At 41.9% G+C, this 121,896-nt stretch overlaps 1 protein-coding gene and 1 long non-coding RNA gene across 7 annotated transcripts in view; both read left to right on the top strand.

Moving 5' to 3' along the window:
* The first annotated feature begins 4,409 nt into the window (after nucleotides 1–4,409).
* CERK (ceramide kinase) lies at nucleotides 4,410–49,219 on the top strand. 6 transcript variants are annotated; one of them, XM_030014087.1, is made up of 14 exons: nucleotides 5,179–5,460; nucleotides 7,800–7,801; nucleotides 14,787–14,900; nucleotides 16,595–16,717; nucleotides 18,768–18,893; nucleotides 19,426–19,489; nucleotides 23,321–23,466; nucleotides 32,518–32,592; nucleotides 34,311–34,463; nucleotides 35,469–35,574; nucleotides 38,315–38,385; nucleotides 42,805–43,007; nucleotides 45,319–45,527; nucleotides 46,455–49,219. In XM_030014087.1, the coding sequence occupies exons 1-14, from the start codon at nucleotides 5,318–5,320 to the stop codon at nucleotides 46,552–46,554; spliced, it is 1,635 nt and encodes a 544-aa protein (XP_029869947.1). In that variant the 5' UTR covers nucleotides 5,179–5,317; the 3' UTR covers nucleotides 46,555–49,219. The 6 variants fall into 6 exon arrangements, with proteins under 6 accessions (XP_029869950.1, XP_029869948.1, XP_029869947.1 ...); XM_030014086.1 differs by having other exon boundaries at nucleotides 42,802–43,007; XM_030014090.1 differs by lacking the exons at nucleotides 5,179–5,460; nucleotides 7,800–7,801 and adding an exon at nucleotides 4,410–4,428 and having other exon boundaries at nucleotides 42,802–43,007.
* A 71,055-nt stretch (nucleotides 49,220–120,274) lies between these two features.
* LOC115341881 overlaps nucleotides 120,275–121,896 on the top strand; it is a 3,205-nt gene continuing 1,583 nt past the window's right edge. Inside the window, exon 1 of the long non-coding RNA XR_003923556.1 lies at nucleotides 120,275–120,380. This is a non-coding gene — a long non-coding RNA (uncharacterized LOC115341881). The remainder of the gene's footprint in view (nucleotides 120,381–121,896) is intronic.

Below are 121,896 nucleotides of genomic sequence, written 5' to 3'. Positions count from 1 at the left end.
AGCAATTTTTCTGCAGTTTGAAGGGCTGGGAATATCAGCAAAGCATATCTTGCAGAGAGAAATACACTCTTTTATTAGAACAACTGACATAGTTGAGGGGCGGACAGAAGAAAGAAACTTTTGGATGTTACCAGCATTTTTTCAGTTCTGCCTCTTCAGTTATCCTTGCCTACAAGCACTGCAGGGAAAGACCTACTTTACCTATTCAAGCATTCTTACCAGAGCAGAGCAAACATTTCTTATATACCCCTGTACATACCGTGTACCATGCAAAGCCATCAAGAAGATAACAAAACTCAGATTCCTGTATTGGTCTCTTAAAATAGAAGGATAAAGGACTGCAATCATCCTTTTTGACAAGCCTTTAAAACTGCTTTTTTCCAGATCATTTCCAATAATAACTGTAATTTAAACTTTTATGATAAAAGCATAGAAGTGCTTTAAAATAGCTCAGGCATTTTTCTAGAGAAGGTGATGTCATTCTTTCCATCAGCAGGAAGAATATTCTAGTCATGCTTTAGTCTTTGTTTGCTGATAAGTAGAAAAGGTATTAGAACATTAGTCAGTATTTTGATATTTAAAATGAATTACTTTCCTCTGTTCTATTATCTTTCTTGGTTAGTTTCCAATTTCCAAAAGTCTTTCAATTGCCAAATTTGGCCTTTGGGTGTATTTACACTGTTCTAATGGGACTTGCATGTGTGTACTTGAGAGCAGAATTTGATTCATGTTTATATTTCAATTTGCCTGAGATGCACCAAGATAAAAATTTTTGATAATTCCCAAGCATCTGTCTACAAATTTTCTTGGGGCATTCTCTCTGTGGAAGAAAAGAAATATTTCATAGTTATCAATGGGCAGCAAAAAATATGAAAAAAAAAAGTAAGAAACTTTTCTTGATTTTTGTTCCAGTTTTAAATTCCTGAGCAATGAGATTAAAGATTCAGTTCTGTACTAGCTGTCAACTGGATAAGACCACAGCTGGCTCTCACATACATGTTCAAGGGACATATTAGGAATATCTTCACTTATCTTCAACTTTCTTCTCTTCCCTCATTGGGCTTGAGCACCACTGCAGATGTTTCTTGGGACATGGAGGAGTCCTTGAGCCTGGAGCCATCTCCCTGGGAGCACAGGACATATAGCAGCTGAAAGGCTCCATCCCATGTCTGTGACTATCTGTGTTTTCCAGAGTTCTTGGTGAAAATCTGTGATTCCCTCTAAACTTCCAACACAGAACTGAGTAGAGCGGCAAAAATATGATAATATGATTCTTCATTGGCCTCCGGCGCACTTACGTGGGTATTATCCAGCTTTCACTTTGGTTAAGATATTTTACATTTTTTCACTTTAGACTCACTTTCTCAGATATGGTTGTATACACAGTACTTTCTACTTCTGCCAAGATACTACAAGGACATGCTTGATTTTCACTGTGGAAAAAATCAGATGCAGGGTCCTAATGAATAAGTACACCTCTGAAAGATTTGGAAGAGAGGTAGCTCAAGTTTGCAATGATTTAAATCAATATCTTGGTAATGCAACTCATGCTGAAGAATACCTGTCTGCTCCTGTTGATTAAAAATATGTACCTGCTTAGAAGTGTTCCTTAATTAATTGCCTACATCATTATCATGTAATGATCCTGTTCAGTACAACATAAAGTTGCTAGGAGTAAGTACTTTTTATAGAGATCATAGACTCATAGAATGGTTTGGGTTGGAAGGGACCTTAAAGATTATCTAGTCCAACCCTCCTGCCATGGGCAGGAACATCTTTCGCTAGATCAGGTTGCTCAGAGCCCCATCCAACGTGGCCTTGAACACTTCCAGGGATGGGGCATTCACAACTTCTTTGAGCAACCTGTTCCAGTGCCTCAGCACCCTCATTGTAAAAAAATTTCTTCCTTATGTCCAATCTAAATCTACACTCTTTTAGTTTAAAACCATGAGCCCTTGCCCTATTGCAACAGGCCTTATTAAAAAGTCTGTCCCCTTCTTTCTTATAAGCCCCCTTTAAGTACTGAAGGGCCACAATAAGGTCTTCCCAGAGCCTTCTCTTCTCCAGGCTGAATAACCCCAACTCTCTCAGCCTTTCCTCATGGGAGAGGTGTTCCATCCCTCTGATCATTTTTGTGGCCCTCCTCTGGAGCTGCTCTAACAGGTCCATGTCTTTCTTGTGCTCAGACCCCAGAGCTGGACGCAGTACTCCAGGTGGAGTCTCATAAGAGTGGAGCAGAGGGGGAAAATTGTCTCCCTTGACCTGCTGGTCACGCTTCTTTTGATGCAGCCCAGGATACAGTTGGCTTTCTGGGCTGCAAACGCACGTTGCCAGCTCATGTCCAGCTTTTCGTCCACCAGTACCCCCAAGTCCTTCTCCACAGGGCTGCTCTCAATCCACTCATCCCCTAACCTGTACTGATAGGGGTGATTACCCTGACCCAGGTATGGGACCTTGCATTTGGCCTTGTTGAACTTCATGAGGTTTGCATGGGCCCACTCCTCAAGGCTGTCAAGGTCCCTCTGGATGACATCCTTTCTCTCAAGAGTATCAACTGCACCACTTGGCTTGGTGTCATTTGAGATGAATGACCTATTATGAAATCAGACACTGAGGAGAGAAAGTTGGCTTTAAAAGTTATGTTGTTTGCTAGATAGGTAGTAGATGGGTCATAGAGATAAAGTTGTGCTACCTTCCTGTATTCTTCCCATTTGACATTGTGAATTGTACTTGTTATGCAATGTATTATTGTTCCCAAGTTAACTACAATTGCAGCCGTTACTGTGGCCTCTGTGGACCTGTGAACAAAGTGAGGTGCTTTTACAACCATGCCATTTCTCAGGGTGGAGCCCTGTGATGAGTCATCTTTAGCACCAAGATTTTAGGCTATAAATCCTGCAGTTTACTGGCATCGCTGGATCTGCAGTTCTGTCCCCTCAGTGGTAATTAAAGGCTTATGTAATAAGCAGTAAAACAGTAATTGACATGTGTGTGCTTTAGCCTACCGACTCAGTCATCCTTTAGAAATTCTTTCTCTGTTAAGTGTCAGGGAAGAAAATCATAAAGTACTAAAACTGATTGAAAAAAATATTGTGTTAGCTCAAATTTGACCTTTACTTTCTAGGGACAGAAGCACATGTTGGTACTCAGGGGACTACCAGCGAGTGCCAGAGCAGACTAAACACAGCACTGCTAAGAATTTCTGCAAGACATTCATGTAGTAGCATGGAGGGTCCCGAATCATGGACCAAAACACTGTTATGCTAAAATGGTGTGCAAGGAAGAAATAAGTGGTTTCTCCTTGTCTAAACAAGTAAGAAATGTGGATGGGAAATGCCATTCCGGCTAGTGGTGCTAGTACACCTTGGTAGGCTTCCAGTAGACCAGAGAATATTTTATCAATTCTGTGTTTTACAGTTGAAGGCTTTAGCCTTAGCTAATCCAAAAAGAGTTGTCAAATTAATAAGAATAAAAGGAAATAATCATAGGCAAGAATGGTAAAAAGAATGAACTTTTTACTTCTTCAACTAGCATGGATCACAGCATAAGAATATTGATTCAGGTGACTGTAGACTATAAAGGATTATATCCAATTTGCCCAGTGGAGAAATGATAAATAGGTAGCCCTGTGTAATATTTTTAAGAATACAGCTTTATATTAGTGATCCATTGGCTCCTGGAGCATGTCTGAGGGGATCAACAGCAAAAGTCTCTGTTGCATTGTGAGTGTCAGCATTAAGCTGTGGTTTCTCCACAGCTGTTCTGGCTTGCAGAAGTGGTTACAAATAATGGAAATGAAATGTGCTAGATGTGGTACAACCCGAAACAAAAAGGATGTTCCTGGTCCAGAGATCTTACCGTCCAGGTGTGAGAGGGATGATAACAGATGATGTACCTGGCAGAATGCAAAGAACCAGTGAGATGCTAATGGCTGCTCAGCAGTGGATTTGGCAGACTAATGTTCACAACAGACTTTTGCAACAAACTTCACTTTAAGCCTCAATATAAAGAGCTTTACAGGTGTTTGTGGAGGGAAGGATTAAAAAATGTAAAGGGCAATACAACTGACAGAAACAAAGTGTTCCTTGAAATTGTGGGTGTGGCATACCTAGGTATTTTCAACAATAAAGGCGGCAACACCATGTCCTTCAAGGCCAGAAGAAAGAATGTTGCAATAACCGAGATAGAGGATGACAAAGTACTCGTGGCACAGGAAGACTACCTTGAACACATAACTTGGATGACAGTGCCTAACTCATTTTTTTTTCAGAAAACGAAATGTGAGTACACTGCAAGGTTCAGAGCAGATCTCAAGTACAGAAGCTTTTTAGCCCTGCACTGGCTCTGAGCAAAGCCAGCTGGAGTGTCTGTATCGTCCTCCTGAAGCAGAGAACTGGCCCCAGGCTGGACCTGCTTAAGAACAGACAGGCGAGTGACATATTTCTCTAACCTCTATAGGAGATATTCAGAACCAGTAGGTTTGAAGTAGGGTCAGGGTGGAGCAACTGCGGCTCACTCTGGCCTGTATTTTGGGTAGGATGCTGATGGTTATAGTGATACGGATCAGGAACGCCATGGAGGACCTGAAAGGCAGCAAAGAATTAAGAGTTTAATCATAGTGAATTACTGTCAACATCTTTAAGGCAAACCCAAAATGTTTTTTGTGGAGAAGGCGGCACGGTTAGATCGAGCGGTTGGTGGTACTGAATGTTTGCGGAAGAGGTATCCATTACGTTTTCACCGTCTTGGTTAAGGGAAGAGTTCGTCGCCACTGCGATGGGTGCTTGGTCCTCCCGCACAAGCACGGAAACAATCCGCGCGCGTTATGGTGTAAGCCGCCGTTTCTCTGCGCTGACCCACGGCCGTGGCGCCGGTACTTCCCGCGTGCTGGCCCGTCCCGGGGGCTCCGGCTGGGCGAGCCTCCGCCGCGGGCCGCAGAGCACCTGGCTCTCGCCGGCGGGGTGAGGAGGCAAAGCGGGTCGGGGCCTGCGCCTGCGCCTCCTCCGCGCCGCGCAGCCCCGGGCAGCCTGCCCGCGGGGGCCGGCGAGGGCGGGGGCCGCCCGGCCTCGCTGCCCCGGCCCGCCCCGGCCCGCCCCCGGCCGCGGAGCCGGGCGCCCCCGCCGGGGGAGCCGCGGCCCCCCCCGGGCCCCGCCCCGGCGGCGCTGGCGTAGCCGCTGACGCCACGCCCCGCCCGGGGGACAGGCCGGCTAGCGGCGGGCGAGGGGCGCCGTTAGCTGCCGGGCCTGCCCCGCCGCGGCCGCCCGCTCCGCTGGGCCATGCGGTAGCGGGCTGCGGCGGGCCCGGGCTCTCGGCGGCCATGGAGCAGCTCCCGGGAGGCCGGCGGCCCCGGCTGGTTTCCTCGCTGGGGCTGGGGCAGCGCTCCTGGGAGGTCACCTTAGACGAGGAGCGGGGGCGGCTGGCCTGGCGCGACCCGCGCCCGCCGCGCCGCGGCGGCGGTGAGTGGAGCGGGCCGGGCCGGGTCGTGGCGGGCGGGCGGGCGGCCGGCCGTTAGCGCACCTGCCGCGGCCGCCCGAGGGGCCGCCTCTCCTCAGCGGCGGGGGAAGGGCCTTCGCGACGTCCCCGGCGGCGTGGGGCAGCGCGGCTTCGGGCACGGATGCCGGCCCTGCCCCCGCCGGGGCGCTGCCGGAGCCGGTCTCACGGCGGCGGCGTGCGGTTGTTGTCGGCTCGGAGCACGGTGGGCGTTCAGAGCGCCGTGTTTCCTGGACTCGGGCGCCTTTTCGCCCGGGGAAGGAAGGGCGGCAGTCGGCGTCAGCCGGCGCCCGCGGGGTTCAGAGTCCGACGGCGGAAGAGGGAGGGCGGCTTAATCGCTCGCGGGCCCGGGCCGGGCGGCGCGGGAGCGGGGGAGCCGAAGCGGTGGCAGGACCGTCGCCGGCAGAGAGCCGGCTGCGCTCAACGCGTCCGCCGGTTAATCGCCTTGCGCGCTTCGGAACAAAGCTGAGGGCTGCTCGCGGGGAGCCGCAGGCACTGCGCCCGAGTGCGGCGAGTTCCCCGCTTTGCGGAGACGGCAGCTTAAGCATCTGTTCAGAGCGTGCGCCTGGTAACAAAGGAGGGAAACCTGTCCCTGCAGCTGGATGAGGAGAGCGCAGATTTGTGTAGCTGAACCCCATTGTTTCTTGGCGCTGTGAGCCGGTAGCAGTCTGCGTGGCTTGTAACCTTGTATTCAAAGTAATCACAGCAGGACGTGATAGACTTGCAGTACTTTGAAAGCAACTTTTTTATTTTTAGTTACGTGACTTAGTTGTGGTTAAAAACACTTTCATACTGAGGCAGTGTTTCAGGCAATTACTATTTTTTTTTTTTCAAATGGTGTTTTTTTAAAGCTCTTTGCTTTCTTAAGGGCTTCATGGAAATTTCCGAAGAAAGTTTAACTTTTGCGAGTTACTGTTTTGGAAATATTTAATGTAGGCTAATAGTTTGTAATGGGGTAACAAAGCTGTTTATAGTTCCCCTTTTGTGCAATTAGAATAGTGCCGACTTACAAAACTGCAAGTGGAAGAGGTTACTGATGAAGATACCTGACAAAATTTCAGGATAATTTCTGCAAAAGTCTGCACATACAGTATATCAAGCTGTCTACTACACTTTAGGTGGGATTTTATCAGTGTCTTTGACCTTGGGGTTTTTATATAGTAATTATTCCCATTATTAATATAGCCCTATCAGCATGGTGTGTGAACATCTGAAAAAGTGTAATGTCCTTTTCACAGCAGCTGCTGTAGAGTGGAAAACTGCTGTCATCCTCATTTTAGAGGTTGGAAGAACTGAGACAGAGAGAAACTAATAATAGAAAGGTTGACTAGAAGTTTATCTGAGAAAGGTTTGAATACAGATGTCTCCAGTCCCAGGCAAGTTCGCAAACTTACATAGTTTAGTAGTTCTTCCCTTCTTACCGTGTACCTTTCTTAAATATTTTCCTGATTTTATTGTAGTATCTTATTGGCCTGAGGCTTTTTGAAAAAAGGTGAGGGAAAAGGGAGAGGGAGAACTCAAAAAGAATTGTAAGAATTTGATGTTGTAGTGTACATAACAGAGAATTGGTCATGTTTTAAATACATCTCTTCTTAGTCACAGTAACGTAAGAACAGAGTTTGTTATCCTTCCTCTGCTATTGTGTGAATACGACTTGATATAATCTCATCATAATTTTATCAGCAGTACTGCTGAAAATGTATTTGAAAATTCCTCAACTTAATTCAGATGTGCAGCTAAATGAACTTAAGACTTTGAAGACAGATTAGTTCTTTAATTCTGCTGAGCTTAATATATTGGCGTGAAAAATAAGCTGTATACTTTTCAAAATGAAATAAAAATGAGTCTAAAGAAAGGTATCTGGACCTTAAATTTAAAATACAGTTTCACAGCCTTTTGGGACAGTTGCTCCCACTGGGTAAAGTAGCCCCTCCTTTGGAGAAAATTTTGTTGAATTGTGTAAAATCCTTCTAAAAATGCCTTTGTAAAGTTACCAGCTGACTGATTTGTAGGCTAGAGCAAGTTCAGTGGGAGCTCCATTCTACTGTGTGATGACTTACTTCAGACCATGCAAGAGTGCCACAAAATCACACTAGCTCTCTTACTAGCACTCTGAAGTTTACAACTGCTTACAGTTTTAAGTTTTTCCAACTTTGTAAGTTGTAATTTTTCCCGACTTACTCCTGGTGGGCCAAAAAGAGTATGAACCTGTCCTGAAGCCTTTTCCAAAGTAGATGTCAGAATGCTGAGAACAGTGGAAGGAGAGTGAGACATAGTAGACCAGACTCTTTTTGAGGCAGTTTCTGAAGTGGTACACAGTTGGAGATTCCTTTGGAGGCAAGTCTGGTTACTGAGTGTGGTTGCTGTTCTGTAGCATAGCTATTTACAAGATTTTGAAAAAATACGATGTGGAATCAGAAGAGAAAAGGGAGGGTGGGAGAAGAAAAATGCCTAAGTGTTCTGGAGGCACAGGTGTAACTTATGTAGAGAGCAATGCAATTGATGATGTACCTCCTCTTCTTAACAGCCTGATTAATTCATGCGTTTCCTGCACTTGTGCTTTAATACCGTCACAGTTTTATATTATTGCTGCACTGTTTTTCTTTAAGCTCTTTTAAGACCTGGGATGGCTCAATGTGTTCTCTACAATTATTTTGGAAATATGAGCAGTGTACATGACAGTATATAAATAAACTTTATAATATGGAAGATGGTTAGTTAGAAGCATGTAATTTCAGAGGAGTTGCTTGACCAAGATTGGTATCTTTCTACAATTTAGCCTTTGACTACGTGACTACTGTGCATTAAGCCTAAATACAGACTTAATTATGCAGTATAAAAGTGCTATATTTTTTGTTTAATAGGTAGTTACTACAGTGAAACAGTTGTCTTTAAACTGAAAAAACTCAGTGAAGGCTGCTTATTTTCTGAGTATTTATTACTGTCTTGGATTTAGCTACATAAGTAAAAATGGTTTGGTATATATTATGTCAAGGTTTTCAGACTTTGAAAGGTAGGGAACTAGAGCTATAGTTAGGTGTATTGTAGAAATGTTGAAATATCTACTGCTCCCTGTTGAATCCAAATTCAGGAACAGATAGGCAACAACAGAGACTTTGTCCTACTGTCTAGGAAAATATAGTTTTACAGAATATGGGGAAATTCTTGTGTTTTCTCATGTTTGTACAATGATATATATATATATTTTTAAACCCATTCTGTCAAAATGCATTTTGTGAAGAAAAAAGTATAAATTCAGGAGAATTATTTTTAATGCTATCATTGAGAAGATACCAACAATAACAATAACATAAAATGTTTGTTCAAGTTATGGTATGTTTTCAAAACCTTAAATCCTAAATACTGTTTACTTTCCTTTCCTACTGTTAGACCTTGTTTAACAGCATCATATTTTCAGGTTCTGTCCTCAGTGTAATGAGGTTCCCATTTCCTATTCTTTGGTTGGTTAGACTTGTTTGAACTTAGAGGGAAAAGTTTTACCTGAAATTTTTCATGTGTTTCTCTGTTACTTTTAGCTATGCACCTTTTTTCCTAGGTGTGCCTTCATCTTCAAATGTTCTGAAGAACGTTATTTTTCAACCTTGAAACGTTTCTCCATGAGATTTAGTTGTTAATCATAAGTAGAGTATGCAAAGCTGGGCAGATCAATTGTTTTATTATATCCTCATGTTGATGGTACAATCAGGTTTTTCTCATGTGACACACAATAAAACTTTGTGTACCAAATTTCATAGCAGATTATATATTGTACATATGTACTTACAGGTAATTTAGAGGTATTGGCTAAGGTTGTATTGTGCCTGGTACTAAGGCATTACAAATGCAGAATGAGATTCTCTTGTCATTTTTCTGGGTTTTTTATTTGTGAAGTATGAGCGTGAAGGGGATGATCAAACTAGGCACCGAATTGTATGCCTTCCCTTACTGTGTGCACTGTTTTTCAACCCTTCTATTTCTTCCTTCAGAATTCTCCTCCCTCAGTGTGTCTTTTCCAGCTTTCTCCTCAAAACAACCACTTGAGGAAGCCTCAGTACTAGTGTTCACAAGACTGATGCCATTCTCAAGTTGTGGATTCTAAAGAATGTTCAGTTTGATAAACACAGTACCAAGACAGCAGAGGTGGGCCTGCTTGGAAACAAGGTCTGTCCAGCACCTGTAATGTGTTGGCATATCCTTAGTCAAGGTCATTTTTCATCAGCTGTTACCAACTGGCAATGGGCATGTGTAGAAATCTGAACTGTGTTTTTCTCTAGGCAGTTTCCACTTCCAGCATCCACATTGAACCAGTAGGATGTGGGGAATAATAGCTCTAGAAGGCATTGCTTCTTTGGAATGTGTCATCTTGGAAGATACATTATTCAAATATAGATGCGTGCTACATTAAATAATACATGTTTTTCAGCATACAGCTCTACGGTGTTTGGGTTTTTTCCCTTAAGGTGAAGGAAGTGCATCTTATTTCTTGCTTTATCATTGAAATATTCATAGTTGAGTTGAAAAGATTTAATTTGGAAATTAAAAAAATCAATGGGAAAACATTCAGTAGTACGATTTAAATATGCAAATTGATCCAAGTTCAAATTGCTGTGATTTGATTCAAATTCAGATACGTGATGTGAAGTAGCAACTGTGTGTCTGATCATAGTAGGAACAGAACTATTGTCTATTGGTTTACAAAGTACTTGAAGATTTAAATAAATAAATAAAGCCGATTTCCCTATACATGGTTGTATATTGTTAGATCATGGCCTTCAGATGTTTCTGTGACTCTTCCACAGTTTTGAATTAAATCATTTAGTCATGATACCTTTTTTTCTTACCCTTCCCCCAGGATGTGAATTGCCTGTAATTCTGCTCTATATCCCTATCCATCATCTTCTCTTATTCTGGTCTTTATCAGACACAGCTTTCTGTAGTGCATGATCAATATAATGCAGTGTACCTTCTGATGGAAAACTTTCTTGTTTTCTTGCTCTTAGGTCAAGGCAAAGCTTAAACTTAGGGCAAGATAACTTACCATTTATGTGGTCTGTAACAGTAAATTAGTTTTGAAAGTGACTGAAAAAATACTTTAAATCTGCACCCCAGCTTTTTAGCTGTTACTATTTTTAAGTCACAAGAGCATACTAATAATTTAAATTAATTTTGAATGCCACTGCATCCGTGGGCCTGAGCTGAATTTTAAGAATAAACCTAATGCTGTGATCAGTGACGTGTTTATGCTTTTGCACATGTCTGTGTTGCTTTGAGCTAACACATTTCTGAGGGAGGAATTTGGCCTGTAGGATACGTAGCTGGCAGTGATGAATGAACAAATCTTGACTGAGGTTCTGAGTGAGTTTGCTTATAAACTCACAAAGTGTTCTGTGGGAGTGGCAGACAGCAATGATGCACCAAAAAGCCTTTCTTAACACAGAGGAACACACTTCACAGCTGCCAGCTGCATTTTTTTGCAGAGAAAGCCCACTGTTCGTGTGCTTACCTTGTTTGGGGTTTTTTCACCCACTTGCTTAATGTGGGGAAAAGTAGTATGCATCTAATGCAGTATTTTGCTGATTTGTCAAGAAGAGTATCTGTTAAGCCTAAGAGCGCTGTGACCCAGAATGAGTGATGAATGGCACAGCCAGTGTGCCGGGAAGACTGTCACCTGTCCATTGTGTGTTTTGTTTTGTTTTGGGTTTTTTTGCCATGCCCCTCCATCCAGCTGCTCTGGATGGAGAACTCATTGTCTTTAGTGTGTCATGTATGCTAGGCATTGAACAAGGTGAGACATGAAAACATAAATGTGTGAAGATCTTTGAGAGTAAGCTTAAGAAAATTGATATGTACTTCAGTATTTCTGAACTCGAAAGTCAGTCTCTTGAATCTAGATGTGTATGTTGAAGAAGTCACAGTATTTTGCCTGGAATTTGTCTAGGAACTGTTGTGTGCTACTTGGTTGAGTGTATTGTACAGAGCCAAGTGAAATTCTTTGTTTGGTATGGTCTGAGCCCATAGTTCAACTTTTTCATTAATGTTGATCTAGTAGTGCTGGTGTAAGTATCAATTTTTTGTTGTTGTTAATATGGCAATAAGATTTTCCATGTTTTGGGAGATATTCAAAAAGGTGAAGGCCTTTATGAGTGAACACCTTTATGCTAAATCAGTGAAAGAAATGGCTCATGCTACAAAGTGCTACAAAAAATGCTTGTAAATGCTACAAAAGTAGGTGTGGGAAAGGACTATAATTAGTACATATGTGAACCTTGTTGACCTCTCAAAAGAGGGTGGGATAGACCTACATATTTTTATGTAAAGGGTGGGTTTTAGTTATTAAATGGCAGATGAGGGCATTGTTTTTATAGGAGCAGGATTGTGCTGCTTGTATTGAAGGTCTCTATTTGATTTCTTTACAGTGGAAACTTCTCCCTTCTGGGGAAAAGGGGGGAGGGTGGGACTAAGTAGTTGATTTGCTTTCTGATTAAACAGTATAACACTAAGTCAAATAGTGAGAGTCATATTTGGACTGATGGAAATTCTTGAGCTCTATTCAAACACAAATGCCACTGCTTTGAGATTTGTTTTCATAAGCTGTAGGGAATGTTCTGAATAACATGTTTGTATCTGAGACAGCTTTGCATCTTTCTGGCCCTCTGCAATTACTGTATTAGGTAGTGTGTGGTTTGACTGCCTTAAGATTGGAGTATACTATCAGGGCAGTGGAGTTGCTTGATGCCTGTACAGTGCCAAGTAGTACTGAGGGCCACAGTCGGCATAGCTGGTATTCATAGAACAGAAACTTCTCAGACTTTTATGAAACCCAAAGATTTACAGAGGGAAGGTGGGATCACTCTGTTCTTTGCTTTTGCTTTGTTGCTTTTTTTTTGGTGGGGATTTTTTGTGGGTTTTTTTAGGAGTCTGTTTTTTTTCAGATACATAACTCTTGTGGCTTAAGATGGAAAAATGTACGTATCTAACTAAAACATTTACTCTTTGCTTTTTTGCCTCCTCTGTGAAGAGATTTGCTAGAAAAGCAGAACTTTCAGTCATGCGACTGTCAGAGGAGAACACATTTGAAGAATTAGGAGAGATTAGTAGAAGTGATTTCAAGGTCTAGGGTTGTTAATATAAGCTGTGTAATATGTGCTAAAATATATACTCCAAAGAAATGCTTTCAGTGATGCAGATTTGGAATTTTTTTAATCTATTTGCTATCCGTACAGTTGGACAGCTTTCTCTATTATATAGAAAATGCCTGGTAAAAGAATGACCTCTGTAGCCACTCCTAGCGTACATGCTAATAAGTATCCAGTATGTAGAACTATTTCCCAAAATGTTCATTAGAGTATTGTAATTTAAATTTTGATCTAAATGTAGTTTGTCAGTTTTGGAGCATATCTGTGAGCAACAACAAAATGAGTTACCACTTAAGTGCAATCTTTATAAATGCAACAAGCCTTCTTTCATATTCTGACATATGGATAGGTGGCATAGCCAGTAGAAAAATGCAAACTAAAAGCAGTTCTGGGAAGAAAGCTTAAAGAACCTGCTCCCTTCCCTTAATTTATTGTTCCATCTCTGTTCTGTATTTTTTTTTTTTCCCTTGGATAAATGGATAGGTGTATAATCATATTGAGATCCCATAGCAGATCTTTTCTCTGAATGTTAGAAAGACCAACTAACTGTTACTATCCAATATTAAATACTTGATGTCATCATAAATGTGTATATGTATGGTGTTTATATCTGCGTACAAGTAAAGTGTTTTTAGTGAGTTTATTTCTGCTCTTGGATCTTTATAAAGACATTCTGTGACTGCTACATTTCCCCATTGTGCTTTAAATATAGTAAATGCAATTATTATAAGCTGAAATTTGTTTTGTAAGTAGTTAAAACATTCAAATACAGCCAGATTCCTAAAAGACCTCACTATAAAGTTTGGAGGCTACGTTTCTTTGGAATCAAACTAAAAACCTCTGGGAAGATAAAATCCCTAAAAGAAGATAAATCAAGTCAAATACTAAAACACCTCTTAAAAAAAAAAAACAAACTTGTGTGTGTAGTCCACGACACATCAATAGACATGACAACAGGTAACAACTCTGTTGGCTGAAACAAATAAATAGGACAGGAAAAAATAAAATAAAATTGAACTAGTGGCAAATGAATTGTAGTCTCCACTGTGAAGAGCTCAGGAAAATTTTTTGCTTATTTTACATTCCTCGCCACCACCATGGTACTTCTGCAAAATAGTGAGGAAGATGAAATGTAAGATAAAACCCAGTAACAACAGTATTAGTGTTTGTATTTTATGTGTTCAATATCTCTTTATACCTCTCTCTCTCTCTCTCTCTCTCTCTCTCTCTCTCTCTCTGTCTATATATGAGAGAAACAAGTGTATTATACTTGTTATTATATGAGATTATATAATCTTATGTAATTAAATGTTTTGTATGTGTGTATATATACACAGAGCACTTGCTTGTACATAAATAGAAAGCATGCCTTTTCAATTCCACTTTTTTGTTTTTTTGAGATAAGGTAAAAGCAGAGAAATTCTGAAATCAGTAATGAAAATGAGACAAAATCCTCAATTTGACACAAGAAGACTGAGAAGGTGTTGAGGGACTATAAGAGACAAAAAGAGTGAGGGTGGAGGAAATTCCTTTATAGTGTAAGAGCAAGAGGCCTTTAGTTCTGAAAAACAATTGTTTTGAAGTTGATACAAGGGAAGTACATTTAGCAGTATATAAACATAACATCTAGAATTTGCTTCTTAGGAGATCCTGAAGTTTAAAAGCTTAGAGGGATTTAAAGTCTTAAGAATTCATATGAATGCCCTTCTTTCATAAGCCAACTACTTACCTGAGAATAATAAATAGCCTCTGTAGTCTCTCTGCACTAAATTTAGTTGCGCATTCTTTGAAATAGCTTGTGCTATTCACTGTCAAATATCTGGACTAGATGTCATTGAAGGGGCAATTTCATTACTCTGAAATGAATGTTGCTGGATTTTGGCTTCATGCAAAAATGTTTTTATACTCAGAACACCTAATTTTTTGAGAAATCATAGGCATTTAAAATATTATTTGGGGTAGTTCATAGGTGGTTATGGATTATGTGCTTTGACTAAAGGTAAAAGCAAATGGAAAATATTCAGCAGATTTCTACTTATGCTTTTGGTTGTGCTTATTGAGCAGCTACACTAATTGTATGTCTATATCATATTATGTGTAGAAATAATCATTCCAGTGCTGTTGTAAGATATTAATGTGTAAGATCTTGTGTTCATACAGAAAACTGTTTTGTACCAACCTCTGAGATCATTGCTGTAGAAGAAACTGAATTTAACAAGAAACAGCGTAATATTGGCAAATGGCAAAAAATGGCAAAGCCACATGCTTTCACAGGTAAGGCAAATACAGTGTCAGGATGCTTGTGCTAATTACTTTGTTGGAGGTACTTTAGGGCAGACTCAAAAGGAATCTTCAGAATTTTTTTTTACCAGAAATGATGCGTTGAAAAAACCAAGCCCCACCCCTGCCCCCGCAAAAAAACAACCAAAAAACCACCAACCAAAAAACCCACAAAACCAAACAGACCAACCCCCGCCAAAAATTTGCCAGTTGACATTTAAAGATCCTTATTTTGGAATCACTGAATGGTTTGGGTTGGAAGGGACCTTAAGGTCATCTAGTTCCAGCCCCCCTGCCATGGGCAGGGACACCTTCCACTGGACCAGGTTGCTCAAAGCCCCATCCAACCTGGCCTTGAACACTGCCAGGTATGGGGCATCCACAGCCTCTCTGGGCAACCTGTGCCAGTGCCTCACCACCCTCACAGTGAAGAACTTCTCCCTTATATCTAATCTAAATCTACCCTCTTTCAGTTTAAAGCCATTACCCGTTGTCCTATTGCTACATGCCCTTGTAAAAAGTCCCTCTCCAGCTTTCTTGTAGGCCCCCTTTAGGTACTGGAAGGCTGCTGGAAGGTCTCCCCAGAGCCTTCTCTTCTCCAGGCTGAACAACCCCAACTCTCTTAGCCTGTCCTCATAGGAGAGGTGCTCCAGCCCCTGATCATCTTTGTGGCCCTCCTCTGGACTCGCTCCAACAGGTGCATGTCCTTGGAAAATAAAACTGTACCTTTAAGAACACATGCTGTGTTTAGTTATTTAATGAAGGAAGTCCTAACTAATGTCTTATGTTTCTGCTGCTGAATGACTCTGCAGCAGGACAGTTGCTTTCTACTACTTGACAGAAAATTGAGAGAGGCTGGAAAAATGAGACCTAAATGTTTGGGGTTTTTAAAATTATCCCTAACCATCAGATTGCAACAGAATGCATGTAAAGGTTCTTTGTATTATTGACTGTTTTCTTAAAACAAAGTGCTAGAAATAAATTTCTGTTTGTTTTGGGGAAAGAGTGGTGAATTCTGTGCTGCAAAGCTGGGGCAAATGTGATTGCTCCCATGCCAAAACTTTATATTGCAGAGTACTTTCCTCATGTTTAGTCATTCAGTAACAATGATTGGTGATACTTTAGATGGAAAGGTAAGGGTGCTTCCTGTCTCACCAGCCTAGTTCTTAATGCACAAGAAAACTCTAAATCTCTTTTCTCAAATTTCAGCTTTACGAAATTAAATTCACCCTGTTGATTACATGGGAGCTGATATGAGAGTTTGGCTTATCCTCTTAAGCTTATGGCATTTTATATTATTTAGATGTTGCAGACTTCCATATGTATAAAATAATATATAAGCTCTGTGAACTTTTCTATGTCTACAATCAGTTTATGGAAAATGAATTGTATTTGGTTTAAAAAGAAGTTTATGTTTCGGTATCTGCTATAAGGTAATTGCCTAGAGCAAGTGTTTTCTTTTATGTTTTTGTTTTGACTTTTTACAAATGTCCTATTCACACTCTGAATGCTTCCGTCATTTGCAGAAATGTGTAGTGGGGGTTAATTACCACTTTTTTCCAAAGGCAGATATTTTGGAGATCTCTCTGAACTGCATTTGTCATTTCACAGAACTGTCTCATTGTGCCTCTTCTTTTTTTTTTTTTTCCTTCTTCTTCTTTTTTTTTTTTTTTTTTTAATTTAAATAGTTTATTACGTGAAGAAAGCTCGAAATCACCGCTGGCGGTGCAGTGATGTGACGTTTTGGTGTGTTGATGAGCACTTGTGTAATCAGTGGATACAGGCGCTGAAAGAATTACTTGAAACACAGAGTAAGTTTGACTAAACTACTAACATTTGCAGCATCATTTTACAGGCCTGTGTATCAGTTAATACTATTTCGATATATCTGCTTTTATGAACTCGTAAGAGCAGCTTATGCTTAAAAGCTGAGGGAGCTGAGAGTTGAAGTGTCTCATTCTTCTTATCACTAGTTTTGTGTCTCACATACTCGCTAAATTTTAGTGAGTGTTTTACTCTAATCAGTCAGGACTATAGGTGTCTTATAATTTTGCCCAAATGTAAATTATTTTCATAAAATAGGGACACTAATTAGAAGCTTAGCAGAGGCTTTAAATAACTGTAGCTTTGGAGAAAGTAAAGGGCAGATGTAAGCTCAGAGATTTGAGGTCCTCTAGAGATCTGAGAACAAGAATTGTAGCAATTGTAAGATTTATGGGTGGCTTTTTGTGCATCTGTCTCGCCTTTCCAGTCTCTTGCATCAACAATGTGCCTTATGTAGTAAGAGTTCTCATTAAGCATTTCTGGGACTCTTGGACATCTACTTCTTGGAAGGCTAGAAGTAGTTTTGCAGGAGTTATTCTTGAGATAGCTTGATAGATGTCAGGGAGTGGCAGGAGCAGAGCAACTCTATGACAAAAGGGAGGTCAAGGATGACCATAACACAAGGCAGTGCCCTCACTGATGAGGGTGCAGTCCCACTGTATCTGAGCAGGGTGGGCAGAGCAGGGATGGGGATAGCAGGTCCTGTTTACAGCCCAGATGAGACAAAGTAATCAGGTCCATCCAGGGAGGCCAGACAGGAACAGCAGGAGATGGAGCTTGGAGGCAGGACTAGAGATGAACTATTTACGGCCAAGGTCTGAGGTCCATCTGAGACAGCACCAGAAGAGGGACTGGATGCAAGTACACCAATGATGTGACTTAGGCAAGTACTTAAGGCTCACAGAATAAAAATGGATATTTAACAAAACGTGTTCTTCTGAACAGCAGGCATTGGAAGCATGCATCTTACTAATGTTTTTGTTTTGTATACGTTACACGAAATATCTGGCTTCCAATAAAATATTTCAAAAAATGGGGTTTGTGCACCCATTCAGTACACTTGTGACAGATGTGGCCTGGGCAGTCATCTCTGAGTGCAGGTGTTCATTCTATTGGTAACAAACTATTTCAGAAAAGGTAACAGGTTCTCAAGAGAGCGTGGATGGCACTTTAGGCATGTGGCATCTTTAAACCATTCAGACAGTTAGCTTGGGTGGATTTATTATGCAAGTGTGCTGATCTAATAACTCTGTTTATTCTTTCCTTTTAAAATAATAATTTAGAATGCCATCTGAGGAAGTGCAAATGTTACAACAGGTCTTTGTGTTCTATAGAAAAAAGGAAGGCTTTCTAGCTGTAGCAAGCATTAGTGTTTTGTGTATCTGTTAGTACAGAGATGTAGTAATTGTTTTCATTGCCACCACCAATGTAAATCCATAACTATTTGAATAAACTTGATGTAGTAATATCAATGGTGTTTTCTGGGGGGGAAGAGGTTACACTATAGGGCAAGCACTTGCTGTGCAGCATGTAGTTTTGTGAGGTATTCTTATTGTGTCTTTATCACAGAAAGGAAATGCATTTTAACTATGTTACCAAAGCAAGAACGGTATTTAAATAAATTAATGTAAAAGTATTTCTATGTATGCTTCACTCACAAGTGCCTTTCCTATTGCTGCCCTTGGTTTGTCTTTTGTCTTGTATGCCTGTGATACTAACGTAATTTAGTGGGAACATACTGCAAGAATAATATGCATAAGAACGTGAGTCATGGAGTCAGATGAAATGATGCTGAATTTCACCTGCTGTCTTACTACTGATTTGTTCAATACTGTCAGTATCCTCAGTATAATGAAGAGGATAGATGAAGCAGGTTTTTTATAGCTCTTTGATAAAGAGTTATAGAGTTATAAGAGTTAATAAAGAGTTAGAAAAGGCTTGTATGCTGTGTTCACTTTGATGTTTACAGGTTTATTTTTGTTGAATTTTTGTTTTGTGTACAAAAGCAGTATACTATAATATTTTTCCTTACTGCAGAGTCTAGACCAAAGCAGTTGCTTGTGTATATTAATCCATATGGAGGAAGGCGACAAGGGAAGAGGATTTATGAACAGAAAGTTGCTCCACTCTTCAGTCTGGCTTCTATCTCCACTGATGTTGTTAGTGAGTAATGAATGTTTTAATTTCTTAATAAACACAATATGAACTCTTTCAAACATCTCTGAGTACCTTAAGTTCTTTCTTACCTTTTCTTACTAAGGAAATGAAATGAAGTGGTAGAGAGGGAATGCTTTCTCAATAAAGCATAGGTAGCCAGATACATGGTGACCTTACATCAATTTTCTGCTTACTAAACTAAAACCTCTGGTACTTTTGAGCTCTTTGAGCTCTTCATTTATAAGATACTGCCTTTCTTCTCTTTTTCAGTTTTACTCTTAAAACCAATTGTTCATTTGCAAAATTTTTTAGTGAAATATTTTTCCATATATGCTGTGGTGCATGTCTCCTTCAATTCTTCCCTTGGCATAAAATCTTTTGAAACACATTTTATGGGCAGGCTGTTTTATGGTCACATAGGTAATAGATTCATGGTTATTAATGAGTTAATAATAACATTTTTAGAATTGTATGTTATATACCATTTTATAATAGTATTTTTATAATAGTAATTTTTAATGTGTTTATTTCTTCATAGTAACTGAACATGCTAACCATGCTAAGGACAATTTATTTGAAGTTAATATTAATAAATATGATGGGTAAGTACCTTCACTTGCTTTTTTTTTTTTTTTTTTTTCTCCCCAAGCCGATACATTCTGTAATCTGTCTGTTCTTGTCTCTAAAATAGTAGCCTTCATTGCCGATATGTTTACTGCAACAGCTGAAAGTTCAGGGGCGTATTCCTTTCCATAGGAGATCCACATTTAGGAGTATCAAAGGAAAACTAAACTGTTTCAGTAAACCTCTTCAACACACAATGTATTCAAGTGTAGTATAACAATGTCTGCATGAGATTTGTGTTCAAAAGATGAATGTAAGGTTAATTCTGCTTGTCCAGAAGTTGAGCATTCTGTGATAGCTCGAAAGCTACCTTGAACTCTTTTGTGGTATAGGTGATCTTGACTTATACATGAGTCCAAAACACTGCATCAGTAGTATTCAGCCTGCATGTAAAAACCACGAACTGTTTAGAAACGTTTCAGATAGCTCCTCTTGCTATGTAGGATTGTTCAAATAATGGCTACATCATCTGGCTTTATTTGTGTTTGTTCTGTTGTGGAATTACTGTTTCAAAAGATGACCTAACTGAATGGTGAAATTGCATTCCATTGTTAAATCTGCTGTAGAAGCAGAGTATTTTAATAAATAAGCTAGTCATTCCAGTTTCCGGTTCATGACATGAAACAAGTTACATGACTGGAAAATCATGAAAATGTATGCAGAACCTATGCAGATAAACTCTCATAACTACAGTATTTTAAAATAGTATCTTGTTGTGCTTGTTGACAGGTACATTTGAACTGGTAAGTTGCAAAAATAAAACACTTTCTATCTTTTCAGAATACTTTGCTAGGAGAGCAGCTCTATGTGCATTGTGTAAATCGAGTGAGGGCGTGATGTTGACAAATTGTGGTAGTAAGAAACTACATTCACAGGTTGAGTTCCTAGACCTCATCTGCTTTAAAATGAGTTGACTTTAAGCCATTTTGACTATACTGGGATTTTTCTTAATTATGCAGAATTGCAAGGAAGGGAAACCGGCATCTTAGAAAAACCTAGTTAGTTAAGATTTTTTCTTTTATTTGACTTAAGTGATTTGAAATAGATAATACTGATGGTTGGTGAAATTGTAATACAGAACAGAAAAGGGAAGCAAGTGAGCCCATGTCCACTCCTAGCAAATTGGTTTTTACAACAAGTGACAGTGACCAATTGTAGTGGTACCTGAAGTGTTTTTGACAGATTCAAACAGTCTCTTATTGAAGAATTTTTTTTTTCTGTGGTGGGGTTTTTTGGTTTTCTCTCTTTAACATGACTGAGCTAAAAAATAAGCTAGAGAACTGCATCTTTTTAGAATCTCATGATTCTTCTATTCCCAGGCTGGTCCTTAGTGGCGGTTAGCTTGGGAACTGCAACCTGTCTTTCCAAGCCCGATTTTTGTCCATCACGTACAAGTCTGTTTCTGTGGTGAACAGTGATGTTAGGAAGGAGTTCTTGTATTAATACTACTTCTTAAATAACAGATCATGTGCTTATATGGAAGATTTTAACAATGGTTGCACCACATAAATGCATGTGTTTCTTCAAGTTTGATTGACTCTTCTCACATACAGGAAAAGCTTCTTTGGATTCCTACAACTAATTGTTCACCTGTCCTCTTAGATGGGTTCTGATAAATGGCTTTCCCTTCATTCAGTGATGAGCTGCTTCATTTAATCTCCAGATTCCCTATTTGGCAAAGCCATGCCTGTAATTTTGGAACTAGATACAGGATTCTTAATGATAACCACTTCACTGCTTTCCAAGTGTATTTACTTAAGACAGCTTATTTAAACCTCTTGTCTGTGTTACCCGTTCGTTCTTCCCACTTTCCCTTGCAAGAATTTCTAATGGTGAGTCTACTTATCTAGTAGCTCAGTGTCAGAACAGCTTCTCTTTAAAGACAGTTACTTAAAATATTCATTCAGTTACAATGTAGCAGGTTTTTGTACATCACTCTGCAGAACAACTAGAGCATGCTGTAATACTGTGCAGGTAATGACCATGTTTCGAATAAGTCTGACATGTATGAATCGCTTTGCTTCCTTACCCATATGCCTGTTGCACAAGCCTTTGTAAAACTGCTTCAGGTTGTTTTTTTTCCTAGTTCTTAAATTAGTTCACAGAATGGTTGAAATTTAAAAGAACTACGGTCCCTTCTAAACATTTGTCTTGTGGACCTGGTTTTCCTGAAGTCCTTTAGCATATATAGTTTGCCGTTATCATCTGTCTAAAAAGTGAAATGCTAGTCCATTAGAAAAATAAACCCCAGAAGTAAGAATTGCTCTAAGATCTCCCTTACAGTAGTTCTTCACTAGGGCCCTTCGCACAGGTGATTCGCACACATCTGTGACTCGCACATTGGTCATGTGTCGTTTGCAGTGAATTTGGTCATGCTAATACTGTGTATGTGAACTTCTTTATCTGTCAATATTTACCCTTGATAGGTATAGATATTCATATTACTCATCTCTGAGCCTGGATATAGTATTGTTATAAAAAGACTACTGAGACAACATTGGCCTTGAACTGACATGGAAATTTTTGTCCACTTAACCTCTTTCTTAGATTCTGCAGAGAAAGATGAGATGGGCTACAGTAGAGGAATAATGTAGTTAAGCTGTAAGAGAAATTAATTAGAAAAATGAAAAACAAACATCCTTTTCTCCCTTCTCTCCCAGTCTCTAGGGTCTTGACTTAGACTTGGACAGCGTATATTTTTAAGACTGTCCTCTCCATTCATGAAAAATTGACTGGGTTTTTTCAAGCTTTCCTTCTGTTGACAATACAATAATAAGTAAATTTAAATCATCAGTACTTAAAATTTAAATAAACTAACTTGTCCTTTGAAATAAGTGCTCATTCTGCAATACTTGTTGCTGACTATGTGGAAGAGTAAGTATTAGTTTATACATTGGAAATGATTGCTGTAGATAACAGTAAACATTCCTAAATATGTATGCTGGGGACTATGTGCATAACTTTGGATTCGTCATGTGTTCCTTTAAAGTGTATTTGAATTAATTTTTCAGTTAAAGAATGTTTTTTTAGAGTTTAGGGTGTGCATTTGATTGTTGTGCATGAAATGTATACTACTGTAAAATAGTCTTTTACTTCCTAGTATTTGCTTGGCTGTGGACTCTCTGCTGAGCTTTAACATATTGAGGATCTGTGTAGCTGCTGCACCAGCTCTGACCTGAATTAAGTTTGCAAAACAAAGTTTTGCATCTGGTAACATTTAGAACTGTTTCATTATGAATGGTTATGTAGATATACATGACTTCTGTCTGTTTGATGGGCTCTCAGCATGTTCAAAAGAGCATGCAAGCATGCACTTTTCTGTTTTTTGACTTTCATATAATGTATATCCCTGTTAAATCAATAGTGTAAAATATACTTCTGCCTGAAGCCACAAATATTAACTTACTTTTCCCTTTTTAGTAAAGGTATCCTAGTTCCATTTTGCTTACTTGGAAAGCTGTATGTACAGTCCTGTTCATTGTTTTCCTTGTATAGTGAATTTCCACTGATATTTGTCTGTCTGCACACAGCAATAGAGGATAAAGATTTTTTTTTTTAGGTTGCATTCCAACATTTTTTTTTTTCTAACGTTACAGATATGTCTAGGTGTATTCGCAGTTGTGTAGCTTGAATTTTTTTTCCTGCTTTTTGTTAATTGCCAAGTTGACTGTGGCCTACCATATTCTGTAAAAATGGAGAAGGAGTATAGAACAACTATTTTTGATGTGCCCAGTGCATGCCCTAAGTAGAACACTTGCCGTGTTGTTTATTGACTGTTAGTGTGCATTCTAATTTGTGTTTCCTGGCAGTGTTGTTTGTGTTGGTGGGGACGGCATGTTCAGTGAAGTGATGCATGGTCTCATTGGAAGAATGCAGAAGGACTCTGGCATAGACCAAAATAATCCCAAAGCACCGTTAGTCCAGTGCAATATAAGGATTGGCATAATTCCTGCTGGTAAGAAAGGGTTAACTTTCAGTTTACTTTATTCATTCTTGAAATTTCTTCTTATTCATAACTTCTTGAATTTAGGCCTAAGTGCAATATATGAGCAATGACATTCTGTAAAGACACCTAGCTAAAGCTGTTTGTATCCCAGTATAATTATTGATCACATGCACTTTTATTTGGAAGGGTACTTTGTAAAGGAAATAAAATCTTAATGTGCAGCTTTAGAATTTAATTACTTTTTTTTTTGTGGCTTATTGTGTGTTAATACAAGATAAGATGTTGACAGTAATACCTTTGCCTATCTGAACACATTAATGAGTGAAATTTACTGAACAGAGACTTACCTGATAAATATTTTCCACTTCCAAATGCTCCACAAATTTAGTTAGAACTGTAATGAGAGGCTCCCACTGGTCTGGCAAATGCCAAATAAAAGCTGAGCTTTCTTCTCCCCGCCCCCCCCCAGTTGTCATCACAGGAAGCATAAGGCAAATACTGGTGAGGAACAGTCCTCAGGTTCCAGACCAAGTTGCAGTTTTTGCCCCTTTTTAGAGGTGCTACACCTTCCCAGTTCTCGGTGTCAGCCACCTTTTCAGGCAATCCTGACTACTGTCACTGAGAGGCATTTGAAAGAATTCACGCTTGGAATTCAGGTTTTTGGTGATAAACTTACCTTTTTTTATTGACCATAGGCACTCTTTGGGTCTAGTGTCCCAGGTGTTACCTCACCCTGCCCAATTGGTCCCCAAGATTTCTTCAAAAGTGGACTTACAAGATGACTCTCTCTTCCAGGACTGGATTCAGTGTTGCAACACTTTAATAGCATCTGCAATTTCGAGGACTCTGTGGAAAGACAAATGGACAGTTCAGTGTCTTTTCTATGCTGTTCTTTTTTTCTTGCCAGATGCTTGAGATTTGAATTAAAGAAGTGGGATATGAAATAAACATTATGAGCTTCTGACTAGAACTAAGACACAGACTTTATGAGAAAATTTAGCACAGGTTGTAAAAATACATCAAGTGATATATTTGTACCCTCAGACTTTAGGTGACTAATTTTATACTCGTTATATCTTTGTGAAGAATGTGTCCAACCCCAAATGGTCTGAATTGTTGGTTGGACGAAGCTTAACCCTTTCTGCTTGCAGTACAATAAGGGTTAGATATCTGAAAGTTGCAATGTAAATATCCCCTTATGGTTTTTTATTCTCCTTGTTACCTAGCACATTAAGGGTTCTGTATAACAGAATTACTATTTATAAGTATATTCTGATTTTATTTGTTAAAGCTTTGTATTAAAGTCAGTTTGTATAATAAACTTAACAAGAATAGGATTTGAAGTGCTCTACCCTTCATTTCCCTTATTTGGGCAAATTTTGTGGACTAAAGGTTTTTGCTTACATAGTTGGTTTCAGCCAGAAGATTTTGCCTACTGGTGATGTTAGTGACCATAAGAAGATACAATTGAAAAAACAGAATCTCAATATTAAGAGCTATTTCTTTGTCCTTAATTAAAAGTAATTAACTATAAGCATGTTAAAATTGGAAGATGAACCTTGCTTTTTCAACAATTTCTTAATGCATTTGTTCCAATTGCATCCAAAAAGTATGATCTTCACTGATATTTCAATATTGCGAACGTGTATCAAGTCACTTTCTTCTCTTACTTTAATGTTTTGTTTGTTGTGTTTTGTCCATTGTAGCTGTTTGCTATTTGAATGTGTACTGCATGCTCTAGTCCTTGAACTAACATGGGGTACAGCATTGTAATCAGTGCTATGATTCAAATATTTTCTCCAAGTCATTATTTAGATCCCTCAGAAATTATTTATAATGGTGTATAAGGAAGCTGGCCTTGCAGTTTCTATTAATTAAGTTTCTGGAAGTACAGAGGATAATACATATCTTGATCCATTTGTATACTGTACAATATTTAAAGTGATCCATTGCTGAAAATATGGGAAAGTGCTTGTTTACTGAAAAAGGGAGTAAAATCACTGAACAAATCTTAACCCTTTCTTAACACATTTAGCCATCACAGGGACCTTAAATTGTGTATGAAATAGCCAAACCCATGCATTGCAGGGTGATCAGGAAGGCAGCAAGAGTGGTTTGTTTATTTTTTTCCAGCCCCTGGTGAAGCAGTTCTCTGTTCATCTTTGATGTAATGGAGCTCTGACCATGTATTGACCCAACAGTTTCCCTAGTCCACAGACTAGTGCAAGAAGTCTGTTCCAAAGTAAGTGAGATCCTTAAAAAGACTTTTTTTAAACTAAACTGACAGTCCTAAAATAAAGCAAGTCAAGAGGAATAATGAAATATAAATCATGCATCTAGAAAAACTTCACCCATGGTGCTCCTTTAAGTTCTTTATAACCAACCTTTTTCTTAATCCTAAGAACTCATTAATGGATATTGAAAACAAACACTACCCATAGTTTAGAGATTAAGTTCTAAAGCTCTGTGTGTCTTCTGATACATGGAGACAGTTTGCTCAGTGAGGACAGGAGCTTGGGGTAGGGTGACACTGAATCAGTGTTTTTGCCTTTTATATCATTTAGTTCCTAATGTCAAGCTGTGTTAACAGAAACATGGCAGGTTGTGGTTTGTGGTTGTGATTGAAGAGTGTCTGTATTTAACGCTCAATTCAGCAGACTTAATCTTTGCTCAGAAACTGTTGATTTAATTATACAAGGTTTGAAATTACAAATGAAAGAGATGCTAAATGCTAAAAGACTCTCATCTATATGACCATTTTTGAGTAATTAGCTTTATTTCATAGGCAGAATCCCATTGTGCAGACTCTTTTTTTTTAATGTTGGATGTTATTTGTAAATCACGATTCTAACTTTCTGGAGAAAGCCCCTGCTTGCCCCCCCCCTCCTTTTTTTTTTTTTTTTTAAACAGATGTGTCTGTTTCCAGACAGTCTCTTTCCTTAGTGTGTCTTCTGGTTAAAAAATACCATTTATTCTTATGCTTTATGGTACACTTTTATGAAATAACTTATGTTTTTATTGACATGATTAAAGTCTTCTACTTGAATGGCAGTTTTAACTTCTGAATTTCTCTTAGTTGCAGCCATTCTTCAAATCTGCCAGTGTAAATTGACTGCTGTTGTAAACAGATTTGCTGTTAAGGTATTTAGAGGTTGTAGCAACCTGACAAATTTTTGCACTGCGATGTGGTAACTACAAGTCAGTGCGCCTACAAAAACTTCAGTTTAGTTATCGCTTCCTCCTAGTGCCATCTAGCCTTAAAAGCACATTCAAGCCATGGTTTCTCACTGCATTCAGAGTGGTAGTATGCCTCTGTAGAATTTAAAAACCAAGAATCATTGCTCTTACAACATGTGGCACTGAGGTTTCATCCATGTGTTTTACTATTAAAATTATACCCTCTGGAGTAAGCTAAAGTAATTTGTTCTTCTTGCTAAACCTGGCATAGAATAGGAGGACAAACCTGTCAACTGCTGTTGGAGGACTTTTACTCACTCTGTGCGGTGGCATAATATTAATGCATTAATTCTTCCAAAACCCAAGTCTGCCAGCTTATGCTGGGGATAGGGGAAAAATCTTCCAAGCACTGGGGAAGATTGAGTGAAGTGTAGATACAAAGTGTTAATTGCTATAGTGATTTCTGGATTCTAGTGTATCCAGATCCCTCTCGCTTTTGAACGCTGTCATGTCTAGGATTGAAGCATGCAGTATGATTATAATCAGCATGTTGATGTGTAGCTGTAGAAGTTAAGAATGCTAAAGACAGTACAGGCTTCTTATGTGAAGGCAGTATAGGAAAATGGTGGAGGATTCATTCATGAACTGGAAAACCAGATGCAAGAAAAATCATGAAGTGTGACTGGACTTTTATACTACTGTCATCTAGCCCGTAAAATTTATATTCAAAAATGCGTTAAAGCATAGCATAAAAAGCTATCTAATTCTTTTTTTAAGTTAATCCAAGTGATGTGTCCACAGCCTTCTCTTTTACAATGTTTCTAATATTTAATGATCTTTGCGGTTTAATTAGCATCTCATTTCAAGGTTCAGTATGTCCAGTTTGAAATCTGAAGTGCAATGTTTTGTGTTCCTTCTTCAGCATTTTGAATCCATTATACTTCTGGAAATGACAGTCTTAGAGCTAAATATTGCTTTTAATACGGTGGGGCTGCTATGAGGACAACTAAGTCAAGATTACTTTTCACTGTGCTGTTAATTTAATCTCTTAAATTTGCCATTATTGTATTAAATCCACTTTTGTTGTACTGTGGTGCTGAACTTCTGCTGAAGTGATTATATACCAAAAAGACCCAGACCAAAGTCCTTCTGAACTGTTCTTTTTTAAGCCAGTCTGTCATTCTGCAGATGTTAAACTTGATTTCTTGGTTTCTGGATGCAGGAAGGAAGGTGTATAAAACTTCTGAGTAGGAACATGACTGTATGCCTAGGCCATTCATCGCTCCCTGTAACAGTAGCTTCTCCGCTTGCTTTTGAATGTGTCAGATCTTTATCATTTGAAAATCACTTCCCAGAAAAGTCACTATCTAAATTTTTCAAAATACTAAATGCTGCTTGACCAAGCGTATGCAGTTACTCTGTCTTTAGCATGACTCACCTGATATTTCATCTGTGAGGTGACTGCATGGATTGTGACTTCACAAAAATACTACAAACATATGGGACCCCCACTGAAGTTGTTGTTCTACCTGTTTGCAGTACAGAATCCTGTTGCCATACTAATTTGTCTCTGAGGGTTCTGTGTGTGCTGTGGAAGCATCTGCCCCTGTCAAGGGTATCTCACATGGAGCAATGCTCATGAGCACTAAAAGTATTTGTTTTTTTATTAAATTCACTCTTGTCTATAGGATCCACATCTTGCTGACTGTTGCTTCTGTCATCTGCTTACTTTAGTACTTCCAGTTCTTTGGAATTTGTTTAGTTTTCCATCAATAAAAGCACAAAAATGAATACTTATAGCCCACAGCATGCTTGTGTTTTGGTTTAAGAAAACTTAGTTGTAAGTAATCTGATAATTTTTCAGATTATTAATTCTAGCACTTAGGTTTTTTGGTGTTTTTTTGGGGGGCCACAGAATCAATAGCATGAACCGTTCTGTACAACCAGTAAATCATCTGGTTTTGCTTATTGCTTTGATGGTTCTGTGACCAACTTAAAGCTTGTGAGGTAGTGTCTGAGCACCTGTCTGCATGACTTGACTGCTCACAAATACCCAGCAATATCTGCATGCCAAGGGGAAATCTGGTGATTTAGCTGTACTGTATTCGATGTAGTGCAGTCCATCGCTTTGGTTTCTTTAATCTTGCTTTAGCAAAAATGTTTTATGGGGAGTACATACTCTTTAATATTTTAAATACGTATCTTGGTCATTTCTCCCTGTGATTGATTAAAAGGAAGGATTTCCTTGATAATTTTTAGATCATTAAATTTATTTATTTAAAAAATTACAGTGTTTAAACTTGGGGAGGGAAAGAATGTAGAAGAACTTGCCTATATAAGAACTATGTGGCTGTATGATACCTCCTAATAACAGACTTTGGGGAAAATGGATAATGAAACAGGGCTCTAGTTTACATAAAGTATGCTAAAGACTCAAAGCAATTATACTTAAACAAAGACTAGTTAATGTGCCCTCTTCATATTTTCAGTAGGCTCTTAATGTCAGAATATCTGGGATAATACCTTTCTTTAGTTGGGAGACTTCAGACATTTAGTTCGGGATTCAGCTATCTTCATATGGTGGTATGGTGTCACCATCGTTGAAATGTACTAGCCCTATGCAAGACAACTATTGTTCTAGAGTAGCAGTTGGAAGCCAAGCAGAGTAATCTCCAGTACTTGAATGCTGGTGGTTGGTGTCATTTTAGGTAATGGAGTTCTTCTCCTTAGGGTGAGTTTCAATTTGAAATTGGTACTTAAGTTTTCATACTTAGATTTAGGTGTCTGCAGGTGAGATGGGCATCTAAACTCATCTTATAGCCAGGGGGCATCTGGTCAATATGGTCAGTAGAGCCTGTAGATCTTGTGTTGCATCTGCCTGTCTTGTGCAGGTGTCTTGTTTCCGAAGGCCCTTCAAATGGGGCCTGTGCGTGAATACCTTGAATCAAGCTCAAGCTGCCATCAGCATTCCTGACGAGATCTCCTTGACCAGAGTGGAAGCTTTGACATAGTCTGCAGTGTTACATGTACACATGTAGCTACTTCTAAGTGTCTTCACCTGAAACTTAATCATTCTCTTGCATGCCAATTTTCTTTTCTTCGAGCACACCAATACAAAAATTAGTTTCCACACTGAAGATCTTTCTTTTTTAATGAATTAGGGCTCAGTTAACAAGCAGCCCAACTACTTTCTTCACATGTGCATGTAGTTCTATGCAACCCATAAAAACCTCTTTTATTTTCCTTCACTCAGGCTGTTGCCCTTAAAAATCCCCAAAGAAAATCTGGCAGACTATGTGTATGATTTTTCTGTTGGTATAACCAGAACAAACAACATCCACCACCTAACACTAGTCAAGAATCATGCTCTATCAAAGCTTCTTGCCCAAATGGAGTGCTCTGGCAATCCTAAGCTATTAATCAAGGAGTATTAGTCAAACTATGTTTACATTCTACTCCTGCTTTCCATATCAGATTTATACTGATAACATAAGCCAGGTTTTGGTGGGGTTTGCATGTGCATCTACTCAGAGTGCTGCTTCAGCAGTAGTAGAGTCCAAATCTATTCAAGACACACCTAGTGGTCTAGAATTCCTGTTTGATTATGAAGTATTCAAAGAGATTAAAATCCTTAGTCATCATGAATATTTTTGTGACCTTTAAACTAGTACTGTTAGGTTCATGTTTGGTGTGGTGTTATGACCAGTTATATTCTCTTGGAACGTATGTAAGGAATGATACTGGTTTGTGCCTCCATACTAATGGCTCTGAGAGAGGAAAAAACCAACAGTATTTTACTGTTTGTAGTTGGTACTCCTGGCATGTCTGAGAAAGAGGGATGATTTGACAGTTGGGGAAGACACCAACAGTGTTTGCCAGTCTCCCATTTTAGAATCTCAGAATTAATGTCAGACTTGAGATCTAATTTTAGCCCTCTCTTGCTAGATAATTAATAGAATTGAAAATAAGTTCTATAAAATTGCCCAACAGATAAATCAGCTTTTAATTGACTACGGAAGAGTATAGTGAAATAAGCCTCTGGTGTTAAAATGTAGCTTGCATGAATTCCCCTCTTCTCTTCCCACCTATAGTATAAGACTACTTGAAAGCTCTGTTTACATCAAGACAAATGTGACTAAGGTAATTCTAATAGCAGAATGCAGATGGATCTTGAAGAAATGAGAAAGGTTGGATGAAATGTTAGGCTTGTACACTCAGCAGTAAAAGTTCAGGTCAGATCTTTTAGTGGCTATTTTTGTGTCTGTTTATTTTTCTTTTCAAAAGTAGTGAGAATTTTCTTCTCTGCCTAACTAAAATTCATGAGTGTAGGAGGCAAAAAGAAACTGAAAAAATTGGCAGTAAAGCATAGCTTCAGTATCTGAACTCTCCTTAATGTTTTCTGCTATAAAACTCCAAATGCAGCACGATAACTTCATCTGTGTACCTTGTCTGTTACGATACTAAGAGAAATTGGAGTCCCATTTCCTGTGCAACAGCATATACTTGTAATGGTACGCTTGCACCATCTTGAACCTCAACCTTGTAGAGAAAGATCTCTTTAGTCACACTGTTTCTTTTGTTCTGCAGTTCTGTTATATTCTCTTAAATTGGCTCCTGGAGCTGCTTCTTGTTCCTTGTGGCAGGCTTCTGCATAGTGTTTACTTGAAAGAAGCTTCACTGATGCCCTTTGCTGGTAGGGAAAGTGGTGACCATTTCCTGAGAAGTAAGTTGGGAGGGAAAGGATTATCTTTGCTCTTATTGATAACTGTATGTCCCCTGACAGTTTTCAAAGTGAGAAAGAACCAAAAGCAGATTTTAAATAGTGATTGTTCATTCCTCAATTTTTAGTTTTCTATTTAAATTTGATTAGGCCTGAGAATTTAAGTACGCAGTATCTGAGCTGCTCTACATCTAGTGTATCAGTAGCAAATCTGAGAACATATATGTGGACAAAGTAAGTTTTTGTTTTCAGATATCCAGCCTTGACTTTAAAGGAATTCGATTTCAGGGAACGGATGGGAGAAACTACAAGATAAATTTGGAGTTAAATGCTGCAACAAAAATGCTTTGGTATGTCTGGCCCTGACTTTCAAGTCCCTGCTGCAGAGCAGGATTCAGAATCCTACATTAGGCTCTTCGGTTGTTTTTTACAGGGGTCATGGAGAATTGCCTGTCTCTAAAAAGCATCTAAAATAGAGTGGATGTACTGAGTGAGGAGTGGCCTGAAGGTAGTTAGTAACAAAGACAGAATATCGGTGAAACCTAAAGCTTCCCCCCTTTCTTCTTGTAGGTATTTTGCTCAAGACTGTAAAGGCACATCTCTCTTCACTTTGCTCCCCTATGTGTAAATTAATTCCTGAAAGCAAGTGTTTACTAATTTTCAAATAATAGAACTAAGTAGTAGTTTCTGGTGTAAGATGCAGCTGGAGGAGGATGGGATGTTGACGGTGTGGAGTTTAGATCACTCCCCAAAAAACCAGGAGACCAGTCAACTTCTTTTCATGAGATCTCAATGAGTAAGAAATCTTAAGCAAAGGAGAATCAGATATGCCTTCCTTCCCCTCCGTCCTTAATTGATATAAAAGCTGTAATGTAATCCTGAAATTTTTCATATGAATTAACTTATTTCCCTTCACAAACTGCTATATATTTATTGCTTATATAGTGAAAATCTTTGTACTTTGTATGAAGAGAATTAAATTCTACTCGGGGGGGGGGGGGGATTTACAATTTAAATCATAATATTTGTATCCTTATATATACTTTGTTCCATAAAATAGAAAGGGGCAGGCCAAAGGAACATAATGCTTTTATTTGGAGGACCATGCCAATAATACTTGTTTTGAAAAAATATGAATTAATCTCTAGGTTTTTATTTTTCAGGATCAACAGATTGCATATGCTATTCAACTGTTGGCATTATTGATCCAGTAACATCAGCTCTTCATATTATTGTAGGTGGGTGGTCACAGTTCGCTGTTTTGTTATGAAAATTATTAAAATAGCCAAAAATAGTAATTCCATTTAGTTTTTTTCTATATGTTTGTGAAATATAATTTGAACATAATGGCTGAGTTGAAATACGAAGTTTTTGTCTGGGATTTAAGTCTGTGAAATACAAGAGGATAAAAATTAATCGCTTTCTCTACTGTAATTCATTGTTTTCAAAGGACTATAATGTTTTGAAATTTTATATCTGGTGCTTAAGTTTTCATGCATTCTGGCATGCTCTTGAAAATAGCAGTTAAATACAATAAGCAGCGTAAGTTGTTGGTCTCTCTCTGAGAAATCTGTGACAAGTAGTATTTTGTACTAGTTGCCCAATTGTCCTGTGCAGTTCAATGCTTCCATGCCACGTTAGAAGTATGGCTTCTGCTTGACTGGAATTAGCTGTTAATTCCCCATTTTTACCATCTGTAAGTCATATATTTGAGGAGGAACTAGGGAAAACAACTGCTTTCAATAAATGTTTTTTGATATGTTGTCATCAGTAGGGATGCTGACATTGTCACTTCTCAAAGTTCTCTAGTAATGGAGTCCCTGAACTGCATGGGGGCTGAAGGAGACAGCTTGGCATATTCATTGCACTGTGATTTGTGATGTCCATCCTATCTTGCCACATACCAAAGAATCATAGTCAGCCAGTTCTTAATACTGAATTTGAAAAATTGTGCAAGGTAGTCTTCAGTTATAACGTGTTGCATAAGCATAAAGGTTAGAATTTCCAAGTGGTTATTTCATTATCACTTGTTATTGAGTGCTTGACAGTTGCAGTTTTAGGCGCTGTTGTTGCAAAGGTTTACGCATGTGCTTCTGTTACTAACCTATGGTTAAATATCTTCAGCATATGTAGAGTTTAGGCCATTGGACTAGGATGAGAGAGATACGGATTTAGTATATTGTAGTATTTTAGCTGGATGGTTAAATGTGCATATATACACATGTTTTTAGATTTTTAAGAGTGTTCTCACTTCTTATGTAAAGGGTTCTTCGCAGTAGTCTGTGGTGGAAGGATGAGAGACAATGGGCATAAAGTAAAACAGAAGAAAAAAGAAAAAAACCCAAACCAAACAAAAAACCAAACAACCAAAGAAAAACACTCCCTACCCCCAAAACCCCACAACCACTCCAAAGCTTACACTATGAGGACATCAGAGAGGTGGTGTACTTTCTGTTCTTAGGGATTTTCAGGACTTGACTAGATAAGCCCTGAGTAACCTGATCTGACCTCATAGCTGAGCCTACTTTGAATGGGAGACTTGATGAGAAACCTCCTAAGGCCCATTCCAGCTTGAATTATCCTCTGATAGTATAACATGTAGGATTAAGTTATATCTGGTAGATGTACAGATACTGCATTGATCTCTTCTATAACATCCCCTCCTACTGCTACATGGTAACTGAGTGTAAATTCTTCATTATTTATTTTTAGCATACAGACCTTTTATTTTCACTTAGTGCTTAATGTTTTTAAATATTAAATGAAATTAGTATTAAAAAATTGGTTTTGCCTTTCTGCATGTATAAGTAATATATATGGATATATGACATATATGTTATGACATAAATATAACATTTTTTACTTTTAAAAAATCAGTAATGTTAAAGTTACTATCGTGTTTGCAGCTGCAAACAAAATAAGCCTTAATAGAACCTTGCACTTCTAATCTTCCTAGGTGACTGTCAGCCTCTGGATGTCTCTTCTGTACATCATAACAACACATTTTTGAAGTACTCTGTATCATTGCTGGGTTACGGTTTTTATGGAGATATATTAAAAGATAGCGAAAAGAAGCGATGGATGGGTCCGATGAGATACGACTACTCGGGTAACTTGTGTAATTATTACATTCTTTTGTCAGCATGTAAACATACTGGAGCAGTTGATGTGGTCTCTGGAAACCAAGCTTCTCTGAAGCTTTTAAACATAAGAGGCAGACTGAACCTGATTCTAAATTCCTTGTGGTACCAAGTACGTTGGATCACATTATGTAAAGCTCCATAACTTGGGGGATAACATTAACAGTGTGCTCATTAAAGTTGTTTTGAATTTGACTATATAGCACAGTTAATAAATTAACTGATAGTTAGTATTTTAAGTATTTTGAGCTTTATATAGAACTGAAAAGCTTATATTGAACTGTTATAAATGGTGTTGGAAGCAACCCTAATTCAAATTTGTTCAATAAGCTTTTTTTATTAATAAAATTGCTAGTGCTGTTCTGTGTTGTTAATAGAAACGTGTTGCTAAAGGTCACTTAGTGATAGCTGCCTAAAAAGTAGTATCTTTTCTGTGCTAATAATTTTTACTATCATTTCAATCAGTTAGAGGTAGGCACTCCTCTGTCTTGGACATTTAGCTGATAGAATGAATTGTTAATTTTGTCCTTCTTCCATCACTGATTATGGAGAGAGCTGAGTGGTTTAGCCTAGTTAGCTAATATTTGGACAAATCCTATACTACTGGAAACTATTTTTTGCTGCCTTTGATTTGTTTTGTGTTAGGGAAAGAAGATACAAAAGCAGAATTTAAGTAGAGTAGGCTAATTTTAAGATTCAGCAGTGATGTACAGCTAGATTTTTTAGTTGGCTCTTAAAGGTGTTGAGCAAGGTAATGGCACTATTAGTAAATGTTAAAAAGTTGGGGGGTTTATTTCCTTGTCCTTTACAGTCTAAAACATCGTAACACAAAGAGCTGTGAGCTTGAGGAGAGCAACTATTGTTTTGCAGTCCTTAGAGAAGGAAAGAGAGGAATATTCAAGGGATGTATGCAGAGGTGTTCATAATGTGGATTTATAATGACTTAATGCTGCTTAATACCTTTTTTTATGTAGGCTTCAAGACTTTTCTTTCCCATCATTACTATGAAGGAACAATATCTTTTCAACCAGCAAGACACACACTGGGATCTCCACGAGATAAAGATAGCTGCAGAACAGGGTAGGCTAATGTTTATCTCTGGATATTTGACATGAACTGTTTGAAAAGGCGTGTGCATAAGCAGAAGTCACAGAAATGTTAACACCAGAACACTTACTCTGAAAGAGACAAGCTTTTAAAAAAGTTTATTGACTCATTGAAGAGAACACCTTATTTTTTCAGGTCAGTAAACAAAAATGTAATAAAATTTTGTTAGCTGGTCCCCTCCTCCCCCAATTTTAAATTAAGCAAAGTATAACAGCACAGTACCCAGTTACAAGATGCTGAGGGTACTATGCTGTGTTACTGCTAATAGATGAAAAGTCTGGATGCCTTGTAGCTTTTACAAATGGAAATAATTATTCAAAAATTCTCAAATGTTCACACCGTAATTGGATCTAGCAATTTTAGCAATTGTCTTAGTGTCATGACAACAGCTGGCATGGCTTGTCCTGAGGATAGGTCGTCTCAAGAATCAGCCTATTTAGCCATTTTTTTGTAGACTACTACTGTGCTGTATAAATTCTCTGTGATATTCTTCACTTTTTTCTCCAATCAAGGGGCCTACCTTAATCTCCCAGCGTTCCTTCCTTTCTCTTTGCTTTCACCCGTTTGAAGTTATGCACTAGTATTTATTATTCTTCTTCATATATGAATGTAGCTATCAGACATATAGTAGTCGTCACAGCAGCAAACAGCACACCAAGATACAGAGTAGCTAGAAACGTTGGCCTGAAACTACATGGAACTTGTTGAGACTGTGCTGTAATAATAATGCTGTGACATGCTACAGAACATGGTTTCCAGTACTAGCTGGAGTAACTATCCTGATCCATCCAGTGCCTTGATGCAGGGGAAGCTCCAGAGGGAGAAAGCTGTCATCCAGGTCTCAGTCAGGGAGTAAAGAGTGCCTGATGCCTCACAGGGGATTTTATACATCCTGACGTAGAGTGCCTGATGCCTCATGGGAGATATTATACATCCTGGTAATTGCTGGAAGGGCAATAGGGCTGGACACAAGCAATTCGGGAGAATCCTGGAGTGTGGTGATGACAGTGATCGTGCAGGTGATTGACAAGCTCACTAGGGGAAATGCTTTGCTGGTCCTTTTACAGAAAAGGAAATTGTGGGATATGATGGTTGAGCAGTCTGGCAGTGGTGGCTGTGAGATTATAGAGTTTAAAATCCTGAGAGAAGTAAGCAAGACAAAAAGTAGAATTGCAGCTCTGAACTTTAGGAGAGCAGATTTTGGTTTATTCAGGAATCTTGGCAAGATTCCATGGGAGACTGCCCTGGAGGACAAAGAGGCCCAGGACAGTTGGTTGGTACCTCCTCAAAGCACAAGAACAGTCCATTCTGATATGCAGAAACTTGAGTAAGCATGATAGAAAACCAACACAGGTGAGCAAGGATCTGAGAAGCAGAGAAGGTGGAAGTGGAATGGGTTACTTTGGAAGAACAGAGACATTGCCTAAACATGCAGGGATGGAACTGAGAAAGCCAAAGCTTAGGTGGAGTTGAAATCAGTGAGGGATGTGAAGGGTGTTACGTATTATGAAGGGATTATATAAGTATACCAATCATAACAAAAGACTAAAGGAACTGTGGGCCTCCTGCTTAGTGGTATGGGGAACCTAGTGGTAAAAGATACTGAAAAGGCTGGAAAATTACTCCTTTGACCCAGTTTTCACTGAACCCCAGGCCTTACAAGTCCCCAAGCCCATGGATGAAGGGGAAGCAGTGGGTGTTGCATACCTTGACTTTAGCAAGGCCTTTGGTACTGTAGTATTGTTAAAGCCAAATTGATGAGGTGTGGACTAGATAAGTGGATGGGTGGAAAATTGGCTAGACTACCTAGAAAGATTGTGAGTACCAAATCCAACTGGCAGCCAATTACTAATGGCGTCCCTCGAGGATCAATACTGTGGCTAATACTGCGCAACATCTTTTAGTGACTGGGTCTGTAGTAGAGAGTGTGCTCTCAGCAGTTTTATGGATGATACCAGAATGGGAGGAGTGGTTTACAAGTTGAAAGCCAGGGCTGCTATTCAGAGGGACCTTGGTGGGCTGAAGAAATGGCTGATAGGAACCTCCTGAAGTTCGGGAGAGACAAATATCATGCATCTGGGGTGGAATAGTCCCATGCAACAGTACTGACTGGAAGGCAGCTCTGCCTAAAAGAACTTAGGGATCCTGGTGGACAACATCTGTACCTGAGTCAGCAGTGTGTCCTTGCAGCAAGGAAGGCCAACCGTGTATTGGGCTTTCTAAGCAAAAGAGAAGCCAACACGTCAGGACCAGTGATTCTTTCCCTGTATTCAGCACTTGTGAGATGAAGGACTCGCTCCAGTATGTCAATGTCTTTCACTGTTACAGCAGTCAAATATTGGAACAGGTTGCCCTGAGGTCTTGTGGACTCTACCCTTGCAGATATTCTAAACTTAATTGAACAAGACACTGAACATCCCGATCCTATAAGACCTGCTTTGAGCAGAAGTTTGGACCACATCACAGGTCCCTTCCAACCTATGTGATCTTATGACTCTGTGATGCTGTTATTTCTGACATCCAGTAATGTTCAGCACTGTATTTAAGTACCTATACTGCCTGCAGGTCTATCATGATTCATGCCATATCAGGGTTGTCAGTGCCATGCTGCATCTTGTGGTGGGGGAAGGTCTCGTAATAATTGGCTAAAACAAAAAAGTTGAACTGAATAATAGTGTTGTTTTCAGGAACTGAATGGTATTTTTGTTTTCAGATGTTACATTTGCAAGAAAAGTGAGCAACAGCTGGCAGAACAGCACAAGGAATGTGGATTAAAACATGAAGGTAATTTGTCATAAAAAGTAAGATGTTGTAGTATTACACAAATTATTATTTTCCAGAATATATCAGTTCAAGCGTGTGCGTGTTTTTTTTTTAAAAACATTGTGAGTTACTAGATAATCTATTGTTTCTTTAAGTTTGAGGAAAATACATGTAAATATGTGAAAAATATATAAGGTGTCTCCTCTACCCAAACCTCAGAAAATTCTGATAAAATTATACTAATTATTTGTATATTTCAATGTGTTGAGCTTATTTTCTTTAAGAAAGTTATATTCTGTGAGCTAGGACTCTGTTCTTTTTGTGAGAAGGACTTAACTGATAAACTGTGAGGTAGTATAGAAGGAAGCAGTTCATGAAGATAACTTCCAGAATAGATCAGGATTAAAAATTTGTGTTTGTTAGCACAAAACTCACCCTACGTAAAGCTGTTTATTAAATAAATATGAGGCAGTGAACTTGGACAACTAATAACTGATCTAGTGGATTTAAGTATTTCTGTACAATACCCCACCCATACTCAGTATAAAAGATAAATTAGATTCTTCTCCTCTTTCTCAGGTTACACTATCCTTATTCCCTTCCCCCCCATTCCAATTCCTGTGTACTTCCATGGATCTTTTTATGGGCATAACTTTTCCTTCCTTTTGTTAAAACAACTCTTAATGTACTGGATTCTGTGCAGCAATCCTACTAGTTGTATCTCTTTATGTCTGACTATGATGTCCTTGTGGCCTTGCTGGAGTAAGATACGCAGATTCACCTGGCTGAGTTTTGCCTCTAGTCTCAGTTCGTCATCTTGGATAAACCCCTCTTAAACAGCAGGCAGTCTTCCCATGGGTGCTTGCTTCTGCTTTTACTCTCTCTTTTTTTTTTTTTCTTTTTTTTTTTTTTCTTGTAGAGCCCAGTGCATAAAACCATAATTTTCTTGACACAAACATTGGTCCTTATGACCTAGCTTATCTTATAATTACAGTTATTTAGCACAGTATCTGTGCCAGGTTCTAGACATTTGTTAGCAAAAAGAGTATCATCATACTATAGACATTCATTGGTAGCATAAAGACTGTATATAGATTTCTATGCCAACTTGAATTCCTGTAACACATGCTTATATATAGTGCTTGCTTTCAGATCTTTGATGTAGTCAACAGATGGCCTGATTGGAGTATTTCTTGAGTTGTTTTAATTTATGCCCAGATTCAGCTAAAGAAATTGCTTGACATAATATTTTTTTAGGAGCTAAATCTCAGAGGTTTTTTGTTAAGAAAAAAAAAATATCTGTCTTTTTGAGAAATAACTGTAGTTAGAAATTGCCAACCTTTTTTCTTTTGTGGTGGGTTTTGTTTGTTTTTTTTTTTTTTTTTGGTTTGGTTTTTTTTGTGTTTGGGTGAGGGTTTGGCGGGGGGGGGGGGTTAGGTTTGTGTTTTTGTGTTGTGGTTCGTTTGGGTTTTGGTTTGTTTTGGTTTTTTTTTTAAACCTGTCATTGTGTTAGCTTTGACCCAGCAAAGGAGCAAAGGCAGAAGAAAGCTACAGGTTAGTGAGCAATCAAGACTGCTTTAGCCAGCACTGCACAAGACATTAAGCAGCTGATTATTTAAGATATTGTTTACTTAAATCCATTTTACTTCTGGTAGCTGGCTTTCTTTGCAGTTCAGTCTCTTCATTCAGTACTGGTAAGCAAACAATAACAATCAGCTACTCTTGTTTTGCAATAAAAATGATTTTAAATCACCACCTCAGATAAGCTTTTTACTCAGCAGGGTGTATTGTCTGACTCTTTCATTGTGCCTACTTGGTTTGTGTACAATTCAGGTAAGTTTAGAAGGATCCTTCCATTGCCTGTCACTGAACGTATTTATTTGTATTGTGCAGAAGTCTATGTGCATGTGCTGAGTAAACTTTGAGTGTTAGTACTTTACGCTGATTTCAGCAACTTGCAGTATATATACACAATAGACAGTGAAATGAGTGCTGTTTATGGTCTCCCTGCTTATGATTGCTCTACCATATGAAAGATACTGTGGGTGAATAATTTGTGCTATTACAGTGATGCACCCTGTAGAATGGTTGTGAAAACAGTTGATCATTTAAAATGTGATAAATACCCTGACTTTGTTCTTACTTGAACAGTGAAGCTTTTTTTGAGTAATGTGCTGAAATTTATACTGAATGGTACTTTTTCACCAGGTGAAAACAATCTATTACAGTAACATACATAAGCATTCTACCTTAAGTAATTTGAAAGTTACTTATTAAAGTGAGCATACTTCAAAAGTTAACATATATGTAGACACACTATAGACTAAATTATTAAGGCTTCTCAGATAAACAACAAAAGGATTTATCAGTAAAGGGTGTTGTTTTCATTTTGTTGTTTGTGTATCAGAAAATGCCTGGTTTTCTTGTAAATAAGCACTTGTATAGTTCTGGACACAGATGTTTCCAGTTCCAGTAGTTTCTTATGTTCTGTTCAGTTACCTTTGTCTCGGAGCAGCACCTTGTCATTTGCCTGCAGCCTGAACAAAGTCATTCTGTAGTTTGACATTTAAGTCTTTCTCATCTCTCAAGATACACATTTTGAATCTGATTTAAACTATTTCTTTCTGTAATGTCCTCTTTGAAAGCAACATAAAAAGATAGCAGTAAAGCAAGCAATACTAAAACCACTCTGGCAAATGATGTGAAAATGTTGAATTTAAGAGCTGCATTTTTTCTTGTTGTTACTGATTTGTTTATCAGGAAACAGAGAGGATAGTCTAGATGGAAAAAGAATAAATTTTTTAGTTTCCTTTAAGTCTTTTGTCACATTATAATCCTACTTTATTTTTCCTGGAATTCTGTTTTTCTTGGCTCTCTTACTAAAGAGTGGGTAGTAAGAAGTTCCAATGAATAAAAATTCAAGAAGGCAAGAAAAGTTCAAACAGTAAAGAACAACTACAGAATACTTTCCAAACATTTTTTTTCTCACTTTTTCTTACTTTTCTGATGTATAAAGCTTGGAAGAGGTCGATTCAAAATGAATGCATCATAGACTTTAGGTCCAAAATTACCTAGAAAATTGTAATAATGATTCTCTAAAGTAAATGTGAAGTTCCTAAAACTAAAACAGTAAAGAATATCAGAATCTCAGAACATGAAATATATAGCATAAATATCATCTATAGTCCCATGAAAGAAGCACCTTGAAAATAACTATATGTTAACCGAAATGCGGGGAACTGAATAATGTTAGATTTCTAAGTCCATACCAGTTAATATGCCTCAAAACCTCTACCTTGCTGTGGTTTGATGATCAAACTTTAACAAGCTTATATAAACAAACTTATCATTTGTTGTTCATTCCTTAATTTTACCCCCATCATCGACAACGGCACCTCACTCCTGAACTCTAGTTTTAGAACCACGTGTATCTCCATAGACTATTCTGCAGTCATTAGTTCTGTGGAGTTGTTAGTTTGAAATATGTGAGGCCACTTATATTGTGGGGAGAAAAGGAGTGTTATGGCTGCTTTATGGCTTTTTCTTATTGTAGTGAGGAAGGCAATTATGTGTCATCTAAAAATGCAAAGGCATTTTTTATCTATTTTTACCCATATTCCAGAATATACAGTTTAGATGACATCTCTGTGCAGTGCCTGTCAGTGTTTATTTGTTCCAGAAAATTCCTCTGCCTCTTGATAGTATTGATGCCATCACACATCTAAGCTCAGTCTAGGTCTAATCTCTAACAGAACAGTTTCATGTTGTTGAAAACAGACTTTTGTATTGTTTTCCAGAAATCTCTGAAGATTTACGCACAGGAAAGTTCAACTCTGCTAATAGTATTCATCTTCAGACATTGGGGGTTGGGGTGGAAACAGACTCCTGATCTGCTGCCTGCTGATCCTTGCTGAACCCTGAGTCATCTCTTCCCCTTTTTCTTAAATATAATTCTTAAACATAATTTGTGGCATCGAGGCAGAAGAGGAATAGTGATTTAGAAACCAAATGCTAAACCACTGTCTTTGCATCATTGTTTATTTAAGATTAACATGTTGAAGAGCAAGAAAAAAAAATTTAAAAGTTAAAAATCCTCCTGAACTTTCACACTACAAGAGTTTTAACTTGCCTTTCTCTTTTCCCTGCCAAAGGCTTTGTGGTTTTACCCACATTGATCCTGAATTTGACATGCGTATATCAGAAATGGTGAGCAGTTTTAGTACATAATCACAGTCTGTGAAGGGAAAAAGCAACTTTCTCTGTTACTATATGAAAAATATATATTTTTTTTAATGCAGTTTATTTAAGATATTTATTGACAGTGCATGAGTATGCCCAGTAAAAACTTCTAAGTTGCCAAGAATGATTGCTTTTTAGTGTTCTTCTGAGTAGAACAAATAATAATCTTATCTCCATGCCTTTATTGATGTGTTTCAGAAGATGAAGAAGAATGGAAGGTTATTAAAGGGAAATTTCTAGCCATCAATGCAGTAAATATGAGCTGTGCCTGTCCACGAAGTCCAAAAGGTCTTTCACCAGCAGCTCATTTGGCAGATGGTTCAGCTGACCTCATTCTAGTTCGTAAATGCTCCAGATTTGATTTTCTACGGTATCTTGTCCGACATACAAACCAAGATGATCAGGTGTGTATTTCCTTTGACAATGAATTCTCCAGAGTCAGTCCAAGTTGTAAATACTGATATTCTTATATGACAAAAAGAACATCTGCAAAGCAGGTTGGTTGTGGGTTTTTTTTTCTCTTTAGAAGTTTATACATTTTGGGTGACAATCTCAGCATGTGTACCATTAAAAAAAAACAAACCCACCACATTTTAGCTAAGTCAAGTCTTTGGCCATAGCATTCTAACAAAACTCCACTTTTGGTAATTGAACTCTGTTTCATAACAATTTCCATATATTTACTGTTTGGACAATATTTAAAGTGATTTTGTCACAACTGTGCCCCCATGTATTTGTCATGAAAAACTGCTCACAGCAGTATAACATAGCTGAGATAGAAGATGTAGTGAAGAATAATAAATCACTTTTTGTAAACTGTATAAAAATGTGGTTTAGAAAAAAGTTACCAGAACTGCATTTTGCTGTAAACTGCAGGCTTTTAGCAGAAGTTTAATACCTATATGTGACCAGGATATGAGCTCTATGCATTCAGCTTTCAAATTATTCCTTGCATATGTTGTAGCTGTCAGGATAAACTACAAGGGAAGGTTCATCACTGCTTTGGATTGTAGTATCTGTTGAAACCAGAGCTATGGCTGTGAATACACATTTAATATTTGTCACAACCTGATATTATTAACATGTTCTGGAAATTATCTGAACAATGGACTAATGTCATATCTAGTTAGAAAAGCAATAATAAATCTCACTTGTTCATGATGCTATTCTTCCTTGTCTGTAGAAGAATTAGTATAGATTCTCTTTCCTGTATTTCCTCATTATCATTCCCTGGGACGTTGTGTGTGTGTGTCTGCATTCTTCCTTCCTGCTATTCTCAGTCTCCTCTTCTTCTCTTCACTTCTTCCCACCCACTCTCACTGTTCCCTTGATGTGTTTGATTATTTGAAGCCTTCCCTGGCTACCTTTCAAATTGGCTTCAACATTTATCAAGAGACTGCGTGCTGCTTGGACTTGAGACATGAGAGCATTCATGGGTGGGTGGCTCTGTGCAGCCATAGATACCAGTTTTTGCAACTAAGCTGTTTGGACGAGCACACTGCTTAGTGAGCCTCGTTGTATCCGTAAGCCACTGCTTCCAAGTGTGGTGTTTGGCAACTTCACAGCTTGTTTATTGTTGAAAGCCGAGGGAACTTAAGACCTAGGAGGTCCCTTCAACTCTGATGCTTTTTGTGATTGCCACTGTGACCATTCCTCTTCCAGTGCTTCCCAACTGGTTTCTGTCTGGGATATGTTGGTTTTGCAGTGTAGATTAAATGCAGGGTTGTACATATGTCCTCACCTCAGGTTAGTGTCTACCATAATAGTGGGAAAGCCTGTTTGAAAACTTAAGAAAATGTGAAAATAAAAAGGAAGAAAAGGGCTGACTGTACATTAATACAGACTGGTTTATGGGTAAACTGTTCCTTTTTTTACTTCTGCTTCCGTGCCATCCCCTTCCTGTAGATGCACACAGACATACTCCATTGCCTTTGCTAAATGACATGTCAGTATTTATTACAGCTTGCTAAATGTTTAAGTCCATATCAGTTAAGTTGTTTTCAGGGCAGGTGGGGGTACCCTCTAATTTGATTGTTGCTTTAATTTACAAAGCCTGTTTTAAAGCATTTGTACAATATTGTAGTGTAAATCTGAAACCTCTGTTATAAGAGCAATATCTTAATTGTCCTACTTCTTTTAGCTGAATTAACTAGTTAAAATTATTTTTATTTTGTTGGAATGTAATAATATTGCCCTCTATTCTTATTTTTGCATACACCCAGCTCTGTGATGTGATCACACTGCCATGGAATTCTCACCTTCAGGGCATTGTTCCAAATGCAGAAGGCTTTCAGAAAAGCCCATGTGTCTTAAGGACTGTAAGTTGAACAGGTCCTGAGGATGGTACAAAGATCCAATCCAAACCTTTTTGACTTTGATTCCATGTTATAATAGTTTTTAAAGAGTATTTTTAATAGCTTTTATACCCTATTTACTCATAATCTGAGAACCTGTTACCTGATTATCTATAAAGTGGCAGTATTGCAGCTGCTTGAAGAGGACCACTGAAAGTAAGTTTCCATTTCGGTTTTATTGTTTCTGACTTGTGCAGTTTTTTAAAAACAAAAATCACACTATGGTTCAGGTAAGCTTCTCTAGAAAATTGGAGTGGACAGACTTTCTTGAATACGAAATGCTGCATGGTGAGTTGCTTTACAGATCAAATATATTTAACTAATTGTAATTGCCTGGTTTGCTTTATTTTTTTCTTTGTAGTTTGACTTCTCATTTGTAGACGTTTATCGAGTGAAGAGTTTTCAATTTACATCAAAGCTTTCAGAAGACAATGAAAGCAATGTCACGGACATAGGAAAGAAACGTTTTGGCCAGTTCTGCAGAGATCATCCAGCCTGTTGCTGTAATAATGCTAATAGCAGCTGGAATTGTGATGGAGAAACTCTGGACAGTTCAGCAATTGAAGTGAGGTAAGCAGCAATTTTTCTTCCCATATATCAGAAATCATTAAGCCTTTTCATTGATTTTTAAAGATGCTCATAAAGACATCCCCAAAAGATGCCTCTGCATAGCACATTTGAGTATTCTGATAATAAACTTAATTTATTTTTGTTACTTTTTTGAGTCCTTTCCAGAGAATACTCCAACCATGTATATTGTAAATGATCAGTCTGAGATAGATGGGTGGCCCTACCTTTGAAGTCATGCTTACTTCTTAGGAACTGATATGTGCTTGAAGTGCTGAAGGTGAAGGTGGTGTTGGGAGGATTCTTTCTAAATGAGTGGAGTACCTCATGACTCTGAGCAATAGCTTTTCCCATGAAACTTAAGCTTAAGTAGGCATCTTTGTCTTAAAGAAATACTGAGTATTTGTGGTTTTTTGACACACAGCACAGAGTCTTATCTCTAGCCTTGGCATGTGGAGAAAGAAGGTTGCAGTTGTGCATATAATGAAATTAGAAAGGATTAGAGGTTTGTGAAATTTGAAGGACTTTTTTCTTTTTTGTTTGGGGGGGGGGGGGGTTTGGTTGATTGTTTTTTATTTGTTGGTTTTAGAACAAAGGGAACCAAAAACACAATACAAAATATTTACATGCAAGTGTGTTCCTTTAAAACATAATCACTTAGTAGTCCAAAGTGATTTTTATAAATATTGTATAAGATCAGCTCATTTAAGTGCCCCATAGAACTTTTTGTGTGGAAAAAAGGAGTAACAGGAGTGATGGATACATGAAAGCATCCAGCCTTCTTTGCAGGGGAGGACTGTATCAAACATGAGAGCATGGTTTCTGGAGTCTGGAGTAAGGAACTTTGTCCAACTGCTTGGAATTCAGGGACTGTTAGAATTAAATATGTAGTGCCCATTTATTTTGTATTGATTTCTGTATTTTTTTCAGGGTTCACTGCCAGTTAATGAAACTATTTGCAAGGGGAATCGAGGAAAACTGTAGAGGTGAAGCTGCCTACAGCCAGAGTAGCGTTGAACAATTACTATAGACATTGTTCCTCCAATGAGGAGAAGAAAAAATAAAAGCTCAAGGAAGTTGAGTGAATATGCATTTTAGTCAAATTGACAAGTATTTTAAAATTTTAGGTGGTTTTTTTTTAATGGCTTCAGTATAATTTTAGACATCTTATTGCATTGTGTAATTTTTTTAAAAACATTGTAATCATTACAATATATCTTTCAGCAATGTAATCTAAGTTATGTTAGAAAAGAGAGGATTGGTGTATATATATGTATTCACAATGACTGATAAATTCTCTGTGCTTTTCTAGAGAGCTAATTTAGCAGTTGTGTTGCAATAATATCTAAATGTTATAAAACATTGGACTTTCCATTGTCGTCAAACCAAGATATCAAGACAAGGTATTTTCAGGGTCTGAGAAGATGTTTCCTGCTGGGAGTGTTATGTAGTTGCATGTGGCTTAAATGCTGGACAACAGTGTTGTCATTCACTTTTTTTCTTCTTTTTTTTTTTTTTTTAAGTAAAATCTTTCATTTTGTAATTCTGACTATACCTTGCAACTTATCAATGCAATTCAAACACACATTCCTGGCTTTAAGTAATAACAATAAGAGTATAGAAATACTTTGAAAAATAAAAGCACATCTGTATACAGATCATACCTTATCCTATATATTCTATTTATAAAGGCTTCCTTGCATGATGCTTTTCGGGATTATAAAGGGGTTTATGACTGTTTGGATGATACCAAATACCACACTGCAACTGAAATGTCTTGCAAGCACTTGCAGGGATACTTATATAATACCAGGAAGGCACAGGCAAAAGAAAATATGAATATCTTCTGAAACACCAGCAGTTTTAATTTTTTTTTTTAAATATCTAAAATTAACATATGAAAAGCTTTCCTGTTCAGTACACAGTTCTTTGGAGATTGTACTACATACATTAAAATGTCTTTGCAAAATAAAATGTTAGAATATTAAGTTTAAAAATATGATTTGATGATTGAAAGTTTTTTTAAATAATGTTTATTTAACTAAATATGAAACAAAATAATTTGTTTTGTGAAGTTAAGGGAAGAAACTGGCATCTGATAAATCACGAATTCACTGTGCTGATTTGTTTTTATAGCAAAAAACATTAGACTATCATATAAAGCTATGGAGTGATTATTTAAGTTGTCTATGGATTTGTGTATTGTGGCACATTCATGTTCTGTGTGTAAGCCTGGGACTAAATTCTGCTGCTCTTGTACAGATTTGTTCCTGTTTGAGGATCAGAAGTTAGCCCCTGCTCTCTTCTATCTTTTCTTAAGTGTGTAGTTCTCTTTAAAACTTGCTGCATCTGAGGGGGTTTTGGCATCTGAACAGCTAATGATTTTCTATTTGTGTATATTTATTGGCACTTCTGTCATTCAGCTTGTATTAGTTTCGTGTCTTATGTATTTGGTCCATGTAAGTCATGGTGATTGGTCATTTTATTACTGAAGCACTTGAAAATTGTTATAAATGGCAGATTTTTTTTTTCTATTGAAGTTATTTACATTCCAGTTTTGTGTAATGTCGAAATGGCGTGCTATGTCTTTGCTACAAAGTATTATTCGTACTGCTCTATAAGACAAAAAGCACTTGGAAATGATACTTGCTTAAAGTACAGTCATACAAAGTTTAGGATCTGGTTTTTGTTATGTAGTATTTCAGGGAAATACTTGAATACTTTTCCAAAAGTACTGCTGTTTACTGCAATGAGTTGAAATGTTGGTTGATCCAGTGTTTTTCAGACATTTGTAACAGTATTATGTATACTGTATTCTTAAAGCTATGTTTAATAAGTGAAATAGTACTTTTGAACTAAGAACCCCATTGAAAATGAGATTATGCAGTTCTACAAATGCAAATATTTTTTGAAAGTGTTGTTTGTTTAGAAAATTCTACAGGTATTGTGGTCTATCCGTGAATATTGTGAGAGAACCAAGACTTCAGGTTACTGTAATTCTTGTGCAGGATATGATGGTGCACACTCAGCTTGCCAACAGATGAGGGCATTTATGAGGCATTACAGCTATCCAGATCACGTTCTCATAAATGAGAACAGGAGTAAATACTAACCAGCTCTTTCCATTAGTTTACTAGCAATTCATGAGACCCTTACTTGAAAAAAGGAGGCTTAATCTCATTGTGAATGTTTATTGAAATGTTTTGAATATTTTAATATCTGAAACTGAGTGCTTGGTGTTTCCAAAGCAAGCCACAGTGAAGGCCCCCTTTCTGAGAAACAAAACACCAGAAAAGGTGGAGAAAAGATCATTCTGTAGTATGGTAATGAAGTGTGAAGTAAATAATAAAGGTGTTGCAACATAATAAAATGAAAAGGTCCTAGGAAATAGAAAAGCCGCATAGTTGCATTTGAATAATTCTGTTTGTAGCATATTATACTAGCAAAGCACCATGTGAGTTGTGTGACATGTCTGGTTTATTTTTAAGAAGAGAGCTGCATAAGTAATGTCTGCTTGCATTTTAATTCTAGGGTTTTTTCTCTGAATGTAGTCTTAGTATGGAAATTATGTGTAGGAAAACCAAGTTTGATTTTTCTTTTTTTCCCGATCTTGCTGGCTTCAAGATTAGAAAATGTGTTTTGTTTTATGACACCAGGGCATTTCCTTGAAAAAATAAAATTACGTCATACAGCAATACAGTGGTTTTCTTCTTTTCACAAATTGATTTGAAAAAATATCTACCTTTGTTCAGCAGAAATCTGGCAGCAGCGTGCTCAGTGTAACCAATGTGGGCAGATTAAACCAGGTGGAGAAGTAATTCATAAGCTTCCATTTGGGTTGACCACAGCTTTGTAGCAAGTGTGAGTGTGGACAAACACTGAGAGTGAAGGAAAGCAACTAGTGAAGCTGGACTTGCACTAAAACTAAGCAACTCTACCAAGGTAAATCAAAGATTGAAGGGAGGAGAAGAAACTTAGTTATAATGCAAGTATTCAGAGTTATCTATTATGGAAAAATCTAAACTACAAAAAATGAAAGAAAACTACTGTTCTAAGAAGTGTCAATTATGTATTGTACTATATACTATATAGTAAATAGATGGGTTTTTTTAGAATTTCATTGCAATAATTACTGCAGATGCAGTACATACTCTAATAAGTAAAACATGTTTGTTGTAGATGAACAATGGGCACAAAAGCACAAGATGCTTTTCAGCTCTATTGAGACATCTGCTTTTCATAGATTCAGAGAATGGTTTGGGTTGGAAGGGACCTTTAAAGATCATTTGGTTCCAACCCCCCTGCCATGGGCAGGGACACCTTCCACTAGACCAGGTTGCTCAAAGCCCCATCCAACCTGGCCTTGAACACTGCCAGGTATGGGGCATCCACAGCCTCTCTGGGCAACCTGTGCCAGTGCCTCAACACCCTCACAGTGAAGAACTTCTTCCTTACTTCTAACCCAAATCCACCCTCTTTCAGTTTAAAACCGTTACCCCTTGTCCTATTGCTACATGCCCTTGTAAAAAGTCCCTCTCCCGCTTTCTTGTAGGCCCCCTTTAGGTACTGGAAGGCTGCTATAAGGTCTCCCCAGAGCCTTCTCTTCTCCAGGCTGAACAACCCCAACTCTCTCAGCCTGTCTCTACAGGAGAGGTGCTCCTGTGAAGTGTTTTGAAGTGTATTGGGTTTATGTGGCAAGATTTTGGTAGCTGGGGAGGCTGCATAGGAGGCTTCTGTGAGAAGACACCAGAAGCTGCCCCCATGTGGGACAGAGTCAGTTCCAGCTGGCTCCAAGATGGACCTGCCGCTGGCCAAAGCTGAGCCGATTGGCAATGCTGGTTGCGCTTCTGTGATAGCATATTTAAGAAATGGTAAAAAGTACTGCACAGCAGCTGTGAAAGGAGTGAGGGGAAAATAAAGAAACATCCCTGCAGACACCAAGGTCAGTGAAGAAGAAGGGGGAGGAGGTGCTCGAAGCACTGGAGCAGGTTCCTCTGCAGCCCCTGGAGAAGACCATGGTGAGGCAGGCTGTCCCCCTGCAGTCCATGGAGGTCCACAGTGGAGCAGATCTCCACCTGCAGCCCTAGGAGGACCCCATGCCGGAGCAGGTGAATGTGCCCTGAAGGAAGCTGCAGCCTGTGGAGAGCATGGGCTGGCGCAAGTTTCTGGGCAGGAGCTGCAGCTGTGAAGAGGAGCATATGCATGAGCATGTTGCTGGCAGGAATTGTGGCCCATGGGGGACTGAAGTGGGAGAAGTCTATGAAGGAGGAAGGAGTGGGAGAGATCAGGTGTTGTGAACTGCCCACAACCCCCATTTCCCATCCCCCTGCACTGCTCAAGGTAGCCGGGGGGTAGAAGAGTCAGGAGTGAAGTTGGGCCTGGGAAGAAGGTGGGGAGGGCAGAGGGGAGAAGGTGGGTTTAGTTTTGTTTTTATTTCTGACTATCTTACTCTGTTATTAATTGGCAATAAATTAAGTTAATCTTCCCCAAGTCGAGTCTGTTTTGCCCGACTGCAATTGCTGAGTGATCTCCCTGTCCGTATCTTGACCCATGAGCTTTTCTTCATGTTTTCTCACCCCGTCCTGCTGAGGAGGGCAAGGGACAGAGCGGCTGGGTGGGCACCTGACTGGCAGCTAAGGTCAACCCACCACACGCAGTTAGTTATGCAACAAGGCAATGCTTGCAGACATGTCTTATGGCATGAACGGGAAGATGGTATGTAGAATCAGAAATTTCTCTGAACACCTCTGTCTTGTAATTCAAGTATTACTTCCCTAGAACTCTTGCCTTAATCCCTATGAAGTAAATGAGTAATAGGAATTCATCATTTTTATTCTCATTAGTCATATTGCTCTTATTTCAAATTTTCAACAGGATAGTTAAGTAAATTTAATGGATTCTAACTGGTGTTTAAGTTGCAGTAAATGAATTCTGTCCATAATGAAGCGACAGTCTCCCCAGACTTCTGTCTTACCCACTGATATGCACATGATGTACATCTTGCAAAGGCTTATGCGTGTTCTTAATTAATGTGTGACTAGTCCCATTAATTAGAAGGGGGTAGGGCATTCGTTCTGCAGTCAGTCATGCCTTTCAAATCCTCTGCAATGAGAGGATTAATTTTTTTTTATTCCATTTCCTACTGTTTAGAAATTATTCCTAATATGTACCTACCAAAATTGCCAACAAGAGGTTGTCTTCAAAAGATGTTTGCTCCTTTAAGACTCTTACATGTCTGAAATGGTGACTTGCTCTTATTGGTAGGTATTTCACCTAAAGTGCAATTTTGTGCCTTATTTCATAGGAAACCTCCAGCAATAAATAAAACGAATAAGAGGGTTATTTCTCTTTTTTTGTATGTAGAGAAGATTTCAACAGTGTGGAACAGGGAAAAAATAGAAGGGGAAAAATAATTATTCGTAAAGAAAAAAACCTGAAAGAATAACTGAAGTGATGCAAATTAAAAAATCCATGGAGACCACATTCTAAAAAATCCATGGAGACCACATTCTGGAAAGGATGAGAAAACAACTGCAAAACGAATTTTAAAAAGAAAAATAAAATAAGAAAGGGGAAAAAACCACCACATTATTTTTATTTATTTATTTATTTATTTTGCTGGAAAACAGTGCCCAGCTGTGTGTTCTTTAACTGCACAGAAAAGCTAGCACTAAAGGTTTGAGGAGATTGCTAGAAGTTTGACTATTTACAAGTGGTAGACAGAATAGAAGTTTTATCGCTGTTGTGAGGACGTATTTCTAAAAAAAGTTGGGTCGTGCTCTATATCTCTGCTTACAAACTTCAGCAAAATAGCAGCATCACTAGAAGAAGTGTTAAAGGAGAATTGTGAAACCAACTTGTAGCAATGCACAGCATTCTGAAATGGCTGTTGAATTTAATCTGCCAAATATTTATTTTTCATGTTAATGTTTAGCAACTGTATTTTAGGAAAGGAGAGATTGAGCAGCAAAAAGAAATGCTGGGTTAGTGCTTCAATGCTGCTGAGGTTAAGGTGGTGGGATAGGAACTCACACCTGCTAAGGGTCTGCCCCATAGACCTTGTCACATCAGGGAAAGTTCCCGCAAGAAGTGTTTGCATACAGAAATACCTGTGCAATTCCTGATGGACATTTCTGTAACCTGTTCTTCTGAGCTTTCAGTGATGTATATTCTGCAAAGCGGTTTAGCCATCAGAACAGGTTGCTTAAAGATTTTTATAGTTAGAAAACTTTGGTTACTTGTTTAACTGAATCTCCCTTGCTGTATTTAAGCATGCTTGCTTTGTCCTTGGTGGGCACAGAGATCGGCTCATTCCCTACAGGGAAATTCCCTACCTACGCTACTGTGTTCCCTCTCAGTCTTCTGTTCTTTGCCTAAATGGTATTAATATTCAGACAGAAAAAAAAAAAAAAACAAACAATATTTGAGCACATATTGATGTCAAGAAAAACTGCTTGAAGCTGATTTCTGTTTACCACCAAAGAAGGGACTTGATAGAAAGCAAGCTGGTGTTGACAGGGTTCCTCCAAAAAAGGCATGTGTATCTGTATAAAGTCTTCAATCAAATCAGATACTTTTAGTTTCCAGATACCATGTTTTCACAGAATGCTGTCTCAAGCTCTGATGGATGCATTTAGAGGAGAGATCTCCCCTCAGCAATGCCTATCACATAAGTAACTGCTCTGAGGGTTACACTGCTGGTACATGCTGCCATGCCCCTAGTCCAAGAAGTATCAACCCAATAAGTAGCTCTCAGGTGGTTGGAGCCTCCCATTTCCATCTCATGATGCCGGAATTTTCTAGGGAAAACAGGCAAAACCTGAACACCCTGACATTGCTGTAGTTGTAATTTCCTAGTAAAGGTTTTCAGAAAATCCTCAACACGTTGGTAGCAGGACCAGGAAAGAGTAAATATAGGCATATTCTCTCACCAGCACAGCAGACTGTGTTGGTTGTTCTCCTCTGTGCATAGGCAAAGCTTTGAACTAACAGAAGAATTTGTATTTTTTCCTGCTTAAAAGAGTTTACCGACTCAGTGGAGGAAGGTGAGGCAGGGAGGAAGCACAGGCCTGCTGCCATCTGAGCTCAGAAGAGTCCACCCTGAGGCTGTTATGGTGGGAACAGCAGGCAGTAATGCTTCCTTAGGATGGACTAGTGCAGAAGAGGGTTGAGGTGAGCAGGAATATCAAACGATCTGTGGCTGTGCAGACTCAGCAGTCCAAACTTACCCTCCCAGTCAACAAAACGTTGCACTGCACCTGTGTAAATTGCTCGGGTTTTAGGACTGAAGGCCACTGCTGCCTGCCCTGCCTTCATTTGTTGGAGGAAATTTCACTGGTCTGGGATAAATCTGTCCTGTAACACTGCTGTGAAAAAGCCCAGCAGGAATTTATTAGCAAAGTAGACTGTGTTCAGTTTTTTCACTGGAGCTAAAAGAGAAGAAAAAGGAGGTGATGAAAGGGTTGTTGATTCACCCTGTCCCTTACTGAAGGAACCTGACACAATGCATCTTACATTACCTGAGCAAGGGGAGTGGGAGGCTACTGCTGCTTGTATTGATTTCTGCCAGGGTTTCTGATTTCTACCTTCCAACAAAGGCTACTGAGATACCAGAACTCCTTTCTCTGTTTCGCATGGGTGGGGGCTAAGGAAATGAATGCTATACCCATTCAAAAGCACAAATAGCTGTATTTGACTTCCCTTCAGTCCCAGGACACAGCGTACATCCCTCAGAGGTGACAGCCAGAGCCTCCTGTGAAGCGGAAAGTGCCTCCCTGTGCTCTTAGTGCAAGGCAGCGATGAAAGGAACTACAGTTACTGTGGGTTTAATGTTTCTCCTAAAGCCGCTAGGGTGGGAATGCATCTCTGCTGTCTTCATAAAGACTGGGAAGCACCCATCAGGTCATGATGACCCTGCAGTGCCCTTTCTACTGACATCGACTGATGTCTTAGTACCAACAGGCTGTCGGCAGAGTGAAGGTGCAGTCAGAAGACATCCGTCAGGAAATGAGGTTGCCATTATCTTTGAGCTAAGGCCACAGACGTTTTAGCAGAAGAGGAGGTGTTGTTGATGACCATGCAGTTGTCACTCATACATGTTGAAATGTGTGCTGGGAAACCCCGGTATGTACCAGGACAAAGATGTGGGTATCCTCCACGGCTGTGCAGCCAATACTGATGAGCAGAGTGGCCTGCAGTCATCAGCAGCACTGATGTGGAGTATGCCTCACAAAGCACCTTAGGTTAGGATGTGCGTCTCATTGACGGCTCTGACACAAGTCACACTGCCTCCAGAATGCAGAAGTGATGCTGGGAGCAACAACCAACAGGGAGCAGACAAAACAAGTTATACAAAATAGAGGAGATGACAGAGATCGTGCTAATGATGTCTGTAATGGACTTGCTGACCGTGAGCTCCTGTGCAACAGAGTTGCAGGGGCTGAGCACAGCCAGCTGGCTGAAGGCAATGCCCACTCACTTAGTTGAGGGTGAGGGCCTGGTAAGAAGTGCACCGGCGCTCCAGATCTTATGGCAGCTCTTGGCCAAAGATCTAAAAATTAACCACTTGTAGGTTGTTATGTTGTGCCAGGAAGGTTGAAAGGTCCTGATGCCAGTCCCAGATCTCTAAGACATAGCAAGCCTGATCTCATGAGTGGTGTGTCCACCAGCAATTTAGCCATCCTCCCATGTTTAAATAATGGCTAAGGCAGCATGACTCCTGAGAGGCATTGGGACACTTAGTGTGGTGGCTCTCCTACCTAAACCTCTCTCCAGCCTCCTGTTTGCTTTTTCGCCCTTCTCTCCTCACATGAGTACCAGCCTGTTACAACCTACCAATGAGCAGGAAGAATATCGACAGAATAAAAAGAGGTTACCGCATCAGGACCTTTTATACAGGGCAGCGGGGTCTATGTGGTGCAGAAGAGTTCAGATGGAGGAGCAGAGTCTTGTCCTTTGGGTTTGTGTCACGTGCCAGGTGGCATGGATGTGTGGCGGAGGGGCCCACTGCAGCGAAGCAGCCATCAGGAGTGACTGAAGAGGAGCCCTACTGCCGCTGCCCCAGTGTTACAGCGTATTTGTGACTGTGAGTAGCTGGGGACCAATTTGACATGAGGAAATAGTTGTGACAAAGGTGTATTTTCAAGGCTGCTTCATGCGGGTCCGCTGGAGGAGATGCTCAACTCTAAATAAAAATCTCGGGCACATTCTTGGATGTCGTCAGAGACCTGTAAATAACATCGGATATTTTGTTGTAACCTCATTTTCCTCTGTTCAGGCACCTGTCAAGGTCTTGTTTTTCAGTCTTGGCTGACACTGCTGACACAGTGGTGTCAGTACAGAGAAGGCTCACTAACACTGAGCGATGCTAAACATCTGTAAACGACACAGCGTTTCAAATGCCGCTAACTGGCCTACCTCGGCAGAGCAGTGTGGAGAGAAAAAGGGCTCAGTGCGTGTTGAGTCTAAAGGATAACGCTTGCAAGTGACACATCTAGAGAAAATTGCACACGCACAAGATTTGCCTCTGGGTAGAAGCAGATTATTTTGCATACAAATATGAAGGGATGGAGACAGCACAGATAACTCTGCCCATTACTCCCCAATGTGCACGTAGATTGAATCTCTGAACCTGCAGTCTACAGTTACCATATTGGAAATAATGCCACTAACTTTCAATAAGGAAAGAAATATAGCTTTGTTTTGGATTTGGAGTCTTTGTATCACAGATCAGTGCCTATAATCCAGGAAAAGAGAAGATTATTTTTCAGTAAAACATCAAACAATGTCTTTATGTGCAGTTACGTACGTCACTTGTTTTCTCCACACCCTAAGCTGCAGTGAAGAGTTCTAAAGTTTAAATCATTTTATGATAATAAACTCTCTGGTACACTGTTTAATAATTCTGCACGTTAATGTAAATACTTTTTTATCTACCTTACTGCAGGGACTGCTAGTCAGTGGTTTAGGTCTGACATGGTCCTGCAGCTCCCTCTATTGAAAATTATTTCTCTTGAAAATAACTCTACATTTCAAAATACAGCAGTCATTTTTAAGGTAGTCTGGCAAATCCATTTCCTATGGTTCCCTATGGATGAGATCTGCAGTAACGTGCTTCAGTTCAAATTAGGTGTTACTTCACACTGGTAACTTTTACTTTTCTTTACAGGATTCAATGTGATCAAACAGTGATGGATGCTGCACAGGGGTTTTTTGTCCCAAACAACTGAACGATTTGAACAATGTTGTCCTTGAAAAAGGACAGAAACATAGGTCAAATAGGGGAAAAGTGTAATTCTAAATATTAGCATCTGGGACCCTTAGGTTCTTGTTCATGTACCAGCTTTCTCAGCTCAGGAGAATTTGCCTGTGCTGCGAGTGTGTTGGGCACACTATTAAAGGTGGCTTAAATATTTGTTTCCACCAGGTCTCAGGTAGTTCTAGTTCTCAGTGAATGACAGCTCACTGTGCTCTGCCCTAAGCAAGCATGGAAGAATGTCATAAAGAAAATAAGCTTCCATAGGTGTTAAGCTGATAGCCTGCAAGGACAGACCGTATCATTTTCAATCGGTGCCACATGGCATACGGGAGGGTTGGGGCAAACCTGACTAGATCTGGTGTTGCTTTTCCTCTCCCTGCCAGTTCCTGGCTCTCGGGCTCAGCCCCATTTGCTCCTTTTCTGGCTGTACCAGCATTTCTGAGTGGTCCTGGTCTCCCCCAGCTTTTCCTCTTCCTCATTCCTACCCTGACTTTTCACTATTCCTATTGCTTTCTTTTACTGGCGCCTTCTGCAGTTCAAGGATGGTACTTGTAGTACGGGCCTGATGACATTTGTCTCTGTTCCTTTCACCTCCTTTGCTCCACCTTTGGTACTCCCTCGGTCTGGCTGCCTACTGCTCCAGCGCACGGGCTGTATCAGGCTCTTCTCTATGTTATTTCTTTGCTGGAACTTTTCTGCTTGATTTTGTGATGCAGACTTATCTGAAACAAGGGACTTTTACTTGTACATCTCTGAGAAGAGATGTTTGGCATCTGGACACGTCCTTGGGCACCCTACTGTTTTACCTTATGACATATCCAAGCCATAGTGATCAGCTTTGGGTTTGTGAGTGTTTTTCTGCCTGAGTATTTGAAAAGTCTCCAAAACTCCTTTTATCAAGGGGGAATATTGATGTATAATAGATGAATGACAATAGCAATAGGAAATTATTATTCGTTATGTGGAATTCAATTACAAATAAGTGCATATCCTCCAAGGGAGCATCTAAAAGCCGAGTATCACTGACATGAGGCTATGTAATGTCACTGTCAGAGTAAGGCACTGCCATATTCATACTTCTCTGTCTAAAAGACTGGGTTAAAAAAAGCACGTCACTGTGACCAGTGAGCTTTTCTTACTTATTTCTACATTGAAAGGAATCTCCAAGGAAACAGAAGTACTATGTGGCACTGCTAAGATGTTTGTTCCCTCTGTTAACCTTCCAACAGCCATCTTTATTGAAAAACTTTAAAGAAATAATGATTTCTTTAGCATGTACAAGTATGGACTATATAAATGTCAATATTTATGCTCTACATATTTTCTCCTGTATAGCAGAGCAATGATATATGTGTAAAAGCAATTTTGCAGAAAATAGGGTAGAGTGATTGCAGTGCAAATGTTCCTAGCATTTCTTGCTATGAGCTGGCTTGTTTACAATGGGATCCATAATCCACACAACACTTGACTGAAGTGCATCCTAATGTTTGTAACTGGATTTCATCAGAAACCATAAGCTGTAAAAAGGAAAATGGCTGTTCCTACTGCCAAAAGGGCTGTGTAGTCTGTGCTGCGTGTGGACGTCTTTTAAATTCACGAGTATTAGGATCCCTGGGGGCTGTGGTGGAAAATGATGAGAGAGAACACAACGCTATCAAAAAGGTAGCAGGAGAAGTACCAATCCCTCTGCCCGTGGGGGAGCAGTAGGGGAATGATACATAGCAGAGAAAAGCACAAACTGAAGCCAGACCTCTGCGTGTTTCTGTATCCCAGGTCATGTTGAAGGCTCAGCCCGTGGCATGTTGATTATGAAATCCAAACTGACTGCACTTTGGAGCCTTTGGCATGCGACCATTCCTCTTCAACAGCCTTACATAAATGTTTTGAAATTCAGCTGCTCCTCAACAGAACCTTTGGAGGTAAGTACCATGCTGAACACCAGAAGGTTTCCCCCGCTTCTGAAGGGCAAAGGGACAAGACACAGGCGGCAGGTCAGCTACATCCTCAGCTGATGGAAATCATCTCTTTCGATTTTTAATAGAGCCACATCAGTTTACCATAGGTGAAGATCTTCTGCTCTGCTTAGCTGATATACATGCTTAATCCAAGCACATATCAGGAGGTATTGCACCAAAACTATGAACAGACTTTGCATCCATGGTGTGACCTCTGGAATTGTGTTCTGTCAGCTCTAGCAAAGAAGTAACTTTTTATTCTATTTCAGTATACTCTGAACCAAAGGAACAAGACTAATAGGAGTGTTAGGTTCATTTTCAGCTGGGTCTCAAGTAAGGCAAATTTGCATTTTCTATTGAATACACAAGCCCATCTAAACAGAGGCAAGGAGAAGACGGTCTATTGACATTATGTAAAGGCGGCATATCAGTTTAAAGGGTTCTGTTTGCCTAGAAGAGTGTGAAGGAGACTATTTAATTACCTGTCTAGGGTTGACAAAGATAAACACCCTGTTATTATTCTATGTATTTGCTTGTAACTCAATTAAGGATGTGTACTTAATTGTATTACCAATATGAAGAAATAGGTGTTAAGGTGTTTGAAAGCTAGAGGAAATGAGATGTCCCTCAAGAAACATGAAAGGTCAGGGAGTAGAGAAAGCAAGGAAGCATAAAATTATGGCATTGGTATTCAACTAAGATCAGAAGTGAAGGGCTGTGTTATCTGAATTCCCAATTGTAAGGTTGAATTGAGGAGTTAACAGAAGTGCAGACTTACAAAGCAGAGCGACACAGCACAGCAGCATGAACTAAATCAAACACGTCTAGCTATTCTGTCAGTGGTGAAGGAGAGCTTATGTTCTTGAGTTACTTCAGTTGCATTGAATCATCCCTGACATATCTACAATATTTGCTGTCTTCTGTGTACAATACTCTTGAATGATGACATTTAATGCATGGCACTAAGTGATCAGCCTATTTCATTTTTCTGTTTCCCCATATTAATTTTACCATTAAACATAGAGAAACAACAAAGGAGATGAGGGTTTTTTGGTTTGTTTTGGTTTTTTTTTTTTAAGATTAGTTCACAGGGCTGTCTGATCATCTCCCTAACTGTCCCTTTTAATGTGCTAAGTCTTTAGCATGGATTATGATTGCATATATCATGTAAGCCAAATTGGTTAGCCCCACCTTCACCCGATGCACATTAGCCGTAACGATTTGCATAGCAAACACAGAGGAACAGGATGTATTTCCCTGCGGAGGTGCACGCTCCGTAATCCTGCCCCTCAGATGCCGGCTGCTCCTGCCAGCACCAGCACAGTGAGGTGATCCCAGCCCACCAGCACCGCGCGGTGAGAGGAGGAGTGATACGATACAACAGCAAAGCACAGCCGCGTGTTGCCCCTGCCCAGCCAACGTACCATAACTGCACCCAGAGCTGCCGGTTTAGGAGCTGGCTCAGAAGAGTAAGTCATTAGGTGACTTCTTACTGTTTCTGACTATTTTCCCTCTTTCTGCAGAATCAGGTGTTCTCATTGGTGCAAGTCTGAAGGGGGCAGAAAGCAGGCAGGGAACGTCACTTGGCCACGTCAGGTGGGAGATGGCACTTCTGGGATGCTATAACAGCAGAGAACTGAAGGAAAGGATCTTCCCTGCTTCTCCCCTGCCATTACAATATCTCCGTCTAATCTTCCTTTTGACACACCTGACAATATAAACTTGTTCTTTGCAACCCCAGGAAACTTCACCAGCTGCAATTTATCATTGAAACAGTTTGATTAAATTTAATTTTGCTCTTTATAATTTTTTTCCTAAATTACCTCAGCACTTTCAGAGGAAACTGTTGGGGTTTTTTTAATCCATCTGACAGCTGATTGTTTTGAGGTTTTTTTAACAGCATCTGACACAGCTGACACCACTGTTCTTATCATAAATATCTGCCACATTAGTTTAAAGCTGTGATTAAAGCTGCTCCGCGTTCTGCTGGCAAGGCAGCTGGACCTGCACAAATTACGATAATAACCACAGAAGCTCCTTCCTGAGAAGAGTGCTGTTTCTGTAGCCTTGTCAGACAAGTGCTGCCTTTTAAGAATGATTGCTCAGCTCTAAATGACATTTTTGGCTTTCTTTTAGAAAAGTAAGTTATTTATTTTCCTGTGATTTTAACTAAAGAACACTATCATCCCTAGAGAACAATTTTGTTTTTCGGCACCGGAGCAATTACTTTCAGCTGTATCAAGCACCTGATATTCAAAAGTCTGTGTGGTTTCATGGGTTTGAAAAACACCTTCTCTTAGGGACTCCTAAGCTAGTTTCTCTGTGGGTCTCACCAGTCCCACAATCTCAGAAATAGGTAGCTGCATATCACCTAGCCAACACTCCCTTACCAGTCGTCATTTGTAAGAAAATACCTGTGTAACTGGGAGATGTTTATACTTAAAGTTGAAGCAGGAGATGAATATATATGGTTATGATGCCATCATTAAGACAGCAGAATTTTGTCTGGAAAAGCTGTTCTCGTACTGGACAATAATTGCAGAGTCATTGAACAGCCCAGGTTGGAAAGCACCTCGAAAGATCATCTGATCCAAACTTTTGTGGGAAAGGGAGTCTAGGTGATATTATCTAGTATCCTGCCCAATTGCATCTTGAAAACCTCCAACGATGGGGACTCTACCACTTCCTTGGGGAAGTTGTTCCAGTGAATGACTGTTCTCACTGTAAAAAATTTCTGTCTTATGTTGAGATGAAGCCTTTCCTGGTGCAAATTGTTCCTGTTGCCCCTTGTCTTCTCCATGTGGCTCCTTGTGAAGAGAGAGGAGAGCCTCTGTCCTCTTTGTATCCGCCCTTTAAGTACTGGAATACTGTGATGAGGTCCACCCTGAGCCTTCTTTTCTCTGGAGACTAAAAACCTAACTCCTTTGGTTGTTCCTCAAAGGGCAGGTTCTCCAGCCCTTTGATCATCTTCATGGCCCTCCTTGGGACCCTCACCAGTCTGTCCACATCCTTCTTGAATTGTGGGGACCAGAAGTGGACACAGTACACCAGGTGTGGCTTGACAAGTGCTAGGGGAACCACAGAGCCCACAGGAGGGAAGCAGATGATAGAGAAATTACAAATTCAGCAGGAACTGAAGCGCTTCTGCCTTGCACAGGGGTAAGATATACGACTGACTGACAGCAGCTTCTCTCTCTGAGAGGCATCATCTCCCATCTCCCACCTCTGCCAAATTTCGACCAGCCAGCTTCCCCTGCACTTGGATAGGCTGCTACGGGATCGCCACGCTGGCAGGACTCTGGCATGTCTGGGAGAGCCCCACACCTTCTAAGCAGAGAGCAATGGCACCAGCTCTCCTCCCAGTAGTCGGCACCAAGCACAAGCTTTAGTGCTGCACTGCCCAGAGCAAGGAGATAAGCAATGAGACCTTCAGTGGCCATGTTGTGTGTGGCCATGGCCATTGTATAGGTAGCACATATATTCCTGAATAGGGCTAGTCCCTGATGCTGGAGGGAGGAGAGCAGGACCACAGAGCTGAAGGCAAGATGCCCTGTCGATGGCAGAGCGTGCACCTGCACTGATAGTTGATTACTGACATGAATCGGGATCGTATTGATGAACAATCCACTGAGGGAAAGGCTTAAAAGCACAACTCATAAGAATAGAACACGTATATATCCAGATCAATCTATAATTCATACTTACCAGAGGCATTTTGACACTCAATTCTTGCCACACTGAATAATTAATACATTCTTTGTGCTAGAAGTAAATAACGCACATGAAACTTATCATCCACAAAATGGTATTAAATGCATAAGACCATGCTATTGCCATCTTCTCATGCCAACATCTAAAAAAAAACCCCCAACTTCCCAAACCAGATGGTAAAAAATGACAAAGCAAAAAATAATGATATTTGTAATCTGGGTCATTCTTAGATTCTTACAGGTTTTCAGACAAAACACATGGTCACCAGCTAGAGTCGACATTCATGGCTTGCATTCTGTTGCAAATCAGCTTGTTGCCATGTCTTTCCATCCTTTAGCGGTATCACGGGTCAGTGTAAGCCTCCCAGTGCTACAGAGCCCAGTTGCTCAGGCCCAGATGGCTCAGCCAGGTGGAGTCTACAGCACTGGAGTCCACAGCTCTTGCCACAGCGACTGCTTTGTGTGAGTCCTGTGCTCAGCTAAATTCTCAGTTGTCACTGTCCTGGTCTGTTTAGATCACCTGGATTAGAAAGCATTGCAGAAAAAAATAACAACTAATGTTTTGAGCAAATAAAATCAATTAGATTGGTGTAAATAAGCTAGTTGCATGTGCTGACAGAGATTCATTGCGTTGGGGAGAGCACTAAGGCTGCGAGGCAGGGCGACGGTGTATGGTCTGCGTGGGGCTGGCCAGGGAAGGGTGGTGACCTGGACTGGGGAGCAGAAGGAGGGGGTTGTACGTGGGGGGACACACAGCAGGAGACAGAAGACAGGTCCTGAATGCAAGCTGCCATACTTGGCCCGGTGCATTTGTCACTAGTTACCGCTCAGAGGATCTAAAGGAGCAGGCTCGGGCCTGGCAGGAGACTGTCTGGTTGCTAAATCCTCTGACTTTCATCTGCAATCCAGCTTTCAGGTCTCACGGACAAGGCCTGCATCAAAAACCTCGGGCCAAGCAGGGCACGTGCATTATGCAGTGTCTTTGCAATGGCCTTTAGACAGGCTGTCAGCAGGATTACTGTCACCACCTCTCCTGAGATGTCTGTGAAACCTACCGTAAGTATTCTGGCCGCTGGCTCTTTTCCATGCATACCCTGGCTGATGACTAGGATCAGTTAGTGCATGGTCTCTGAGGAAATTCATGAACGTGCTCTGCAAGTACATCAAGCAATTAATTTGTCAGCACACCTTCTAATATGAGGCCAAAATTAGACCATGAGTTCCTTCTCATCCTATTAACCTGAGGCTGAGGGATGGAAGGGACTGGTGAGGCAGCCCCATCATGCTGTTTCCACCTTTAGACACCATGACAGCAATGGCCAATTGCTGTGAGCAGCGATACTGCACACACTCACTTACGCCAAATACCTGCAGATGCCTCCTGTCCCTCTGAGGCTGTCAGTCCCAGCCCACTGTCACTGAGTCAGTCTGAACAACAGCCACAACTTCTTTTTCTTCTCCTCCATTAGCTCCTTCCACAGGTACTGTCTCCATCCTTGGCTCCTCACCTCCTCCAGGCTCTTTGACATGGTGTCCACTGCTTGCTGGGGACACCGGCAGGCTGGCTGGCGTGCAGGTGCGTGTCTGAGCATAGGGCAAGCCAAGCTACCATCTCCCGTAAATCCTAGTCTGGAGGGATCCACAGGCTGTGCGGGTGGCTTCTTTGTGCGCCTGGGAGGCTGAATGCATGGGAGCTTCTGCCAAACCGGGAAGAAGATCCAGTGTGGTCTGCGATTGCAAAATATTTCATGACATGGCATGGGCGGGGGAAGGCTTGCTAAAGATGCAACTGGGTTTGGTTATGAAGCTCCTGTGTGACTCAGTGATGCGTCTGGGGATGCTGCTGAGGAGGACTTCTGCCTTGCTGGGCTCTTCTATGGGCAGTACCTGTGAGGAATAGGGAACCGAGTATGGGAAACTATTTCCTCCATATCTCCTTCTCTTGGCCCTGACTTACTCCAGGAGGGTTAAAGCCCACAGTCTGTGCGTGTTCCCATCTCTTTCCACCGGTAGCCTGAAAACACTGAAAGTGCAACATGGACAAAGCATGGGGTCCCAGTAACCCAAGCTGGAACGTGTGCGGTGGTGACTGCTCACCTCTCTGCAGACTGGTGCTGGAGTAGCACTTGTGGCTGGGGAAGGCAGCTTGCCAGGCAGCCCTGTCCTTCACCAGGATTTCCAACAGAAGGATAACTGTGGCACAGCTTTCAGGTCTGTGGCCGGCCCCTTTTCCAGCCATGCTGTGCCCCTTTACTGCCTGCTGGGTGCTTGTGATATGAAGGAGCAGGTCTGTGCACCGAGCTTGGGAAAGGCAGGGGATGAGAGCGCCGGGCGATGGACTTGCGCTTGCAATCACCTCTCAGGCATGCGGGTGCTAGCTAGCAAATGAGCCTAAATGGGGCTGAGCTGCTTGAAATGAGTGCCTAGACATCTGGGGTGTTATTAGCAATCCAGGGGAATTAGATCTGCGGTCTGGGGCAATTGCATCGTAACTAAATGTAGGCTTATACCCAGAGGGAGAAGTTTACTCTACTTTGGGAGTCTAAACTAGGGCAGATGAAACTCAGTCACTGGGTCTTTGTACAATTAATAATACTCTCAACACATTAGGCCATTTTTCTATTTGGTTTTTTATTCCAGAACAGACACTCTTTATTATTGTATTAATTTTCTTGTATTACTTAAAAAAGTAATTTGTGTACAGAGTAGATTGCTTGTGGTATTTTTTTCACTGCCAATGTGGCTTGATGAAATGGCTTTGAAAGTTCGCCCATAGCTCGAAGAGCAGCGTGAGGCCAAACGATGCAGCTCAGAGGTGCTGCCTGCCCCAGCTGTACCGTAGGAAGGTACCGGCATTGGCCTGGCACGTACCTAGCCTGGGGCCAAAGTCTACCCTTAGGAGGAACGTAGCAGAATTATATTCTCTCAAAAATATTACAAATATCACAAGCTTTTATTGATTCTGTGAGTTCTTATAAATCGGACAAATGATTCTATTTCTAATACAGTCTACGATGTCTTGAGGGAACTGGGCCATTTAAAGGCAAAAGGGTCAGTATTTTACTCCTTGTTTTAGGGTATATTATATCATTTCAGCTCATCAATTTTCACTACTTTGTTCCTGTTCTTAAAAAACATTTCATGTGGGTGTTTTGACCTCACAAACCAGATGTCGGTATTACTCCCTGCAGCTTCATGGGGGGGTGGAAGGCTGCTGTTTTCTGTGATTATTATGGGAGTTTATTACTTGAGTACAGTTTGTGTCTGGCTAATGCACATTTTCTCCACAGCCATCGCTTTCAAAGCATCTTTTTAATTTGTTCCCCTTCCTTAAATCCTGTGCTCAAAAGTTTCTATTTATGCTTTCTGTCTCCCACCAGCTGTTCAGGCCAGTTCTCAAAATGAAGACAAGCACCTCACTGGACATAGGCTGCACTGGATATATGGGTGTCTAGCTGTGGGCTGTGTTGTGTAAAAATCATCATTTAAATTATTCAAGAAAACAGGAAAATGCATCATCATTCCTTTTTTTTTTTTTTTTTTCTTTCTAAATACTTTCAAGTGACAGGCTGTGGAACAAAGGAATAATTATAAAATGACACACTAATATAATAACAAAGCTACAAATATTTATAATTAATTAAAAGTAACAAAGGAAGGATTAGAATGTAGGAGTCAGCTAAAACAACAGCTGAGATGTGGTTTGCAGGAGCTGGATGCGGTGCGCTGCTCCTCTCCCAGCGTGAGATCTTCAGAGGGTGCCGGGGTGTGGATTGCCAGGGCCCCTCTGTGCTGTGCTCTGGGAGGGGGAAATCATGTTGTCAGACACAAAACCAACAAATGTTTATCCTTCTTAATTAGACTGTAGAACACTTATCACCAACCTCCCCCAATGCTTGCGGTCGAAAGTAAATTATTCTGAAAGCATTTTTGACATAACTTTTTTGCAACTTGCTGAAATCCTTACTTCTTTAGTAAGGCTGATGGCTTGAGACTGACCGATAGACCCCAGCAATGGAAGAAGGCCCACACAGAGTATAAAAACTAGGCAACTTGCAGAAGTATTTCAAAGAGAGCAATGGCCTTGAGCTGGCTTCAACCCACACATGCCTTCTCAGGGATTGGGAACGTCCCCCGTCGTGACAGTGAGCATATGACAGAGACTGGCAATGGGAATCACGTTGGTATTGTGATTGAACTGTGTATGGCAATTGCTGTATTTTGCTAAAGGCGATTTGCATTTGTATTGTGTTTTCAGTATATTTTGTATCACTCTCTGCTAAATCAGAAATACCATGTAACATCTTCAAATAAGTAACTTTGACATTGAGCATTACACCCTCCACCCCTGGCATATCCAAAAGAAGCTGGTCAGAGAGTATTGGACTCCAACATGGCTGTTCAATAATAAGACTCTTTTGTAATTATGTTGTTCATAAGTTTATGTGGCTTTGACTTTTGTCAGCTAGTTTCTCATCGGAGAAACTTACTTAACTAAATGCTAGCAGCAATGACAACTGGCAACTCTAATTACACTTGACAGAGTACAAGACAGTCTTTTTTCTTCCTACCAGATGCTTCCACTGCTGCGGGCTCCCTCGTCTACTAATTCCTGCCCCCGGTAGAACTTATTAAGACACGCACCTGTCATTTGGGACATCACAAATATCTGGCAAGACATGTAAAGTGTAGCAACGTGCAGCAGAAGTGCCAGAGTAAACAGCCTCTCTCTGTCACAGAAGACTACCTTCAGAAGTGAGGAGTTACGTGGGGTAGATGCTTGTCACTAAGGTGAAGTGACGGTTCTGCAGTGGAGGCAGGCGGGGGGTCACATCTGAAAAGGTATCAGGGTGCATCCCTGTCCAAGCGCTTTAGGGCTGATGCGCTCCTCTGATCTTCACACAGCCATTTCTGCGCCTTAACCGCCCAAGTGGTCTCGCAGACTCATGCTTGATTAAGTAGCGGAGGCAGACAGGATGATCTGACGACTGCTGTGGTATGATACCGCAAGGTAGACTGGCTCAATGTTTCTATTCCAGATAAATCACAACATAACAATCTGTCAGCATGCACAGATATATTTTCCCATTTTTCTTTGGTATATGAATTTTTGTTTAATATCACATTAGTTTGCCTTCAATGTATAGAAGGAACTGACCTAATTTTTGCTGCCAGGCACAAGGAAGGCAGAGCAACAAAGGTGTTCTGTGGGGGGAAAGGAAACACACTACATTTTGAAGATCCTGGAACAATATTCCTGATGTGGAACAAGATCATAAGAACAAGAAATGACCGTACACTGATAAGGACATTGGTAGAGAGACACTGGCAAGCTAAAAAGTCACATTATTGGCAAAACCCCAAGCAATACCTCACCAGCTGATTGATTCATCTGCGGTTCTGACTAGCATACACTGTTGTGGAATATTTTCCACTTGTCCCAACTGCTATCTACTGCTAGTGCTTACTAATGAATTCTGGAAAGCATTGAGACATGCAGATCTTCAGAGCAAGTTTGCCCATTTTTGTGTCAGTTTGTGTGAGTACAAATCCACCGTGAGCTAACTGGGGAAGAGGCACATGTGCTGATGCTGATGCAGAGGCAATATTCCCTTACCTTTATTCCTTATTCCTAATAAACCTGCCCCAAACCATACTCAAAATGCAAAAACTGAAATTTAATTTTAAAGCATTATGGGCTGTTATTTGTTCCACTTTATACAGAATGAGAATTTGGGAAGTCTAGAACAGCAGCTCAGCAATTTTGTGCTGTCTGGGGAAGCAACTTCAGTGCATCTTCTCTTATTTATTTGCTGCAGGCAAAAGTCAGGATGTTCCTCCTCAGTTTTTTTCCTGTGGTTGTGAGAACTAAGTCAGTCCATGAGCTTGTTACAGAGAAACAACCAACCAATGAGAAAGCAAAATTTAAACAACCTACTTAGAAAGTTTTGGAGAGATATTGATAGTCTAGAAGGTATATTTTTCATATCTTCCCATCTCAAGAGCCAACAGCTTTTATGATTACTAGTCCAGATATTTTGAGCCAAGAAGTAGCTGTAATGTTTCAAAAATAGGTTTTATATGCTTAAAAATAATTCGTACTTTAATGGTCGGATATCTCAAAGCCTTCTAGACTTGGGAGACTGGGAATTTTTCCCTTCCATTGGCATAAAGGTTTCCATTTCTAGTCTTATCCAATATAGTATATATGGGGCATTAAAGCTCTGACATTTCTAGGCAAAGAAAATTTGTCACCGTTGTAGCACTGATTTTTACCTTTCTAATAGCTCACACAGGTGTCATTTTAGGAGAAACTCCATGTCTGAAATGAAAAAGAGGAAATATTAGCTATAGGGAGCTGTTCTTATTTGGGGACTGTTGAAATAAATCCTAGGTGATCGGGTTTGAGAAGCAGATAAAGCGGTCAAAGGTGTATGCTAAATTCAAATATAACATATCACTGTAATTTAAGACCCCATCTCAAAATGTGAGTGCTGCTATGTATCATCAGTCAGAGGTCTGTGTGTGAGCTCTGTTGATTGAGTCTCGAAGGACTGGGAGAGGCGGCAAATACAAAACTCGACAGAGGACGATTATGGGCAGATCGATCTAAAGCAGTTGAGCAGGAGGTGCTCCTTCCCCACGTCCTCCCCAAAAAAGCAGCCAATGTCCCCAGGTCTCACTCTCTCTGTGATGCTGAACTCGCAGGCTGCAGAGCCAGGGCCGAGCCGGTGCTCTGTCTGACCCCTCAGCACACCGGTCCCTGGGCGCTCAGCAAAAAACCAGGCTGGATTTCTACACCATCCACTTTCTTCCTCCAGCCACTTTGCTAATTTTTGCTAATAGCCTCAGCAGTCAGGCAGAGTTTGAATAACTATTAATTAGTCATTACAGCAGTGCCAAAAGGGTTTCACTGCGTCAGGACTTCATGAGGCTGGACAACATAATCCCTGCCCAAATCACACCCAAGAGAGCTCAATTGCTGTATCGATTATTTGTTTACCCTGCTAGTACACGCTTCCACTGCGGAACTGAGGAAGATCATGCATATGGGCTTTCTTACTCGTCAGCCGATGCAGATTCCCAGTGATGGTCAGGGTGAAATGGGAGAAATTATTTTTTTGTGATAGCTTTTATTTTGAGTGCTAAATGCATACAGAATACATCTAGGTTTTTAACTTTGGGTAATTAGATTACTAAGTTCCTATGATATCAAAAACCTAAACATGTAGAAAGGGAGTATATAATATTGAACAGTTATTTCTCCGGACTTTTTGCACACATAAATACGGCCCAGCCCTTGGAGCCTTTACTTTATCTACATGAACATACTGCTTTTAATGATAATGTTCTCCCTAATTTGCTCTCCTACTGGTTTACATTTCCTATAGCTAGTGTTTCAAATACATAAAGGCACCGTAGAACTTAGGCAATTATTTCCAATGTCTGGGCATATTTATCAAGTGGAATCAACTATCGATCATCTGTAGAGAAGGTCTCAGCATGCCTTCACATTTTCCAGCTGGCTGGCTGTGGGGGAAGTTCATTTTTATCAGTGAATTGAAAGTTGGGTTTGTATTCCTGTTTTTAGACAAAACTCATCAGGCCTTGTGGTTGCAGGTTCACAACAAAAAAACTAGTCATACCACCTGCTTTTCACAACTGTTGCCATTCATTTATTTGGCTGTTCCGTTTCAAACGCGGCACATCATGTTTTTATCATGTTTAGATGAAAAGAGTTAGTGTGGAAGGAGATAATTGCTTTGTATGACAAAGATCATTCTAAGATTTTAAGACTAGGTACTTAATACATTTTTTGTTCGTTTCTTTTTTAGCTGCATGTCAGCTAACTCAGCCAGATCAAATTTCTGTCGCCTAAACACCTCTTGCCAGGAGAATCCTGCTGCTTTCAAGGATGAAAATTTACTTCCCAGCATGATTTGCCAGGTCCAGCATCACACCGGTACTAACAACCAGTGCTGGCTCTGCTCTTCAGCCTTCGCTGCTGAGGTCATTATTGCCAGAGGGTTTTAAAGAATTGTGAAATTGCTGCAGACTCATGTCACTCTAATAGAGCAAATGTGTATTACTACCTCTGGTTTACAAATGAAAGACACAAAACTAGAAGGAAATAAGAAATTAACGCAAAACTTACTGGATAACCTGTGGGCAAACCATGAGTCTGTCTCCTGGTCTCCTTCCTCTGTGTCTTAACCATAGATCCATCATTTCCATTTATTTCAAAGATGTGTTTGTACTGGTACTACTGCTGCTAATACCACAGTTTCAGCAGGTGCCCTCCTTAACTGATGGAGCAAAGTGTTCCGTCTTCAATTTTTTCCCCCTCTGACCTGTACGTTGCAATGCAAAGGACTTTTGGGGAAAAAAAAAAGCTGTCTAAGAATAGATGTAACCAAATCCTTGGGGCATTCACAAGGACAAGCTTTCATTTCTGTAATGTGCATTTCACGTGATATTTCATCACGTATTTCCAGGGAAAAACTTTCTGTGCAGGAATGGAGCATAAGAAGTATTAACACAAAGAGTCCACGGAAAACTTTAAACTGACATTTTTATATTGATTTCCTGAGATTTGTTGTTTGTTTTGTGCGGATGCAACCACACGCTAAGAGGTGGGGGAGTTCATAAGAAGAAACCAGAAGCCACAGCAGAGCAGCTCACAGGTGGGAGGTGTCTATCAGCCACGGAGTGACTGGTGGGCCGGGGGGGGCAGATCCTCAGCACCTCTCGAGCACTGCTCTGCATGGCAATCAATGTAAGGGCTACGCTGCCACCGCGCAGCCTTGAGCGAGGTGCACAGGCTCCCCGTACAGAGACTGATACCCACTCAATTACCTAATATATTTAAGCAACAGAGTCATCCTCTTTGGCCAGTCAATGCCTGACTATGCCATCCTTCCCGGGCCGGCGGCGCAGGGTGCTGCGCGGGGCCGGCGGTGGGTGCTGCACCTCCAGCACGGCCGGGGCGAGGGAGGCGGCCGCATCAGCCGCAACCCGAGGGATTACCTCAACGGAAAGCTACAAATACGCTGTGAGCCACTCCTATATTCTCCGTCCATTATATTATCACCTGATGTGTCCGGTCTGCTTTTAAATCGTTTTAGAGATGTGACTTCTAACGCTTTTCTGGGGAAGCTATTTCACAGTCTGTTAGAGGTCCTTGTTAAAATCTTGGCCGGACAGTCAACTCAAACCTCCGTTTGTTCAGTTTCCTACCTCTATATGCAATCATACCCTGGAGATGTGCTCTAAACAATCTCCCTAATGCCTCGAGTTTTGTATCTTTCAAGCACTTGGAAACAGTTATAGCAGCTTTGGACACTATGTGGGGCATCTTAAAATATTTAGCTCTTACAGTCTTTCTCCATGGATCATCCGCGATAGTCCTTATGTTAGGCTTTTTATTCTTCTTAAAGTTCTTTATAATTTGTCACCATCTTCCTAGGTGGGTTGGTGCCCAGGCCTGCATGCAAGCTATAATTTGTACAACAAAGATTTCATATTCATAACGTTTCTAGCTGCACATAGTTTTAAATTCTGCTCAGTGCCCTAATTTCACCAGTAATTCTATCTTTTCTTTTTTTTTTTCTAACCTTATACAGAAAGAGAAGTGAGCAGCTTTTTGGTTTAATTAGTTTGGTTTCTGACAGCTTTAATGTGCAGTGCTGTAAAGAACTACAAGGTTAAAAGATTTTCCTGGGGTCCATAGAACTGCAAAGAAAAATAAACACATTTTGCTTATAAAACAGAAGCTACGCTATAAGGGATATTAAAATATTTTCCTCCCTTTGTTTTCTTAAAGCACAGAACTGTTCATTTTAGAGTGTAAAATAGGAACATGGCTCCTAAAATAAACCACGCATAAACGTATTCATAGTACCATCCAGATATTATTCACGACAGCATGACAGTCAGATGTCACAGGCAAGATGCTGTCTGTTGGTACTCAGAACACTCGGTGTCACTGCATAGTAGGAGCTCTTTCTGCATAACAAAATGTGTAAGGGCTCTATAGTTGCTACTTGTAATGTTTTGGTAGAAAATTCTGTCTGGGAATGAATACATGACACATTTTATTTGAAAAAAAACATATGCACACGAATTGATAACAGTACCTGATTCCAATTTCTTAATAGGCGTATTCTTAATGTGAGAAACTGTAAGAAAAAAAGAAATGTAGTTCCAGATCCAAATTTTGGAAGTGAACCTAATTGTGCTAAAAATGAGCCACAGCAGTATCCTATGGACTTCAGGATGGTTTATGGCAGTCGGGATGAAAATAACCTGGGGTGATTCTGTGTAATTATTAAAAATAATGATGATGAATACAATAATAGTAATAATAGTAATAATCAGAACAAAATTTTGCAGAAGCTTAAGTCAGGACCTGGGCTCCACAGTGCTAAACAAATACAAAACCGCTGTCATATACCTATCACAGGAACACTTGGACCCTCCAATTTCTCACAAAAAAAAAGGATAGCTATTTTTTTCCTTCAGGTGAGCAGCATTTTTGAAGTGCTCTAAGCACAGCTGGTATCATATCCATCTTCTCCCCTCATTCAATACAGTAAGATAAAAAAATATGAACAAGCATGTGAGGAAAAAATGTATAAAAACCATAGATGATATCTTTTTATGAATAGCATGGTAGAATCCAACTTTTGAAAGACATCGCTTTATTACCTCTTCCTACTGTACTTTCACCTGCGGATATTTCCACCTCTCACCTTTTCAGCAAAATTTTACTCTCCTCAATATTCATTTCCTGGTGTCTCGTTTCTGTCTTGCTGCTGATTGACACCCCAAAATAAAAACACTGAGTGCAGATTCCAGCTCACTTAGAGCTACTGATCTGTGTTAATGTAGTAACCTTCCGCCTTTCACTCAAGCTCTTCTTCATGGGAATGAAGCAGGTCACAGAGGAAGGCTGAAGTTTTCTTCAGCAGTCCCTTAAATTAGCCATGTGCTACACAATGGGAGCTGGCTACAGACCACATCATGATCCGAGCTGCTCCTGTAAGACAGTGAGCGGGGACTGCAATTTCAGGAGACTGTCTGATTAAAGCAGGTGAGCCTTTCATCTCTGTTTTGATGCTTGCTTTCAGATCGCAGTGCACCAGACTGCTGTGGAAAGCATCTGGACAAAAGAGACCCAAGCACCTCTAAGGTGGGAGATAAGGATGATCTTAAAGAGGAACAGAATATTTTTTATTATTATTCTTTCAAATGGACAAAAATAAGCTTTGTTTGTTTTGTTTTTTAATTTTTTGGAGAGTGGCAAATTATTGACATGGGACAATAACTCATAAGCCAAAGAAGAGATTCACAGAGGCCATGTCTTCAAGGTATGTTACAAAACAGACCCACCTACAACTCTCTCCTTTGCATGACTGTCACACACGTCATACCTGCTTACAAACTGCCAGAACCTGTACATGAGAAGACAAACCTCTGAATGGCCCAACATGGGCTCTTCTGCATGGGATTTGCCTGAAAGCCTTTCTCCTGGTGTTTCTTTTGAATGCTTCTGAATGCCAAAAGAAACTTGTTAACGAGAATCATGCTCAATGTGTAGCAATCATAGGCAGAAGGCTTCAGACAACTCCTGAGGTAGTGCTGGAAGCAACAGCAATGCGATGCCACTGTTTTTCCAAAGTGATGCAGTGTAAGGCTGGATTCTGGTAGGATCTGGTGTTCCTCCATACTTGGGTTGGCTAATTTGAATGGGATAAAAATTCAACTATTTCTACAGATGGAAGGTATTGAAGCATTTTTTCTTCCTCTGGAAATTCTTTATGTCATATTTGAGTGAATTTACTTTGGCAAAATTCCTGATTCCTTGTGCTTTCTGTAAACTCTCCAGTTATTAAATCTGATGCGGGTGTTCACAGACAGTACATTTCAATACCTGTTTCCTTTTATATCAGGTCTTATATCTTACTCAGCAGCGTCAAACCCCAAAGCCTTCCCACAGTGTATGAGGCAATTTGACGACTGTCTGTCACATTCGCTCTGTCCCTCTTTCTCCAGAGAGAGATGTCTGCGGTGCAGCACGTGGTGCTCCTGCACACACAATACATCCGCGCTGCTGCTGCTGCTGCTGGGGTGTGTTGTGGCTGGCAGTGACAAGTGCTGGGGAGGGCCCAGGGGATGGGAACGCACGTCCCTTCCCCAGCCATTGGGAGGAAGAGACCTTCTGTCAGCATCTTGACACTTCAGTTCCACATCCCCAAATGAACCCAAATTTCACCGAATCTTAGATATTAGCTACCAGTTGACAGCAATGTTTTCATAAACATACGTATACGCTGGATGGATCAGAACCAGCATTGTGGTCATCAGGGAACAAGTCCTCCAAAATAGTGCATCAATTACAACTAAAATCTGCCTAAAAGAAGTGTCTAAAATGTTCAGATACTTAGAATAGAAGGAAATATCCTCCTCTGAAAAGTCTGTGAGGGTTTGACCCCTTGTGTTTTGTGCAAGACTGGAATTAAAGAAAACTGAATATTGTCTTACCTAACAAGTTGTGGGAAAGGTGAATCTATAGGTAAGAACTAAGATGAAACTACTCTGGTATGAAGAGTAATACGCAATTTGTATTCTTTCCAACACTGCTTACATCCTGATCTTTACCATAGAAAAATTAACACTGGAGAAAAGCCTCATGATCCACCGTTATGGACACTCAGAAAATAATAACCATTAACTCAGGAAATTAATTAACCTGTAATTCATCATAACTTCTCAACTCTAGCTAGTTAAGAGGACTCTATACTCTCAGTCCCCCCTTTTTTTTTCTCCTTAGTTTTTGTTAAAGTCACTTCTATTTCCCTTCAAAACCTTCAGGTTGTGTTTAGTAAAGTGGATGCTTTACATACAGGGCTCCTCGTGTAACCCTGAATGGCCAGGAGCTCTCCTGTAATTAGCTCTGCTAGCGTGACTGTGCATTTTAATTTGAATACTTGACTGCTCTTCCTCCACTTCTGAGAAGTGGCCTTCATATGCACTTTTTGCAGATATGAGATATGGAGAAAAAAAAAAAAATTCCTAACTGTGTTTTCTCTCTTTCTCTTAGCATATTTTTTGGATTAAATCTGGCTACTGGGTTTCTGTGTTCCAGTGTATAGTACTGCCATGAGACCAAGCAACAAGGGAGCCCTGTTCACGTCAGTTTTCCCAGTAAAGATCTGTTTTCTGGATTCTGTCAAGGGACCATGCTGGTGTCAGCCAGTAACCCACGCGCACAGAAACGCTGATGTCGTTACTGTTTGGCGGGTGTGCAGCTCCCCGTCAGCACGCACAGCGCTGATAACCCCGAGGCTGGTGCGCTTCCCACAGCAGTCCGTGGGAGTCTGGAGCTGCTAGCAAGGAGCAAGGCCCAGCCCTCATCAAACACATCATATATTTCAAATGTACACAGCATGCAAAGTTGCTGGGAGAAATCAGGATCAGTGGGTGGTGCAATACCCTATATTTTAATGTAAATTTACTCTCTTACTGAGTTTGTGGAAGTGATCAAGAAAGATGGGGTAGAACCAGATTGCCAGTAGGCTTTCACCTCCCAGCAGCTAACACGAAGCTAACACAAATTTAAACAGTTTTGTTCCTTCTGGAACCGCAGTTGCTTGGAGAGATAGATGCAAAAATGCTTGACAGATAACGTTGTCACCGTTAATGAGCGGGGCTGCCCTGAGCTGGAAGAGCAAAGTGCTGGAGCCAACAGCCCTCGGGAAGTCACGGGGCTGGAATAAAGCCTGGATAGCCCAGGCTGTGCTTTACCAGTAGGTCAGCATCTTCAGAAAGTAACCTCTCTGTGCTGCAGAGCAGCAGCTGCTGTGGGTTAAAAGCCCTGTCAGACGCCGCAGAAGAGGTGGTGATGTCCGCCATGGCAGCGGGTACACACCGACTACCCCAAGCGTGGAGCAGTCCGTCTCTCTGACACCCAGCGTGGTCGGCGGTGCTGTGCAGCGCAGGAAAAGGCGTCACGAGGCTTTGCCAACCATCCTCCTCCGTATCCACCAGCCCGTGCTGAGCCCATGTTCGGCTTTAAGGACACGACTTAGCCACTCAGGGCCGGAGGAAGGTCAGGGAAGCCACTGTGGGTTTGGCCATCCTCTCCGAGAAAGGAGAGTCAGACCGGTACACACGAAATGCAGAATCTTCCTTACTTGGCCAGCTGCCCTCTGACTTGCTCACAGAGTATCACAGGAGCGTAGGCAGGGTGCAGGGTGGCTAATGGTGCCTAATCCAGTACCCTTTGCGTTTGCTTCAAGGGCAGCATCTCTCCCCACTGCAGAGCTATTGTCCCCAAGCCTTTTGTCCCTGCTAAACCCTGACCTGCCGTGTGCCACCGGTGCGCTTAACAGCAGCGTACTACGGCTCCGGTTATACTTTGCCCTACAGGGTAACTACCATGATTTAGAAAACTGTAATTCCTACGCTGGGTCTGACATGTGGCAAAGCAATAAAGTACTTCTCATTATTGTCATGCGTGGAGTTGTCTCACAGGTCCAGCCTATTACCTAACATATGTCTTTAAGTGCACGCGGACGCAAGCACCAGGAAAATAGCTTTCAGCTCAACCTCGATCTTCTCCCCAGGAACGCGATAATCCTGATTAGTTGATACTGCAGACAGACTTCACTTACTTGTCAAACAAGCTCTGCCGCTTAATGAAATGAACAAATCCACTTCCAGCCTCAAAGGGGAATTTAACTTGCTGTTTCTTTAAATTAAGCCTGCACTGCCTCAAACCTCTATTGAAGTGTCAGCAGGTATATTCCAAAAATGACATCTGTAAAAATGACTGCCTTCCCCTCCTGCTATTCTCTGTTCACCCATGTAGAATCTAATTCTGAAAAATAAAGTTATCTGCTAATAATGGTGATCTAATCTCTATTCTGAGATCTGGCAATCTGCAGGTCTGGCTTTAACAACCTGGGTGAAATGATTGCAACTCAGTGATGTACCGAAACATGGGGCAGATCCGCACTTGTCCAATCTGCTATTTTGCTCCAGGCCGCTCATCAAAAGCAAAGGTTTATGTTGTGGTACTATCCAGTCTTGTAGCAAAAAAATTCCTAGATTTTTTTTTTCTTAGTTCTGTGAAAATTAGTTGCATAATATGCTGCCATATCTCAAACCTGTCTTTATTTGAAAGGTTGTTTCCACTTTTCGATTGTTCTTATATTGGTGACACCTTAATAATAATTACAGTGAACATCAGCCTCGGGAAGCATTAGTATAAGCGATTGCAGGAAGGAAGAAGGTGAGGTGTTTTCTCCCACTGGCACATGGATGATGTACGTACATCATTTCCACAAATGCTTAAGGATTGTTCTTGTATGTCTGTTCCCCCTGCAGAGATGAGACACACTGTCTGACACCCTCATGTCTTCAATTGCAAGAGCAGTGGTTTCATTTATAGAAACCAGGAATGAACAAAACCCAGCAGGTTCACTGGGAGGCTTAAGTCAGACAAATCTCCAAGGAGGGCTTCCTGCAGTCAGGTTCGATGCATGCATCTGAGCGACGGTGCTGCAGTGAGAAGATGCACATCCTTCGGCGAGACTGTTTGGCTTCGGAATATATTTCACCCCAATTAAATGCCCTTCCCCTGGTTCCTGCGGAAGACATGCTGCCCTGAACAGCCCCCGCACCACTCTGCCCCTCTCTTCTCAGGGAGGCTTGCAATACTGCTTTCCAAGAGATTATGTTAGAAATCTTTCAAGAGAAACAAACACTCCTCGTCGGGTTTGTTAAACTAGGAAAAGGGGTGGTGAACACACAGATGTGGGAAGGTTTGCTGTATCCTCACGTTGTCCTAGCCCGGGATGTGCCCGGCGCCGGCTCTCCTGGCTGCCCAAGCTGCTGTGCCGGCACTCAGAGGTGTCTGCTGGTAGGTCCCCCTCTGCAGCCGGACCGGGGTTATCCCCTGGGGGTTCTTGGAGTGGCAAAACCCTGTTCTGGGCACAGCACCGAGCCACTCTGTGCTGCGCAGGTCCCACTGCTGTAACAGGGAGGAGAAACTAATTTTTTAAGTTGGCTTCCTTTGTAGTTTGGGGGGGTTTGTCTTTTTCTTTTCTATCAAATAAAAATTACATCTCCACTCTAAATGAAATGGGAACTCAGTGAATATCTCTTTCCTAAATAAGTACAAACCTAGGTGCGATTTTGTATGTTTAGAGATTTCTGTTCTGAGGATGCTTGGATTTTGCTGAAGTGTTTTCCAGCTGTACACACATTTTGGTTTATAACTTTCTTTAGTTTCTGGTATATTCTGCAGTTACATTTTGCAAGGCAATCCAAAGATTTTTGGGTATGAGGTCTATTTATATGTTTCTACTATTCATACACAATTTAATGATATATGAGAGGTAGTACAAAGAGATGATCATTTCAATGACTAAATTTTTTGAATAAGACTATCCCACACTACTCCTGCTTGACACCTTAAAAGAGTTTTTAAGAGGGAAATTTATTCTCATTTGAAAAGACTAAAACATTGTATTGTAGGAAAGGTAAATCAATCTGTCTTTCAATTTACTTAATGCTATAAAACTCTGTAGCTCTCCTCATTCCTGCTTTTTAAAATATCCGGCAGTAAGAAAAGTGAGAAATAAATGGCTGCTATTTAAGAAACAACATTGCTGAGGCTTCGGTGGTCCCAGAGGGCTGCTCAGCATGTAAAGCTGAAGTCAGGGAGCGGCTCATGGAGGCTCTCGGCACCCGGTACCTCATCCCGCCGGCGGCAGGCAGCACTCGGCAGCGGCATGGCCACCGCCTGAGTTCGAAGGAGCTGGGCCAAGAGCAGGTAAAGCCAACAGGGATCTCCAGAGCAAAGCCTGCTGCTGGAAAACTGCAGCATGAACTGCAGAATCAACTGAGGCTGAGAACATAGACAACATGTATGCATGTAGGTTGCCTGCCTGGCCACCCACCATCTCTCCAAATACAGCAGGTCCAGGCTGGAGGTATGAGGTCGTTTGGATACAGAATGAAAAACCCATCAGTACTGCAGTTGCAATCAGCAGAAGAAATTTACTTATGACACTTTATGGTGCAGTGTAGAAAATAAAAACTATTTTTTCCCCCAAAGATGGATATATTGCAATCTTCCTTTAATAGATATGGAATGCAGCTTGGATAAAGTTTATCAGAGGGCTGAACTGCTTGGTGAAACTGGATATGCACAGGTTTAAAGAAAACTATTTTCAGGCATTTATGGGGATGATAGCTATCTGCGTATGAAAAAAATGGTACAGTAGCAAAACACACTAATCTGAATGGATTCCGCTTTCCTATATATATTGAGAATGTATCTGAGATTACTTGAATAATCCTTAAAAATTGCTTGGTTGTTGTGCTTCGAATAAATGCAGGACTTTTTTTTTCACTGATTCGTGTTCATCATATCCTGGATAAGAAAGATCATGTTGTTCTGGCTGATTTGTGTGATTCAAAATTTTAAATTCAAAACACACATACAAACCCATCTTTTTTAATAGAAGATTTAACTGAAATATCTTAAAATCAGCCAACAAAGGGATCATCTCCTGTGACTGAATATTAAAGTTATATCCATAGCAGTGTATGTATGACCACCAAATATTAGCTTCCCAGACATTAAGTACTGTGCTGTGCTCATCCTCCTGTCACAGAAACACAGAATAGTTGAGGTTGAAAGGGATCTCTGGTTGGATGTCTGGTCCAACCCCCCTTGCTCAAGTAGGGCCACCAAGAGCTGGTTGCCCAGGACCACGTCCAGATGGTTTTTGAGTATCTCCAAGGATTGGGACTCCACAACCTCCCTGGGCAACCCGTTCCAGTGCTCAGTCACCTTCACAGCAAATGAGTGTTTCCTGACGTTCAGAGGGAACCTCCTGTGTTTCAGTTTGCGCCCGTTGCCTCTGGTCCTGTCACTGAGCACCACTGAGAAGAGCCTGGCTCTGTCCTCTCTGCACCTTCCCTTCAGGTGTTTATATACATTGATGAGATCCCCCTGAGCCTTCTCTTCTCCAGGCTGAACAGTCCCAGCTCTCTCAGCCTTTCCCCATAGGAGGGACCCTCCAGTCCCTTCATCATCTTTGTGCCCTTCATTGGACTCTCTCTAGTGTGTCCACATCTCTCTTATACTGGGAGCCCAGAACTCAACACAGTGCTCCCTATGTGCCTCACCAGCGGTGAATAAAGGGAAGGATCACCTCCTCAATCTGCTGGCAATACTTTGCCTAATGCAGCCCAGGATACCAGTCACCTTCTTTGCCACAAGAGCACGTTGCTGGCTCGTGTTCAACTTGGTGTCCACCAGGACCCCCAGGTCTTTTTCTGCCAAGCTGCTTTCCAGCTGGGTGGCTCCGGCACATACTGGTCCTTGTGGTTGTTCCTCCTCAGATGTGGAGCTTTTTGCATTCTTGTTGAACTTCACGAGGTTCACGCCAGTCCATTTCTCCAGCCTGTCAAGGTCCCTCTGGTTTCATATCAGGCATTCCTCCCAGTCTTGTGTCACTGGCAAACTTGCTGAGGGTACACTTTGTCCCATTATCCAAATCATTAATGAAGATGTTGAACAGGATCGGATGCACTACTGACCCCTGGGGTACACCACGAGTGACTAACCTCCCACTGGACTTTGTGCCACTGATCACCACGCTCTGGGTTCACGTTCAAAGACTCACTCAAAGTCCAGGTAGACAATACCCACCGCTCTCCCTTCATCTACCAGGCCAGTCATTTCATCACAGAACATTGTAAGATTGGTCAAGCATGACTTCCCATTGGCAAATCCATGCTGACTGCTCCCACTGTCATTGGAGATGTTTGTCTTACATTTTCTCATGCTGGGCTATGAGCCCGGCACCTTCATCTTTGCTTACATTCTTATTTGCAACAGTACGTACCACTGTCACGAAACTTTCTACTAGTCTTGTACTACTGATGATATTGTGTATTTCTTCTCATTTTCATTATGTGGTCTTCATTTGTGGTGGCCTTCCCAGTTCCCAATCATCATTTCTTGTACCTGTTTTATGTAGCCAGCTACTTCAGAAAGAAGAGTGTTTATATTCAGCATATTTAAGGCACAACAGCAATGTATGTTGCAATAAAGACTAACACAACTAATGAAATGGGTATTATTAGGTTGAATTACAACTGCCCAGGTATCAATGGATTTGTACTCAGTTTAGATCTGTACTGGTACACCACAGGATGGATACAGGTCTCCCCTCAAACTACCTGCTTATGGGGTTGGCATTTACAGCCAGATGAAAACTGCAGTTTATAAACTCATAACCAACACCCTGGGTTTTTTACAGTCTTTAATTTCACTACTGCTTTCCATGTAGCTTATTGCTGTACAGTTTCTGTATTTTGCTTTCATTGTTCCCTGCCTGCTTTTTTCCAGACTGAATCTCATTTTATTGCCTACTTATATCTCTAAATTCTGCAGGTCTCTTTTTATTATTTTGCCATCTATCCTGGGTTTTGCAACACCTTACAATTTAGTATGATCTGTAAATTTAATTAATGTCATGTTTGCCAAAGACCATAAGGAGCCAAGTCAATTACACAGCCAAAAAAGTAAAAAGGAAACCTTCATTGTGCTATAAATGCTCTGCTAAAAATCCCACTTGATAAGGAAACATTATACATTTCTTGGCCTTCATAGATATAATTGCAAAGGGGCCTAGATGTTTTACCCACATCATTTGTGTAATTTTAAAATATAAAATCTATTATTACCAAAGTAAATAACAAAGAAATGAAAAATGGCAACTTAATTCTTTTCTATGTAACTGAAAAGTGCTGGACAGGGTTAGACAAACATTCATAGTACACATTTTGCTATGACATGTAAATTAAACTTACCACAGTGTTACTTAAGCAGAATTGCCTCAAATTGGTTCACACGTTAAGGGCAAATTCAGGCAGCCAATTAATAATTGATTTTATTTAGAATGTCTGGTTTTTTTCTTTTTTTTTAATATTTCCAATGTGTGTTATGTATATAGCACAATTGTGTAATGCCTCAGCCCAGTCTGACAACATTTGAGCAAAGTCTATAATTCTCTGTCATTATTATCTCTGGGCTATTATGAAGCTGGTAGGAACCTCCATCAGTCAGCTTAGAACAACAGCAATTACTACTTTGGTCTCTGACTGAGGTTAGAACAGATAAATTGAACTAGGTAATTATTACCATTTCTCAAATTCATCATTAGCTGTAACTGCATTTCTAATGCAGAAGGCCAGATTATTGGGCCTGACCATGATAGCTGCTCCTGACTTACACTACAAAAACATTACTAAGCTCACTCCCTCTTAATCAGGCCTCTTGTTCTTAAAGAACTCCACCTGAGATACACTAATAGGTATTAACTTTTACAAAGCAATTCAAGACTTTGAAAACCCATTTTGAATGTTCAGCCTGAACACCTGATTTTCAGGCAGGGCTGCTCTCCATTGGCAGAGAATAAAAGAAAAGGGGAAAAGTTTACCCATCCTTTAGTATTTAAAAAATGGATCCCACTTTCAAGTAAAATAAAACATATGCAGAATGTCATATGGTTAATGAAAGTACATAAACTAAGATGTGTAATTTAGCCAGTTATGAATGAGCCTTAGTCCCACTGACATCAATGTCTTGCCCATAAATTCAGAGTGCATGCAAATTTCTTGATGGAAAAGTTGATTTTATATCCTTGGTTTTACCTGTAACTAATTGCTTTTAGCTTTTAAGGATTTGCTTCATCAACTTATTTTGCCTGTAACTATATTCCAAACACTGCTCTCTTACTGATGGAATGATGCAAAGTTACGACTGTGCGAGAAGAGCAGCCAAGTGTTGGGAGGTAAGCGAGGTCAGGGTACCGGTGAGCTGTCTCACGAGCCTGAGCTCCTGTAGCTGCTCACATTGATGTCTGTGTGTCCTGCAAGGACTGTTGGAAAGGACATAAAGAAAACCCCTTCCATACTGTCAAGGGTGTAAAATCTAAGACTTTAGTGGCTTGATCCAGTTGCCCAAACACAGGTATCCAGTGCCATGTAAAAAACCCAAGGGTCTGGGGAACATTCATATGGGGCCCATGGGGATGACACAAGATCCCCTTTCCCTTACAGATTTGTGCTCCTCTGTGGAGGCAGCTGGATGGTCTAAGGTGGACATCCAAGAGTACGGCAAAGGGCATTTGATGGCTGTGTTTAGAGCTCTCAGTAGTGCTCCAGACATCACGATGTCTGAAAAGATTCAGAGCATTCAGGCACATTAATTTTACACTTTTGGTAAATGTTTTATCCTATTTTTTAGAGAGAGATAGCTGACACAGACATAGAATTAGCAAATTGTCCTAATCGATTCAAGCGCCTACTATCAGCTTAAAAACTGCTAGGTGTTAATTATCAGACACCGCAAACACATCACTCAAGCGGCTTCTTGGCAGAGCCACCTGTGCTCTGCTCAGCTCCCAGCCCACGCACTCTCCCTCCCTCCCTCCATCTCACCTCTCAGTCAGTAACAATCGCTTTTGTGAGACGCTTGTCATTTCACACTTTCAAGTTTCTGACTTGAAGTTCTGCCCTTCAAACTCTTAAATGAGGTGATGGCTAATTTCTTCTCTCACCCACCTGTGGTACTGTGTAAATGGCACTTCTCACTCCAAAACTATTTGAGGACATTTCTGCTGGGCTTTGACTTGTCTATGTTTATGACCCTCTCATGGAAGGCAGTACAGATGTTGGGGACTGGGGAAAGAGAGGGTACCTAGGCTTGCGAGGGGGAAAGCATTTAGAAAACTATAACACAGCGGCCTCCAGGAAAGGAGGTATCTTGCAGGAAATATAAAGTGAAATGGTATAGATGAGAGAGAGGGGGAGGCACAGTGAAACCATGAAAAATGGGTGCTGACTTTATCATGCTCTGTCTTTCTGGAAGGCATTCAGGTGCTGTGGTGTTAGGTGTGATAATCAGGGTAGGTCAGAGAAAGGCGTAAACTAAAACCAGCCGTTCTGCAGGTGCAATGTGCTCCGGAGGGTCCTGGAGGGCTCTGGTGCATTCAGAGGCTGGAGGAGCACCTGGGGACAGGAGATGGCCAGGTGAGACCTGCCAACGGTCACGCCTGGAGCACAAAATCAAGCACTTATTTCTTTCCTTCATAGACAGGCACAACACACATGAGAGACAATAGAAAAATTAGTGTGTTACAGAGTGGTCTGATGAAAATGCTGCAGCTGTCACTCAAACATCTCCTCTCCGCTCGGAGACTCGCTGGCTGTGGTCAGTGGTTGTGCTGAGCCGCTGCGATGAGTGAGGGGGTTGCAGGCAAAGTTCAGCATAAGCTGAGTTAAATGTATATTCAGAAATGAGCACCTAGGTCCAGCACAGGCAGAACCACAGAAACGTTAACGTGAGTTGCCCAGGTGTTCAGGTCTGCCATGTGGAAAGAAGACGAGGTCCTGAAAGCCTCAACACTCCCTGCCACCTGCTGAGAAAACAAAAACGATCGAAAATGATTTATGCATTGAGAGAGCTGGCTTGTTTGATTTTATAGATAACAATAATATTTTAGCTATTCTAATTACAAGTAGTAATTAGGCAGCTGGACCAGATCAGTGTTGGAGTACAAACACCTGCTTGTGTGCTTCCAGCTGTTTTCCACTGGAATTATTAACAAATATGTTGCATAGACATTTTACAGGCATTTCAAGATCACCACCATTTTCTTTCTCATTTCTTCTGAAGAACATGCTCTGCTCTAGAGTTTACTCAGAGAAAGAAAGCGGGTGCCTGGGCAAGGATAGCATTTAAGAATTCCCTGCCCTTTCTTTCTTTTGTGTAATCACTTTTCACACCTGAAAGAAACATTACATGAAAAGGAGACAGCGGTAGCAGATAATGAAACAACAGCTTAATTCAACTGGGTGAAGGCGGTTTATTCATTTCTAAATGAGAGAGGATGCCAAAAGTCTGCTGTAAATCTGAATGTCAAAATTGCTCAGAGCTCAGTCTACCTCCACAGCAGCAGCAAGGTTTCTGTGCAGCTTTCTGACACTTACAGAGCTATTCACAATTATTGCCAAGCAAAGGTTGCAGTCACCTATTATCCTATTTATTCCAGAAGTGCTCAGGGGCTGGCTGAGAGCAGAGCCCTGTTGTGCCGGGCTTTTTACAAAGCCTCGGAGACAGCCACTGCCTTGCTGTCTTTACTCGGCTATTGTTTTGCTGAAATGCAATTTAAATTGTGGTGCAATTCTTCCGGCTATTAACAAGAGGAGAAAATGCTGTTTCTTGATCTGTGTCAGTTTGTTAGATGGGTTTAGGCAAATACAAATGAAGCTACATATTTTTATGTATTTAAGACAAATATTTAGTTAAAACAAATAACTGATGCGAGACTCTCAATTCATTTGAGGTTTGAAGCATTTATTCAGAGAGCTGCAATTGAGGAGGTGATGGAGGTGATGGGGAGGGTTGGTGATGTTCAACCCTGTGCCTGAATGACTTGCCATTTGTTCTGCCCCAGAACAGCTCCAGTGCATCTCACATGAAATCTCTGCAAATCATTTCTTCACTGAAACACAAATATTTTTCTAGTCTTTTTCATGGGGACCAGGAGTCCTGGTGCCAGCAATGAGGCTGAAGAAGAACAAGATCAATGTGTCTAGATCCCACCTCTCCAACATGCCTCCCAGAAGTGTCCCAGTGATGCACCTTTCAGAGATGGTCCTGTGTGTTTCCCTGAAAGCAACAATCCTATGTGCTAGCATGAATGACAGCATCTACTTCGCACTATTTTTAGACCAGGTCCTTTGGCATCAGTGGCAAAGGAGATAGGATAGAGGCACATGGGCAGACTGACCTTCCCGAGATTTACACTATGGACTTTCATGCATTGATAGTCACTTGGCATTGGGAGACCTGAGCTCAGAACAGAGCCTGCCGTGCCCTCAACAAGCTCCTTTCCCAAAGGAAACCAGGAGCCCAAATCTGCCAAACTGCGCTGGCAGAGTGGGGCTGGTGGAGACCATCAGGAGCTCAGCTGAACTTCGTCCTGACCTCAGAGGTGAGTGTCGAGAAGCAGGAATCTGAGTTTTGCTATTTTATTGAGGCAGAACTTGCAGCCACAGAGCCGCTGTGAAGGACAGGGTATCTTCCCCATTGCTTTTTACTCTGATGTTTTTATGTAATGATTTTTCCTGCTGTCTGACTACATGGAATTTAGAATAAGAACAGGTTTCATAACTGAGTGTAAAACTTGGGCTGGGGAGGGCCTCTGAAGGGTCTTTTCATTATACTGTTTCAGGCACAACTGGGTTAGGGAGATGCCAGTATCTCACTGCCTGAATGTTGCATTTCTTTAACTATGGAGAGAAAGGAACCAAACCTCCACCCTCCAAACATCTTTTCGCTTTTTAATATAATTTTCTTATCTGTTTTCTTTACACTCACCATGTCCCACCATTTCTTCACATCTGCTTTTCTATTCATGTGTTGAGGGGTGCCTGGCCCACCCAGCGGGCGCAGAGCAGCTAGAGCTGCAAACATCAGCCTTGGGGACGTGGACATGACATTCATGCCAGATGTGAAGGCTGGTTACTGGATGTGAACCTTCCTCTTGGGAAAGGTGCCAAGCATCCCTTTCTGAGCAATGTTGTGTGCTGGGGACTCATACCAGGTCATCCTGGCACCTGGGATCTTATCTTGGTGTCCTGGTTTCAGCTGGGATAGAGTTAACTGTCTTCCTAGTAGCTGGTACAGTGCTATGTTTTGAGTTCAGTATGTGAAGAATGTTGATAACGCTGGTGTTTTCAGTTGTTGCTAAGTAGTGTTTAGACTAAAGTCAAGGATTTTTCAGCTTCTCATCTCCAGCCAGCAAGAAAGCTGGAGGGGCACAAGAAGTTGGCACAGGACACAGCCAGGGCACCTGACCCAAACTGGCCAACAGGGTATTCCATACCATGGGACGTCATGCCCAGTATATAAACTGGGGGGAGTGCGGGAGAGGGGAATCTCCACTCGAGGACTAACTGGGCGTCGATTGGCAGGTGGTGAGCAATTGCACTGCGCATCATTTGTACATTCCAATCCTTTTATCATTACTGTTGTCATTTTATTAGTGTTATCTTTATCATTATTAGTTTCTTCTTTTCTGTTCTATTAAACCATTTTTAACCCATGAGTTTTACTTTTTCCCAATTTTCTCCCCCATCCCACTGGGTGGGGGGGGAGTGAGTGAGTGGCTGCGTGGTGCTTAGTTGCTGGCTGGGGTTAAACCACGACACTCAGTTTTAGCAGAAACATAGGGACAGACTGGCAGTGCTATGGCATAGGGGTAGAAAACAGATCTCAAAACTCCCTGCTAGTTAATAGACATCTAAACATATTTGACAGAAGTACTCAAATGTCTGTCAAACTGTGGGAAAAGAGGTCTGAAGCAGTCTAATCGTCTGGGGACACAGGTATTTACAGGGTCACGAGACAGTAAATGGCCATCACTTCCAACTAGCTGAAGGCACATCCCCGTGGGATCTCCTGGCCAAAAAAATGCAAGGAACTAATTCTGGTGCCAATGCCCTGGTAATGCAGATCCAGGGCCCGGAGAGGATAGAAGTTTCTCTTGGGCTGGTGGGCAGGGTACCAGGGTGAATGGCATCCCTGTGCTGGCTGGGCTGTGGCTGTTCCTGGCCGTGGCTGTTCCCCACCATGGAGAAATCATTCCTCTTCTCTGCTCCATAAGCAAGAGCGATGCTTAAAGCGACTGGATATCAATATTGACCAGGACACTGCCGGAGAGGTAACTTTTAGGGTGAAAAAACTCACTGCAAATCATCACTTTTCATTACTTCTCAAAATATCTGCCAATGACACGGTATTGTCATACGGCTTCTTAAAATTTCTGCCATGCAACTTCTGGCACAACAGTGACCCTGGCAAGTTTTTCAGACAGGAGGATTTTGTTCAATAACTTTCTGCTGTGTATCAGTTAGTCATGAAACGTTGAACATGTGTTGTTTAATGTCAGGCAGAAGCACAGCTTGGATACTGCTTATGATCCTTCACTATTTCCCTTCTCATCAAAGCCTGCTCATTTCCTGAGCAAGTGTTCATTTCACCCGTGTGCTTGCAGTGAGTACCGAGCAAGATCTACCCATTCTAACAAAACCTCTTGGGAAAAACCAACACAATTATGATTTTATGACTAATGAATTTAAAATGACCCCAGGAGAGGTTGCTGGCAACATCAAAACGAAAACTGGGATGTGTGATGACTTTCTGTTTACCTGCCTTTGCAAAGCGTTTTGGGATATATCCTCTAGCAGAGGTATCGCCTCCTCGGGATTATGGAGGAGAGATGCTAAACATTCACTTCAGATTTAATAGAGATGGAAGCTTTTCCGAGGTAGTGGATCTTATATATATATGAAGTATTTGTTTGTAGCCACCAGAAGCAATGATTTCCGTACTTGTGGGATTTCTGTATGTTTTTCTTTCTGCAGAACAAGGGCTAGTAAAAACGTTTGGACTTTGAGAGATCCAGGAATATAGGCATCTGTGACACTGGTGAAAGATAAGTTCTAAATAAAACCTTCTCAGAACTAGAGAGGGATAATCATGACAAGCAAAGATTTTTGTTTTCTAATAACACATAGCAGCTGGATTAAGACATCAGGTCACCCAGGCATGGAGCACTTACTTACTCAAGTCTTTCATTTCCTAAAATTCAACTGGCAGCAAGGGCCTCTGAGTTATTTTGATGTCTTCGGTATTAATCCTTGTGGCATGCAGTAAATATTCTTTTTGCAAATGCAGTTCACATTATTCACCCACCAAAGTCGGCGAAGTGTATTTGACATGGCTTGGGGTCATGTGACAAATTTATCTTCCAAAAACATCTGTGTTTAAATTGCCCACTAAGGTAACGCACGCTGCTTCCTATCCAACAGCTTTCACAAATTGCTTTCTTGCACTAAAAAACCAAAACCACAGAAATGCTGATTATTCCAAATCTGAAACACATAGTGGAAACACATTCTGCAAAATGACAATTAGGCAGTAGAGCTTTATTTATAGTTGTGAAATAAACATCAGTTAATCATCACCAGGAGCACCAATTTCTAACCTCCATTTAGGTGAGATTTCAGATGCCTAACTCATTATCAGCTTTCAGCAATGCCTGCTCATCAGCAGCAGTCACATTAGACAAAATACAATGCATACGATATGGCAGTAATTAAATCATACTCCAGGGAAGAGATAACAGTGAATTATAAGATATCTTGAGAAATGATAATAATTACTCCATAGGGGTTCTATTCTATTAGGGTTTAAATACTTTTAAGACTTTGTAGAAAAGACTTAATTTGAAAAAAAACTGCTAAAGATGTAGAAAAGACTTAATTTGAAAACAACCTGCTAAAGACGAAAGTAAACAAAAACTAATTGCTGTTAATCTTCTCTGTCACACACATCTCTGGCCCTATTTCAGCTCTTTTGCTTTAACTTTAGCCCCAAAGTGCTTTAGCTTGCTTTTGGAAACCACGGTATTATACACCAAAATTGAAGCAGACACATGAGTCTATTTAATTGATAGTGGCCTGATTGATAGCTCCTGCACAGATGAGAAGCTTGGCCAAAGCCAAGAACACCCAGCCAAAGGGAGAAGCTCCCACCAGGGAGTGGAGTGAGGAGCCCAATAACTAGAAAGGGGATCTAAAATACAGGGAGCAATAAAGAGCTAGGAAAATCCAGAGTCTGGGAGATGGAAGTAGAGGTCAAACCTGACGTTTCCTGATAAAATATAAGTTATTCTGATCTGGAAAACGGATGACACTTGTCTTGTGTCCCAGCTCTGTGGAACAGCGTTGGACCTCTAAGAGCTGCTCCTGCATTCAGCACATCAGTAGGAATTACAGGTTTTGTCCTGCTCCATTAGTTTGGGGGTTTCATTTCCTCTTGGTTTCATTCAAAGCAACACTAAGTGATTAAGGAATTATTGTAATATGAAAATTAGATAAGACAGTCCTACTCATGTCATTTATGCAATGGTCTAATATATAGCAACTGCACTAGATTCATATTAGTATTGGATATTTCATATAAAGCATACAATGAATGTGAAAGAAAAAATACATGTGTCTTTTGTCAGTGTTTATTGGAATGAATTTGAGAAGCTCAGATCTTACCATGCCTTATTTGACCTTTTTCACAGAGTCTTTTTCTGGTAAAGAAATTGGACTTGGCTGTTTCAAAGACCCAGAGCCCTGAACATATTTGCCATCTTTTCTTTCTTCGGTAAAATGGACAATTTGTGACAATTACTGCACAACTCTTGGACAAGCACCTTGTGACCCTGGTGATTCACTAACACTAATTCTGTCAGTTTAGTTTAAAATCACCTCAATTACCATTTCAATGTGAGATGATTCCCCTTCCATGGTAAACTCTGTCGCAAATAATCCAGTTTTGCCCTTCTGCTGTGTCATCACTTACCCTGAATGAAAGTCCTTTTACACTTTGATTATCCATGAGGCCCTCTAATTCTTTGGTTGGTCAAAGGTAAATGGTAGAAGCAAGTTAGCACAGATAGTCCCAAAAAATGTGTAAGAAGTGTTGCTCCAATTGTTTGCTTTCCAGCTTTATGAAGTAATGAATTTCTGTGGGACTCTTTGCACAAAATTTAAGTGCATTTTCAACCTATAAAGACCTGTTAACTCGAAACTGTACCATCTCTTTATCAAGAATTAAACTCACCTAACACTCTTTTGTAACAAATACAAATAGAGGGAAACTTACTTACAATGGAAGAAAATATAGTAGAGTCCAAACAGGGTTGAATATTGGATATTAAAGCAATACAAATTCCATGCCATGCTTTTTTAAGAACATGAAAGAAATACAGCTCACTTTCTTCTGAGGCTCTCCTTAGGAGACAAGCATTTTGTAAATCACGTTCCTCTGATGATACACCAGTATTTCACGTCGCCAGCGGCCAGGCTGGATCTGGCTTATTAATATTGCACGATAATAGGTAAACTCTAAAACGAGCACAGTGCTGTATACGTATAACTCTATGCAACTTACCGGCACCTGTAATATTTGTGAGACAGCATCAGCTATGCCATAATGCTGTGACACTTGCCAAGTAATGGACATCAAACAAGTCTAGGTAGATGAGAAACAGCTATGGGGCAAAGTAGGGGACAGCACCCATCACAACTGAGGTGTCAGCCAAATGCTGTCTTACTTCCACCGTGTTTTGATGTCAACTGCGGATCTACGTGCACCAGTGGTGCCAGCACTTAAAATTCTGCTTCACTCTACAGCTACACCAGGCAGTCTTCTGATAATGCTGGTGAGAGACACAAACATTTAATGCTGTCAGAAATACAGAGCCATGTACACACTTATGCCAGGCTCTGTTGACTTTCCAGGCATGTACTTCTCTCAAAGGATCCTCCATTGTCATCTAAAAAAGATTTTTTTTTTTTTTAAGTTAGTAGTGCTGTTCTCTAGGCTTATGTATGACTCCGAACTGCTGTAGCTGTGTTAGATGCCAGGCCATCAAAATGCATTTGCACCTGACAGAGGTGGTTACTGGCTGGCCCACACAGAAAATAATGAAGTATTTTAAACTCTGAGAAGATGAACAAGTCTCCTCACTCCTTAAACCTACACTAGAGAAGAACCAGGAAAGGACTGGCATAGCAAATGCTGGATGGTTCATACACAAATATGCACAGATGCTGAGGTTCGTTCCTCATACTGCTCACCTAATGACTCTGTTTAGAAGCACAAGTATCAAAATGCAGAGAGAAATCCTTTGCTTGATTATTTTTTTTGACTCGGGAAACATCAAAAGAAAACCTGATCAAAGCAGCACAGACAAATGTCTGTAATATTACCCTGACTGATCTCTTTCTGAATCGCCAACACACACATTACGTGCTGAGCGCACCCTTGTGCCTTGAGTAGATCTAATATATATTAGTACATACTTTCAGATTGTCAAACCTGATTTCTCCCTAGACCTTTTTCATTAAATATATACATTCCTCCAACTGATATTGAGATTGCATTCACTGTTCTGGGAAGATACCCAGATCAGCAGAGCTGGGGACTGAAAGGAGTGTTGACTGCATGTTCTCAGCAGATCACATTTGCCCCAGTGTCCACACCGCACACTCTACGGGAATGGGTTCACCTTTCAATCATTTAATAAACTCTTAACTGAACTTGCTACTCAAGATCTTTATATTTTGAGGGGGCTTGTGGATGACACAAGCATTACTGTATTTTTCTTTTTTTGGATATGACACATCAGGTAGCAGCACTGATGTGGGGTGGATGTGAATCTTCACTTGCGAATGAAGTCTCTGTCATCTATTACCAGTGACTCCATACTGCTGATCCCTCTTTTCCCTATTTTCAAACCTTCTTTTAAGAACTTCACCAGTGAAGTTGCATCAGCAAGCGTCGCCATCAGCGCTGCTCTGCGCTCGGGCAGCCTCCCAGGCAGGGCACTTCCCCAGCACACCCAGAGCTCTGGCAGGCCCCTCAAATCCCAGCTCCCTTTGCAAAGGGGTTAGAAATTTCAGTTGAGCATTTGCTCTGCCTGTGACCCAACCTTTCTCCTCCACATTTGACCTGGCAATGTACACTTGCAGCCCAGAAAGCCAACCATATCCTGGGCTGCATCAAAAGAAGCATGGCCAGCACGTTGAGGGAGGTGATTCTGCTCCTCTACTCTGTTCTCGTGAGACCCCACCTGGAGTACTGTGTCCAGCTCTGGGGCACCCAACATAAGAAGGACATGGGCTGGAGCACCTCTCCTATGGAGAAAGTCTGAGAGAGTTGGGGTTGTTCAGCCTGGAGAAGAGAAGGCTCTGGGAAGACCTTACAGCAGCCTTCCAGTACCTAAAGGGGGCCTACAAGAAAGCTGGAGAGGGACTTTTTACAAGGGCATGTAGTGATAGGAGAAAGGGTAATGGCTTTAAAGTGAAAGAGGGTGGATTTAGGTTAGATGTTAGGAAGAAGTTCTTCACTGTGAGGGTGGTGAGGCACTGGAACAGGTTGCCCAGAGAGGCTGTGGATGCCCCATCCCTGGCAGAGTTCAAGGTCAGGCTGGATGGGGCTTTGACCAACCTGGTCCAGTGGAAGGTGTCCCCTGCCCATGGCAGGGGGGTTGGAACTAGGTGATCTTTAAGGTCCCTTCCAACCCAAACCACTCTATGATTCTACGATTTCTGCCCATACCCATCTCCCTTCATCAAAAAGCAAAATAAGCATCACTGGAAAGGCACTTGTGTTTAGGTGGCCATACTGGCTGGCTCCGGGATGCATGGTTGTCAATCAAAGGCTAATGAGGCTTCTTGGCCAAAACACCCGCTATTTAGCCCATTTCTGGGGCCGTGTTCTCTCGCATGGCTGTAGCCCAGCCTGGTGCGGCACCGCGCTCTGCCCTCGCCCATTTGCCCATGTGGGAAGCAGGGACTGCACCTTCCTGCCAGGTCAGTGGCAGGCAGGGCTTTGCCTCCTGCCCCCATCCCCAGAGGGGAGCTCTGCCTGTCAGGGATTGCAGAGATTTCGAATCCAGTCCTCAGCCCAGCATCACTCTGCACGGCACTCAGGGGTGCACCGGGCTTGCCAGCAGCAGCCTTATTTTAATTAGAAGATGAACATGAGTCAAAAAGCAAAACCTGAACAGCCTATCTCCAAAATTTCACTGTTTACCCTAGGTTTAAATTTCATGTTTTAATCTTCTCCCACACAAGATAATTTCAGCCAGGCAGAAACAGTGTCTTTTTATTTCTTTTGCAAAGTTCCTGGAACACTTTCAGGAGCTAGGAAATAATGACAGTCAGGGTTAGCCCCTGTGCAGGCAGCCAGCTGGGCAGACAGCAGTTTGCTGCGGTACCTGCGTGAGCAAAGGAGCACAGACCCACGGCCGGGGCCAGAACAAACCTGTATCCAAACCTGCTCAGCTTGTGGCCTGCGTGTGGTCACGGGGATCTTTATTTTGCCATTCTGCAATGGAGTTTTCCCAGCCATAAAATGAGGATAAATGACATTTTTGCAAATGTCCAGCTACAAATGCATAAACAGCACTCGGCATTCCTGGGCCTCCCCTGCTCTTGATTAACACGTATTTTAATGGCTGCATTAACACTTGTTCCACTGCCTCACTCCCACTCTCCAACGCCGTTGTGAACCATCTTCCCAGGATAAAGCTTCTCAAAAGCACCTTTCCAAAAGAAAACTCCCTGCTTTTGGGGGAGGTGCAGACAGGTTCGCGGGTTGCTGTGGTCACTCCCGTCCCCACGTCCCCCTGGTTCACCACACCGCCAACAGCTTGTTCAAATAGGGCCATACCGACCGAGTGCATTTCTTCAAAATGCTGCACTCCCAATGAGGGCTATTTATCAAGCCTACAAGATTCAAAACTGCAAGACCCTGAATTTCATAGTCATTTGCAGCGTCAGAAGCTGCTAATGGCCCATAAAATTTAGCAACTTCTCCATAAGCTGCTGGTTAATGAAAAATCGGTTAAATTGTTCACAGATCAGCTGGCACGGTGCCCTCTGATTCATGGGACGCTTTCCCTGGCAAAGGTTACATTAACCGTGCTGGGGAAGCAGGGAGAGGAGTCAGGGCAGTTTGCCGGAGGCTGTGACTTTTCCCGGGCAGGATGGGGGCAGAGGACCCCCGTGCCGGTGGGCTGGGAACAGAGGATCCCCGCAGCCGGGACCCTCTCAGCCACTGTGCCGAGCGCCCTCTGGCACTGTCCCCGTACAGGTGCCCAAGCTGCCGATGGCACAGCTGGGATTAAAGCCAGGCTGCGTGATAGCGGTGGAGTTCAGTTTAGCGAGGCACTTTTGCTTGTAGAGGTGGATGCACACACAGTGAATCCCTATTCTGATTTTTAACTGAAACTGTAAGGCAGAGCTGACTTTCCCCTCTCCAGGACAGCTGCACCCTGAGCAATGGGGAGTCCCTGCCTGCACATTCCTGCAGCTCTTTGGGTGATGAAGGCTGAGACGAAAGGATGTTGCAGCACTTAGCCAGCCTCCCGCAGAACCTATATTTGCCTTCTGCTGCCCCTGCTGCTGCTGCTGTTGCTTCTCATAGCAACTGCTGCTGTAACTTGTGACAGTTTCACACGAAACACACTGCCCTGTGTTTGGATGCAATACTCTGGCTGCAGTACAAAGCAAGGATTTGGCATCCACGCCGAGGAAGAGGTCTGATGTCAGCACAAATTAACGCTGCTCACCATGCTGACATTGCGAGGCGTCAACTGTCAATGCTGGCATTTATGATGCTGTGTATTTTAACTAATTAGGCACTCACAGCCCAGCTGGTGCAACCCATCCATCTTACGAACGTTGGATGTTTTTGCACTGGCATATGCTACAATAATGAGAATCAATGTTGCTAATGACTTTGCGCAGCCCATTTTTCAGTCACCTTTGCAAATCCACATTGTGCTGCGAATGCACAGAGGAAAAAACACTGGCTTTGAAATGCCAAAGGTGCATTTCTGCAGGACAAACCCCAGACTTGCCTCACTCTGGCACGGCTGGAGCACTGTGGCAGAGGAGCTGCTCCCACCGAAGCAGCTATGCAATTCTGAGAAAGCGATTTCTATTGCAGGCACTAGAACAGATGAGATTTCCGAGGTCAAAGCCCTTAAACAGGTTTCACTGAATTTCCTCAGAGTCAGTCTTTCTTTTCCTTGGGCAAGGTTTCAAGTTTTCTCTGTTGGTGAGTAGCTGCCCCTTTTTCTCACCCCAACCTGCAAGTTAAAGCCATCCTCTTTCCCCAGCGGGGGAGCAGACGTGGGGCCAGCCCGTCGGGTGCGAGGATGCTGCTTACCTTTCAGCGTTAGGGGCTTGCGAAAGCAGCAGCTACCCGCAACAGTCAAGAAAACAGAATTCCTTCCTTCGCCTTCAAAAGCGCCATCCCCTCCTCAAGAGATTTACCAGATGTTCTGATTAAGGCAGTTCAATTGCAGTGTTTAAAAGCCTCTTCCACCTGCTCCCCACAAGCTCCTCTCTGTGGGCAAGAGCAGCTCTAATTAAAAATTCCCTCCTGCTGTGAGGACTCCTCCCTCACCTTTCCAGAAACCAGCGTTGTACAGACAACCTCCTGGGACTGCTCTGCAGAGGATGACTCCTCTCCCTTTTGTTTTTTCCTCCCCTACAGTGGAAATCAACATTTAGGGGACTTGGAACCTGGGCAGCGTGGAACAGGACAGCTCCTTCCCAAAAGTCTCCCTCCAGCACTGACCACCGTTCAGAAAGCCCCCTGCCCAACCTCGGGCGGTGCCTGTCCTAGGTCTTTTCAGCAGCCACTACCCCCTGGAAGTGCTCTCAGCTTGTAGGGAGAAGCCTGAAGCCCCATAAAGCCCCATAACCCTTCACCATCCAACGCGCAGCCTAACTCGTCAGCGCAGAGACTGCTTCGTGGCAGTCCCCACCTCGCAGCAAAGCACCACGCTCAGGCGATGGCTCTTCAGAGACCAGGGTCTGGCTCTAGCTGGCGCCTTTGGGGGCTGACTTTGGAGGGAGAGACCGGACTCCGGAGGGCACCAAAATGTAGCGTGAGAGCAAGGGAGGTAGACAACCCGGGTGCAAAATTTGCTGGTACAAAACTCAGGCTGCTCCTGCCTTCATGGTGGCTTCCCTGCTCTGGCACTGTCAGGAAGAAAAGCACTAGCCCTTCCCTCCTGAGGAGCCCCACGGCTCTGATGTATGAATAAACAGATATAGAGGGTCCTACCCCTCTTGCTGAAATAAATGGGTATTCACCCTGAGTCAGCACGCAAGGAGCCCACCTTGTAAAGTCCTCCATGCCCATCAGTCCCTTTTTTCACACATTCCAACAGAAATCAGACCTGGGTTTGCTTCAGACATGCGGTGGAGACCCTGGCTCTTTGCCTCTGAGGGTCTCCCCACAGCAGAGGGGGATCCAGCAGGATCAATAAAACATCATCCCTGGCTTCGAGCCCCACCACAAGCCGCAGCCAGGCAGCCTCTTGCCTCCACACACATTCGCTGGTGCCTCCTCGTTACCTGAGCCTCCATTTTTGTTTCTCTTGGCGGGCAGACTTCCCCGAGCTGCCCACCAGCTGCCGGTGCAGCCTCACCCTTCTTTGAAAAGGCCAAGATAGAAAATCTTCTTAAGCGAATCCTCTGCTGATAAGTGCTACTCAGATGATGGGATTAATATTTTCCCTATTTTGGAGCCACTCAAGCATGCAGGTGAATATATGCCTATTTAGCAAGTTTTTGAACAGTAAATACGCTTTCCCCCGTCAAAAGGGTTCTCTACCTTTTAACCCTCCCAGGATGACTAGGTGCAAGCCCGGGATTTTACTGTCACAGGACTTGGTGGAGCCAATCCCCATAGTAACAGGGCATCCAGGCATGAATCCAGACCTGCAGCAGGTCCAAGCACTGCAGCATTCAGTCTAGACACATATTCAGCATGAGGGTATACCTGTGCGTAAGTATATATAAAATTAATCTGTGCTTGCTCAGCAAATATGGTATGTGCACAAGACAGGTGAATGCTGGTAAAAACACGACCCCCTTCATGTGCAGAGCTTGCACACATGCCGTGGCCAGTAACGGTAAAAATGGCTAAGGAATCGGACGCTGCTCCATCAAATGCACCTATCACAGCCCTAAAATGATCAGAGGATGATTTCCCAAGTTGTGTTGTTCAAACAGTTTATATTTGCATGTTTTCATCAAAGAACATAACCCTTTAAAATGGGACCTGCTGTAGCCTTACAAATAATTTTCATGGAAGGGCTACAAAACTGTGCAGCTAGCACCACTTACTGGCAAAGCTACAGACACAGGCATTTAACAATTTTATTTTGCAAGCTTCTCTCGCAGTAACGCTGAACACACATCTTAGCGAATAAAATAAACAAATGTAGGACGTGATCTCTCTCTTTCCCTGCTGAAAAAAAATAAAGAAAAAAAATTAAGGAAGAAACTGAAATTTCCCTCTAAAACTGCCTCCGAATAGCTTCCAGTAACAACAGTCCTTGCAATAAAGAGCTATAAACTTTGACTCAATCCGTTATATCCCTGTGTGCTGGTAACAACTCTACTTTCAGTCCTACCTCTACAGCAATGGACAAAAATCAACGGTCAGCTTGGGAGCAAGGGAAATAGGTCTGCATCTTTTCTTTCAGTACTTCAAAGGGGTGGTGTGTGTCACTCAGATGCATATACGTGTGTGTGTGTTCATCTGCCAGGGCCATGCATGGGCAACTGTGTCCAGCGTTTTTAAAACCCCAAGAAATTCAACCCCATTTGGAGACATTCTCCTCCCCTGAACTTTGCTTTACAAACATATCATCTCCCACCCCATGCAGTCTGTGTTAGACTCATCTATTTAAATTCAGAAAAACAGGGTAATAGGCAGGAAAAAGGTTTAAGCCTCTTGAAAGCTTTTGCTTAGGACAGAACTTAACCCAGTTTTGTAAGCTTTTAGACAGCAGCTCTACATGCCGGTTTAGACCAACATCCATACTGGTGGTCTGCAGCCGCCTGCTCTCCAGGCTGGCTGGACCCGTGCCCCATTCATGCCGACCACGCAGGGCGTTAGTCACGGTGCAAGTGTCATTTTTCTCGTTCTCTAACTGGAGAGGGTTTTTAGGTGCCTGATCTCCGATGCATACGAAAAAGTCACATTTTAGAGCCTTGTCATTTAGAAGGATCATCTTGAAAAAGAAGATTCATTAATTAGTTACACTGGCAGTCTCTTTAATTAGGCATTGCTGAGTACCTTCAGTCTTTGTGATCTTTAGTGTTCTTAGCTTGTTGTACTTTATTTACATATTTTTTGGACACGTACGTAATTTCTAATTAACACTGTAGAGTCTACTCCAGCTATTTCAAGATGTCACGTACTGTAGATCTTCAGATGTGTTTACTGGATGTCTGCTGAATTTAAATTACTCCTTTAATCAGACCAGAAAACCTTCATCCTTTTTTGGGGGGTACAAGAACACCCACCAGAGATACCCAGGGAAAGATAATCCAGTTTCCAGGAGGTTTCAGTATGGGAGCAAATGAAAGATGCTTACAAAATGAAACCTTTCAAAAGACATTTCTGTCAGGAATTTTAAAAAGAGAATTTGCCTGCAGGGAAATCCTTCTGACAGCAGGCTGTCAAAGGCACATCCCCACCAGGGTGGTCTGTGGGAGAGAGCAGAACAGCACAGATCGTGTTGGGATTTCAGAGAACTCGGGCAAGCACGATGTTTCTTAAAGCTTTGTCACCTAATGGAAGAGCAGGCATTCATATATCAGATGTGAGCCACAGCCCTTGAATGATAAATCTTAGCAAGGAGGAACCTGAGGAAATAAGGGTGCTTCTCTAGTTTTGTGGCAATCCCCTCTATTGAACTAAGCAGCCCTTTAAAGAAAGGATCTTCTTTTCTTCAAGCTGTGTCCCTCCTCTGCACCAGTTTGGCCAAATGTATTTTTGTTTATGCCTCCACTCTGATATCCAGTTTCTGTCTCCTCTATTTCTATTTTTAGAGGCAGCAGAGAGGATATTTTGCAGGGGACAATCGTACAGAGACAGAGAACTGGAAGAGAAGATGAGAATATTATGTTTCCTCCCTGTCTAGCTTACCTGATCCTAACAAAACTCTGTTTTATCCTTGCTAGCTTACTCTGATCTATCTGTCCCAATGTTATCCATCAATGTAGTACTCTCTGGTCTTTACACTTATTGGTAATAGTGATCAATACACAACAATAACAGCACCTTTCTGAAAAGTCTGTGCTCTCTGTTTCTCAAGACTTGCTGCCACTGCTTTCTCCAGATTTAACCTTATCTTTCATAGGTGCTTATCTCCCCCTGAGATAAGGCTTGAGCTTATACCTTACACTGGCTGGCTACTGCCCTTACACTAACAGATAATCACATAAATAAAATGGGTGAATATTTGTGCCACCTCCACAGCTTACACCACCCCAGTTCATAAGTGCATTAATAAAGTCTGATGAACAGTCCCAGCAAAAGCACTTTCCCTTATCCTCAGAGATAAGAGAAAGAAGGAGAATATGAATAAGGTGTGCAAATGATAAATCCTGCCCAGACATTTACGCAGTACAGAGCTGGAATGTCTGGACCTGGTGATCTCCTCATTGCTAAAAGAAAAAAGGTCCTGATTAGCACGGGGAGGTAAGAGATGCTGTGACCCCCCCCCCTCAGGTTACCAGGGTGAGTCAGCACCACTGGGGCTGCGGTACTCCACAATTAATCATGCTGAGGCAGCTCTCCCTCTGACTCGTTAGCCATAAAATAAAGCTCTTTACTGCAGCAAATCTTTTAAATTCTGTAAAAAAAAAAAAATCATGCTCAGGCTTCTCGCATATACACAGAGCTGCACCTGGCAGCCACTTGGCAGAAAAGAAAATAGTGACTTAGGATGCGAGTGCTGTAGGGAAGGGGCCATCCTTTTATCTTAGTCTTTCTGCAGTGTCCTGCGTTGGGAACCTTGGTCTGTGAGTGCAATGATAACGCAAATATGTAAATAATGGTGACAGGAGTAATAAGAATATTTCTTGTCCCTGGTACACAGACACATGAGGGTTTGGCAGCTGATGCTGCTGCCTTCAGTGGAGAGTGCTTCTCTGGCTTGGGCTGGCTCTGTGAAACCAAAGCAAGGTCTTGTTTGAGTCAGATACATCTTTTCTCAGAAACCTCAAAATCTGGGGTGGCCAAGATTGAGTGTTACAGCCGAGTGCCCGTTCTCAGCCATCACCTCTCTCTAGGAGGACTTAGGTGCTGGACTTGGCTTCAATTTCTTCACTGCAGTGAAAAGCCTTCACGTCCTGAAAGTCTTTGGAGGAACATGGTGGAGATTTGTGCCTCTGCATGTCCTTCCTGCTGGAGAAGGGAGCACCGTGTCTCCCGTACTCTCTGGAGACACACATGACGTCCTGTACAGATTTTCCATCTGCTAAAGACAAAGACAGGGGACGAAGAAGGGCAAATAATTGCTGACCAGCCTGATTGCCTCTGTGCTACAATGTCTAGCTCTGTGGTAGGGGAGGACAGTGCGTGTTGACTTTAGCAGAGCTCTGTGCCATAGATAGTAACCTTATAGGTAGGTAAGGAGGGTATGGACTGGATGGATGGACAAGAAGGGACATAAAAACTGGCCAGACTATTGGGCTCAAAGGACAGTGGCTAACGTTTCAATGTCTACCCAGGAGCCAGTTGTGGGTGGTGCTCCTTGGGGACCGATACTGGGGCTGGCGCTCTGTGATGCCTTCATCAGTGACCTGACTGATGGGAGGGGATGCACTCTCAGCAAGGTGACACTGAGTAGGAGGCAGGCGGGTATGCAGGAGGACAGAGAGGACGTTCAGAGCAGCCTCAACAAGCTGGAAGAGTATATGTATGGATAAACTGGAGGAAGTCCAGCACAGGGCCACTGACATGGTTAAGGGTCGGGAGCACGTGATGCACGGGAGTAGTCTGAGGAAGCAGGTTTAGTTTAGCCTTGAGAAGAGCAGGCCAAGGGGAACTGCACTGTTGTCCTCCCCTGCCTGAAGTGGAAGTACTGGCTTCCAGTTTACCAGAGAGGAGACAAATCCAGGCTCTTCCCAGTGATACACCGTCAACTTGCACAGGTTGCAGCATGGGAAATGCCAGATTGACACAAGGAAAAAGAAATTTACAGTGAGAATGGTTACACACCAAAAAAGGATGCCCAGACTGGTTTGGAGTCTCCATTTGTGGAGATGTTCAAAGCTTAGCTGGGCAAGGCCCTGAGCAACCCACTCTCCTTTGACACTTGCCCCTTTCTGAGATCTCCAGAGATCCCTTCCAACCTAAATTATTCTATGAGTGTATGATTTTTATGAACTGATTTCCCCTTCCCATTAGAAATACTTATTTAATCAAATGATAGGATGGGCCTGTAGCATCTGAGTATTGGAAGTACTTCACAGGATGACACCAGCCTAACAGGAAGTACAGTGGTTGTGCTGCCAAACTTTCACACAACTTCATCTCATGGTAAAGAGTACAGCTCTATCTTAGTCACTAGTAAGTGCCACTAAACATAAACCTGTGTAAAAATGATATATAGCAGTGAATCTCAGAAGACAGCTTCTCCCCATAAAATCCGCACATGACACATTGTCACAAGAGTTATATATGAAGACGATGGCAAACCTTTTTTTCAGACTGATAAACTACACAGGTTGTCCTGCAGAGCTGAAGTATTATTCAGTTGGTTATCAGCATTCTACAGTCTTGGGAAAACTCAGCTGATACTAAATAAGTCATACTGCAGCATATATAAAGCCCAGCTCCCTAGCTTGTCTTTACATTACAGTGTTCATAATTCTCAATGGAGGAGAAGACCACTGGAAAAATTAACCAGCTGTATCAAGATGAGACCCATTACTTCAACATGTAGAGTGTTGCATATTTTAGACCATACTCTAGCTAAGACTTTTCTGATTACAGGAGCCCAGATCTCAGCAAGCAGAGTGGCTGCCCAGGTCCTCACTGGTTGGTTTCTTCAGTGACACCACACTGCTTACTGGTTTTCCTAAAGGAAAATAAAGTCAATGACATAGGGACAAATTGCTTCAAGTAAAGAAGTGGTTGAAGTACAACCATCTTCAGGAATCTCATTTCTCTGACATTTATTTTCTCAGAAGGGTTTCCCTTGATTACTTGATCATGTGTAGTGAAAGAAGAGATCTCCCCAGGGAAATGTGGGTTCTCCAGGGGGAGATGGGGATTTCCCCCACTAATCCTGGCCCAGAGAAAAATCTTCACACCTTCATAGGCACCAGTTTAAGGGCTATTGCTCTGCAGAAAGAAACCCAGTCCATCCTCCTCAAAGGGCAAGAGGTTCCAGCCACTCTCCCAGAGATTTCTTTAAAGCTACCTGTAAAATAAATAAGACTTCAAACTGTCAGCACCATAGGTACTAAATCAAGAAAGAGGACAGCTGCTGCTAAGAAAAGCGATTTTACGGTCTGTGAAAATATTGTCTGTGCAGGAAACAGAATGTGTTGCTTAATTGTTGTGCTCTCCGCTCCATACTTGTCCCATTGCCTGCTGCAGCCAGCGTGGTGGCCTGTCCCTGCCACAACTGCTATGCCTCCTCCGCCATGGCCCGAAACGTCACCACACTTTCAAAACAGGGATGCGCGATGTCAGGGGAGTTGCTCTTGTCCAAATCCTCCAGGATCTCTGTTGTCAGTGGTAGGAGAGAGGGTGAATACAAGTGCAGTTGTTGCCATAGGGGCGCAGTGATGAATTCATGTGCTGCTATAAACATCTTGGGCACCTGGGGCAGCTGGGAGAGGTGGCTCCAAGGGGAGGAATGCATTTACAGTCTGAAATGCAATATGAAGCAATATGGTCAGAGAAGTTAGTGCCTTAATCACATTACTGTGTGCTAGAGCTGCTGGAGAGTTATTTAAAATGACTTGAGATTGCAGCTGAGAAAAGCAGCTCCAGCAAAGTAGCCTGAGGAGGAGACTGTGTGTCATGGCTGTCAACCTTCTCCTCTTCTACTGGGAGAAAAATAGAAATAACCCCCTGAAATAAGCACAGCCACCAGGACCGTCTGTCTGCAGGACAAATGCAACCCAGGTGCCACCACTTGTGCGGTGACCAGCCACCTTCACCCTCCCTGGTGCCGTGGGGGCTGTGAGAGGCAGAGGTTGGCAGGACCTGCTGATGGCTGGAAACCCTCCTGCCTCTGGTCCCTGGTGCCTGAACGATATGGATGCAGAAGGGACAAGTCCCCACTGGGCACTCTGCATCATGGCTACTATCATCATACCATGGAAGAGGACGAGGTTTTCCAGGTCCCAATTACTGCTCCCTGGCCTTCTCAACTGCTGTGAAGAGTTTTGCCAACAATGCCACTAAACACGAAGAGTTTAACACAGCCTCTCCTCTGTCCAGAGAGGGAGGATGTTCTTGACTTAAGGGAAGCTCAGCGCTCACTCTTACATTTTGGATCTATTCAATCTGTGACCCAGGGCAGACCTTCAGAGGTTCCTCTGGGCCCTGGTTTCACTGTTTCTGAAATAGAGGTGACAGTATTTTTGACGTACAGCACTAAATGTCTATAGGAGTGTAACAGCTTTGAGATATTCAGATGGGAGGGGAAAGAAAGATGTTATTTTTACTGGACTTCAATTTCACTGTAAAGGCCTTATAAAACAGCCACCAGGAAAGTAAGGCCAAGAATATTTACTTTCTAGATGTTACCTTACAGAGCAATTTTGCTGCCTACCAGAGCTGACACCCATGAATGTTTACTAGCCAAGGATGGCCAACTGGAAGTGCCCTAAAGTGGTCAGGGGATTTGGATTGCTTCTGGTTGTTCCCTTGAGCAGCTGAAGACACATGCAACCCTGAATTTTTCCTGGGACATTATAGAGTCGGTAAATTAAGTACAGACTATTTAGCTATTATAATTTCCTAATAGCATTTCAGAGCTACACACACACATACACAAAAGAGGGTATAGCTCTGCCTCAGATTGCTCTAGTGTTTAAATAACAACATCTGTCTTAGAAGACTAAAGCATCCCTTACCATACACCATAAAAAAGATACCACACCATACCGTACCATACCAAACCAAAAAAAATATGTTATCATTCATGCTGCTGTGGTCTTTCTGGCCCTGCAAGGGCATTGAGATGTGGCCCACCTGAGTGAGCAGGGGGCCCTGGGTTATGCCAGTATAATGTGGTATTTCTATTAGTGCATTTTTATCCATTTTACAATATTCTCAGTGCATAGCTTACTTCTTTAAGGCTCTGTAAATCCCTGATGGTTGTGGAAACAGAGGAGAGAGTAGAATTATTTATACACAGAGATATTAGGAGCAAAATTAATGAGACGACATTTTGGGTAGACAAGCTGAGACCGAAGGAGTGCCTCCTGCCACAGGGACCTGATTTGATTGTTCATCTCCCAGAGGGACTCTCCCGATGCGAGCACTGGCAACTTCATCCCTCGAGACAATGAAAACTAAACCAGAGAGTGAGAAATCCTGGAAAAGTATTTTTTTATACAATAGTTCCCTCCTGCTGGGGAATGATATCTAAGCCTCCTGGGGACACCTGCCCCGTGCCCCGGAGCAGTGGCAGGGATGGCTGGCGGCACCCCATACGCCTGTTCTGTCCCACCCGTGGCCCTGGCAGGAGACCGGCTGCAGTGGGAGAAGAGTCACCATTCAAAGATAACCACTGCCATTCAGTGCATCACCGGGCAGGCTGAGATATCAAGTCACCATGGATGCATTTTTCGGACAGCAAACTGCCCATTGGTTATTTCCCAAGGAACCTGTATTCCCCATAGGATCCCCAGTATTCATGGGACACTTCTCAGTTTGAGAGGGGGTTATTTCAATTCCGGTGTGAGGTCTGTGGCTACTAGAAAGCATGAGGAAATAGAGTATGAAGTACATTTTTCCTAGTAACCAGAAATATTGATGAACCAGTTCAAGGTCTGGTGAATCCCAAAGAAAAGGCAACATATTGAAAGCCTGACTATTGCTTTTGATGGAAGTTTATATCAAAGCGAGTTTGCCAGAGCCTTAAAAATTGTGAACTGTTAGAAAAAAACTAATACCAAAGGTATTGTTCTCATACACTTCCATCCAAACTCACATACTGATAAAGCATACATGAAACAAGTCTAATAGCTTATCATCAGTGCAATCCCATAGTCTTCTCCCAATATTCATAGCCAATTTGTGCAGCGGGGTTTTGGTAGCGGGGAGGGGCTTCACAGGGCCGGCTCCTGTGAGAAGCTGCTCGAAGCTTCCCCGGCTCCGAGCGGGACCCGCCTCTGGCCCAGGCCGAGCCCGTCAGCGACGGCGGTATCGCCTCTGGGAGAGCAGAGTTAAGAGGGGGAACCTGCAGCAGAGAGGGGATTGGGATGGGAGAGGAACCCCTCTGCAGACACCAGGTCAGTGAGGAAGGAGGGCAGGAGGAGCGGGGGAGGAGGCTGATGCCCCCGCAGCCCGCGGTGAGGCGGCAGGCTGTCCCCCCCAGCCCACGGAGGGGAGCGGGGGAGCAGATGCCCACCTGCAGCCCGCGGGAAGGACTCACGTTGGAGAAGTTCGTGAAGGACTGTCTCCCACGGGAGGGACCCCACGGTGGAGCAGGGGAGGAGTGAGGAGTCCTCCCCCTGAGGAGGAAGGAGCGGCAGAGACAACGTGTGAGGAACTGACCCCAACACCCATTCCCCATCCCCCTGCACCGCTGGAGGGAGGAGGGAGAGAAAATAAAGAGTAAAGTTAAGCATGGGAAGGAGAGAGGGGTGGGGGGACGGTGTTTTAAGATTTGGTTTTGTTTCTTGTTGTTCTATTCTGATTTGACTGGCAACAAATTAAATTGATTTTGCTTTTTTTTTTTCCCTAAGTTGAGTCTGTTTTGCCTGTGACCATAAGTGGTGAGTGATCCCTCCTTGTCCTTGTCTCGACCCACAAGCTTTTCCTTATATTTTCTCCTCCCCATCCCACCGGATGGGGTAGGAGTAAGCGAGTGGCCTCATGGTGCTTTGTGGCTTGCTGGGCTTAAACCACGACACCAATGTACTCCTAAACAAATTCCTAAGCTTGTCTGCTGCAAAATCAGCCTCTGCTCTTTACAGCCAGCTATCATCGCTGTCCTTCAAGTGCTGATTCAGGTGCCGTAAGCAGGAAGGTTATTTCGGCTTGTGTTCAACTGCTGGCAGGACAGCAGGTTTCTGGGAAGTGGGCGCACTCCGAGTTCTGCTATCGATTGACCTTGATGCTGGGCTCGTGCGCTGGGCCCTGCTCCCTGCCGCTCAGGGACACGGCGTCCTGCGGGGACTCGGCACCTGACCTTGGCACGCTCCGCAACGGCCAACCTTGATGTAACACGCAAAGCCTTTCATTTCTGATTAGTGTGTAGTCATGCGCACACCATCGTTTACACTTTCAAGAAGATGCCATCTAATATTGGGAAGCACTTCTGCAGCTGGGTAATCGAATTCAAAGCAACCCATTCCTGAATAGAAAATGAATAACTTGGCAACCTCAGACTTTACCTTTATTAACTCTTTGACTAACACTCAAGAAACAGTCCTCTTATTTTTATGAAATAAAGAAGTCTCTTAGGACTTGTAAGAATTATGTTGCTTGTGCATCTTCTCAGTTCATACTCATATCGCACTCATATCCATATTTCATATCCAGCATATTTGCCCTAGAAGTGTCCTAAAACACCTTCCTTTAACTCTAAAATTAACAATACCACTCACAGCGAGCACTGTTTGCAGAACACAGAGACACCATCCATCTAACCTGGATAATTTCAGCATGACCTGACCATATAGAAGTTCATACAGAAGAAGTCGTGAATTGTGTTGGATTAACGGGTGAAGTGGGTGAATATGCCTGGGTTGCCATTAACACAGTAGCTGTGTTGCCAGTGTTGTCCCTAATGCAGTAGTAGGTAAGTTGCTCACCATCATAACTTCTCTTCAGGATAGATGAGCAATCTAGGTGTAAAAAAAGCCCAAACCCTCCCAGCTCTTACCTCAGAAGAAAGTTCATGGAAACTTAAGGAGTTTTCTACCTGAAAAATTGTCTAAAGCGCTTATCTCAGCATTCAGAAAGGTCCTACAGTCTTGCTAAGCATCATTTTTGGTCTACACTGAACAACTAGAGCTGGCATAGTAAAGGTACATGGCAAATAAGTAGAAATATGTATAAGGGTAGTAAAAAAGAAACTGCTTGATTCACTCTCTTGGAATTTATTCCCAACATTTATAGCAAACTGAATAATCAAGTGAGTAAAGCTGTACTTCAGACTCAGTATAAATTCAGCACTAATCTGATTATAGAAATAATTCTTTTGCAGGGGGAGGTAATATGTTGACTGAGATATAAAACCTGAATATAGTGGGAAACAGAAACATAGCACAAGAAAGCATATATCTGCGCTACACATTAATTACAGGGAAGCATGTAGCACAAAAGAAACCAGCTCCCCACTCTGAAAAAACAAACGTGCAAACTGAGCATGAAATAGGAGTAATCCTGTTTGTCTGAGAAGTATCACAGCAGGAACTCAAGAGAAAGTGATTGACATGGTTGTCTTCACTGAGCGATCACACAGCCAGGGATGCCTTGCAGCACCCCGTGCACGTCACCCCACTGCAGCAAGATTGCCCCTTGTGGCTTCTGCAATGATAAAGGAGAACTGTGCAAAACTCAGCAGTTCTTGTTTATAGGATTTAATCTCCTTTTGATTTGGCATTTTCGATGGATTTTTTTTTTCTGACTGCTGTTTTAAGAAACCTCAGACTTCACACAAAACTGCCTTCAGGGACATGGATTTGGGTCAGTCCTAGCTGGGGTGAAAACCCCACAGGGCAGCAGGCCGGTAAGGGGAGAGGCGACGCTCCGCTCAGCTGGGCAACTTCCATCCCAGTGTGAATAGTGCCCTTCGGCTTAGGGCACAAAGCCAGACACTGTTGGTGCCCTTCAGCTTAGGGCACGAAGCCAGACCCTGTTGGATACCTTTTCTGCACGTCCCACAATGTCCTCTGGGTGAGCTCTGGAAGACGCCATCCCTCCAACCAAACACATGTCCCTCCCAAAAAATTCTGACTCAGGATTTTTGGCCATCGCCTCTTAGTCTCTGAGCAGCTTTGGGTGGTGGCAGCACCCTCACAGTTTGAACCTGTCACTGGAACGGGCTGGGCAGGGAAAGAAAGAAACGGTGACAGCTTTGAAAACGCCATCGTGGGTGGACCACATCTTCTGATTTTGTGGGCAAAAGAAAGAGTCTGCCTGCTTCCCTTTATTCAACACTTCCTTCAATCTTATACTTACTGTGTTTTCTATCAATTTAAGCATATATATAAAGTACTCTGTTTGCCCTTAATCCCAGTTATGTTCAGTTACTCCAGTGCTGTGAATCAAAAAAGCCCTATTTGTAGGCTAGAAATTGCTACAGTGGTGTGGGGCTTTATAAGGAAACTCCAATCCAGGGTAGCTCGGCAGGGCATGGTGTAGCTCATCCACCTGACCCAAGTACCACCGTGTTACCTCAGCACGGAGCACAGCTCAGCTCCGATGTACACTTCAAAACAGTCCTCAGACACCTACTGAGAGAGCGTCACAGACCAAAGACTGGGAAATGTGAAAATCAAATCAGAAACAGGATAGATCAGATGGCAGGTCTGCCAGCTGACAAGGAGGCAGCGGAGCTGGTGGGAGCATACGAGCTTAAAACCTCAACCCAGTTAGACTTTGATAGACATGGAGCAATCTCCAGAGAAATTGAAATGGTTGGATGGATGGCAGCGTCGCTTTGAGACTCCCAGTCTCACTACTGATTTTTCTCAGCCCAGAAAAGAGGAGAAAGTAATACAATAGAATAGAGGAGACTGCATTCATTAAAGCATTTCTGTATCATCTGCTCTGCATTTTTCAGACCTCAAGGAAATGTCTGTCAGGGAAATCTAAGATTTTGGAAAGCATACCTCATATAATGGTGGAAAAGAGGCTGTAATTTCACAGTAAAGCAGGATCTGATGATCTTATATTAAATGTGATTTAACTTAAATTATCCCATTAAATGCTCTTCTTATTATTGTCCATTGTTGAGCAGCAGCAGATATCTGGGGCAGTGCTGGACGGTTCCCTGGGAAGAACTCAGTGATGCAGAAAATCTGTGTATTTTTTTAGTGTAATATGTTTTAATGACACATTTACAGTGGTCCTTGAGTACATGATCACAGCACATGAACCAGGTTTGTTTGCCTGCCTGCTTGCTTCCTTCCTTCCGTCTTGTCCCATACCTGCCTGGCAGGGATCACATCTGCCTCGGGAACTGACTCCAGTCACAGACCCTCTTCAGAAATGTGATCCACAGCTGTGGGGAATCCATATTACCAAAAATAATCATCCACAGCATGACTTTCCAAGGCATTTAGACCTTTGCTTACCTGTCAAGGAACCAAACTGTAGTTTATCCTAAATTCAAATGCTATCTAAAACTTTGAGAGGTCTCTACATTGAGTAAACCCCTATGGGTTTTAAAGACACCTAACAGACAGGAGTCATCCATTAAACATTCTTGCAAAATGCTTTCCTATACATCACTGAATATCCTAAAGGTTATTTAGATTGTGGTTAACTAATTTTCAGGTTTGTTGGTCTCCCCAGTACAAAAACAGTGTCTGTTCGTGACTAGGAACTATATAGGGATTTATTTTAAACACTCAGAGTTTTCTTATGCCTTTTATATTATGCAGAATATCTCTGTTGTGACTGGGATTAAACTACATCTGAACTGTGCAAGAAAATGCACTGCAAAAAAAATAATGAAAGTTTCACTGTAAAAAAGTTTAAAACCTATTCGGAGCCAGGTAGCATCTGCCCATGGCCCTGGTTTATCCTGCCTCATACCTGCTCACCCAAAGCGCAGACTAAAAGAGCAAACTGGGAAGCACCGACCTGCTGCAGCGGTGATGCTCCCCCTTTGCGGTGGCAGCTGAGCCACCGCCCTCCTTTGCACAAGCTCTGATGCACAGCAGGACTTGGTGAGTTTGCAGAGCACCTGCAGGAAGGATGCATATTAAATTTGTGGTTTATATCTGTTGCCATTAGTCCTGCTTTGGGCTGGCTCCCTGGGAAAATTCCTGGCCGAGGCTCTGCTCTTCATCCCACTGGGGCGTTCGGCCAGATGACGGGCGCTCTCTGGCAGCACACCTCGCCCTGGGCAGCTCCCTGATGTGGTCTCCAGGGCGAGCAGGAGAGGGCATAGGGCTGTGAAAGCCAGCCTGCCGTCAGTCAGTCAGCTCACAAGAGAAGGACGAGGGTATCTCCTCCACGATCTTCCAAAAGCAAGCACTAACCCAGAGTCAAAACAGACCTCACCTGCAAGGGATGTAGCTGTTTGGTCCTCAAAAATCAGATGCCACTGGAAGCCAAAGAGGGAAAGTGAGCTAAGTCCCACTGGTTTTCAGTGTCCTGCAGGGACCTGTCTCCCAAACTGAAGGCTTGCTGCACCTGACTTACTTACACAAGTGTTTCAAGCCCTCATCAAAGCCTGGTGGGCAGCTCCTCTCCCAAGCAGTTGTGCCCTCTCACCCATCAAACCAGCTCACAGGCTCTGGTGTGTGCAAGAGATGCAAGGGTTAGCTTGGTAGGATTATTTATATTTCTTTATAAACAGGTCAGAAAAGTAAAAAAACAACAGCTACAAAAAAATCCCATGACAGTAAGTGAGCTAAACAATTCATCACATTATGTTTTTATATTTATACAGCACTGCCTTAGTACCACAAAGAAGAAAGATAAAAAGCATTTCATATAATTCACATGTTAATAGCCCACATATTCCAGAAAGAAAAAAAAGGGGGGGATAACATTGCCAGAGCACAGACATGAAAGGTCAAGGCAGATCATGTTGCTGGCAATCACCGAACACAAAAGAAGCGCTGTAGAAATGTGTATTTAAAGAAGAATAAAACAACAATAAAGAATTTGAATGAAAACCAGGTGAGCATTTCATTCCCCTGAATGAGTGCTTTTCAAATGTGTTTGTCCTTAGATGAAAAGAGGAGAGAGAGCAAAGAAGAGGTGTCCCAGCAAAACCACAGCTGAGCTCAGAGCGCAGTGCTGGTTCCTGGGATGAACGCTGAAGTTTAGCAGGACAGGGGGCTGAATCCTGCCGCCTTTCTCACCTTTACCTGCAAATTTTGCTCACGTTCCTTTTTGGGTAAGTTACAGAAAGCATCAATGGAGAAAACTAGAAGGATGGAGACTTGCTGCTAAGTCACCAGGACAAACTCTGCCCATCTCATCTTTTGCAACCTGATCTTTTGCAAGGCTGTGTCCAAACCAGCATCATTGCTATTCATCTCACGGCTGCGCCTCAGAACTTTCACCTGCAAATGGGATTACAAATGCAATCATTAGTACAGATTCCCCAAGAAGCTTTCACAGTATTACAATTAGATTTCCCATTCTAGCAGCATCTAAATCAATATGATATGATTAGTTACTCTCGTGGATTACATGCTGCTGTACAAAACCTTCACACACAGAAATCTGGGTAATTTAATCAGGCAGTAATGGATTCTGGGAATGCTCCCACTGTCTAGAAACTTAAACTCATTCTGTCTCTATAATAATTTGCCATTATGCACCTGAAGCTAAATTGCCTGACATACCTGACAGTGGACAGCAGTGATTAAAACAGGTCACATCTCATCAGCCAAAGTGGCAACTCCTGCTGAATTCACTTCGAAAACTGAGTTTGAGGAAGAAAAAAAAAAATCACCTTTAGTTGTTTTTCCTGGGCTATAACTTAAGTTTTAAGCTGTCTCTTTAAATACGTCTATGTGTGTATTTGTGTGTATGTGAGAGAGAAAGACAGAGTGTAAGCGCTATCCATTTCTCATCATTTTAGTCAAGGCAAGAGGAATATATGAACTAATGCTCCTGGGGAAATGCAGCCGACCAAGGCAGAAATGAGCACATAATTTTATTCCTCTGAAGGTGCTCAGCACTGCTGAGCAAGATATTGCGAAGGAGAAACCTCTCTGGAAGGGTCTTGAAAGCAAGGAGTCCTCGGCTGCCATTGTCAGCGGCTCACAGAAGAGAGCTATGCCGCACGACAGAACCCGAACAGCTGATAGTTGCTTTTTGGGAAAGAATTTGCACCTCCTGTTTCCCCAGCTTGGGTAAACAGCTCGGCTCTGCACCTCCGTGCTGCAGCAGCTTTCTCCTGCAGTCATCCTGGGATTGCAAACAACCCTGAAAAACAAACTGCCGTGCTCGGTGCCGCAAGGGGCAGCTCACGGCAGCACGGGGAAAACACACAAACCCGCACACAAAAGAACATCTACGGCTTCATTTGAAAAATTAGGCCTGTATATTTTTAGTCAGACAATAGTCAGAAATGTGCTGCTGTTCATCATTTCTCCTACCAACGTGCAACAGCTTATGCCTAAAAAATACAAGACGTTATGTTACCGTTGAGGAAATTTCTCTTTCTTACAGCACTGTCCCATTGAAATAGTCCTGACCCATGGTGCCTGGGGACTCCTGCTGCAGAGGAGGATTTTTCCTATGGTAAACTGGTATTTCAAAGAGCCAGCTGGCAAGAAAGGAAAGAAAAATAGCCATCCATGGAAACTTTCCTAGGCAATAATTGCCAGTGAACTCTGCCCTCGTTATAAAACCCTACATAGCTTGCCATGAAAAAAGCCCCCTGATGCACATACGCTTTTCACCTCTATATTCTCTGTAATAGTCTTGGTGATATTACTGTCTTCAGATATGCTAAACAGTGGCAGTGTTAATCTTCATCCGTTTTGGGGTACGGCATGGTCTGTGTGCCGAGCCAGGCGCCGTGTGCTGCGGGGCTCCCCAGTGCCCGGAGAGACGGCCGGCGGCAGCGCCGGCAGCGTCTACCCTGCGGCACCGCCAAAAACCCCCGGCATGACCGGGCACGTTAGTCCTCCTGATGAGCATCCGTCCGCTAGACAAGCCTCTTCTTAAATCCCTCTTGGGGGCACTGAAGGAAATCCACGGGGGTCATTAACCAAAGGAATTGGTGCCGGTGGCGTCTGGGCAGGGGAGGGCGGGCGCTGCCAGGCGCCCGGTCATGGCCACCCGCCCGCCAGTCCTCCGCAGCCCGCGGCCCACCGCCAAAGGAAGGGGCTGACATTTAATGCAGGCCGGAGATTGGACCCCTGCATTACTATTAATAAACAATAAAGCTATTAAGGCATATTAAAGCTTGGTGATGAACTTGTCAAAATGGATGATCTATAAATCAATATAAACAGCAGTGACAGGCAGTAATTGAATTCCAGTGGTCCCTCAGCACATGCTAAATATGAAGGGACATGACACGCTGAAAATAAAATAGGAAAGCTGAAAAATTGATAGCATTAACATTCTCCTGGTAAAACGTGGCATCACTTTGGCCCTTAATGGGGGTCAAACTGTGAATACGTATTGATTTCTTCTTTTAAAACAAGAAAATAGCTACATAAATCTGAGACTTCCCAAATTAGAAATGGCTGCTCAAAAAGTTCACAGCTGCTCTGGATGTGGTCACCACAGAGCGGCAGATGCAGCCCTCCTCCAATGAGTTCATTAGCAAGGCTTGTTGCTTTACTTGGGTAGCAAGAAGGATGGGTTTTGTGCAATCCAGAAAGCCTCTGAAGTTGTTTCATCAGTTTTCATCTTCCATAAAGGACCAGCAAAAGCCCGTCGGGCAGGAGAAGTTAATGCTAGCACGCTGCCAGGCTCTGGGTGGCTACATGTCTTTCAAATTCAGATATAACAAGCCAGGCCTCAAATATCAGCAGAGGACGAGACAATCAGAATGGAAAGAAATTGGTGAAGTCACAGCAAGCCTTTTAATGGAGATTCAAATGACAGCAAATAAATCATGACAGCTTCTGTAGATGAAATCAAGGCCTCATTTTTTATTTTCTCTTAATGTGCTCTACTCGGTGAAGGATAATCCAGCCTTTCTTAGTTGATTTTTACAACAGAGCCCTATGCCACTGGAGTTCAGAAATTGCTGAAATGGAGGGTCTGGACACATTCCTGAGGACTATTTTGTCCGTGCCACCTCACTCACAGGCAGAGACCACCTGTAATCAAAATTCACAAGGGATATTTGCATTTCAAGGGACATTCTGTGCACAGAGAGGGAAAGCTAGAAACAAATATGTAAATGGTTGTTTGCATGTTGGGTGATGACCTGCTAATAAGATCCCAAAAGGTCAAGAGCGGCAGAACTGGGACAGGGGTTGGTTGCAGGTGCAGAATCAGTGCAATAGCCAAAGAACATCCAGCATGCCTGGCTTGGCCACCACCACCAGGCTAAAACTGCTGCTTAACATGGATAAGTTGCTGTTTAACAAGAGGTAAAACTTCATTGGGGCCACTCCACACCATTGTGCCCTCAATACAGCCCATGTTTGGAAGAGCAACAGGATGAGGGGGGCATTTTCTGGGAGTTACTCTGTTTTGACACAAAATTTAAAGTTAAAAGGGAAAAAACCTGTAAGGAACAGATCAAGGAGGCCAGCATTTTCCTTTTAAATATAATTTATGCTTTGAGATCAGCCAAGACTCATCTGACATATCTGATGTGCAGTTCTGCCTTCAGATTTGCTGAGCATGTACAGATGTAACATAAAAGGTTAAGGGAGCCCGTGACAGAAAACCTAAAACCTTTAGAGACGATCTGTAGAAATGTAAGACGTCCACCATCCATACCTTGCATGGGGACATCAGTCGATGAAGCAGGTCTCAAATGAAGCAGTTTTGCCTGTGGAGATGCAGAGGGCTGGGGGTGCCAGTATCTGGCATCCCTGCCAGCTCCCACACATCATTTCCCCCCATCCCATCCTAAACTTCTCCTTTATGAGCTGTGTGTTACCTACCTGTGCCTTTAAACTGGCAGGAGCTGGGAAGCATGATGTACAATAATAGTACTGGCTTTAATCAACAGGACAGCACTGACACATCGCCCACTGAAATAGATGAACTTGCCTTGACTTTTCCCTGCATTTGCATCATTCTTAATTTTTCTTGTGTGGAGTTTTTTTACTGTCATTTAAAAGGTGAGAATTTAGTCAACTGAATGCAGTGCTGATTAGCTCAGTATTATAATTGTGCTTCGTGGACACCTACTGCTTCTATGTCACAGCTCTCCAAATTCCCATTATACTATTAATCCAGGTTTTATGGTACTTCAGAACTGAAGTATTAAAAAACTATGATGTAAGTGGAAAAAATCACAGTGGCAATTTACCAAAGAGCTCGTATGGGGTATTATGAAAACAACAAAAAACAAAACAAGGGAGCCTGTTTGTGAAATCCAGAGTGAGTCTGCTGGCCTGAGAGAACAAGGGAAAAACAGATATAACAGGGCAATAGCTGCCTTTCCAACACCATCTACAGTGCGTCACCATGCTGGGTTCAGGCCTATGCACTTGTTCTTCAGTGCAGATGGAAGAAAATGGTGGCCCAAAGGTAAATGAACAGAAGGTACATGAAACCACTCAGCAATGATTTAACAAAATCCAGCCCTCTCCACTCAGATTTCCTTTCTCCAGCATCTGTGGTGAACAGAAGCAGCCTGTTGTGATCGTGTTAATACACCATCCAGATTTGCATTTGTTGTTTTCTCAGTCACCATGCTCAGAGAAGGGTTTTGTACCATAAGGGAAATCTTTACTCCCCAAAGACTTACACCCCCAGGGATGCTACAACATAAGCATCTCAGTCACTGCTGTATTTGGAGTACCGTTCTTGTGAGCATTTAGCCCAGAATGATCACACTAGACCTATTTTGCTGCAGCAAAACAGCACACAAACCTGCCCCACAGAGTCAGGGGGCAGAGAGATGCTTCACCGACCTTGGACTGCTGTGAGCAAGCTCCTGGTCTGGGTGCCCTTTGCAGGTCTCCATGCCTGGGGCCAGGAAAGGGAAACTGTAGAAAGAAAAATGGTTTAAGAGAAAGCGACCAACGTTCAGATGAAGTCTTACAAGGAAGCGTGATAAATCTGTCTCTGCTTCATCTGTACTTGGAACAAAACCAGGGAACAAGTTATTTTTTACGGGAATGCACCACCTCTTTTTGTTATGAAATAATCATCTCCTTGCAGTGGACTAGAAAGGGGTTTCCCTGGGGGATCGCTGGAGCGAGGAAGCCACTAGGAACCGTTCCAAAAGCTGTAGCTCCCTGGGCAAAGCAAGAGCTTTCCCTTTCTATCAGCCGTAACCCAAACTCTAAACCATTTCTAACCCTTACTCTACATCTACCCCTAATCCTAACCCTTCTCTAGCCCTATCCCTAGAGGAAAAGAAGGAAAGAATTTTTTTTTTTTCTAATGCAAGTCTGGGAGGACTTCTCAACCCATGTTTAGGGTCAGGGTTGAAAGAAAGAAATGCCAGTATTCCCATGGCAGTGAGGCTAGAATGGGGTTGCAAAAGGAAAGCAGAGGCTGCAGAGACGGTGGCTGTGAGAAGTATTTTGTCTGGGTAATGGTCAGAGGAAAACTGTCAATAGTTCAGCCCCAGCTAGATTTAGGGCTAGGGTTAAGAGAAGGATAAAGTTTAAAACTTCATTTGCAGTGTGGCTGGAAATGAGCAGCAGAAAGAAATCAAAGGATGCAGCAGCAAAATATTTCAAGTACATCTGTCCCACTAACCCTCACCAGCAAGTCGTGAGGTGGTGAGGAAGGAGTGACACACTGCTCAGCTGCACCTCTACACCCAGTGATGCCTTCTGCCAGAGCAAAACACCTCCCAAGCGCCAGGTACCCTTCCTGTAGCACTGGCCAACACACGAAGCACTGAGATTTGGAAACAAAGTAGTTTTCTTTCAATATTGTTTAAGGACTGATTATCCACCAACTGTATTTTCTGTAATTCCTGGCCAATAGCCAGCACCAGCTCTGTCTCCTGGGCCAAACACACTGTTGGCTTGAAAATATGAGACTCAAAAAACATGCTTTGCTCAAAGTGCCTAAATGGAGCCTGACAAAAGAAAAATAGATGCTACCCAGACAGAAACTGTGCTGAAGCACATTTCTGGTTGTCCCTAGCGTCGTTTTTCTTCACTTGTTTATTAAGAACAGCAATGTTTGGTGTCACCGGTCTCTGGAGGCTGTCAAACCAGAGCCTGCTAATTGCTCACCTAGGTAGGCCATGGTGCAGAGAAGTGGTGTAAGGCTGCTTTTGCCATCTGCATGGCTGCTCCTGCATATCAAAGACCTACTGACAAAAGCAAGATGTTTGATCCCTGCCAACAGAAAACAATTGCAATCTTTTGTTCCCTGGACATGAGGACAAATAACTGTTTACTGCGAATCGCAGACTCATTGTAAGAAATTAAATCCTTTTGGTGGTTATGAATGTAAATACACATCTATTCTCGAGATGAGACTCACAGATTCCAGGAATTGTTTCCTGCTTTACATTTTGGGTGAGTAGCCAACTCCGAGCTTGAAAAATGTACAGTTTGAAGAGCACCCTTCCCTTCCTCTCCATGATTGCTAGGCAAGGTAGGAGGAAAGCAAGCTGAGTCCAACTATGGCAAAACCCTTGGGAGGATGTGCGAAGACATCTTTTTGATTACATAATATCTCAGCAAGCCCTTTGCCATTAAAATATGATTAAAAGCAGTGGCCAGGAGGAGTTCACCTTTAGAAAATGACACTTACAAGAAATCACTTCCCAAACAGATAGTTGCCTGAGTCCCTGAGATGAAGAAGAGGTTTGATGGATGAGAAGGCAGTATTAAAATGTCTCCTCACATAAGAAAACAGAATGAGAGCAATCATCAAAATTTATCAGCCAGAGAGGAGCAGAGTGTTTTCGTGGCACTAAAGGGACCCAATACACTAAATCAAAACGAGAACACAGGCTCACAAAAGAAAGAGACAGATGTCTCTGCCATATAAATACCACATAAATGAACTTTCTGGAATGGGGATCTTATTTAAGCACACACCATAGTGACATCTGAGAAAGACATAACGAATCAAAGTGGAGCACAAAGTTGGTATCGACACTGGAACTGCAGCAATTCGTGAAGGGTAATGGCCCATCTGCCAACTGCACTTGGGAGTTAACGGCTTTCTTATTTTGTATCTACTTCTTTGCAAAGCCCCAACCCCTTGTAACACCTGAATCAACACCCATGAATTTGCACTTCACCCATTTTGAATACATTCAGCCCAAAATGTAGTCTAGGCTCATCAAAAGCCTGTCTTTTTAAGGGCAAACAGGAGCCTCCTCATGAAAACAGGAGTGATCTCTGGTTCAGGGTGAGCTGTGTCTCAGGAAGATATGGCTATATCCACAGCACGTCCCGATGCACAGCAACGATGCATCGCCATTGCAATCCCAGAAAATACGCTCAGAAAATAAGCAGTGCCCTGACACTGCCAGGCAGGGTGCCTGCTTGGACCGGCGTCACTGCTTCCCTGCCACAAGTGCAGGCAGCCGCGATGGGGCAGCCATCTGAAACACTCACTGCTCTCTTGAATTAAAATACATCGCAGTCCTCACACTGAACTCCTCGGGAAAGCGGTTTGAATATGGTTCTTTGTTAATACATGTATTATTCACTTTGATGCTATATATAAGCCTACACAGATGAGCTTCAAAGGTCGAACACTTAAGCATGCTGGGGGTAAATGTCCACACTATGTTTTAAGGTTCCCCATTTTCAAAGGTTAGTGTCTTTGGACATGGCTCTTCCTGAAAGGTTTTAACACCTCTCTTCTGATTATATGCCAAACAGAAAAGCACGACTGTAAACTTCCTTTTATGAAGATAAATTGAGTCTTAAATCAAATCAGGCTTGAGCCCAAACATGACTTTTGCATGGCTGCTGAGTATTCACCCATGTAAAGTGTAAAACATGACTCCAGTTTCTTACTAGAGGGATACAGACTATGTGGGGCTCCCCTGGATGTAGAGGGGCAGAAAGGAGTAATGCAAGGACTAAGGCTTTGCACCAGCTACCTGGATGAAATACATAGGGAAAGAATGGCTTAGTAGCACTTTATGTTAGAATAAGCTCTGAGAGCATGCAGGCATTTCCAGGAGAGGTCAAATACCTCTGCTTGGGAACGGGCGAGCTGGCACCCACCATGGCTATCTACATTAACCTTAACCCTGGCACCGATTAGCCTTCACGCCCCTCCCTGGAAGAGCAGTCTGCAAATAGCATCAAGCCTGACCTACTTCTGCCTGCTTAGCTGCAAATTTCAGTTATCATGATTGGAGCCTTTCCGCACTGGGTTTCTTCCAGCAGTGTCAGACTTTTCTTCCTCACTCTTCAGAGGCATCAAGTAAGCCCAAGGTCCCAAAATGTGTTCCTCTGAACTGGGGAGGAGAGGGAGGGATGGGCTGCAGTGCCGGAGGTCACCCAGCACACCGCAGCTCCTTGGTGCCTGGGCGTTCGCAGCGTCAAACAAGTGGTGCTGGCAGAAAGGAGTGACCTTTGCGAGGCATGACATACACATCTGGGTGAATGCAGCCTGCTTTTCACAGGCAGGGAATGGCTTTGTAAAGAGACATGGAAACCTGAACAACATGCTTGACAGCACATTTATTCAGTGAGAAGTATTATACAAATGCCAGGAGAGTTGAACTCATTTTAGTGCTTTGAGGGCTGAGAGGAGCCAGAGCGAACAGGTAAGGTCATCAGCTAACTCAAGAAAAAATCTTATTGCTGCAGCTCAAAAGCACTATGTTGTTTTTACTGCTGAGCTCTGCCTTCTGAGCAAGAATATTCAGGGACAGCTAGCCAAACACAAAAAGTTTTGTCACTCAGCAATTCCAAGGATACACATCACCTCTTTGACCCAGTCATTAGGAATTAGGCTGCAATTAATATGGTCATTTGGGGAGTTAGGATAAGATAATGAATTAATTGGTTTTAGAAGTTTGTATTTCATCTCTGTGACTTGACCATTTATCATTTCTTAACGGATTTTTTTTTTTATCCCTCTACAGTCATACAAATTGAACATCAAATTTAAATGGAGCAGTAACATTGTCCCCCAGCCAGAAGTAAGCAAAAATATTCCAGCTGCTTATCTCCATGATGTAGAAATAGCTGCATCATGTTAATATTAGGAGTTTTCCTATTAATAAATAACACAGAAGAGAAAAAAGATTTGTCCTAAGTGAAATGCCGTAACAGAAAAATTCCAGCAAGGTCCAGTTCCTCAGCCCTTTATTGTCATGATTCCACTAATGCAAGTGGGAATACAAGCGCAGACCCTTAACAGGATACATTTTTATGCTGTGCCATGTACAATGCTATATACAATGCTCCATCCTTGCCAGGAGCATGAGGTCCAGTTTAAATATTTCCCCACAGCTAAACTGGTGCCAGGAAAACCAAAGAAGACTGTAAACATGTGAAGTCGGGGTGTTCTTTCAATATATTGATCCTAGTATCAATATATACAGATCCTAGTATTTATCCTAAATCTTTTCGGTTTTGTACCATAACATGTTTATTAAATCAACACATAGAAACTCTTGTTAGGCAGATGGCAGAGTCTGGTCTTAGTTTGGTGAAGTAGTTGAAAAGCAAGGATTATTCATTCTTGAAAATTATAGGGGATTTCTTTACAGATTTTGAGATTTCTTTTCGTTGCAGCAAAATTCACTAGTGCCTGTTTTTTATACAATTCCAGTCAAGAAGTTTAAGAGATGATGAAGAAGACAGAATGTGGAATTTGTTACTGCTGGGGAATCTTGGGAAAGCTTTTGCTGAGGCCACTTCCGCAAAGCCAGCAAATTCATGGTGGCCACAGATTTGACAGACAAACTACATCTGGGTAACAAAAGTAT

The sequence above is a fragment of the Aquila chrysaetos genome, chromosome 5, assembly GCF_900496995.4.
Source record: "Aquila chrysaetos chrysaetos chromosome 5, bAquChr1.4, whole genome shotgun sequence".
Lineage (NCBI taxonomy): Eukaryota > Metazoa > Chordata > Aves > Accipitriformes > Accipitridae > Aquila > Aquila chrysaetos.
This window is presented reverse-complemented; position numbering and strand designations above follow the sequence as displayed.

What these genes read in the sequence shown, in the direction of transcription:
- CERK (XM_030014086.1), top strand. Translation starts at nt 5,318, where the DNA reads ATGGAGCAGCTCCCGGGAGGCCGGCGGCCCCGGCTGGTTTCCTCGCTG. An exon ending in AGAATTACTTGAAACACAGA is followed by an intron (nt 16,718 to 18,767) that starts GTAAGTTTGACT and finishes TCCTTACTGCAG; the next exon opens with AGTCTAGACCAAAGCAGTTG. An exon ending in AGTTCAGCAATTGAAGTGAG is followed by an intron (nt 45,528 to 46,454) that starts GTAAGCAGCAAT and finishes TATTTTTTTCAG; the next exon opens with GGTTCACTGCCAGTTAATGA.